Raw genomic sequence first — 144,179 nt, 5'->3', positions numbered from 1 at the left:
TCTTCTTTCCTAGATTAATTAGTTAGGATGCTACGATGTCCTAAATCACTTTATATAAATATAAGTTGGGTCATAGAATCATCACATAACTCACATTTATGGAAATTAATATAATAAATCCATTATTGGTTTCTTCGTAGATGTAAGTCGAGTTTATAGAGGAGGGATAACAACGTAAAATATTAATCTTTACTATTAATTATCCATTCATCCCTATGATTTTCAAATGATCGTATTGCTTAATTCATTTTATATTGTAGCTTGTTTTTTTTTCAAAGTTTTCGCTACGACTACATCACATACGCAAACCATCTGTTCGACATAAAACTTTGGGTTAGAAATCTTTTGTTTCCAAAGTTGTAAAGAGCTAGAGCAGAAGTGGAAGCAAGAGTTTTATGTATAAGAGAGTTAATTTATATAGGTTAGTAGGTTACGCTAATTGATCGATTTAGCAACATTATTAAGATTATGAAAACTACAATATGATGATTAGCTCGAAACACAATTGTAAGTAACTTGAGAAATACTAGCTAGTTAGAGACAACAAGTAAATAGAAAATCCTTATTTTGCCACCATAATAAAACTAATTAAAGATTCTCTATCGGGCATTAGACATATAAAACACTAGGGCTTTTGCATTAGTGATATTTATTTTGAAAAAGTTGAAGCTATATATAATAGGCACATCATAGGGAAAGGAAATGAGAGGAAACAAGTAAACTTTTACCATTATACACATAACTACCTCATAAAATTTGATATGAAATTTCACACCAAAAGTGGTTTTTAACAAAAAATTGTTTTGAGATTTGAAACTAATCTTGCTAAGCACCAAAAACAGCACCATGGAGCAATCAAGTAAACTTGTGGGTAAAGTAACAGGAAATTGTACTACCATTAACTGTGTGTAGTGAAAAGAAAGGGCATAAATATATGTACAAAGTTACCATTGATAGGTTATTTCATAGCTTACACCAACCTTAAAACTTTAGATAGTTTATTTCATATTTCTTGAAATTACTCAAAATGGGTATAAACTAAAGATGGGTAACAGGTTATTAAAAAAGATTAAAGAGAACCCTAGAAATGGCAAATGAGAAGTTTGAACAAGCAACCCCATATTCAACTGAGCCAGTGAGGTGCAGATAGGAAGTGAAATGAGAAGGCATAGGTTAGGTTTTGGTCTATACATATTGCAAACTCAATGGGTCATTTGAAGGAAAAAAGAAAATAAAGAAAGACTAAAAATGGAAAAGGAAGAAGTAATTAAATTAATGAAAGAAAGTTATAAAGACTAGGGTTTTAAGATGATACTGGTGGTAAGGCCAGGCTTTGTCAATCCATTCATAAAGCCAGTAGAAAGACTTGGAGAGGACGCAACAAATATTGAAAAACCTAAATATCACCTTACAAGGTAAGTTTCATTTTCCTTTCTTAAAAAGTAGTATAGATCAGAGGGGATTACTGGTATATGGTAATTATGAAACCCTAGATTGTGATGGGTAACTTTAATACTGTAGTAAAGGGTACAATAACATCTCTCTTTCTCTCTCCTCTGTCAAATGTCAGCTATACAACCAGTCATATCTCTCATAGTCACTCTTCACCATCTCCTTCCTCCTTCCTTCTCTCTCAAACCCTTCTTAATTCCTTATATAAACATACTATTTCTTCATCTTCATTCCTCACAACTCATCTTCCATTTCTATTCCCCCCTCTCCACATAACATAATACCTCCTCTTTCTCCAAGCTTCTGGTATAGAAATTAAACCCTAATACTACTTTCTTCTCTTTTATTCATCAGTGCACCCTGATAAAACCCCAATGAAACTAAACTCCTAATTTCCATTAGATCTGATCCATCAAAACTTATTTATATATACCAGTCACTTGGGGTTTCCTGTTTTCTTACTTAAAGATCTAAAATTAGGGTTTTAAAGTTGTGATTCATTTTATATTTTGCATGGGGAAACTATTAGATGAAGATGATGGAAGAAGAAGTGAAGAAACCAGTCAGTGTTTGCAGATGCAGTATCTTCAAGATTCACATAAAAAAGATTAAGAGCATATTCTGGTGTGGAAGTTGAAGATCAATTTCTTCATCTCTCCACGCCGAAGCTCTCGATCTAAACAATGAGAATCTTGATGATGCTGCATCAGCAATAAATGACTATTTAAAATAATAACTCCTAGGTTTTCTCGAAGATATAAGACTTCCGTTCATCTCGATCGAGGTAAGCTTTAACAAGAACTACTCCTATCTTTTATGTTTTAGGGTTTCGTCGGCATACTGCTGCAGTACTCATTATGGTGTTAGGGTTTCTGTTTAACTAATGGACTTTTTCTTTTTATTATCTTAAGGGGAAACCCTAGTTTCTTTGAGTTCATAAAATGTCTTTATCATTTAAGTACTGATAAGAAGTTATTTGTTGTTTATGACTTTTTAGGTATTTTCAGATAATCTGATCTCTATAGAAACTTGTGTTCTTCAACAGAATTCAGTCTTTAACGGTACTTTGTTGATCAATTCTTTTTCTGCAGAATACAACTATGGCGGCTGGTATTTTCGAAACAAGGGTTTTCTTCTGTCTCTCCTCTTATTATCCAGTCCATATTTTCTTTTGAAGTTGTTTTGGGATTACTGGAATGTACAGTGTGTTTTTGCCCTAATCTTGTACAGTACTGGTATTTATATATTTGTTTCTCTTCTTGTTTATGGATTGATCTAGATCTGCAAATCATTAAGTCTTTGCTCAATTATTTATCAATTGTTTTTTTTTTTCTTAAAAGAAATACTACTTAGGGTTTCTTATTATTTCTTGTTTCTGATGAATGTACTTGTTGTAACCTAATTAAAACTTGATAGTAGTAAATTTATTTAAGGAGATTCTCTCTGTCCACCAAGTTGTGATTCCAGATATTCATATCATGTGTATCTCTTGGTGAGCACATCATTATTAGTGGTTTATTTTCTCTTTCTTTGAAAATCGATGATGATTATATTAACATGTAACTGCACTTTCTTGTCGATTAACTAAGACCAAATGAAACTGATTATCTACTTAAATATTTGTCAAATGAAGATGATCATACTCTAAAGGGTTAAGTTAAATGTGATAGTTCAACATCGCTTGTGAGAGTCTCCCCAGTCTGGACTATAGCTTATAGGTGGACGACTGAGCTTATTAAATGTCACAACCCTTAGGTGAGCTCGTGACGCCTTTGCGAAGAACAAAAATATGAATTTGTTTAACTTAGACTAAGGTGTCTAAAGCAGAGAAAATATCGATAACTGTTAAGATTTTAGAAGTCCAAAAAATGATATCAAAGCTGAGGCCTGGGAGATTATGGAAGTCTCACATCTCTTGCGAAAATGTTTGAAACATTTAATTGCATGTAATATCAAGTAGAGTGATTAATTAAACTAGCTAGGTAACACCTTAATTCATTGTGTCAGTTCCTCATGAACTCCCCCGAACTTTTAGTACCTAGTATTTATTTAGAGGCTATCAACATGAAAGATCCCATTACCTATGTTTTTACTATTTTTCTCTCTCTAGCTAGTTTCTCTCTCATCTGTGAGAAGGACGAAGCTCGAGGTATATTGTTTAATTAATAATGACAAACAGACAGCAAGAACCTCGTACCAAGATCCCTTATATTGTATTTTGAATTATGCAAGAAACCTGGTACGAACAAAGTCAATGACAACTACCATCCACTACTTTTAATACTATAACATTTTCTTTATAAATTTTGCTTAAATTGCTGTTAACCATCAAATAAAGTTTAGTTAAGTATCTAGTGAGAGCAGCTTTCGGCCATCAAGGTAAAAATGCTGATTCACCAGAATTCAAAACCTTTTTGTAGGATGAACTTTCATGTGTCTATAGGATTATATTTGAGACTCTAGTGTTTGTTTCTTTTTGTTGTTTTTTTTCAAATCTAGAATATGAATTGATCCCAATTAAGATTTTAGATGTTTATTTTTCTTATTTATTGAAATCTGAAATGTTGACTGAACTGATTCCATGTCTGAATGGGCTGAAATAAAGATATAATATCTGAAATATGTAAAATGACAACAGTTTCCCAATGAATTATAATATTTCATACTCAAATATTACCACCAGCACCACTGGACCACCACCACTGGACCACCACCACACCGGACTACCACCACCACCACCAGTAGAAACCAACAACCACCACCACCAGAAAACCGACAACCACCAACACCACTACCACCACCACAAGAAATCGAAAACCACCACCATCACAAGCAACCGACAACCACCACCACCACCATAAACCAACAACCACCACCACCACCACCATAAACCAACAACCCCAACCACCAGAAACCGACAACCACCACCGATCCACCACCACCAGACTACCACCATCAGAAATTGACCGGCACCACAAAATAAACTAAAACGAAAACACACAACAATAGAATCGATCTGTTAGAGAGAAAGAGGAACTGAGAGAAAGGGGAACTGAGGGAAAGAGAGATGAAACCCTCGCCGGATCTGGCGAGGGTTTAACTTCGCCGGTCGATTAGAGTGTAGAGAGATAAAATTGAACCCGCCAGAACTTCATTTAGAGAGAATTGTTGGATGGCCGGAGAAAGATCTTGTCGAAGAGAGAGAGATAGACTTTATCCGTCGGAGACTTAGAGAGAGAGAGAGAGAGAGAGAGAGAGAGAGGGGGAGAGAGAGAGTTCTCTGGTAGAGACATATTTCGTCGGAGAGATTGATTTGCTAGACTGAGGGAGAGAGAGATCGAGAGATGGAGAAAGAGAGATTCATGAGTTTAGGGTTTTGTTTTTCTTTTTATTAGAGAGAGAAAAAACATAGGGTTTTGTGAAATTAAGTTTTTGGCCACCGCTTTGGGGAAAACAGAAATATTTCGGGGGAAGACAGTGGAAAACAAAAAAAAATCAAACCAAACGCACCTTATAAGTCGTCGGCCGGAAAAGTTGGCATTGCCCCCGCGCGGCATCGAGAGGAGAGGAACGAAATTAGACTTAAAGCGGAACGGCACTCGAAAACAGTAAGCGCTAAACCTGGGGCATATCACTCAAATCATTGTTCCGGTACCAGATGTAGCCTTTCCCCCGGGTAAGATGCCTAATATTTACAACGCTTTGGTAGTTAAGGGTCGAGATACTGTCGGACAACAAATTAATGTCACTTGTGAGGTACAACAATTATTAGCAAATAATCGAGTTAGAGCTGTAGCTATGAGGGTGGTGTAGGTGGCGGCCGGCGACTTCATCATCTTCTCTATCTCCCTTTTCTCTCCTCTCTCTCTCTTATCTTTCTCTCTCTTCTCTCTCTCTCTCTCTCTCTCTCTCTTCTGTTTCTCTTTCTTCTCTCTCTTCTCTTTCTTTTCTGTCTCTAGCGAAGGGGAGGAGCCCCTTCGCCAGAGATGAGAGGAGGAGAAAAAAAAAATAAGCTGTCGTCGTAGATGGTGGAAGTCGTCGTAGATTATGGAAGTCGCCGGAGATGGTAGGTGAAAGGAAGAAGAAGATGAAAATGATTTGGTTGTTTGGGGGAAACAAGAAAATCTATTTTTTTTTGTTTCCACCCAAAACTTCACACCCCGGAAAATTTCTTTATTTCCCCGTAACACCGGCCAATTTTTTTTGTGAAAACTATTAAAGAGGGGTATAAATGTAAAACTGTTAATTCAGACTTAAGAATTCAGATTTAAAATACTAACATCTAACTTACAAAATACTTCAGCCAATTCAGATTAAGACGTATAAAAAAACAACACCTTTGTTTTTATTGTCAAATTAATTTTCATTGTCATAATCTAAGTGACTGCTAATTTTTCAAGAAATTGTAGTTGCGCGGTACAATTCCATCTCTGAGATATGTTGGTGTCTTGGTAGTCCATTTTTTTTTTGGAAGACGACTACGATCAACGTACGTCATGATAATTGGCATTTGGTACATCATAGATGTGATAAGCTCGATAACCACCCACTCAAACACTAACAAGACCGGGCCTATGGCCCAACAAGACAATGGCCTGAAGCCCGACAACATTATTTATACACTCATAATCGCAATTCAAATAACCAAAGATTTCACTTTCTCCGGGATTCGAACCTGGGACCTCTAGCGCTTTCTAGAGTTTATGTCAACACCTTGGAACCACTTGGGCTACCAACTGTTGACGTCTTGATAGTCCATTAGTTTCCGCCCAAACTGTTCGACTTACTTCCGGGACGAGGTATTGTACATGTAGAAACCAAGGAGTTGAATTTCAAAATATTTATGTCAATGTAACCTAAATATTTTCGTTTCTATGCGTACTGAAATTTCCATTGGAACCAAATTTTAACTAATTTTTCTTGACAATGTCTTGTGAAATAAACTTCGACATATTAGTTATATTAGGAAAACGAGAAACCAGGAGGGAAAAGAAAGAGGGAAATACCTAGAAATAAGATGAAGCAAATAGAGATTAAGGGATTCCCTGAGTTGGCTTTAAGCTATTTAACTATCAAGAGATTTTGGTATGTAAATCACATTCTCTTCAAAACTTCTCTTGATTGTCTATATTTTGGCTATAACATGTTTATCATAATTTAAACACAACGACATGATATATCTGAAAAAAAAAAAAGTCAATCAAGTATTTGGGTTCCTTGTTATGTACGACCACATGGTGGCATGTGGGTTTGGTTTTCTTACAAAAATTACTTCTAACTCACCGAGCAAGCTCACATGACACACTAACCTTTATGAGCTATAACATTTAAACTACTACTGATCTTCTGGTAATGCATGTTAACGAGGTAAAGAAACACTAATCATCCAATAAACGTGCATAGTTTTGCCCAATTATACATATACACAAGCTCAAAAAAAAGTACATATACAGGAGGAGTCAAGTGATTAACAAAAAAATGATGCATAATTTAGTTTAAGCAAATGATACTGAGATTCCGTCCTAATGAAAATCCGTCCGAATAAAAGATAAGGATAATGCTACGCAAAGTACAGAAGAATGTTGAAATATCTTTCTATATATTAAGATATCCCATATAATAGATATTAGGAAATATCAAATATTAGAAACTAGTAAGAATTAGGAACTAGTAAATATATTAGTATAAACTATGAAGAAACTAGTAAAATATTAGAAACTAGTAAAGTTAGAAACTAGTAGTATTGTAACACTATAAATAGAGTCTTATATTTCTTTTGTAATCCATCAAGGAATAAAACAATTTCTTTGATCAATTTCAACTTGGTACCAGAGCCAAAAGTCTTAAATTTTTGTTTGGGAATTTATATTGATTGGAAGAGAAGAGCCTTTCATCTTCATCTTGTTTTTCCGGTTTGGCTAAAGTGAAGGGCAACTGATGCTTCGCAATAATGACTCTCAATAAGGCAAATTCAAATTTTGCTAAAATTGTTAGTCAATCAGACAAAATTACTTATAAGTGTACTCATTGCAACAAAATTGGTCATACCAAAAGTCATTGTTATGAACTATTAGGCTATCCAGAATGGTGGGATCATAATCGAAAGAAAAACTCTAAGAAGACCCTTGTAGATCCAACTGTTAAGCAAGTTTTATCGACGGTAGCCACTACAGGTAATGTAGGCAAGACTTTAAATATGTCTACACAATTTTCGAATAGTACTTGGATAATTGATTCTGGTGCTACAGGTCATATGACTTTTGATTCTAGACAGGTCTCAATCATAAACCAATCTTCACATAAATATGTCTCTACTGCCAATGGCACCTCAGCCCCTGTTGTAGGGGAAGGACCTATAACTCTAACGAACACATTGAACTTAGACTCTGTTTTGGTTGTCCCATCTTTATATCATAATTTATTATCAGTGCCTCAAATAACCACCACTCTATTTTGTGTTGTCATCTTTTGGCCTGAATTTTGTGTCTTTAAGGACATCCGGACAAGGCAAACAATTGGTTATGGTGTTAGGCGAGGAAAGCTGTATTACTTGGATTTAGTATCTGAAAGCTCTAATAAATTGCGTCAGGCATTAGTAGTGAACAATTCTGAAATAAAAAATAAAGATGAAATATGGTTATGGCATCGCCGTTTGGGGCACGCCTCCTTTGGTTACCTTAAGAAATTATTTCCATCGCTATTTATTAAATGCGATGTTTCAAGTTTTCAATGTGATGTTTGTGCACTTGCAAAAAGTCATCGTGCATCGTTTCCGTTAAATTTAAATAAAAGTCTAACTCCTTTTATGATCTTACATTCCGATGTCTGGGGTCCATCTAAGGTTCCTACTTTGGGTGGGGCACGGTGGTTTGTTACCTTTATTGATGATTGTATTAGGATGACTTGGGTGTGTTTGATGAAATCTAAAAGTGAGGTAAAGTTATTGTTTCAGAAGGTTCATAAACTGTTTAGTACTCAGTACAATGCAAATGTTCAGATACTTCGTAGTGACAACGGAGGAGAATATATGGATCATGAACTTCAAACTTATTTGGTTTCTCATGGTGTTGTTCATCAAACTACTTGTCCAAATACCCCTCAACAAAATGGGGTCGCTGAAAGAAAGAATCGTCACTTGGTAGAAGTTATCAGGGCTATGTTGATCGAAGCACATATGCCATTATCTTATTGGGGAGAAGCACTTCTTGCTGCAACCTATTTAATTAATAGAGTACCATCTAGTACTATTGAGTTTAAGACTCCTTTTCAAGCTCTATCGGATGTTACAACTTCTCCGACAGTTTCAAATTTACCTCCCCGTGTCTTTGGGTGTGTAGCATTTGTTCATCTTCATGAGCACCAACGTACAAAATTAACTCCAAGGGCATTAAGATGTGTATTTGTAGGGTACGGTGCAAATCAGAAAGGGTACAGATGTTATCATCCTCCAACTAAACGAATGTTTGTTACATCGGATGTTATCTTTCATGAAGATTCTAAGTATTTTTTCACCTGAGTCTGAACTTCAAGGGGAGAAAACTAAGCAGAAAGTTTTTGACTCTTGATTATGAAGAAACGGATAATCATGTAGAAGAGAACAAAAGTGGATCTAATAATGAAGTAAATTTGATTCTTGAAGAAATAAGTAGAGCAGAAATTGAAATTCCAGAATTACCAACACCTGAATCGGTAATGGAAGAAAGTGTTAATGAAATCATTGAACAAATTGTGGATTCACCTCCAATTGAAGTCGTTGAACCAAGGGTTAGTAATACACCAAACCAATCAGTTATCGAGGATGTTCCTGAAGCACTTTCCGAACCACCTAGGAAAATATTACCGTCACATCAAACCAGAGGTATTCCTAAACTGACATATGAACCTGAGCTGTCTAGTAGAGTCAAATATCCTATGAGTCAGTATGTGTCAGATCATCGGTTGTCAGAATCAAATAAGTCGTTTGTAAATCAATTATCTACTGTATATATTCCTAACAATGTACAGGAAACCTTATCTGATTCAAAATGGAAAGCAGCTATGAATGAGGAGATGAAATCCTTACAAAAGAATGACACTTGGGAGCTAGTTGATCGCTCAGAAGATAAAAATCCAGTGGGATGTCGGTGGATTTATTCAGTGAAGTATAAAGCAGATGGTACAATTGAAAGTTACAAAGCGAGACTAGTGGCAAAAGGCTACACTTAAACTTATGGAGTCGATTACACAGAGACATTCGCTCCAGTTGCAAAAATCAACACTGTTCGCGTCTTGTTATCGTTAGCAGCAAATTTAGATTGGCCACTACAATAATTTGATGTAAAGAATGCTTTTTTGCATGGGGAACTATTAGAAGAAGTCTATATAGACCTTCCACCGGGATGCAAGATACCACAATACATAACCAAAAGGTATGTAGATTGAAAAAGTCATTGTATGGATTAAAACAACCACCAAGAGCGTGGTTTGGAAGGTTTACAAAGGCTATGAAGGAATTCGGTTATCACCAAAACAATTCTGACCATACCTTATTTACAAAAAGGCAGAAAGGAAAACTCACAGCACTTATTATATATGTTGATGACATGGTGGTTACTGGGGATGATCCTGAAGAACGAAAGGCTTTATAGAATTACTCATCTAAAGAGTTTGAGATGAAAGACCTTGGTCCATTGAAATACTTTCTTGGAATTGAAGTATCTCGATCTAGTAATGGAATTTTCTTATCCCAAAGAAAGTATACTTTAGATTTGTTACATGAGGTGGGTATGTCAGCGTGTGAGCCGATTGATACACCTGTCGAAGAAGGATTAAAGTTGTCAGTGGAGCCTAATCAGATACCGGTTGATAAAGGAAGATATCAACGACTGGTTGGAAGGTTGATGTACTTGGCGCACACAAGGCCAGATCTTGCATATGCGTTAAGTATTGTTAGTCAATTTATGCACAATCCCGGTGAAAAACACATGAATGTTGTTTTGCGCATTTTGAGATATTTGAAGGCGGCTCCTGGAAAAGGTATTTTGTTTACTAAAAATTCGAGTTGTCGAACTATTGATGTCTATACTGATGCAGATTGGGCCGGAGAAGTAAATGGTAGACGATCAACTGCAGGATATTTTACCTTTGTTGGTGGAAATCTTGTTACATGGAGAAGTAAAAAACAGAACGTTGTTGCACGTTCAAGTACAGAATCTGAATTCAGAGGAATGGCTGATGGCATATGTGAAGCGTTATGGTTAAGACTCATGTTGGATGATTTAGGATATCCTTCTGAAATTCAATTATATTGTGACAATAAAGCAGCATGTGATATTGCTCACAATCCAATCCAGCACGACCGCAAAAAGCATGTTGAGGTGGATCGATGTTTTATTAAAGAAAAGTTGGAAGACAACATTGTAGAGTTACCAAAGGTCCGATTTGAAGATCAATTGGCTGATATTCTTACCAAAGCAGTTTCAAGTCGAATATTTTCGAAAATGGTAGACAAGTTGGGCATGTGTGATATCTATGCACCAACTTGAGGGGGAGTGTTGAAATATCTTTCTATATATTAAGATATCCCATATAAATGATATTAGGAAATATCAAATATTAGAAACTAGTAAGAATTAGGAACTAGTAAATATATTAGTATAAACTATTAAGAAACTAGTAAAATATTAGAAACTAGTAAAGTTAGAAACTAGTAGTATTGTAAACTTCAACATTAAAAAACTACAAAGAACATAAACGTTAAGCTTTTAAGAATGTCAATTTTAGTAACAACTCGGCCTAATCTATTCTTTCATTGCATCTCCTCCAACTAACACTTGCTCCTTCAACATTTTCACCTTCGTCGTTAAAAGTTAAAACCTCTGCAAATAAAAAGTCACAAACTCAATTAGACAATCAAAAGGTCTTAGTAACAAGTTCACTCTAGTCCTGTATATAGAAAGCTTGAACACTTGAATCTCTAAGTCCATCATATCAAGCATAGAATCGACAAAACAATTTACTACTTTGGTTTGAAAAAAGAAGAACAGAAAGCTGCAACTAATGAGAAGATAAGTTACTAACCTGTCTGACCATTCGTGAATGAAACTAGTTGGGCTTTCTTAGTTGTGATCGTCCGGAGGAGAGTAAAACGGAACTCACACCAACCCCGTTGCTTTGTTTCTTTTAGATGATGAAAGACGATTTTGTGACCATTCTTCCAAGATGTTGCAATGCGAAGAGCTCATTTGAATACAAGGCCTCTTTTCTCGGATTATCCGCTCCGCACTTTTCCAGTCCTCGGCAATACCAAGTTTGACTAAAAGAGCACATGTTACTGCAACACTTCGCCCATGGCCTACACCACATTTTTCATACATAATAAGCTTTAGATTGCCGCTTTTCATTATGAAAACAGAAAAATTTTTACAACACAAATCTCATGGAAGGAGAATATAAACATATGCAGCTACTTGACAAAGTTACCAAGTGTTGTGAGTGAACACAAATTTCATCTTTCACTACATCCCATATCTTTTCTTTCCGAAAAGAAGATTGGATATTATTCGTCTGACCAATTTACAGTTTCATACATCTGGAATACTAGAACCAATCCAAGACGTGTTATGTTTTTCCACTTCGATTTATGACAGACAGGAACACAAGAATAACAAAAACCTCTTTTCTTCTAAGAGCACCGTTCACTGAATATTTAGGTTTTGTTGAGCACTTCAGCTCGATCGACAAAAAGGAAAACTAATTTTTGGCATGTAAGAATCGACTCTTATCCAGAGAATCACAAGTGAGAAACTCTTGTACTATTAACTTAACAATCAAACCAACTTCTTCCTTGAACTGTGCCAATTTGTCATGCTTACTGTTTTTAGACCAAAATGCTTCTATAAATCTATAAGCTTAACCTCTCGCTTTAAAGTGAACTCATTGAGAACACGAAAAATTCACTAAGCATGAAAGAATTCTACTACGAAATTTCACCTTAAATCATCGATCAAATCAAATATCCAATATATGCTCCATATAGGGGATAGAGTCCAAGGATGGGAAGATAGATTGTTATCCAAAATGGTGACTAGTAACATCGGGAAACAACTACAAAGATACTGCAATGACAATCTAAAACATCTGTACTACTTGACATCTCCTGCCAAATACCTAGTTATCAAAATGTTGAAAATAATGGTTATCAACTGCAGAAATGTAGGTGTTTCAAATGTTCGAACATTTTTTCTTCTTTTTTATTTTTCTAACGGGCAAGAGATAGGGTCATGAAAGAGTTCGAATTTTCATGCTTAAATATTTTTTTCCATTGAATTTGTGAAACAAGCTAAAGATGAAAATGTTACCGTCCTTCATTCAAGTAATAGCTAGTTATTATCTCTACCGATATAAAAATTTATCAGGGTATGAGAACAGTGGCTTGATATCATTGGTATTTAAGAGATTTCACTGTTCAATATATCATTGTTTGTCTGATTAATTTCATGTTTAACCATTCTAAACTTGATAATGAATGTCGTGTCTTCCTTTTTATTGTTCTTTAAAAGAACTGTAAGGAAACAGAAGTGAAGGCACATACAAGTGATGAAAATAATGCTTGGAATGGCAAGGTTTTAAATCACAATCTGGGTAAGAGGGCTAATGATAGAACTGTAGAAGAAAACCCTGATAGGACACTGGGTTCCACTGAAGTACAATATTATGAACATGATACATCGTCAGCACAAGAGAATACTAGCAGTAAAATCAAAACTCTAGTATTGGAATTAAAACGAGAAAAAGACACAGAAAGAAAGAACATGAAGAGATATAAACCTTGTTTGTTCCGCTTGAATCCACCATTACTGTTTGAAGCACCATCAGCCCTCCCTCTCTTGCAAGTAGGTCCAAAATCCATGGCGGAAGAATAGACTTCAGGACGGAATTGAAGCTACTATAAGAAGACTTTGCTATGAGGAATAAAGTCTCGAAAAACCCTAGATAGCGAAAGTAAAACCTCAGATTCCAGGTGAAGAAAAAGAAAACAAAATGGGTGGAGTTGGAAAGATCTATAAAAGAGTGAGTGAACAAGATAACTCGTGAGATGGAGCATGAAGATCACAGGGTTTGAGGTTACAGTGGTGGTTAGGGCTGTGTTGATCAGGAGAAAAGTAATGGAGATGAGAAGGAAAAAAAACTTAAATTGTTTTGGGTTTTTTGAGAATACAGATCTTTGAAAAAATTCGGAAAGGAAGAACAAGAAAAAGAAAACTCAGAAAGAAACGTCAAAGAATAAGAAAGAGGAACCCAAAAAAATCGTGGGTTTTTTTTAAGAAAAGAATGAAAACTGTAATAAGTACGGTATTTTGGGAACAAAAATATAAAAAATAGTAAATGATTGTTTAGGTCAAAAAATTATGTATAATGACTAAAAAAACAAGTATCTTTTTGTATTAGCTAAAAGTTGTGAAAATATTTTGCATTATAACACATAAAGTTTTAAATAATATTAGTAATTATTAGTAAGGTCATTTCTTATTTTTTTGTTTCCGGAAGTACCCTCACCTACTTAAATTCACCTACTTAATTATTAGGGCTTTTGCTTGTTCTTCTCGGTTCATCTTCTTCTTCTTCTTCGATTACATCCAAAGTTTAATATAGACGAAACCTACACCTTCGAAATCAGTGATACAAGTTATAAACTTCTTCTCTTCTCGGTTTATATACTTCTCCATTTGATTCTCAATTTTTGTTAACCCTAGAATCTCATAAAAATAAATATGAAATCTGGGGAGAAGCTTTCCTATGGAAGATAACAATGCAAATTGAGCTCTCTCTCTCTCTCTCTCTCTCTCTCTCTCTCTCTAGACCCGAACCACTAGAAATAGAAAAGAGAAATGGTATCTCCCCTGCAAGGAGATGTCAAAATTTTTAGGGGAAATTTATTTTCCTGAGTTTTGAGTTTTCACTGACTTTATGATCCCTTTGAGATATTCCTTTGTGTTAGAAGTGTGAAACTTTAATGATGTTCATAAAGAAGCTTTGATTAGATGATTAGAAATAATGGTGGTACTTGGTATATGCAGGTCAGATTTTCTTTTGTTTTTTAGGTAACTCAAAACCATTCTAATTCTTCTTCATATTATTGTAACTTTCATAAGTTATCAAATAAGATTGATTGATTCTTAAAGATTTCAAATTGTAGAGGATGAGATTACTAAATGAAGACTCTCTCTTTATTTTGGTTCCCTTTCTAATGTCTCTCTATACGATTAGACTATAATGAAGAAAGGAGCATCTTTCTGTTTGTTGTTCACTGCTTGGGATGTACAAGGAAGACAATATGGAAGCAATTCGCGGTATTCTTTATCCAAGTTCTTCATTGTTATTGATCGTTTTCGGTGTTGTTTATCAAAATGGTTTTGTAGTTACACACTTCTTCTTCCTGTAGTTGCAGAATCAGATGAGGTGCAGAATCAGATGAGGACTGACTGGTTGATCATTCCATCGTTAAAGCATTTGCATAAGGCGGCCGAACGTGCATAGCTTCGAGGGTTTATCCGAGAAAAGCTATATACGGAGCAACAAGAGTGTTCTTACTCAATAATGCTAGTGAAGGAACAGTAACCGCATCTCTTAAGATATATGAAATGAATTCTGCATTAGTTCGACCATATCATTTGCCCGAGCAGCCCAAGAAATTCTGAGTAGGTTATATGGTCTTTTTGTCATGCTACCTATCATTCTCATTCCTTTAGTCATCTTTAGTTTTGGGTTCATTAAATCTAGCCATTCTTTGTTGAATTGATGCATTTTTTCTTGTAATTTTGCCTCGATTGCCATTCCAAAAACATTTACGTTTTATATGATGAATGATGAAATCAATTCCAAACTCAAGGTTTCATAGACACATACTCTATATATTCTCGATTTGCAAATTGAGTTTGCAAGATATGCAACTCAAGATGATATTCTGCAAAACTTGCAAATCATGTTTGCAATCTATATTTTGCAAACATAATTTGCAGTTTACATTATGCAAACACACGTATGCAGTTTACATTATGCAAACACATGTTTGCAGATCAGATTGTTGCAAACACGTTTGCAAAACAGATTGTTGCAAACACGTTTGCATAACAGATTGTTGCAAACACGTTTGCATAACAGATTGTTGCAAACACGTTTGCAGAAAAACGCAAAGAAAAAAAACGCTATTTTTTCTGAGTTTTTTTTTTTTGAAAAAATGTATTAAAAGTGGATCTTGTTAGAAAGATAATGAAAAATCATTTCTAAATATATAATTTTTATAGAAATCTGACATCTCAAACAAAAGTTATATCGATTTAAAGTTTAAAGAAAAATAAAAGAATTTAGTTACACAAAATGACAAAAAAGGGTATTTTAGTATTTGCACACTTTTTGACCTGAATAATAATTTTCAAATGTTGTATGCTTTTCTACTCATTTTCAATATTATTTTGACCTTTCTAGAAATTACCTCTATAAAAAATGACCTTTATGACAATTAGTGATATTATTTTAGTTTCTATGCATCATTAATCATACCATTTTGACAATTTTTAGTCAATTGAAAAATATGTAGACTTTTTTAGTTATTACATAATATTTTTGGTCAACCCAAACACTCATTTTCCCTAGATATATAATAACATAATTAAAAAAGAATACTTAGAATGCCTAAGAAGGGATTCGATCACCATCCTCACACCATAACCAAACTCTATCTCACACCCTGACCGTTAAGCAAAGCCCTTTTTCATGTTATAATCATACATCATTACATATATATAAATATGCACCGATATAAAAAAAAAAATTTACTACTACTACAATTATTTTTCGGGAGGATCTAGGAGGTGCGACCACACCCCCCTCACACCTCCATGGATCCTCACTGACCACCACCACACTCCTCTCTCTCTCTCTTTATCGGCCCGACGATATTGTGTGGGTGCTGATAGATTGAAGAAGAGAATAAATGAAGAGGAGAAAGAGATCAAGTGGAGAGAGAAAGAGATAGAAGTGGATAACATAATTTGAGAAAAATTTAAGCCAAACAAGCATAAAAATAGAACTAATGAAAAGTTGGGGGTCATACAGAAGGTCTGGATACAAAATTATTACAAAGTTAAACAGAGAAATGGGTCTAATGAATCGGTTCCTAAAGAGGGTGAAATAATTTATATGAACATATGGTTCTTCTAGAAAGTTTCTAATTAAAAAATGATAATAATTATTAGTGAGGCAGTAGTCCCACTTTACATAGATTTTTGTATTGAATATGTAATTCACGTGACACAGCTGGGAAAGAAGAAATATAAGATATGGAGGAATGCCATCTTCTTTCCCCCATCCCAATCCAAACGACAATCCCTCCTGTCTCCAATTATACTTCTCTTGATCCAATGTTGGGGTTCTTGAGGATTATTTTTTTCCCATTAAATAATGAAGGATTGTGCCTCTAACCCTTCACCTAGTAATGCAGCCCAGGCCCAACACTGTCTGTTGTATCTGAGTATATTAAGTTATTAACAAATGTTGGTCTGACCCACTATGTTTTATCTATATACCCCACCGCAATAATTTATAGGGTAATTTTAAATGCACTCACCATTTTTGTTACATACGCACATCAAATGTATTCTGTGTCTAAGTTAAAGGAGATGTCAGTGCATGTAACAAAAAGGGTGAGTACATTTAACATTTCCCTAGTATAATGGGGAATCGGCCTAGAAAGCATGAGTCATTTACGAATTACTATAACATTGCAAATGGTCCTTTAGTTTGGTCGTGAAGAACGTCGTATAGTCCATTATAACGATGTATACTCTCATCTAATCTATATCGTGCCTGACACAATTAGGTAGTGGTACTTATTGGATCGGTCCGGAGACTGGGACCAATTTGTACCATAAACGGCCCAAGCCAGTCTGGTTATCTTCTGACCCTAGGCAAGACTATAATTTGAGTTCGAGGGACTAATCTGAGCAGGAAGCCCGGGTTGAAGCAAAATCTGTCCAATCCAGCTTGACTATTCCCTCCCAAAATTTTCTTTCAGACACTTATAAGTGTTCGTAACTCTGATTTATGCACTTATAAGAATTTATGTCTTTTTTTTTTCTCGATGTGGACGAGATGTTTCAATGATTTTCATAAACAAACTTCTCTTGTGAAATTATATTCTTTTTAAAGAAAGAACTTCCCCTCATGTCCCTACTTATAACAAAATTTAAAGAAGAAATTTGAACCTTCAAACCAAAAAGTTGAATCTTTAGATAACAAAACCAAAAAAATCTTAGATGTTTTGACTTGAGGAAACAAGTAAGCAAAGAAGCAATATTGTTGATTGCTTTAGGAAAGAGTGGGAGGATGTATGTGGAGAAATGAGGGCGATTCATTGGTAAAGTAGAAAGTTTTCTCCACAAAAATGGACTATGAGAGTTTCTAAAAAAAAATTAAATTTATTGTCTTGGACCGACCCTACGTGTGCCTGCAGGCCGAACCGACCCGACCTAACTTGTTCCCAGATTTCGTAGTTCCGGTTCGGACTGTGGGATATGGCTTAACAAGCTGGCTCAACATTATTTCTACCGGGATTTGTAGACCCGGGTTAAAGCCCCAGACCAAATGGCCAACCTATGTTTCTTCAGGCCACATTGACCAAATCCGGCCCGACAAGCACTACTACAATTAGAGCATGTCTGTCCACCAGCCTTTGGTGCAAGTGGTTGGACACCCCTCTTAAGCCCATGGGATCGTGGGATTGAGTCTCGGTGGAAGCAATTTTCCATCATGATTTATCCATGTAATTTAGGCTATAAATAAAGTAAATTATATACTGTAATAAATTTGTCGGGCTTTAAGATCTCTTTCATGTTATTGAGCTTTAGGCATCTTTCATTCATGGTTTAAATTAGGCGGTTATCGTGTTTATCAAATCTTCATGGTGTAACAATGTTTTGTAACGACTGACATAGAACGTAGTCGAAATCTTTAAAAAAAGAAAATTAGAGCATGTCCAAGGTGCATGTGTTGGGGCTCCTTCAAATTTGGGAGCCCCGGACAGTCCAACCCGGGAGTCCGGGGCTGGGCTCTCAGCCCCCAAATCAGGCCAATGGAATTGGTTTTTGGGTTTTTCATCTTTTCCCTTAGAAAATTTTCTGATTTTCCCAACCCAACCACAATGATAAAACATTAATCAAAGAATTCATGGTTGTCATTAGTAAGATTTTAAAAACAATTATTCAGATTTGTTTTTAATCATGAATTTTACTAACAACAACAATGATAGAGCCACCAAAAAAAAGACCAAATTGGTGAAAGATATTTAGAAAGAGAAAGTCTACCGAGAGAGAGAATAAAATGAAATCCTACTATTAACTCTTAGGGGGTGGTAGTGGTTCAGGACATTGGAGGACACTCAGAGACAAAATGTTCCAGAGACATTTCAAGACATTTCGAGACATTTCTCCGTAGACAAAATGTCTTTATAGACATTTCATGACATTTGATTCATAGACAAAATGTCTCAGAGACATTTCAAGATATTTGGTTCATGAACAAAATGTCCTGGGGACATCAACATATTGAATCTATGGACAAAATGCGTAGTGGATATTTCCAAATATATATTTTTCGACTTTCGTAGATATCTGTGGAGTTGATGAAAAATTGGTAAATATTATTATTTAATATAGTTAATATAATAATAATATCATTGTATAATATAATATAATAGTGATATAATATAATAATAATATAATAATAATAATGTAATAATAATAATAATAATAATTAATATAATAATAAGATAATATTATTATTATATGATTTGATAATAATAATTATTTTTATTATCTTCCTTACTCAATTGTTCCCAAGTGTCCACAAGTGTCTTCCATATTCTGAGAGACATTTTCTCTCCAAAAACTCTCCAAATTTACACTAAAATGTCTCCAAATGTCTCCAAAACTAATTTGTCTTTCAATGTCCCTAATTTCGTGTCCCAAACGAATAACATAGATATTTGGGGACATTTGAAATGTCTCCAACCAATAACACGGACATTTGGGGACATTTGAAATGTCTCCAACCATTAACACGGAAATTTGGGGACATTTCAAATGTCCCCAACCAATAACACGGATATTTGGGGACATTTTAAATGTCCCCAAACAATAACACGGACATTGGGGGACATGAAAATGTCCCCCAATGTCCCCAGCCACTACCCCTTAATTTGTCCTACTTCTTTGGGTTGCTCTAGCACTTATTTTTATCCATTCTCTTTTTTTTATCCATTCTCTTAGGCCATGTTAGAAGCGTTAGAAGAGCATGCAAGTATCAAAATCAATTTTTCTTGTTCCTCTCTCCCCCTTTCTTGTTCCTCTCTCTCTTTCTCCTTCTCTCCTCTTCTCCTTCTCTCTTTATCTCCTTCTCTCTCTGTTCTAAGTAGATTAGCATGTGGTGGTGTGTTGTGATGTTAGTGGAGACCGATCTGGTTGTGGCGGTGGTTTTAGTGGTGGTGGTAGAATTCGGATCTGGTGGTGGAGAGATTTGATCTTTTGATTGAATCTGGTAGTGGTGGTTTGGGTTTCAGATCTGGTGGTGGTATAGGGAGATGTTTGGTGATCGGATCTGGTGAGGTGGTGGTGGTGGCGGTGGCTTGGTGGTGGTGACGGTGGGTACTGTGGTTAAGTGGCTGGGTGGTGGTGGTTGCGTGGAATTATGAAGAAGATGAATGTGATCATGGTGATGGTGGTGGTGATGTGGTGGTGGAAAAGATGGATGTAGTTCACGGCGGTGAGGAAGTCTGTGATGTTTTGTGGTGGTGGTATGGGCTTGGCATTTAGTAATGGTGGTGTTCATGTTTGGTATATGGTTTGTGGTAGTGGTACAGAGATATGTAGAAGATAAAGGATATTTAATCCTTCTCTAATTCTAGTACAATAATATTGGCAGTTCTGGCGAAAATGGCGGCTTTTCCGGCGAAAATGGCGGTTTTCCGAGAACGGTTTTCCGACGACAATGAAGGTTTTCCGGCAAAAGCGACGGGGATGTCAATTAGTATTTTATTTATTTTGTATTATCAGTTATTTTGTTGACCTTTAGGGTCTTTTCATCCGTGATCTGTAGGATCCTTTCTTCTTTCTTTTTTTCGTCAGTGTCTAGTCAAATTTCTCTCACTTCATGAGGCACTTTACATTCGAAATTCTGAGAATTTACTTGTGTAACTCTCATGCTGCTGAACCGAGAGAAATAAACAATTGTGTAACTCCCATGTAACTTGTGATTTAATCACTCATGAATGAAAAAGGTTTCAATGGTTTCAAAAAAAAAAAAAATATATCAAAATCAACATTCATAATAATTCTTGATTATGACATTACTAAACTATATTGTTTTGTTTAGTCATGAATAAAATCGGTAAAGATTGATTTTATTCGTAAATTATTTGATTGACGCTTCCGAATAAAAAATGCGAACTCACCCACTTAGAAGTATGAAATTCTGTTTTTAGAAGGAATTGCATTTAGTGCAATCTCCTTTCCATCAACCAATTTTAAGTAATCGATTCTGTTTATGCGGGTCAAACGTGATTCTAGCTTAAATACCAAATTTAATAATTGTAAATGTTCTTTACTGTTGTACCCATTAAAATGTCAAGAGATGGCAACTCCATCAACGTAACTTTTTTTTTTGTTGTTGAACTAATCAACGTAACTTCTTTATTACTTCTTTTTTATTGAAGGACATATTTACTCAAGATGATCACCTTTTAATAACTAGGTTCCCTCCCCGTCCTACGGACGGGGAAGATCCCTCTTGGCTAACGCCTTTGAGGAGAAGAAAATAAAGTTAAATCACAACATAAATAAGATAAAATTACAGGGGAGAGTGATAACCATGTGTTTGAAGAGTAGAGAGGGAGAACCGTATTTATACAATTTTGAACTGACTTAGAAATCTAACCGAATCACTAAAATTAAGGGGAAAGTGGATGTGCAATCGTGAGTGAGAAGATGCCTGAGATATAGTTATTTTAGGGAGATTGTAACCGAATATTCAAAAAAAATTAATTGTTTACACTAATACCCTTATTTTTTAAGTCAAATTACACTACAATGGATTTTATATCAGTCGTTCGATTTAATCAAAGGTAAATCTCTAAAATAAAGTGGACGGCCAGACTTATCCCCAAGATAACCGACTGATCTGTTTTAATATAATAGATGGTTAGTCCGAGTGCATATCTATCTATCGGTGATGTACAAGTTTCTTTACAAGTTTCTTGAGATGAATATGAAAAAGTGAAATAAAATAATTTTGTGAAATTGGATTCACATATATAGATTAATAACCATAGAAGAAATTGAGACCTTTCAACAAAAAAAAAATAGAAGAAATTGAGACCTTAAAAAAATTGAGAAATAAAGTAGTATCAATAGAAGCCAAGGCAAGATGGTGCACTAGCTGCCACACCATTTCTGCAATTAACCCTTTCTTTCTATCACTACAGTTACAGGTCACAGACTTCTTACTCAACAGCCTTTATATAAATAAATTACCATCACCTTTCAATTCTCCTCATTGCATCACACACACACAATCACTCTTTCTCTCTCCTCTTTCTCCATTTTCTCTCTCTAAGAAAGCAGAGGGGGTGAAATTGGTCAGATCTCTTAACTCATCTGACTAAGTTATGGCTATTACAGTTGATCATCAGCATCAATTTTACATGGATCATAAGTGGAAATTACAAAGAAAGGAAGGAGGAAAAAATCATCATTCATCATCAAATTCATCTTCAAATCATCATCATCATCAATTAGTAAGGAATTCAACTGAAAGAAGGTGTGCTTTTACAAGAAGATGTTCAACCCTAGTCAAAGAACAAAGGGCTAGGTTTTATATAATGAGACGTTGTGTTACTATGCTTCTTTGCTGGCATGAATACTCTGAGTAAAAAACAGAGTAAAAAAAAAACAGAGCTTCCTTCTCTTTCTCTCTCTACTTTTTTTTCTCTCTCTCTATCGGCGAGATGGGTATGGGTCATCAACACTAGTTAATCTTTTTCCTTTTTTTTCTCCCGTTTCATGGATTAAGAAGAGATTACTTACTTGTACATATTTTAATTCTCTTCAATTTCCATTTCCCACGGTTGAGTTTTTTCTCTTTTTCTTCCCTAATTTTGGGGGAATGGATTTCTAATGTTAATGGAACTCTGCAATTTCCCATCATCTAATGATAATAATAATCAAAACCCACTTCAATTTTTAATTATATGATGGATCTGTGGTGGTATTATTTATTCTGATTTGATATTCAAGCATCTTTCTTTTCATTATCTTTCTCTATTCTCTCTAAAACCTTCTGGGTTAATTTGATTGATGTTTCTAGAGAGAGAAACAAGAGATTCTTTCATTTCATCTATTAAACAGTGAATCTGGTTTTTTTAATTGGCTTGGCTTGACCCACTGAATTACTGACGGGAATTCAATGATATATTTGTTTACTGATTTATGAAAATTTGTGATTTTAAATTTAATTATTTCTGACTACTGGTGTTAGTGGTACCGAACAAATGAACAAGCTCAATCCCACTTTCTTTCATCCAACGGTGGTTGTTGATTCGGGTAGAAGTTGGCACTGATAAGAGTCGGACCAATTGGTATTTCTAGGGTTGGAACGGTAAGGAGAGATAGAACACTCAAATTTCGCAGTTGTCACTTCAGTAGTTCTGTTTATAGGCCTGAAATCGCTAGAGAAGTAGTTTTAATTGAAGCTCAGATAACGAGGCTGAGATTCTTCTTTTGAAATTACAATATTAACCCCTTTCTTCTTTTCTTCCGACTAACACGACATTGGTGATTACTTTATATTGGTCTCGTTCCACCCCATATTTGCAAAAATGTTAAATCGCCTGATTTTTGGATTGACCAAGGGCCGATCACTGACGCGGACTGTACTAATTCAAGTCGTGAGGAGAGAGAAACTGTTTGATCAATTAGACCGCTGAAGTCACCTTTCAACTCATTATTGGCCTAAAAAATTGAGTTGTTTAGCTATACTGGTAGAAGATCAAAAATAAAAGGTAGTGGTTACAATCTTTCACTATTTTTGAAGACGCGACAAAATATTTAAAACGAGGTATTTTGAGAGTTCATAAATGTCTAAACTAGTTAGACAAAAACTAAAATAATTTTTTTCTTTTGTATTGTTAGTTGTTAGCGTGTCTCGGGTTCATGACTTAGAAGACGAAAGACTAAAGATTAAATCTTATACCACTTCAACCAAGAGTTGGTTGGCAGAAAACAATCTTAGTAACTATTAGGACATGGATAGCTCCCATAATGCAACTATTAACCTGAACGCGTGTGACGGGATTTTTGAACACCATATCCATTCTCATGTTTGACTTCATGTGGTATTTGGTAACGTTATTTAAGGGATTTTGTTTGGTTTGTGAGTATGAGACTATGAGAGTGGAAGGAGAAATATATAGGGAAAATCTTGGGAGAAGAAAGGGTGGGTCTCCTAAATGGAAGCAACTTCCGTTATAATAGGGGTGGGTAGAATATGACAGGGGACCCCCCTACAAATTAGGGCCTAAACCTCAATCCCCAAAAATTTTGCATCAAGCAAACTCTGTTTCCTTCACTGCAACCATATCTCAGTTTCGAATCAACCATTTCTTCCTAAATTAATCAAAAGATTCACTCTTTCTTTCTTCATTTTTAATATCAAACACCCCTGCAGGATCTAGCTATAGCCATAATGTACAAAATGTCGATCAATTAAGGGAGGAAATATAAGTTGATGGAGAAAAAAAAGTCTTATAACTGAATTATCTAGCGTACAGTAAGGTAGTGTATGTTGTTCTATGTCAGATAAGATGTCTAGTTGGATGTCTAAATTGACACGATTCAATACTGAAAATGATTTTTCTTTTGTTGGCCTTATAATGTTCGATCACTTGTCTGGAAATTTGAGTTGTTTTTTATTAAGCTGAGTGTAGACGATTGAAATTTTTACGAGTCAAACTACATTAGAAAAAACAGTATCCAAATAGAACATCTAATATTAGTTAAAAGACTTAAAAATGCAAAAGAAAAACTAATTAATCTAAAGGGTTGTTTGACAAAACTGAAGATAATTTGTGATCCAGCGTTTGATGTTGGAACTTGGAAGGGCGTCAATAGCAGCAGTGTGCCGGAATGTGAAAGGAGAATTCGCTGTGACTTTTGTCAAAAAGTACCCCCCTCTCGACAACATTCGAAGCTGAAGCTCAAGCAGTTAAGTTAGCCACTGAGATTGCAAATAGGATGTAAGATTTCTCAACTAGAAACTTCAATTTTATTCAATCTAATCTTTTTGTCTTAGCTACAGTCTTTATTTATACTAAGTACAATTAGAGAGAAAGAGAAGAAACAGAATTTGGTATTAGAGTAACTAACTGAATATTAGAGTAACTAACTAATTCTGATTTTGTTATTCATACAGGTGGGGTGCTTATAGACACGGTGCAGTCTATCTTGACTTATGACTGCTGTTGACCACCTTGACTCCAAATAGTCGAAACCCTAATTTTGTATCCCTTATTCTTCTTTCCTCTTTCATTTCTTCTCTGCTGAGAAACCCTAGCCGAGTGTGTTCCTAACATAGGATAACAGATTGTGTGACAATTCGAACTACCATGAAAGAGATACATAAGAGGAAAGGAATAGATTCGGGATATTAAGTTCAATCATTGTGCTAGGAGTGCAAACTCTGTAGCTCGCTTATTGGCGAAACGATATTTTAATCCCAGTTGAGTGGTTGATACCGGTAGAAGATAAAAAAATGGTGGATTTAGTCTTTCGTGATTTCTGAAGAGACGGCAAATTTTTGAGACGAGGTATTGAGAGGCCATGAACGTCTAAACTATTTAGACAAAAGTGGGAAAACAATCTCAGTAACTATTACAACAAGGTTAGCTACCACTGCAGCACTGCAGGACCTAGCTATAGACATAATGTACAAAATATTGACGGTATTAATTAGGGGAGGAAATATAATTTCTTGGACAAAAAGATCTTATAATTGAATTGTCTAAAGTAGAGTAAGGTAGTGGTTGTTGTTCTCGATGTCAGATAAGATATCTACTTTCATGTTTAAATTGACGTTGATTCAAAATTGAAAATGATTTATCTTTTGGTCCGGTAACATGAACCAAGTCAACTAGCAAGTAGCTAATTTTTAATGAACATTCTCTTTTTTGCTATCAGTTCATATGATACATAACTACGTTATAATTTTTATTTAGTGATGAAACCGATGAAACGGGGACCACCAAGAAAACCCCCCCAAAGTGGATTGTTATATGTTTATTAGGCCATATTTTGGATCAAATGCTTGTTATTTAGGTTTTCAGTATACTATACTGGTCACATGGATTTCTAGGTTATCCACATCATCTCCACAACACTAACCATTATTTTTCTTCCAATTTTAACCAGCCTGTAATGACGCTTGACTAGATTTGTGGAGTTTTAAACGTTACCTCCTAGTTAATGGAAACTTTTAAAATGATAGCTGACGGCGCAATCCAAGTTTAATTGTTAGAACTTCTGAATTTCTTTATAACTTTGTCATGTCTTTGACCGATTCAAAGAGGAAGCTGGTCCGATTCGCGGAGCATACGTTACAGGTGTAAGCTCTAGTTTAATACATGCCGCGACTTTTTTAAGTGGGCTTGCCGAGCCTCTGCCCTCTCGGTTTAGCTTGGTCATGAGTGGTAAAAGTGGAATTTATAGGTTCATATGTGTATTCATCACCATATCAATACACCTCAAATATTTATCGACGGGAAATAGTAGTTCTCCACTTTTGACACACAAGGCCAAGTCTAATAGATACAAAGTCTTCTTTTGTGAGAATTATGCCAATGAGAAGAGTGATCTAGTAACGAATAATACAATGTCTAGGTCCTTCCCACTCATTACCCATTGGTTATTGGATTTAAATTGTATTACCATAGATTTAATATGGTATTAGACCTAGGCTGATAAGTTTAAAAGCCATACGTGCTCTACGTCATCCCAAAATTTGAAAAACACAGTGTTAGGCTAAAAAAACCTTACAAACTTAACAAGGGCCTCACAAATATAGCGAAGTTCTTGACACATCCTAAGCTTGAGTTCGCACTCTGAACGGTCTCTCAAGCGATGTGAGGCTATTACATAGTTACATCAGTCGGGGAAAATGAGAAAGAAGAGTATATATATATGGTGACAAAATGCAAGCCAAACATAGAAAACACAGTTAAGTAATAGTAGATTTCACACTCTTAGTAGTGTTTATCCAACAGAAATCAATTGGGAACATTTATTTTATGTACTACTCATACATAAGATATCATTACCATCTACAACATTAGCATAGAAAAATACTGTTCAAATTCTTGATCAATGGTTGGTTTCTTGGTATTTCGAGCATCTGCATCAAAGAAGAAAACATAATTACTTCAATCAGGACAAACATAAATGGCAAACTAATCGATTTTCGTAATATTATAACATATAGTTAGTTACCTTGGTTGACTTCCCATCTTCCGGATGACAAGATATATGAATCTAATGGAGCTTCATTATAAAGCATCATTTCATTGATTTCCCCGTCCGAGCATTCTTCAATCTCGTGTGTTTCGTGATATTGGAACTCGTCTTCGTCAAACTGGAATCCATTCTTGAGAATCTGGACACCGTGTTCTCTGCTTGTTGGTGATTCCTCTTCCATGATACTTGTTTTTTCGGTACTTGTGATGTCTAAGGAATGAAGTATACTCTTGAAACTATTGCTTCCACAACTACCCGATGAACTTGAAGGTTGATCATAACTATGGGTTCTCGAAGATTCTGTTTCAGATTTAACCGGCTGTTTGTAAGTGTATACCTTCAAGAACTCTGGGTCAGATTGAGCTTCTGGAGACGTAAACGTAAATGAGTCGGTGGTGGTATTGCTGCCATTTGAATATTCTAGTGGTTTCAAGGGGTCATAAAATCCCTCACCATCTGTGCTTTTCTTTACCAAGCATGTAAGAAAAACTTGTTCTTCCAGATCAGAACTAGATATTCGATTGATTGATTTATGCTTTGATAGAGGCAAACCCAATTGATCATCTTCTAACTTCCTTTTCTTGTTCAAATCAATAGTACTAGCATAGACTACTCCACTGACAAGAACACTGAAAGAAAAGTTTTCTCGGTTAGAAGGAAAAATATGTAGTTCAGTTGATATAATTAATCAAAAGATGAATCTGCAACTTATATGGATGAAGAACTTGAATATGCAGAAATAAGAAAAACAATGATATAACATGGTTGTAAATGCTTGATCCTACTATTTCATAATTTCATGTAGAGCTAAGTTCGAGAGCAAATTGTTTTTCAGCAACGAAAATGTTCAATTCACCCGAAACAGACGATTTTCATGTTTAATAAGTTGGTGCAGTTCTAAATATGCCATTGTTAGTACTTTCTTTCATCACATTGTGGAACAAGAACCCTACCACCGTCTAACCCTACAAACTACTGTAAACTAAATAAGATTCGTAAAAGTAGTTTATTATAGGCAGTTTTTGTGAATTTTGGAGAACTAATTTATGAGTTTGCGGCACTAGTCCTTTTATAAGACTTATGACCCAAATATAGATGCAAACTGTAAGAGGCATTTGAGGCAGTTTCCAAAAGAAGGCAGTATAGGATATTGGTATTGGCGGTTTAGTTTTCCAAAAGCCAATAGGCGGTTTAGATGGGTAGTTTCTAAAAGCTATTCAATTTGGTTTGTATACCAATAGATGGGCAGTTTCCAAAAGATGGTATAGGCGGTGGATGCATACCAAATTGGTTTCCAATTTTGGTTCAATTCCCACCGCCTCATAATAATATAAATAGGGGGTTGATCAACATCAACAACACACCAACACATCAACAACAACTCTTCTTTAGAGAGCTAGAGAGAGAGAGAGAGAGCAAGAGTGAGAGAAATTTTTCATAGTTTTTTGAGCGGTGTTAAATTTCTCGGTCGTCGAAGATTTAGTATAGAAGTTAAATTCTATACGGTACCATCTTGGGACGAACTTGCGGGTTGTGTGAGTCGTCTTCATCTATCCTTCAATAAAGATTTCTTGTTCGCCCGAGGACGTAGGCTTTAAAGCCGAACCTCGTTAAATTCTGTTCGCATATTTGATTTTGACTTAGCTTTTCGATTAATCTTCATAATCGGATCAATTTCTGGGTAGGTTCGATAGCTTCCGCGACTTTTAGTTATAACACAAACGGTAATTGTGCATCAAATAATTCAAAGGGAAATTTTATAAGGCCTCCCCAATTTTGTTAAAAGGCCTCCCCATGAACCATTTAACTTGCTAAATTATCACTAAGGGGAGGCCTTTTAACAAAAATGAGGGGGCCCTATAAAATCTCCCTAATTCAAATTAGGATCTATTATATGTGGGTTTTGTCCTTGCTTTTGCCACTGAAAACCTCGCCAAATGAGTACATGGTTTTGATCTTGGTGAAGACTCCAGAACCACACCAAGAAGGCACCGACCCTTACTAAGCCTGAGCTTACACTTATACACAGACTACGGAGGCTCCCTCTGGGGATGTGCCTAAACTCTTAAGACCTAATTTTCGAAGTATCAATTCCTAAACTCCAAGACCTAATTTTCAGAACTTAACCCAGCCAACTCATGCAAGTCTTGAGAGGTTTAACTACTATATATATAATCAGAACTCTAATTAACAAAACCTATATGATGTAAAAGATTTTACTCAGTGTTAATCATTAAGCACTCATCAAACTACAACAAAATATAATTGGATCCATGAAATTACTAGAAACTTAACTAGTAGGATTACATAACTTAATTTCAGTCTATTTTTTTGTAGATTGGGTAAGAATTAATCTCTAGCAGCAGCTCCTGGGGTTTCTTTTAATTTTCAAGAAACTAAGTTCCTTTGAAGTCAGTCCCCAATAAAAATTGTTATCTAATCAGAGGTTAAGCTTACTTCCCCCTATCCCAAACAAAAGCTTCACAAAATGATCAAATTCTAAAAATTAGAGAGCTCTAAGACAAGATTAGAGGTAGTTTACAGATAAAACTAAAAAGATTAATCAAGTAACTAGAAATAATAAATACCTGGTCATCTCATGAAGATGATGATGATTCTCTCTGTTTTTATCCAACTCCATGTTTGGAGAAGAGTTTTGGAATACTTGGACGATTTTTACTCTTTTATCTCAACTTTTCGCAGAGATGATCATGGAGGTAGTACCCCCTAAATTAAGAAAAAGTTTCCACAGAGTACAGATTCATCTGAACCTCTCTCTCTCTACTCTTTACTCTCTCCTATCGGGACCCGACGTAGTCACCATTTCAGTATCACGTGGTCTAGCATCCGATGTGGCACATCCTGCCAAATAGTTTTTTATTTTAATTTATCCAAACCACTCATTATATTAAGTAAAGGCCGGTGGTTGGGGAAAATCAGAATATTTTACTGGATGTAAAATTTTAAAAGGAATATATAAAATTTTGAAAATTTTCCGGAAAAACAAATTTTATCGGGAATACTTTTTAACAAGTTCAAATACATTTTACCTTTTTCTGACAGGTCCTGCCCTACTCTCCTATCCCACTTTCCGACTCCACTTTCTTCTAACAGTCAACATTCTTAAAGAAAGAGAGAAAGAGAGAGCAAACAAATCTAGAGAAACCATCAAGAAATTTGGATCATCTTCAAGTATGGTTCGTTCAAAGGCTTCTTCATCAAACAATAGTCTTCAAGAGAGGTAATATTTATTCCCATTCTTCATCATTAAGATCTCTTAAATCTAGGGTTTTGACTTTTGTAACCTAGGTTTTAGGATTTAGATTTTGTAAACTTAGAATCTATTCGGTGTTTAGGATGTACTGGTTGTTTAGGTATAGGTATTGGACAATTTTTTTGTGTTTAGGGTTTAAGGATTCGATTTTTAGTTTGAAAACGATTAAACCCACACGAAATTGAACTAGAGAATCACGAGCATTTCGTGAGAAGGAGATCCACGATCAGTTTCGTGGTTCTCTGACTCACTAAATTTTCGTGGTTTTCTGACCCACGAAAAGTTTCGTGGTCCTCCAACACACAAAAACTTTCGTGGTTCTACAAGCCACGAAAATTTGATCGCAAATGTACAACCCACGTTCTGTTTCGCGTTGATACTTTACTACACTTCCTTTGTATGAGCTAATTCATAGACCTTACATATTAGAATCATACTTATTTGGAATATTTTATTATGTAGGCGTAAAAAACATATTGTGGACCAACCTGCTCAAGTGCCCCCCACGTGATGTGGTTCGTCGCGGTAAGGGATGCCCCCCCTACTATGTCTGAACATGTCCGATGTCAGGAGCTACGCACCAAACAAAATGTTGAGATAAGTACGAGGCAGCAACCTAATTTGTCGGACGACGAGTCAAACGAGTCGGGTGATGAAATCGTGAACGTCGAGCAGGCAGAAGAATCACGGGACGTCTCAGGCAAAGAGTTGGGCGAGGAGTCAGGTGAGGAGTCGGGCGAGGAGTCGGTAAAAGGAGGCGAGGAAGGACGCGAAGAAGCGAGAGAAGTAGGGGAAGAAGCGAGATAAGGAGGTGAATCATTGGAAGAAGAAGCACAATAAGTTGAAGAACCCTCTCTAGTTGACGAGGACAGATTCCCTGTGGACCGATCGTTACTTAAGTTCTACAGGTGGCACATTGCCAACTATATATGGCATGGCAAGGTATGTGTTCGTATTTGAATGGTCAATTATTTTAATCTTTTCTCTTATGTATTTTATTTTATTTTCTTTAATTACGCGTTGGTTTCCAGTTTCTTAATCGAGTTTTGACCGTGAAGCCCACGGCTGGGTGGATTGATAAATGGGACCTCCGCAATAGTGGTGGCCAACGGGCCGTGCCGTGACTGCACGGGACGTTTCACAGTCGTGGCGTGTTAGACACGTCACACCCACGCCATGCACGGCTTTGAGCCGTGCCATGTCGTGCCTAGACTACAAGGTCTTGGCACGGAAACTCCCCATAGCAACGACCCAGCCGTTGCCGTGCCATTTCTGTGGCGGTCTCAGCCGTTTCCGTGCCAGGTCGTGACTAATGGGTCAACTCTTGCCAAACGTAACAAAAGAAAACACTAAATAATTTTCAAGTCAAACGTTGTGATCTTTGTATAAACTTTAAAATCTATGTTTATTTTATTACTCAATAATTTTATTAGCTATTAATTTTATCAATTGACAACTACTTTCAACAAAATAACAGTAATGTTTTGTAAATTAGGTACCCGTTTCTAACGGGTTAGCGTGTCGTGTCGGGTTAGGAACGCCACGGGCCGTGGCGTGTCGTGTTTCCATTCTTAACGTGTCGTGGTTGACGGGTCTGGGAGCTTAAAATCCCAGACCCGCCACACCCCGCTTGACCCGTGACGGGTCGACACGACATGGCACGCGACGTTCCGTGTCGTGTTGCCTTATAAACGGGTTGTGCCGGTCCGTTTCCGTGCCGACACGACCTGTTGGCCACCACTACTCCACAATGAGTGCATCTTCATACAAGAAACGATTCAAAAATCCGGATTTCAATTAATTATTGATCATGTGTTCGAAGGCCAAACGAGACACTTATTAGTGCTTTCTTGGAGAGGTTTTATATATCCAGAGACCAGCACCTTCTATTTACCATTTGGGGAGATGATGACCACTTAACGGTGTGAAACACATCGTTGATCTCTCTATTGATGAAAATGCGGTAAATAGTGCAACAAGTGGTACGATGAACGTGGAAGAAATGTTAACTTTAATGAATAAAAGTCAGGGACTTGCCCGTAATGAGGCGAGGGAAGATTTAAAGAACGGGCATTTGAAAACAGTGAAATTAGATTTTCTGAAGGAAGAAATTAAAAAGTCGAAGAATAATTCGAGGCAGAAGAATGAGTATTCGGCGATGGCGTATGTACTTTATGTTGTCGGATTTTGTATTTGCCTCGACAAGAGTGGGAACATGGTGAATGTTCAATACCTTCAGGTCATGTTTGGCGTGCACGAATGGAATGTGATTCCCAGGAATCACATTCCAGATCATTATTTGGCTTGTGGGAATAACTTGGGCCCAGGAATGTCATTCCGTTAAAAAGGGGTAATAGCAAACCCAGGGGGGAGGTGGGTTTGTGATTCCCATTCTCCCGGAATCACATATATTAATATTTATTGACAAATATATCCTTAACAAAATATTGAATTAACAATTTTTAAATTACCGTGTGATATATAAATCATGATTAAACTAGGATTTATGAACAAAATTTAAATTTAGATAAATTTCTATTTAGGTTTACGAACAAAATTTTATTTTAGATAAATTTTTATTAAGACCTTTATTTATTATCTTTAAATTTATCCTATTGGTGTATCGTGTTATTATTTCATATCTACGAATTTAAATAAATAATACTGATTTTAATATATAACAAAGTTGATGTGTAACCAAACACCTAATTAGGAATATGTCAGGAATCAAATTCCCATTTCTGATCAAACCAAACATCAAACTACAGTAGTCTGATTTCCATGAATCACGTTTGGGAATGTGATTCCTGAGAATCACATTCCATTCCTGCGCGCTAAACATGGCCTCAGTGTTTTGAAGAGTTGGACAAGGTCCATACATACTCATGGGGCTCTGCCTGCCTTGCTAACCTGCTGCATCAAATGTCAACTGCGATCAGGTTTGAAGTGAAAGAGATGGGAGGATGCTTTACCCTTCTTATGGTACGTGCGACTTTCGTACTCAATCATTTTTTAATTATTTTTATAGTTAGTTTACTAAATCTCTAAAGCATTTTCTTAGGTTCGGATTTACGAGCATTTTCCTGGTTTTAATAAATGGGATGTTATATCGGAATTTTAAGAAGGGTTGGCACTGGCTGGGAACCTAAGTCTGCTAGGAATCTCCAAGCTACAAAGAAAACACTTTTAGTTTAAAGGCAGAAACTGGACAACCTGATAGCTACAGAAGTAAGTTATATACTTCATATAATTTTCATGCGTAAAATAGTTTCAGTTACTTCGAAATGAATATTTATAATCTAAGTTGTTTGGGGCAGGTTGCTTGGGATCCTTACGGGAAGTATGGAGATCATTATGAGGCTGACGAGTTGTTATACTACCATGGGATGATTGTTACTTTCGATATCACTGGCTTATTATACCCTCAACGAACCCTCCGTCACCTAGGATATGTTCAGTCCATTTCAAAACCTCATCGCTCTCATAATCCACTGAAGTCTGTATTGATGAGCAAGAGGTACGTGGCTTATTACGGTCCATCAACTGCTTGGAAATGGGAAAACAGAGAAGACCGCTCCATATCTAATTCATCTCGTTTCCCTATGACTACTCCCGGACAAACTGTAGAGGGTTACATGTCATGGTATGCAACGATTTCTCACCTTAAGGTGTGTAACCCAACTTATGTAAGAGTTGAAGAAGTTCCTCCTCCTCCAGCCCGAAAAGACTATGATAGCATGTTCAAAAAAATGGTAAGCAATACAAGTTACGAGGTTAAATTTTTATTAATCACCGAACTTTAATACTAAACTAAATTTCATATAAATTCTAATTCAGAAACCTCGTCTGGAAAATTTTTTAAAAAATTGAGGACATGTGGTGGTGGTCAAAGCGAGCCCATTTCTCCAAAGACGAGGGAGAGTATGGCGCACATTGCGGAGTTGATAGCCAAAAAAGCTCAAGATGTGCCGTTAGATTAAGAAAGTTGAAGACGCTCTTGTTTAGAAAACTTTTTATTGTTTTGCATACAAGTCATATTTTGAAAGGGGTTTTTGATGTAAGACGACTTTTATTTCAATCGAAATATTTATTTCCCGTCATAGTATTTTGAAGAGTTTATATGAAAAACCCCAAAAAATAGCTTATATGCTCAAAATAAGGCAAGGATGGTCAAATGTGCTAAAAAATATGCCAAGTCCCATTTCATGGGTTCAGGACCCACATCCCATTTCGTGCTGGTTAAAAGCACGAAAAAGTAAGTAAACCAGAACTGATTATCGCCCACGAAATGGAATAGCTTAGAAATTATGCCAAGTATCACTTCGTCGGTTCAGGACCCACGTCCCATTTCGTGCTGGTAAAATGCACGAAAAATTCAGTAAACTGAAACTGATTATCACCCATGAAATAAAATAGTGCTCAGAAATATGCTAAGCCCCATTTCATGGGTTCAGGACGCACGCCCCATTTCGTGCTGGTAAAGGTACGAAAAAGGCCGGAAATCGGAACTAATTATCATCCTCGAAATAAAACTGTGCTCAGAAATATGCGAAGTCCCATTTCGTGGGTTCAAGACCCACGTCCCATTTCGTGCTGATAAAGTGCACGAAAAAGTCAATAAACCAGAACTAATTATCACCCAATAAATGGAATAGTGCTAAAAAATAGGCAAAATCCCATTTCGTGGGTTCAAGACCCACATCCCATTTCGTGTGTCCTTTGTCCACGAAATTGAACAGTTAATTTTAAGTTGAGTTTGAATTTGCGTGTTTCTTGTGTCGTTTTCTATCATATAAATAAACATTAAACAAAAGTAATAAATACTAAAAAAAAATGAAAATATTCAATTTCGTGTTAGTTAATAATATATACTAATACTTCTCGATTACATTTCCCCAAAAAAATATTAAAAACGTGTGAATCGGAAATCTTACGAAACTCAAAAGATAAATCTAAATAATAATCAAATGATCATCAAAATTTTCCATCGGACCCGTACCAATCAAATCCTTATAACCACCTAATTGTGCTTCAAATAACTTGTGTCAAGTCCAATAATTTTCGTCTTTTAGTTTTTCGTAGAAAGTAAATGGTGGGACAAAAGGAAGAAGTGAAAAATCCTTCGAAGTGACCCAAACATAAAGATCATTTTTATGATGAGCAAGAACGATCATATGCCATTTTTTGTAATTCGATGGCCCAGTCAAAGTCGGCAAGAAGGTCATATTCATGTTGATTGATAATATCACCACCGGGAGGGCAAACGTCTCTGCTACAAAAAATCCACACCATGACATACAAAATCATTTTTTTTGGAGCGATATCCTCCGTGCACATTATAACGTCTTTTAGTCGGAGACTGATATCATCATGCCACATTAACTTGTAAAAAGCTTCATTCGCGACAATATGATCATACATCTTAAGTCGAATTTCTTTACCCATCGCTTGACGTCCTTCAGTAATTGCTTTATTTACAACATAAAAGCCACAGTGCCCGTCCCCCGGGGCATTTACTATCTTGTGGACAAATTGTTTCATGTGATTAGGGATTGAGTTCAAAAGTATTGAATTTTTCATTGGAGGATATATCATTTTCGACTGACATCTCTGTGGAATGAGTTTATGTCTTTCAAATACCTTTATCTTGTTTTTGATCTTCAGATCCTTTTCTTCTTCATTCATTTGGCTAAAGTGGCTAATCATATTTGATCTTTTTATATCAGACATAATCTCGGCATACCATTTTCTTTGCACAACATCATCATCTTCTCTATTTTTATGTTCACTCATTATCCCTTTTGCATATCCGCTATTTCTTTTTTGGCTTTATCTTTTGCTGTTTTTTTTATCAAATTTCCCCTTTAATGTTTTTTCTTTTTCTAACTTCTTCTCTAATATCTCTGTTAACGCTTTCTGTTTTTGTAAAATCTCAAAGCTAGATGGATTCCTTTTAGTCGACCTATCATTCAGACTTTGCTTTTTGTAAGGCCTACCTATTTCCAACAATCGGTTTTTGAGGTTCTCTCATGTTTGTTGTTTAGGAGCACAGATTAACCTTAGTTCAATTGTCATTTGCTCCCTCTATGGTTGTGAGGCTTTTAACCACCTTTCTCTGACTATCATATGTTCAGGTAGGTCATCATAGTTCCCTTGCTCGACCTCAATCAAGACATCATATGACAATTGTCTCCAATATCTATCGATCGCATCAAGTGATATAAGAACATTACTGGCAAGTTGCTCAATCAATTCAGGTTTACAGGGTAAACAATGCGTACGCCTAAGTATACAAAGGCAAACATTCTCACTCCCATAATAATCAACCCGCGTCATCTCTTGCAACATCATATCCATCGCGCGACATGCAACCACGTTCCTTAATTTGTCGAAAAGCTTAATTTGATGGGCATGCACTCAAATTATTCTTAAACGAGTCTGTGAGGCCAATAAACTGAACATCTAAGCACTTATGAGCAGCTTTCCAACATGAAACAAATTTTCCTAACAAATTATTCAAGAAACATTTCAACCTCCCGTGTTCTCCCTCAGCTCTCCTTGTTGATGTGGTGCCAAAATATCGTATCTAGTTTGACCAAAAATCAACAAATCTCTCTTTGTAGAGTGACAACCATGTATCTTGACAATAACTTACTAATTCTAGGGAGACTTTTCTCCATTTCTCTACGAGCTTTATTAACCCGGGTCTTGTATAGTTCCTCGGTATCTGCCCACGTGATAAGCTACCATTCATTGAAAAACTCATTAACCATTTTATCTTTCTCAAGTTTCTTCTCACTTGCATCCATCTTCTTATCCTTATCTACAATCTTTAAGTGTTTTTCAGCCTTGGCCTGGACATTCTTGTTTATATTATACAAAGCATATGTTTTGTATTTGGAAATATGATCTCAATTGCATTTATCAACGAGAGTTCCCTGTCAGTAATGAATACAATAGAAGAGTCACCAACACTATATAACTGTCGCAAACATTCCATAACCCAAGTATAATGTTCCGTCTTTTCGTTGCTTATAAATGCGTTTGTTGCCACTATGAAGGTCTTCCCAGTCGAAGTGGCTGAAACTACCTGAAGCAAAGGGTGTTTGAACTTGTTGGTTTTATAAGTGCAATCAATGACAACAAACTGAGGGAAACACAATGCAAGCTGAACACTCTTAGGATGGGCAAAAAACAAGTACTTTACCTCTTCGGAATTTTCATAGCATCTATACTTGACTACATAGTGATAATCCATGCACAACTTCATAAACTGTTGCATTACTGTCATACCTTGACTTTCCTCGCACTTCACCTTTCGTTGTGCATTGTACACAGTCCTCATTGTAGAAAGTTATCTTTCTTCTTTTGTTTTATATGCAACAATATATCTTTGGAGCGTGACCCACTTTTAGTTAATGCAGTAATTAATTGTAGCTCATCTTCTTTAGATCTAGCTGCATATGCATGACCTATGAGGCTTTTTTCCAACTGGTAGTTGTGGTGTTCCACAAATTACATACCATGTCTTTTGGAAATAAATGTGATACATCGACAAACATTGAAATAGGTGCCCCATCTCCGGACATTGAAGAAGCATTTGAATCAAGTTTAAGAGACTGAAAAAGAATGAAAAGGAAATAAGTACATAAAAAATCTAAAGGATAAAAAGGTCAAATGAAGCATTTCGTGGACTAAGTAACCACGAAATATATCGTGCCTCTGTATCCCACGAACTATTTCGTGCGTCTGCCTGTCACGAAATGTTTCGTGGGTCGTACATCCACGAAACGACTTTTTCTGGTTCACGAAACTCCTTCGAAATTTTGAACCAGCTGGGTTTTAGGGTTAAAAAATTCGAAATAAATAAAGTAAAAAAGCCACGATTGTTGGTCTTTTTGAGTGATGCTATCTTGAGCTATACTTCCATCAACATTATCAATTTTGTTAGGTTCTTTCTCCATATTTTAGGATTTAAGAGAGTGTAATTAATCTGTTTGAAGAAAAATAAAGTTGTTTAATGGTTCAAAGATGAAGAGTAGTTATGAACAAAAAAAAATGGGTTATTTCCCTAATGGCCCCCACCTTTGTGACCAGCTTCCCGCCTGGCCCCCTACTTTACGAGAAATACCCATATGGCCCCCTACTACCGTTAACTTTAACTTTCCGTCACTCTCTCTCCTCCATCTCCTTTTCTCTCTCTGCCATGTCACACCACCTCATCTGTTAGGCCACCTCATCACCTTCTCCGGCAGAGGTCGCCGGCCGGAAATTTGGCCGGCCGGCGACCTCTGCGGGAGAAGGTGATGAGGTGGCCTAAGTCCTAACAGATGAGGTGGCGTGACATGGCAGAGAGAGAAAAAGAGATAGAGGAGAGAGAGTGACGGAAAGTTAAATTTAACGGTAATAGGGGGCCATATGGGTATTTCTCGTAAAGTAGGGGGCCAGGCGGGAAACTGGTCACAAAGTTGGGGGCCATTAGGGAAATAACCCAAAAAAAATTAGAAAGAAAAAGGGTTATTTCCCTAATGGCCCCCAACTTTGTGACCAGCTTCCCGCCTGGCCCCCTACTTTACGAGAAATACCCATATGGCCCCCTTCCGTTATAACACCGTCACTCTCTCTCCTCCATCATGTTTTCTCTCTCTGCCAAGTCATGCCACATCATCTGTTACGCCACCTCATCACCTTCTCCGGCGAGAGTCGTCGGCCGACCAATTTCCGGCCGGCGACTTCAAACAAAAAAAAAAAAAAAAATTTCTCTCTTCCTCTCTCTCTCTCTTTAAAATTTTTTTTTTTTTTCTTTCTTCTCTCTCTCTCCACAGATCTGTTGAAGGTCCGGTCGACCTTCCACAGATCTGTTGAAGGTCAAACGAACCTTCAACAGAGCTGTTGAAGGTCCCCTCTCTCTCTCTAGTACTCAGTTCTAGAGAGAGAGAAGAAAGAAAATTTTTTTTTTTTTTTTTAGAGAGAGAGAGAGGAAGAGAGAATTTTTTTTTTTTTTTTTATGTTTGAAGTCGCTGGCCGGAAATTGGCCGGCCGGCAACTCTCGTCGGAGAAGGTGATGAGGTGGCATAACAGATGATGTGGCATGACTTGGCAGAGAGAGAAAACATGATGGAGGAAAGAGAGTGACGGTGTTATAACGGAAGGGGGCCATATGTGTATTTCTCGTAAAGTAGGGGGCCAGGCGGGAAGCTGGTCACAAAGTTGGGGGCCATTAGGGAAATAACTCAAAGAAAAATCACGAATATGAACAACTTGAAGAACAATAATGAAGGTGTAATGGAGTTGGCTACAAGTTTTAAAACAAAACTTTTTTGTTTAAGCCCTAGAAAGATTTTGTAGGTTTTGTTTGTTTATTGGAATAATTAATTAGTAAACCATCCAAATTTTGAAATTGTTTTTTAAGTCCCTAAATTTATTTCCCCATAACAATTTACAAAAGAAATTTGTCAAATCAAATTGACCAATTTTTGACCAAGTCTTCACACCCCAGAAAAAATTCTGATTTCCCAAAGCGTTGGCCTAAGAAAAAGATGAAGGTTGCATTTTACTGACAGATTCACATCAGAGTTTGTTATCTAGTGAAAGGATTGAACGCTTCCTTTTTACAAAAGTGAAAGAAAAAATATCAAAAGAGAACTACTTTACTTAATGGTAGTTTTTTTTTTTCTCTAAGCTAAATATTAGACTAAGTTAACAGATGGGTGGACCCAAAATAACTCTCACTTTATTCATGACATAGGAGGTCGGTACGAGTTTCCTAAGCCAACAAAAGGGTAGATCCGAGTCAGCACTACAACTTGCGTCATTAAATAGGGAGGTCTGCAGCAGTATGTTTGACAACTTAGTCTTTACTTTGCCTTAAAGAAATGTCGATTATGCATGATGCAGAATATCGCTGAATATTCATTCTTTCCAAGATACGCTCATATTTGCTATGATCATCAGATTATATTATCTGCCCCTACTAGGTATCCTCCTTTAAGTCAGTGATTCCCCGCTGCCAAGCAAAGCTATATAAACAACACAAGGTTGTCCTGAAAAAGATATGATCCTTACTCAACCTGCAACACTGAATTGATTGAGCGTCGAAATATCTTTGCAGGTACCCCCCCCCCCCCCCCCCCCCAATCTCCTCACCGACAGCACATAGACACAATAACTCGAAGGTACAAGAACGATTTTCAGTACAATTTCCAAGAAGCTACTTTCCAACATCAGCATAAACCAAAAACTATTTTTCTGATTTAACAGAGATAAATGAAAAATGATTTAGTCGAAGTTAGAACAATATTATTTCCTTAGGGCATTTTACACCCATGTAATAGTAGTAGGAGTTGGTTGTGTGCCTCTCATGATTCAACGACTTCCTTTCAAGGTGGTGATGATACTTCACATTTCTAAAGCGTACGAATTACCTTCAAAAGTAATATGAACTCCTTTGATTGTTTCTAACTTGATATGATGGACTAACTAAAATACGTCTGACTGGGACTTAAAATTACAATATCCTGACTTCAAAACAAAACAAAAGAATCGAATGATTTGTTTGTTGAATTAAGTGGGAATTTATAAGTATTGAATGGATGGGTTACAATCTTTCGTGATGCTTCAGGAAGAGGCACACGAGAGGTGGGCCGGTCAATGTAGCTGACCTTCGTGAGTATATGGATAGGTGTTGTCATTAAAATGTACCAAGATTAATTTTTCGTAATATAGGAAAAGATAGAAAATTTCATCTACAAATTTTAGAACTAAAATGGGAGTATATGTGAAGTTACTACAGTTAGATAGTAATATGTGTGACTCTTTATTAGAGAGACCACTATCTTGCTCCTTTAGTTTCCAGTTCCTGACCTAGCCCTAGCCGAATCTAGCTCATAGGCTCAAAATTATGTCTTACAATCTTATGTGTAAATGTTTCAATTCTTGATAAATAGTTTATAGGGGACAATAACTAAAAAGGTCAAAATAACATTGAAAAAGAATAGAAAAACATCACATTTCATAATTATTATTTAGGTAAAAAAACATACAAAATCTAAGGTATTCTTTTGTCATTTTGTATAATTTTTCTTGAGATGACGAATTTGTATGAAATTTATACATTTAGAAATGATTTTTCATAAGATTTCTAACAAGATCCACTTTCGCTATTTTTTTTTCAAAAAAAAAACTTTGAAAAACGTCGTTTTTTCTATTTTTCTGCAAAATGAGTATCCAATTATTGCAAACTGGGGTTTGAAAAATGTAAATTGCAAACAAGGATTAGCAAAATGTTAAACGCAAACTGGGGGTTGCAAACTAGGTTGCAAAATGTAAATTGTAAACTAGATTTGCACGCGTAATTTAGTGATCAGATTTTGCAAACTCGATTTGCGACACGATAACAAAAAAAAACCGAAATTTTTTCTTCAAATTTTATATTCAGCATCATCAGATAAATTGGGATTGCAGATCTAGGGTTTGCAAGTTCTTTGTCATAGATCCGAATCACATTTTTATTTGAAAAAACGAAAGTCACTCTCCTCCATCATGTGTTTCTTTCTAATACCCCATCTTCTCATACTCTGTTTTCAATAACCTTGCATCCTCTCTCTACTTTCTCTCTCTAAAATATCTAGATATTGTGAATAGTAGAGGTGTTTGAACTGATGCCTGATTTCTCTGGGCTTATTTCCTTTAATGTAAAGAAACTGCGCCTAAATCTTTAGGCTTATTTAATCAATTCACCTGTTACTATTGTTCTATTGACATTGATCCCTAAATTTCATTCTTTTAGTCCCTCTCTAGAAAACTTGAAATTAGAAGATGATGTATAAGAAGCGAAAGAATATCAATCAAGGAAACCCTTTTACAATAAAAATTAATGTAATTGGAAGTGCAGGACCATTACGTCTTTTAGTAAAAGATGAAGAACTTGTTGCTTCATTAATTAATATTGCTCTTAAATCTTATGCTCTGTGAAGGTCGTTCCCCTATTCTTGGTACTGATCTTGATCATTTTGTTCTATGCTGCTCCCGTTTAGAAGGCCCTGGTAATTAAATTTAGGGTTATTTCCCTAATGGCCCCCTACTTTGTGACCAGCTTCCTGCCTAGCCCCCTACTTTACGAGAAATACCCATATGGCCCCCTTCCGTTATAACACCGTCACTCTCTCTCCTCCATCATGTTTTCTCTCTCTGCCAAGTCATGGCACATCATCTGTTACGCCACCTCATCACCTTCTCCGGCGAGAGTCGCCGGCCGGCCAATTTCCGGCCGGGGACTTCAAACATAAAATTTTTTTTTTTTTTTAGAGAGAGAGAGAGGAAGAGAGATTTTTTTTTTTTTATGTTTGAAGTCGCCGGCCGGAAATTGGCCGGCCGGCGACTCTTGCCGGAGAAGGTGATGAGGTGGCGTAACAGATGATGTGGCATGACTTGGCAGAGAGAGAAAACATGATGGAAGAGAGAGAGTGACGGTGTTATAACGGAAGGGGGCCATATGGGTATTTCTCGTAAAGTAGGGGGCTAGGCAGGAAGCTGGTCACAAAGTAGGGGGCCATTAGGGAAATAACCCTTAAATTTAATATTTCTCTCTCTCTCTCTCTCTAGGATTAGTGAAGACCATGAAGCAGGTCCTTCCAGACCTATTTGCTACTTTCAAATGCCTTCGCTTTAGCTTACCGACAATGGGTCGTGCCTCCGAGTTCACTTCATCTGGCTTAAGTCTCGTTCGAGCCCCCCATGTTCTGACAGTATTAGAGTGACTACCTATATTCCCTAAGCAAGTAAGGCAAAGTGATTCAGGAGGGGACGGAGATGGTAGTGCAGTAGTTTTCGGGGAAAAAACCACTAGAGAAAGGGGGCTAAGTGAAGTAGTTCGGGGCAGAACTACTAGATAAAGGCTTTCCAATTCTTATTATTTAAATTCTTCTTTTTCTCCTAACCTGCTGACCAGATGCAGTGAGTTCACTCACGTAGCCCGTATGGATTCCGTCTCTCTCCTCCCTCAACCAGCAGGCAGGGCAAGTCTCCAGTCCCTGCCAACGGGAGAAGAGGCAAGACCGACTCTTTCAACCGCCCCATACCCAAAACATATGGCCCGAAGCGGAGCATGGGATCTGGATCTTGAAGAGCTGATTCCCCTTGCACAGACAAAAAATTTGGGTTTGTTGAGAGAAAAATTGATTTAAATACATAAGGATAGCTTGGAGATGAAAGAAATAGGAAATGACCTTAATGACAATTACTCATATTATTTTACACTTTATATATCATTAATCGTAATATTTTGACAACTTTTAGCCAATAGGAAAAAGTGTAGCTTTTTTTAGTTATTATGATAATTTTTTCAACCCAAAAATCATTTCCCCTAGTTTATAATATATGTCAGCATTATAGTCTTTTAACTCTTTCCATTGTTTCACTTGGGGTTTTCGACTCATTTAAGTATGCTACGAGAAAGGTGAGCGTTGTGTTTGATTGCATATTAAGGGAAAAGGAGAAAAAACCTTCATTTTTATCTTCTTTTTCTATCTTAGCTCCAAAGAAGGGAAAAAACCTTCATCTGTTTTTATTTTAAATAGAAAGAATTTATTTTGATATTGTATCACAATTTACAAGACTTTGGGTTGGTAGAATACTTCTTCTCACAAATTCAGTTTCTTAATTTTCTGATATAAACTTTTCCTTATAATTAATATATTAGAAAATATAGATCAGACAATTGGTACAATTTTTCAGTCGGGAGGATCCTTTAGTTCAGTGATTATTCTGAATGAAAAAGATTATGATATGTGGTCTCAAATCATGGAGATGCATATTGCTGAAAAAAGAAAAACTTTCGTTTATTCGAGGTAATTTATTACCACTTGCTGAAGATGACATTAAATATGAGAAGTGGTACGCAGAAAATCAAAAAGTCAAGAGATGATTGTTGATGTCTATGACTCCAAAAATTATGAAACATTCATTTACCAACATCTCGTGATATTTGGAAATTTATCTAAAGCCTTTTATGATGGATCAGATGAATTGCAAATCTTCTCTTTAAATCAGAGGGCGTTTTTCGCCAAACAGAATGGAAAAACAATTTTGGTTTACTACAGTGAACTGGTTGAGATCTTTAGTGAATTAGATCACCGTGATAAAGTGATCATGGAAAACGAAAATGATATTATATCTTTTCTCAAATCAGTCCAACGACAACGTGTGCATATTTTTCTTGCTGGGTTAGATGGTGAATTTGAACAAATTTGTGGTGAAATTTTGAGAAATGATCCCACTCCTGATTTAGAAGAATGTTCTTTGGTTCGTCGTGAGCTTGTTCGACTCACAAAGATGAACGGAGAATCTGAAACAACTGATGCTTCCGCAATGATGACTCGAAATAGGACAAAATATAATCTTGTTAAGAAACTATTTGTCAATCCGACAAATCATCTTATAGGTGTACCCACTGCAATAAAACAGGTCATACCAAAAGTCATTGTTATGAACTAGTAGGTTTATCCAGAATGGTGGGATCGTAATCGAAAGAAAATCTCCAAGAAAACCCTTATAGCTGCACTTGTTGAAACAGAGAAGAAAATCCAACTGTTGAGCAAGCTTCAGCAATGGTAGTCACTACAGACAACATATATGCAGAGAGGATGAACTTTAGGGATAAACCCTGCTACGTGGAGTAGTTAGAGAATCTCAGAAATCAACTAAACGAGTGCTTGCACCATAAGTGCGAAGTGGAGAAGAAACTATCAAGTCTTAGCTCGCTATCCCAAGAAGGTACTTTTGTGGATACAAATATTTTGGTGAAGCAGTTGCAAGAGAAGATAAGGAACTATGAGTCTGAAGTCCAAGAAGCAAGGAAGTTGAAATCTTCTTATCAAAATAATGAGTTATTAAAAGAAAAACTATTGGAAGCAAATGACTAAAGAGAGTGTGCAGAATTCGAGTTACTTAAACAACAAAATACTCAATTTGATGTGAGAAAGTTGGAGGATGAACTAATGGCATGGAAGTCATTAAACGATGATATTCATGGTGTTTCATGTCCGAGTGACATACGTATTAAGTTTGCAGGCTTGTAAAAAGAGGTGATTGAAAATATGACGGTAGTTGGTAAAGTAAGCGCATGTTTAAAGCAAATGGATGTAACTTTGGAAGCAACTGAACTTGGTAAACAACATGCAGAATTTGTGGTCTCATTGGCCAACCAGAAGGCAGAAGAGTTGGTATCAGAAGTTAAACAACGTAAATTAATGATCAATTGTCTTACTGCAAAAAGAGAAAGATTAAAAAGGGAGGTTATTGAATTGAAGATGTACAGGAATGTGGAAATAGAATGTGGAACTCTTATTCATGAATTGGAGATGATAGAAATGAATCCTCCATCAAAGAACTGGAAGGTAAATTATCAGAACAAAATGAGGTCATAGCTCACCAATATAATGAGATAAACCAACTCAATGAGCGCGACGAGTAGCTAAACAACGAAAACGGAGGCTAAAATCATTAGAACAGGAGAGTGACCAGCTCAGTGAAGAAATTTATGTTTTGGAGTCTGAATCGATCATGGTGATTATTCTGCTGCAAGTGTGAAGGTTTTGCAAATGGTTAACACAGTAGTTGATGGTTTTACCAAAGCAATTTCAAGCCGAATATTTTTGAATTGGTGGACAAGTTAATCATGTGTGATATCTATGCACCAACTTGAGGAGGAGTGTTGAGATCTTTCCGATATTGAAATATTCCATATAATTATCTTTCCTATATTGGGATATTAGAAAATAGTAAAGATATTAGATATTAGCAACTAGTAGTATTCTAACCCTATAAACAGAGTCTTGTAATTCTTTTGAAAACCATAAGGAATAAAACAATTTCTTTGATCAATTTCAACTGAAACTATTCACTTTCATTTGAAAGCAAAGGAGTCACTTTTCCAAGTTCATGCCATTACAGGGACAGACATAATTATCATTGGACTCGAACTAAAGATAGCTTCCAAGTTCATGCCATTACAGGGACAGATATAATTATCATTGGACTCGAACTAAAGATAGCCACAGTCAACGAGAAAAATAATTTGGACTAATAATTATTATCATTATGGTCGGAAAAAGAAGACATCCAGGGTGGTAGAAACCATTGGTCCAAGCTCTTCAATCATTTTTGTCCCAAGTCTGGTTTCGATATAAAAGCAAAAGTAAAAGAGACACACTCTTTGCTTCGCTTAAACGATTCCTAATTTTGCACCAATTGTAAGTTTTTTTTTTAATCTTAGATCTTCAATATTATTATTTCGACTTATTTGATACTTTGTATCTAGTTGATGACCTTCGGCTATTACAGATATAGATATTAGTATAGTATTAAGAGTTCATAATATTTACACCGAGAACATCTGAAACCAGAAGTTTCATATACAGTAACAATAAAACCTGATTTTTGAAAAGTAATGGCAGAAGCAATCAGTAGATATATTACAAGAACCAAAGATCCAGAAACAAACACAGAATTTACATGATATGAACAGTTTACAAATCGAAGTCATGACCAGTTAATCGGAAGTTCACACGAGATGGGTACGTATTCACAGCGTGTCGACAAGTTGGGTCCTGTAGATGGCAGAAACCCATGTTTCGGAGAGAAAAAAAAACGAAACGAGAATCAGTGTGATAAATAAGAACTCAAATACGTATTTATTAGTATTCTTTGTTAACTTCAAGTACATTATTATGTGGATTTCATGTGTATCGACTATAACGGACATAGATACTAGTATGGTACTATTCATATATTGGGTACTCACATTCTTGGTTTCAGATACTGATCCAACGTGAGAGGTTTGGGACCACCGAACCAGTCGATCAGAAATATATCCTCGATTTCTAGCTTGAAGAACTGGAAGTTATGATTCTTGGGCCACCCTGTCAGAATTCAAAAGTGAAAAATATGAAATAGTAAATATCATCACAGTTAGAAAAAAAACATCTTAAAATTGAGCAGTTGTTTTGTCGAGAGAAAAAGAGAAGCTAAACTATTATGACATTGAGATCTCCATTTAACCTTTCATTTCAGAATGTTTTGTAAATAGAGCAGATTCAGCAAATGTGGCTTCCTTGGAGTTTATATCGACTACCTTCAACTGAAAACCATTAATGAACGAGAATTGCAGTCAGAATCAATATAAAGGAAATGTTTTACAGGTAGAGTTGAGAAAGCCGCCAAAAGAAAGTATGTAAGAACCATTACAACGAGTAACGTTGGTGACGTTTAAATTGTTGACATACCTTTCCTGTAAGGGTAAGTTTTGCACAAGTTGGGTTTTCGGGATCTTTGTTGCCACAAGATCCGATAGGAAACTCACTTACTGTGAATGAAGATCTTTCGTCCTTCAATGCGTTTCTTGCCGTCGGGTCAAGTGTTGTTAGATAGAAATATGGGACACCAAGACCCTTATTAGGTAATCCATCACTAAACGAAACCACATTCCTGAACAACCTCAAGTAACAATGTCAAACCAAAGTTATCTATCCAATCACACACGTGGACTGAGTTAGGCCTATACCTAGTTGCCGCTAAAAGAAATTGTTTCGCACACCCATTGACTAACATTGAGATAGAAATCCAAGATTTCAATGCTTTCTTTAAAACGTTGTTAGGTTTTTGTTTCGGTTTAGAAGTGAAAGTACTTACCCAAAGGGAGCTCCGCCGAGTTCACTTGAAATGGTACTGCATTCACAAATGACCATGTCATGAACACAAAAACATAAACCCATTACAAAGGACTACTTTTCTAGCAATTAAATGATAGAGTATAGTAAGACAAGCATTTGACTAATAGGCATGCAGATAAAATAAATCCTTCAATTTTATGGCTTACTTCATAATATTCTCTAAGCAATCAAGCAAATTCGAAAGAAACAAGAAAGATAAAAGGATGACCACCTTGTATAATAGGAGAAAAATGTGACCTAGCGAGAGACGATGATAGGTCACTCAAGATCATTGGTGAAGGTCACTTGAGTTAAGACTTTGGAAGAGTTTCAAACTTTGTTTTTGGTTTTACTTCTAAACCTTATGGTTCTTATAATCAAACTCCACTAACTACTAAGCCCAAATTAGAGACATAAACGCCCACAAGAACAACTAATCCATATTGACAACATATGCATAATCATCTAAACGCACACTCAGACTCGCCTATCTAAGAGGAAATCCTAGGCTACATCCACATGCGTACTTCACAACTTTGCAAGACACAAAAGAACATTTAACTCTATGAGGAAGAGGTTATTAGATAAGTATAAATCAATAAATTTGAATATCACAACCAATAAAAAGACGAGCGAAAATCACAAATCACCCAATTTTGCAAATAGTATATACCTCCGTATGATCTCCATGACATAAACCACTTGAGCAAAATTAGGATTATAAAATCTCTATACAAATCCAAGAAAATAGTATAATCAATTCCTTCTAGGCGATATGAAATCAATGGATTAAACAAACCAAAATACCCACTTAGAAACCAAAGAAGCCCCTTTGATCTTCTCTATCTTTTTGAGAAGGCAAGACTCACTATCAATGCTTCTTAACAAATTCAAGAACAAGAAGACAAAATCATACAAACCCAAGTCATGAAAAAGCAAAATTTGGATACCCTCACCATCTAATTCAACATAACCTATCTACCTACTCAATAAGTAGAAGATTCCTCAAAGAATTTCAACAACAATCAAAACCCACACAACCTTTGGATTCCTAACCAGAAAAACTGCATAAGAAGGTCACTAAGACAGACACTAAGGGCAGCTTAAAACATAGAGAGGGAAAGAGAGTAGAGTAGATATTACCTTAAGACACCCCATGAATTCTGAGAAGCCAACCAACGAGCAGTAGCAGCAGCATCCTTAGGGTCTGGTTTGTTTTGAGCTAGAAGTAATCGGCCATGAATGGAGTCAACAAACCCAAAGAAAACAAGTAGAAGAAGACAGAAACAAATACTACTGCTATACCCTTTCAACTCCATTTGATTTCTCTTACTCACTACTCACTAGTACCAAATTTTAAGTTGATAAGTATGCAGATTAATAAGGGAGGTATAAATAGAACCCAGAATGAGAATCGATGACTTGAGATTTGGGTTTTCACTAAAATTCCAATTAAAATTGGGAGTTTTTTTTTTTTGATGAAAGATTGCAAATTGGGAGTTGGATAGACTTCCAAAAAAATGAACAAAATAAATAAATTAATGAAAAAGAGGTGATCCATCTCAATCAGACACTCTATTGACCCACAAATCATGGCCCTCCCATCATTTAATATATCCGTTTCTTTATCCTATTGAGAAATGGCCTCTCTTTTTTTTTTTTTTTTTGTTCCAAGGTGAGAAATGGTCTCATGACATCCAAAAAGAATGTTGGCATGAGTCCGAGCAACCTATGACGTTTGGGGATGAGTTGAGGTTCAGCCTCAAGCAAGTCCACAGACGACTCTTAATGTGAAATTGACTGAAGGCTTTCTACATGATCAACGGTCATGTGAGAAATTCCTGTGGTCGTTGGATTTGCTCCAACGGTTGAAAATGGGTTGGTTCCCTATAAAAAAAAATTGAAAATAGTTAACACACGTGTTTCACACATACACAAGATCGCACACGTTTTTCAGACACCAACAAAAAACTCGCAGGTATTTGGCGCAAACACAATTTTCAGACTTAAACTCCTAAAGAGTTGGAGTTGATTTTTTGAAGTTGAGCCTCTTAATTTAATTTTGGGTAGGAAAAGTAATTTTTTTAGATTTAAGCCCCTCTTGAGTTGGACTTGCTCTTAGGCAATGGTTACGCGGAAAGAATTTTTTGGTCTGACCAATTTACGTATGTGTTTTCATAGCTTATAAAGAGTTGTAATAGAGGTAAATTAGGTATCTTATTTATGGTTCTAGCAAAAAGTTCGAGGTGATTGAGTGCTAAACTTTTGTGAGCTACAAATACAGTTTTTTTGTGAAATCTCAATAATCTTGTTCTTCTTATATTGAAAATTATCGCACCATTTTTCACAGTCGACTAAGTCTCGCCAATTACTAGTGTTTGTGTAATTGTTTAATTTCATTATTGTTTTTCTTATTTTACTAGTTCTCCGTTATAACAATTTGTACTTACTTAGAAAATCTCGTTTTTCTTCATCTTCTTCTGTCATAGATAGTGGTGTTATTGATGACAAACCATTGTTATATTAATTAGTAAAAAAATTATCCACTTTATAACATGGAAAACTTGCGTGATTACAAAGATAAGTTGAAAAAAAATGGTTAAAGGGGAAAAGAAAGTTAATTCCACAAGCAAAAAACACCAAACTGATCTTGTGTTCATAATAAAAGCATGAACTAAAGTGTGTTTCTTTAGCTAAAGATTAAGGACCATATGTACCTTGTTAGGAAAAAGATGAAAACATATAGTATGTGACTAGGTAAGTCAGTTACACTTCTTTTCTGTATGATTTTAGGCAAACTATATAATCAAAATAACTAAAGCCAAAATAGTTGGCTGAATCAGATTATATTTCAACAGCTTTTTCCATCTACCCAACTTGCGACCTTTCTTGCCTGCTTTACATGTGAAATGGTATAAATATTTGTGCGATTGTATCTCAAACTTGTTCACTAAAAGATTACTGGAATATTTATACGCTATACGATGAGTCCAGATCACAAAAGATAAAACGATGCTAACATCTACCAACTATGATAGTTTATCTTAGAGATGAAACTAAAGACCAGAAGACTTGTGAAAATTGAACCAAACCGGGCCAAGTCAAATGTTATATATATATACAAGCTAGGCATGATCCCTGCCCTACGGGCGGGGAATTCCTTTTACACAATATGAAAAAGCAGGCGTGATATTCGATTATTTAGTTTTTCTTTTCCACATTTGGTACTTTCACATTTTAGTTTAACTTTTTAGAACAATATTCTCTAAAGATATGCGCAGTGTTCAAGATATACGAATTCCACTATGTTTCGTCCGCCCTTCTTCCATCTCCTTCTCTAATATAAAATTAATAGGAGACTAACAAGTGCTATAGAAATCAAAACCCTTGTAGTAAATATGGAGACACATTCGAGAAACTATTGTTTGCTGAGTCATCAAAAATATTAGAACACGAAGAATGGGATAGTAAGAAGAAGATGATTTCAAAAAATCCTTTGCTGGTGGTGGCGAACTGGTGGTGGTTGTTGTTTCAAATTGGTTTGCTTCAAATAGAGGAGACGAGGAGGAGGACATAGTAACGAATACTTTGGACATTGAATTCTATTACGACTGTTAGGTTAATTCCACATTGGTTGTGGAAGGGACAGGGGGTGTGTTAATAAGTGTGGGAGAAGTCTTACCTCTTGAGCTAGCTTTTGGGGTGAGAGAGGCCCAAAACCACGCAACACTGATATCAGAGCCCATGTAATAACAAGTCTCGACCCAATAACTATTGATGTTAAGAGCCAATGTGCGAGGGAGAGATTGTTAGGTTAATCCCACATTGGTTGCGGAAGGGGCAGGGGGTGTGTTAATAAGTGGGGGAAGTCTTACCTCTTGAGCTAGCTTTTGGGGTGAGACAGGCCCAAACCACCCAACAACGACAACAACAAGTAAGAGAAAAGAAAGAGAATTGGATAGTGAGAATAACTAAGGAGTTAATGTCAGAAGTTTTATGAGAGGAAAAGAAAAAGTTTTTGTTGTGAGAAGAAAAAAAATTATGAGATAAATGAATATGAGAGAGAAAATGAACCTTAGTAACAAAATTAGATAAATGAAGGATCAATGTAGCTGTCCTAGTCATATGTCTGTGTGGTTCTCCAGTCATCAACTAGGAACATTAATTTTGTCCAAGTCATATTGATGTGTTTTGTGTAACTCTAAAGATGTTTACTTTTGTGTGATTTTTTATGTTTAATTTGTCTAAATCATTGGTTCAATCTGATTTTAGGTCAACTTGATTCAAACTAACTAAACGAGTGAGTTTGAGACAATGACAAAGAGAAAAACACAACCTTAATCTTCGAGACTCGAGTACTGCTTCCATAATGTTGCCCTAACCTTAAAATAAACAGTGTGTGCCTGATTGGGTAGAGAAAAAATTATATTTCTTTGAAACGGTATGCTGGTTAGGACGGGCCTAGACCCTATTAAATTTAGTAATTTACCCCACAAGTAGTAGTGGATTAGAGAAAAAATTGTTGCAAGCCAAAATTACAGGTGCATCTGTGCACCGGAGGACGAACCCAGGACCAGCTTCCATGCCTCGTCTTCCATCTAATGTTTGAGAGTCCTAGTTGGTTCTAATTTCTATTAACTAATTTTGTTGAACTCTAATATTATTCCCCAACAATCTGAATTCTACTCGAACTATAGTTTTATTTGGACAAGGACTCTCAAAACTAATTGGATTAATTCCATTTTGGCCCCCTAAATATGACCAACTCACCAAAATAACCTCTTAAAGATGACCAGCTTCTAATTTGACCCGCTTTTTTATTTTCCCGTCATTTTCTCCGTCAAATATTTGTGAGGTGGCTTTTCTTGTCAAAAATGCCCCTACACAATATCTTTTCAACTGATTTTTTTTAGTACGAAGGTTCATTATTACTTTATCTCTTTTCACTTCCAACCACTCCCCATTAAACTCAAAAAGTTCATTAAAACCCCAAAATCTCCACTAAAACTTTAAAACCTCCATTAAATCAATAATAAAGGTTTGTCATAATTAACCCACTAAAAATCCTAAGTGCCCTAATCAAGTTCTTCATATCCCTCTCTACAGAAGGTCCTATAAAACCCTAATTTAACAAAAACTTGAAATGAGTCAAACTCAATGAGTTTCTCCTTTCTTCTTATTTGATTGATTGAAACCCTCACCTCGATCGAGCCGAGCGTTTATTGCTTTTATGGAGATTGGATCAATAACGTTAATCAATTGAAAACTTCGTCTAAACCCGAGAGTGGTTCCTTGCTTCGGCTAAATCTTAAATCTTGCTTCGATGGATATTCAATTGATAGTTGTAATCGGTTGGAAACCCCGTCTAGATCCGGGAGAGGTTTCTTGTTTCAGCTTAATCTTCAATTGATTGAAGTTTTAACCGAAATCCCATTATGGTTTTATGCTGTTGTGTTTCCCCTAAAATTTTTCTTGAAGTCTAAGAATGGCAGGCGGATTGGAAAATCGATCTCCCCTATGACTACTAGCAGATGAAACTCCAGACATTATTGCAAATTTACAACCAAATCAAAGAATTCAAAGAAAAACCACTAAAGATCAGAGAACGAAAGTATTCACGATCAAAAGTATAAACCTCACTGTTGTTATTCTAGATTCATTTTTTTAAGTAATTCCTCAATCATTTAGGCTTCTAAGGGTTAGGAACTCATGGGATCTCAAACAGTTGAATAAACAAAGATCAAGAAGATAGAGAAAATAAGATAATTCTAGAGAGAGAAATAATAGATAAAGAGAGAAAAAATTCATTTTCTTTTTCTATGTTCTTAGAAACAACAAAAAACAATTGTGCTGACAATAACAATGGTGTAGGGGTATTTTTGGCAAGAAAATCCACCTCACAGATATCTGATGGAAAAAATGACAAAAAAATGAAAAAAGTGAGCCAAATTAGTTGGTCATCTTTAGGAGGTCATTTTGGTGAGTTAGTCATCTTTAGGGGGCCAAAATGGAATTAACCCATACTAATTCGTCATCAATAAATACATACACCATTACTCCATTATTGTTCATAATTTGTGCTTAAGCCAATAAACAATGGCTAAGGCTAAAATCTCTTTTACTCTCTATAATTACCTTATTTTTTATGTTTCAATTTTGTCCGGGTGCTTCTTTTTTGAAACACTGTGACATCAATGTTATTTATCAGTTTGGAGATTCAATATCCGATACAGGAAATCTAATTCGTGAAAGTCCTTCCGGACAATTCACTCCATTCGCTCATCTTCCTTATGGTCAAACTTTCTTCAATAAATCTACGGGGCGTTGCTTCAATGGCCTTCTCATGATTGACTTCATTGGTACGCCTCCTTATTTACCTATAGTTCTTTCTTTTTTTTATTATTTTTGTCAATAGTGTTACTAGTATGTTAAAGAAAAAGGGTAAATCCCTCAAGTATACTATCTAATCAAATATGATTGTATCCTAGTCAAATAAATAATTGAATATCAGATAAAATATTCCACAGATACCCAATTCTCTTATGTGTGTTATAATTTTATTAGTATTTGAAACAACGAAATGGAATTTAGGTGTTTCCGAATATATATTTGATATGGGTTGATATAAATTTCAGTTAATGGGTTTGGTCTACCCCTGTTGGAACCATACTTGGAGAAGAATGCTTCATTCAGTCATGGAGTAAATTTTGCTGTGGTTGGATCAACTGCACTTAACTCTTCCTTTCTTTCTAAAAGAAACATCTTCAGTCCAGTTACCAACAGTTCTCTTACTGTCCAACTTGACTGGTTCAAGACCCACCTCAAATCTATTTGCTCCTCTCAAACAGATACAATTTTCAACTCATGCTCCATATGTTATGCTAATTTGGGATCTCTCTAGATGAGCCCATTGGCCCAAGTAAAAGGCCATGGGAAGGCCCAAAGTCCATAGCCTATTGGGTTACCTTACCAGGGTATCATCTATTATATTAAAACAGCTCTTAGTTATTCAGGGTATAAGGCTGGTCGTCCATTTCTTTTGGAAGATTTATTTTTTTATTAGAGCGAAATGCCGATACAAAATTCACTTATGTAAATAGAATAAAAAGAAAGCGGCATTAAAGTCGTTTTATACATCTCTCCAACCTCCCCCACACGCCTGATTTCTCCGAACTCCCCACGATTCTCAAACTCCCCACGCTGCCCAATTTCTCAAACTCCCCACGATTCTCAAACTCCATCGATTTCTCAAACTCCCCACGATTCTCAAACTCCATCGAAGTCTATCCAAAACCTCTCTATCTCCATCGAATTCTATCCAAAATTTTAGTTTGATCTGCTTCTTTTCAATTTTCAACAGAAAACGGTGGGGGTGGAAAACCTAAACGGCTATAAATCTCTTAGGTTAACAGAGGTTTCAACTGTAGTAGGTAATAATTTTGCTTATCTCTTTTTGTTCTTTTTGTTCTTTTGGTTTTAGAATCAGTTTTACTAAAAACCCTAAATACGAATTTCAGTTTGATCTTCTGAATTTGATAGTAGTTTTTTTTTCTTTTTGTTCATAGGATTGACTTTGTGATGCAGGGGCACCCGGCGTGGAGACTTTTTCCATGACCGAACCCGGTCATGGGCCAACCGGCCAGAGAGAGTAGATTTAGGAAGTCCTTATTTTAGTATGATTATTAGATAATTTAGGTTTAGGAAATTATATTATTTTAGTATTTCCAATAATTGGAAAGGTCCAGATTTGAGTCTAGTTATTTAGGCAGTTGCAGTATTTTAATTATTTTGGAAAGTCTAATTCAAGTCTATCTAGGAAAGTCCAGAATCCTATAAAAGGATATCTAGTTTGTCTATTATTCACAGATTGAGAGAAAAACCCCTTTGAAGTTTTAATAAAGTTGAGTATTTAGAGTTATTTAATCTTTATTTTTATCATTCTTATTTAGTTTATTCATCTCTTTTAATTCCGCTGCGTTTCTACATCAAGTGGTATCTAGAGCCATAATTTTTTTTTTTCTTTCGTCTTCATCACCATGGTTAACACTACTATCACCGCTACACCAACTAAGGAGAAAACACCAACATTTTCATCTGAATGGGACAACATTAAAGAAGGGATATCTGCAGGTAAAAAGTTGGAAGAAGGTTTTATTGAGTACAAGAAGGAAACAACAGAAAAATTTGAACGAATCGATCAACGTTTCGATCAACTCACCGATTCCATCAACAATCTTTCAAAGCAACTCAAAGGTATGTGTATCAATCAACCCCCTTCTCACACTTCAAACCCGTTACCTATCGGATCCAATACACCACCAATCATCACCACCACTTCACACCCTAACCGATTTTCACCTATAGGCTTCCCTACCGAGACCAACATACCCCTATTCGGTCACACCATTAGAAATCTTTGCCCGATTACACCTCCACCCTTCATCACAAACAACCCAACGACCCCAACAGTAAAACCAACAACATACCCCTCCTACAACATTACAAACTCAACCACTCCCAACACCCCACAACCATCATCATTCTCCTTCACCAATTCCACCATCAACCAAAACCGACCACAACCCGAACCCTACCTCCTAACCGAACATCACCACTATTCGACATCACCCGAACATCGTATCCCAAACAACAACCAACACACCAACAGTGGACACCAACATCAAACCCAACCTATCGGTCCTTCACGTTCTTCCCCAACGTATCTCGATCCCCACACCCAAAACCCGATCAACCGAACCGACACCCATCCTCTTTACCAACCACACCCCTACCACCAAAACCAACAACCCGACAGCCACCATTACCCCCAAACTCGCGACACAACACCATCACCTACCCAACCCTATCAACTTCGAGAACACCCAAACACCACTCGACCCCAAGTTACCGAACCAGCTTTACCCTATCATCTCCAAACCGATCAACACCCAAATCCACGTAACCGAGACCCATCCCAACCGATCACCTGAAACCGAGAGCCCAACCTAGTCCTTACCCAAACCCGTGAACCAAACACACCACTCCACCGTACAAACACCCAAACCCAACGAGCACCGATAGTTTTTCAAACCCCTCAAACCGATCTCGAACACCACCATCAACGAACTGAAACCGATTGTCCCCATCTAAATTCATCTTACCGTATTCGAATGGAAGTACCATCCTATGATGGTTCAATAAATATCGAAGATTTCTTAGATTACGTCTCACGACTCGAGATCTTCTTCGATGTTATGCAAGTAGAAGGTCCTGAACAGGTACGTTGTGTTACTGGTTATTTATCTAAAACTGCTCTAACTTGGTGGAAACAGGAATCCGAAAATCGACGTTTATCACAACTACCTCCTATCTCTTCTTGGTTTGAGCTTAAACCTTTAATGTTCTCCCGATTCCTCCCTCCGGACTATGAGAACCAATTATGTGTTGATTATTTACGTTGCCGTCAAGGAAGACGTTCAGTTGAGGAATATGCTTCGGAATTCCAACGTCTAATCACAAGGCTTAATCTCCCCGATTCAGAATCAATGAAAGTGGAAAAATTCAAAGACGGACTTCGGAATGATATTAAGGATTTGGTTAAGTTACGGTCTTTCAATTCCGTATCTGAATGTATCAGTGTAGCTCGATCTTTTGAATCAGATTCACGTTCTATCTTTCGGGGACACACTACTAGAAGTCAATCAGTAAGAACTTTACGGGATGAATTAGATCAACCAAAACAATCGGAGGAGGGAACTAAAACAGTAGCTGAAAATCCTTATAAAAAACCTCCACCGGTAAAGTGTTATCGTTGTTATGAAACGGGACACTATTCTAATGCTTGCCCCTCTCGCGGTAAGGCAAATATTATAGAGAAGAAATTAGATTCTGATTCAGATGAAGAACAGTTGGAACGTATTAACCTTAATCCAGACAACGGTGATCGAGTTATGTTACTAACTCGGAGAGTTCTTTTTACACCTTTCGAGAGGAATTTATCGCAACGAAAGAATTTGTTCGTTACACGGGGAACAGTACTGAATAAAGTGTGTACTATAGTGATTGACAATGGTTGTGTAGAAAATTTAATTTCTACAAAGCTTGTCAATTTCTTGGGTATTCCTACGATGATTAAGTCAAACCCGTATAAAACCGCTTGGATTCAGTCGGGTACTACTACACGGGTTGATCACATGTGTACTATTAATCTTTCTATTGGTTCTTCTTATTTGTCTATAGTTAATTGTGATGTCACAGATATGGATTTATGCCACATCATATTAGGCCGACCATGGCAATCTGATGTTGATGCCACTTACCGTGGTCGTTTGAATGTTTATGAATTTCCGTGGAAGAAGAAGATCGTGACGTTATTACCAATTGAAGATGGATCGGAGGAATTACATTCTCTTCACAAACGGTTCGGGACGAACCTCTTGAGGGAAGGGGATGCTGATGCAGGGGCACCCGGCGTGGAGACTTTTTCCATGACCGAACCCGGTCATGGGCCAACCGGCCAGAGAGAGTAGATTTAGGAAGTCCTTATTTTAGTATGATTATTAGATAATTTAGGTTTAGGAAATTATGTTATTTTAGTATTTCCAATAATTGGAAAGGTCCAGATTTGAGTCTAGTTATTTAGGCAGTTGCAGTATTTTAATTATTTTGGAAAGTCTAATTTAAGTCTATCTAGGAAAGTCCAGAATCCTATAAAAGGATATCTAGTTTGTCTATTATTCACAGATTGAGAGAAAAACCCCTTTGAAGTTTTAATAAAGTTGAGTATTTAGAGTTATTTAATCTTTATTTTTATCATTCTTATTTAGTTTATTCATCTCTTTTAATTCCGCTGCGTTTCTACATCACTTTGATTCTTCAAAATTGCAGAGAGAAATTGTGACCGAAAGGCTATAAATCTCTTAGGTTAACCGAGATTTCAACTGCAGTAGGTTAATTTTGAATAGTATGTTGCTTACGTAATCCTTCTCTCCCTCAAGTCTGTATTTTTTTTGTTTTGATTTTAGGATCAGTTTTACTGAAAGCCCTAATTTGTATTTTAGATTTGGATTTTCTGTTCCTCTTTCGATTCTTGAAAATTGCGGAGAAATCGTAACCGACCGATTTTTCTTCATGCCTAAGAGCTCTTTCAAGCTAGCACACAATCTCGGTTAGTTATTCCTTCCCCCCAAACCAACGTCTTTTGAAATCTGTTATCTTTTGATTCTTTGAAATTAGTTATCTTTGTGAAGTTTTTGCATCCGACGGATGAAGATATCCCAAAATATATGCCGTTTCAAAATTTGTGTAATTTAGTTTCAATTTCAGTTTTGCTTTTTATTGGTAAAACTGAATTTTCTCTTTCAAAATCAATCTATAGTTGATGTGTTTGAAGAAATGTCTCTGAGGTCAATCTCATGTTCTTCTTCCTCCAGGTAAGTTTTGTCTCACAACCTAATGGTTTATGCATCTTAATTACTTTCGTTACCACGGTTTGAAAAACAGAAAATGTTCTTCATGAATGCCCATTGATAATGGACAAAACTTTGGTTATTGCTACAGGATCAAAGTTTGGTTATTGCTAATTCATTATCCAGGTTTTTTATGAATGCCCATTAATAATGGACAAAAAAACCTGGATAATGAATTAGCAATAACCAAAATTTTATCCTGTAGCAATAACCAAAGTTTTGTCCATTATCAATGGGCATTCATGAAAAACATTTTCTGTTTTTCAAACCGCGGTAACGAAAGTAATTAAGATGCATAAACCATTAGGTTGTGAGACAAAACTTACCTAGAGGAAGAAGAACATGAGACTGACCTCAGAGACATTTCTTCAAACACATCAACTACAGATTGATTTTGAAAGAGAAAATTCAGTTTTACCTATAAAAAGCAAAACTGAAATTGAAACTAAATTACACAAATTTTGAAACGGTATATATTTTGGGATATCTTCATCCGTCGGATGCAAAAACTGCACAAAGATAACAAATTTCAAAGAATCAAAAGATAACAGATTTCAAAAGACATAGGTTTGGGGGGAAGGAATAACTAACCGAGAGGGTGTTCCAGCTTGAAAGAGCTCTTAGGCATGAAGAAGAACCTCTTAGTTACGATTTCTCTCTGCAATTTTCAAGAATCAGAAGAGGAACAGAAAACTCAAATCTGAAATACGAACTAGGGTTTTTAGTAAAACTGATTTTAAAACCAAAAGAAAAACAAATACAAACTAGAGCGTGAGAAGGATTGCGTAAAGAACATACTGTTCAAAATTAACCTATTGCAATTAAAACCTCAGTTAACCTAAGAGATTTATAGCCTTTCGGTTACGATTTCTCTTTGCAATTTTGAAGAATCAAAGTCAATCCTATGAGCAAAAAGAAAAAAACCTGCTATCAGATTCAGAAGATCAAACTGAAATTCGTATTTAGGGTTTTCAGTAAAACTGATTCTAAAACCAAAAGAACAAAAAGAGATAACGAAAATTTTACCTACTGCAGTTGAAACCTTTGTTAACCTAAGAGATTTATAGCCGTTTAGGTTTTCCTCCTCCATCGTTTTCTGTTGAGAAATTGAAAAGAAGCAGAACAAACTAAAACTTTGGATAGAATACGATGGAGATAGAGAGATTTTGGATAGACTTCGATGGAGTTTGAGAATCGTGGGGGGTTTGAGAAATCGATGGAGTTTGAGAATCGTGGGGAGTTCGGAGAAATCAGGCGTGTGGGGGAGGTTGGAGAGATGTATAAAACGACATTAATGCCCTTTTCTTTTTATTCTTTTTACATAAGTGAATTTTGTATCGACCGTCCGATCTAATAAAAAATAAATCTTCCAAAAGAAATGGACGTCCATACTTATACCCTGAATAACTAACTGAGTTTTAATATAATAGATAGTTACTAAGTTAGTTATTTGATTCTTCATCAAAAAAAAAAAAAGTTAGTTATTTGATTAGATTTTGAGGTAACAATAGTATTTCTTGGTTTTGATTGGGTTTTTGGTAGTTGTAGTAGTTCCCATTTGGGTTTAACAGTTTAGTATTACATTTTAATGTTTAGAATTACAAAATTATTCTCTTAGTCAAATTTTAACTCTTCCTTTTCACCATCTACTTTTTGGTTGTGTGTTATTGAGTGACGCACCCAAAAATTTTCGTTTGTGGTGGTACTTTTAATTACAATAAGACGTTTGAAATTATCCAAAAATCTTGATACGACGTTCAAGCGAGAGCTGTCTATATCTTATACGTAGACTCTGAACCAACTCGACTACTAGTAACTTATGAGTTGCATCAACTATAATCTCAATATAAATAACCAGTCGTACTAAATTTTATTCCAAAAGAAAGAGAATTCTTTTTGTCTTGAAAATTGATCGCCACATTTTACATTCTTAAAGAGTTAAAAAAATAGTAGACAAAGTTTTGAAAAAAGTAGTCTAAATTATATATATTTATAAGAAAAATGAAATAAAAAAGAAGACGTAATAATATGGGGAAAAATTACTCTAACAAAGTTTACGGGAGTCAACATCGAATTTACAAAGAGAAAAAGACTCGATGTAGAATTGATTTGAAAACACGGATGGAAATTGAAATGTATAGGGACCAAACAGTAAGTAATTATAAAACAAGAGGCGCAACTGAATCACAAAATATTGAAATTATCCAAAAATCTCGATGCGACGTTCAAAGGAAAGCTTTATATCTCTTATACGTACACTTTGAACCAACTCGACTACTAGTGACTTGTGTGTTGCATCAAAAATAATCTCAATATAAATGATCAATCGTTTTGAATTTATATAAAAAATAATATGTGTACATTTTGTAAAAGAAATAGGGTGATATATGTCTTGAAAAATGATCACCCCATTTTACATTCTTACAGAAGTTAAGAAAAGAAATAGCAGACAAAGTTCGAAAAAATAGTCTAAATTATATGTAATTTTAATTTTTCAGATTAGTACCTTTTAAAGATAAGTGTAATTTTCAAGAGGTATAAGATTTAGCATAAGTTATTTAAGATTTTTGAAACTAGAATCTTTTTTAATTTCGATGTTTAAATCTATTTAGAAAATCTTTTCAGAAAATATTTCTAGTTTTCTTTTATAGATAGCTCACTGCCCCCGTATTATAGGTTCAAGTCCAATTTAATTTATTCAATTTAGACCCCATTTAAAAAAACAATTCCAACTCCAACTTAGGTGTAGCAGACATATATTCAAATTGTTTTAAAAAGTACGTCTTACAAAAGATATGAAAATTTGAACGGTACGATTCTTGCCACACAGTATCTGAGCAAACAAAAATGGGGTCATTTGGGCAACCTTCGCCGATGAAGACGATGAGGTGGTAGAGAGAGGCAATGAGATGAAGAGTGAGAGGTGATGACTAGTTAACGGAGTTATAGCGGAAACTGAAAAAGGGGGCCATTTGGGTATTTTTAATAAAGTAGGAGGCTAGGCAAGAAGCTGGTCACAAAGTTGGGGGCTATTTGGGAAATAATCGTTGCTATGAAACTGGGCAGTATTCTAATGCTTGTCCATCTAGAGGGAAATCCAATCTTGTTGAAAAATAAACGAACAACGATTAAGATGACGATAATGATGAGCAGGTGGTCACCAATTCTGATAATGGTGATCGTGTTATGTTGGTTACACGGAAGATTTTATTCACTCCTTACCTAAAGGAACTCTCTCAACGGAAGAATTTGTTCGTTCCAATAGGGACTTTGATGCAAAAGGTGTGTACTATTGTTAATTGACAATGGATGTGTAGAAAATTTAATTTCTGCAAAACTTGTCGATTGCTTGGGAATTTCATAAACACAAAAACCACGCCCTTACAAAACCACGAGGATACAGTCAGGAATCGCTACACGTGTTGACCGGATGAGTAAGATCTCTCTTTCTATTGGGTCTGAATACTTGGATGAAATCCCCTACGACTCACGGATATGGATATGTGTCACCTTATCTTAAGTCGTCCTTGGCAATCAAATGTAGATGCCATGCATTTGTCGTGGGCGTGCTAATACTTATGAATTTCTTTTTAAAAAGAAACTTGTTACGTTGCTGCCCTTGAAGAAGGCTCTGAAGAACTGAACTCCCTTCAAAAACAGACCTTTTGTGTTGATGCAAAAGGTGTGTACTATTGTTAATTGACAATGGATGTGTAGAAAATTTAATTTCTGCAAAACTTGTCGATTGCTTGGGAATTTCATAAACACAAAAACCACGCCCTTACAAAACCGCGAGGATACAGTCAGGAATCGCTACACGTGTTGACCGGATGAGTAAGACCTCTCTTTCTATTGGGTCTGAAGACTTGGATGAAATCCCCCACGACTCACGGGTATGGATATGTGTCACCTTATCTTAAGTCGTCCTTGGCAATCAAATGTAGCTGCCATGCACTTGTCGTGGGCGTGCTAATACTTATGAATTTCTTTTTAAAAAGAAACTTGTTACGTTGCTGCCCTTGAAGAAGGCTCTGAAGAACTGAACTCCCTTCAAAAACAGACCGTTTGTGTTTATGCAAAAGGTGTGTATTATTGTTAATTGACAATGGATGTGTAGAAAATTTAATTTCTGCAAAACTTGTCGATTGCTTGGGAATTTCATAAACATAAAAACCACGCCCTTACAAAACCGCGAGGATACAGTCAGGAATCGCTACACGTGTTGACCGGATGAGTAAGATCTCTCTTTCTATTGGGTCTGAATACTTGGATGAAATCCCCTACGACTCACGGGTATGGATATGTGTCACCTTATCTTAAGTCGTCCTTGGCAATCAAATGTAGATACCATGCACTTGTCGTGGGCGTGCTAATACTTATGAATTTCTTTTTAAAAAGAAACTTGTTACGTTGCTGCCCTTGAAGAAGGCTCTGAAGAACTGAACTCCCTTCAAAAACAGTTCGGGAGGAACCTCTTGAGAGAAGGGGAGTCTGATGCAGATTGTACCGGGTCGATCGGCCAAGATAGTGGGCCTCACGGCCGAGTCTATTAGGTTTAGGATTTGAGAGTTTCTATGTTCGAGCGTTTCCTATTGGGTGTAGGTTTAGGAGTTTCTAAGCTTGAGGATTTTCTATATTTAAAGAGTCCTAGTTTGAGTATATCTAGAAGAGTCTAAGTTCCTATAAAAGGAAATCAAACCTGTCATTGTTATTCACCTTTCAGAGATTATTGATCAAAATTTATCATATTTCCTTTATTTTACTCCGTTATTTAATCAAGTTTTAGTCTTATTTTTTCGCTGCGTTTACATCAGTTCAGTTCACAAGAATGATGAAGAATACATGAAGTTCTTCACAATGAAGAAGAATCCATGAAGTTATCAAACATAAGCATATTTTATGGCATGCTTCTGCAAACTAAGATGTACTTATGTAGTTGACAAAACATATAAATAAAAGCATTAAAGATGAATAAGATAAACCAAGTATTCTCGAGTTAAAACCCGATGCACATTTTGATTGAAAGTTTATGTATAAGTCGAACATTGGTCGGTTCGACCTAAAAATCACTCTGTTCGGTTTAACCGAGTTCGGTCTGGTCGGTTTGGTCGGATGTTGCTCACCCCTAACAGAGAGTGTGGGAAAAGAGTGCGCTGAAAGATTCCTCATAATTTCGAGCTACAAAATACTAGGGGTGAGCAAAAACCGAACCAATTCCGAACCAAATCAAGTCGGAGTGGACCGATCGACTTTTAGGCCCGAACCGATCACTGTTCGACTCAGTTCGGCCGGAAAATCGAAAAGGAAAAGTGTTAAACTAAAAAGAAAAAGAAATTAAAAGAACCCTAATCAAGAATAAGAAATTTATTTTTTATGCAATGAAATGAAATTATGCTCCGTTAAACCGATCAACCAAGCCGAACCAAACCCGACCGAACCATGTCGGTCGACCGAACAATCGGCTCGGTTTCGACCGACGATTTAGTCAAACAGCCACATATTAGTTCGACTTCGGCTCAAGCTAAAACCGACCGTTGCTCACCCCTACAAAATCTATCACATGCCACAAATTGAGGATACTGAATGAAAACTTACCAAGCTTTGGGGGAGTGTTTCTAAAAAAAACGTGAAACAAAAATTGGTCGGGAGCGTCTATAGGCGCTTACTAAAGCTGTTGTAGGCGCGTCACAAAATTGTTTGAGTGCCTTCTGCCCCCCACCCCACACCTGTCGTTCTTCTTCTCTTCTTTCTCAATCTACTTTCTTTCTTCCTCAATCAACAAGATATACTCCCTAATGATTAAACTCAAGGAATAAAAATCAAAAACAAATATGAAACCCACCCTAAAAATCTACTCTCGAAATCCTCTTCAAACCTTTGAAACCATAAAAAAACCCTAGAAATCATTTTCAAAAACTTTGAAAGCATACAAAACCCTAGAAACCCACTCTATAAATCCTCTTCAAAGCATCCAAAACCCTAGTTAGAGAGAGAGAGGAACCAGTCGAAGACCTTGGTTTTGATCTCCGACTGGAAAATATGAATCCTCGCAGGTTAGACAATTCGTGTTTGTTCGGACTTGGCCAGTCCGAAAACATGTTTTGGGCCTCGAACTGGTCAGTCCAAGGGAGACACCTACAATTATCGGGGTTCGACTGTGGTCAAAGTCTTTTAGGAGGCGCGTTTAGACGCTCCCAAATTGGTCCAATTATTAGATGCAATTCGATTAAACGTCTACAAGCACAGAGTGAGAGAGATATATAATTGGATTGCCGTGGTTGATAGTCCATTCACATCCACTGACAATAAACCATTAATACATGTATCAAATAGATTCTTTTTTTCAATAAACCAACCTAAATCCATCACTACTTAAGCAAAGATAATGGAGAATTCCAGTTTTGCTGCCATTGAAAATCTGGAAACAGGACAGAATGAGGTGATCTCCACTACGCAAATTGTGTTGTCTCCCACCAATGTGCGTCAATTAAGATTACATTAATATTCGCGCAAATTCTGTAGGCTTCCTCTGGAACGTAGTTGTTTGTGGCGTTCCAATTACACGTAAAACAGCTTCTTAAACTTTACCTGTGAAGGCACAACTACATCAATCATGGGGTCTGCCCTATTCTCACCAACAATTGCGAGCTCTTCTCCTCATTTTCGTATGATGTCGACTAACTTTCATTGAAATTTTCATTGCTAAAAAAATTTGTCTTGTGGTCTATAGTATTGTCAATACAGAGACCTTCTAAATGATGTTCGTACGAAAATTAGAAATTTCTAGTATTTTCTCAAGAAATTTTTTTTTTTCCTCTTACTCCCACCACTGCCACTAGTCGACCACCACTCTCTCTCTATCTTGTTTCTTTTTGCTGGCAGGAATCCCGCGCAAAGAGGGAGTCTTTGTCTCTCGATCTAGAAACCCTTTGGGAAGAGGAAGAGACGAAGGGTTTCCATATCAGAAATTCTTCTTCCTCCCGAAGGTTTTTCATACAAAAACCCTTCCTCTTTCTGAAGGTTTCCAGTCTGAAACTTCTACGTGAAGATGAGGGTTCTCCTTCGTTGGAGTTTTCACAGCCAAAGGAGAACTAAATAGAAAAAAGATGAGAAAAGAACCGGAGGTGGTGGTCGTTTCGGCTTGTGGTGGTGGTTATGGGAGGAGAGGAAAAGGAAGGATAAAAATTTAAGGTTGTCACCGTCGGGAGCTTGTCGGCAAGATGGCGACTCTACTAGAGTGAAAAGAAGAATAGACGATAAGAAAACAACACAAAAACAAAATATTCCAAGATTTTAGAACTTTTTTTTTTTTTCTGAAGAGACAACTTATCTGAAAAAATTTAACAAGTTAAAAACAACGAGAATCTCTTATGACGTATAACATGTTTGTATTGCCAGAAAACAATGATAAAAGTTTACCAACCAAGATAAGATTATAAGAATAATTAAAATTAGTCAAAAGTTATTATATTTGAAACCAAAGGTTTAATATTACCTCCCAATAATGCACCTCTTGGGAAATAATGTGTATACCAAAATACTCAAGCATTGGGGTTTTATTTAGGGGGACACTGGTCAGAATCATTTATCAGATTTAGTAAATGAGGGTTTGATTGTGGTTGGTGTGGGACTAATAGCTTTATCTCAGTAAAAGTGGGAAAAAAAAAAACAACAATATTTCTTACCCTTGACTTTCTATCTTTAATCTTGACCGTCCACGTTGACCTTTCAATCTCACGTGTGGTCCAAACCCTTGACTTTTTAATCCTTTGGAATCTCTTTGAAATTGTGTCTCCATCACCAACGAACGACACGAGTCAATCTTGACAACTCCTGTCGAGTTGGGCCCATCAATTAATTTCACTATTATTTGATGTTTTAAATCATCGGGCCCACATTCAAATTTTGAGCAGCCACGTCACATCTAAATGATTGAAATCCAACCCTTGATTTTACTAGATCAAATTCTACCCACACATCTTGTTGATGATGATGACCAATCACGTAAGCTTCTATACCTAACAAATCAGAATTTCCAAACGTCAAACAGTAAACAGCATCACTTCCTCTAACTTCCCCACCCACCCGATATAACAGTTTCTCACCCGTTACCGTTATTTCGGCACCCCGAAATATCATACTCACTGTTGGTAATTTTGGCCAACTCGTTTGACTCGCTGGAATTTTGTAACATAAATCCATGGTTCCTTGAAATACAAAGTTAGGTTCTTCCAAAACCCTCAAAACTCCTCTTGTTTGATACAGAAACTCCTCCCTCAAAGCGGTATAAACCGGCCCAAGTAAGTAAGTAAATTGAGTACCCGAATCGACCATAGTTTGACCCGCTCCAGTATGATCCGGTACAAATACCGATTTCGGCAAAGGTAGTACCTTCTGTGAAACCCGAATTCCTTCTAGTTGAACAGTGTAAGCGACCCGGTCGAAATATGGTAAGGGAGAAGAAATTTTAATTAAAGGAGTATAATTTGTTGGCGAGAAATTCGACTCACCAAGAACTAAAACACCAGACGAATCTCGATTCGATATACAATACGAAAATTTGCTGATACCCATTTGAGAAACGAAAGAAAGAGAACCCATGTTCATACCCATTAACCCGGTAACTTTCGAATCTTCTTGTGCATTAGTACTGAAACTAGAATCCATGGACCCAAAAATCATACCTGGTAAATTTGAAGATCCGATGTGGAATGTATCGTAAGCAAGATTTCCTTCGCTGGTTGACGCGTCAGCATAAGAGAGACTGACGTGGCAGAGGTTATTAGCGTCGCAAGAAGTGGGTGTTGGGAAATTTCTGGTTCGAGTTAAACAAGTAGAAGACGAACAAGGGACTATTTTGTAAGAAGAAGAATGAACAGGATCAAATGTGGAAACTAAATTTAGGGCTTTTTTTGAGTGAAGCCATGAAAGTTCACTTCCAGTATCAAGTACCATAGAAATTTTTTGTGGGGGAGTCCCTACTGTTAATGAAACTATTAAACTAACATTGTGAGAGAAGGAGAGTTTGTTTTGTTGTTGTTTAGGGAAGGACTGAAGTGAGATTAATTGGGTTTTAAGGGGTAAAATAGCATTTATTGATGAACAAAAGGAGAGATTTAGTTGGACGAGAAGGAAAAACATAATAAGATGAAGAGAAGATGAAGAAGAAGCCATGAAAGTTGTACTCTGTTTTAAAGTGCTTTCTCTCTCTCTAAAAGAAATTTTGAGGGTATCTATAAGTCTAGTAAAGCCTGTTTAAGTTGTTTTTTTCACGTCCTTTGAGTCTTTTGCTTTATAAAAGTGTTGAATGGAAGAAAGTTCGTTTGATTAAATTAATCAACAAAATTAATTGCATACCCAAAAAAGTGAGTCGAATAGTGTCCGTAAGCTGATGTGGTCGACTCAGATCAATTATACATTATCTTTATCTATGATATTTGGTCAATCTAGACCGATCACATCATCCTTTAAGTTGTGGTTGGGCCGTGTATTTGGACTAAAACATCATTGTTGTTTAATTAAACATTGGGTTCTCAAAGTTGTAAAGATGATTAGATGCTAATTAAGGGAGAAAAGGAGAGATAGTAAAAAAAGAGGAGATTTGAAATTTCAAAGGTCACGCTAACTTGCTCCTACGAGACCGACATACCCCTTCGAGAAATGTGACAGTGGGAATGGCAGCTAGGGACAAAAGGTGTTATAAAAATAAGCTAAAAGAATGAAGTTTAGTATTTCTTCCAATAAATCCATGGAGTCTAGTGAATTAGATGTAAATCTCGAAAAGCTTCATCTTGTAGTTCTATATATGTAAGGTGCCTTTTGATGATATATGTTGCAAGTCAACACAACGCGAAATTATATATTGTATTAGTTGTTTTCGAGACTGCATGTTAACATAATGAAATATTTTGTTTTATTTTATGTCGTAAATCTTGTTTGTGTTTTTCATAAAAATTTCTTGCAAGATAAACATTCTTGTGTATCTTTGTTCTACTTTCAAAATTCAAAAATTTTATAATAATATGTTGACAGTCTGATGTTAGTGAAATAGTAAGTAAAGATTGAGAAAAACTTAGTTAGAAATTGAACACTCCTCATCTTAGATTTTTTAGACAGAATTTGTTTTTTACTAATAAAAGTCAATATTATGTCAATTTAGATTTTTTAGACAGAATTTGAAACCAATTACTTCAATCCTAACTACCTACACAAGTACAACCATAATAAAATGAGAAAATGATGCTGGTTCTGTCTCCTTTTAGCCACCATTTATCTTCTATGGACAATAAATTTTTTGACACCTTAGAATTTATCATTGTGTAAATTCCAAAAGATAATTGATCGAGTGAAAAAAGACATAAGAAATTTTCGGAAAATTCCATTTTCTATCTCACAAAAAATGTCTGATATTCACCAACTACGGGTGGGAATCGGTCCGGACGGGCGGAAAACAGATACTAACTCAACAGGTCCGGGCGGAACGGGCACAAGTCCTAAGTGTCCACTCGGACATCCGGACAAAACGGGTGGACATTTCAGATTTTTCTCCAACAAAGTACCCGTCCGTGACCGTTTGATAGTTGGACAAACCGGGTATCGGTTGGTCGGACACCGGTCACTAATGAGTAAATGAATACAAAATTAAAGATAATCATTGAGATTTCTCGTGGATTATGATCGGTTATATTCTTCTTCTCATAAATTACGATCATTGTATTGTGGATTCTTGGGTTACTGATGAGATATTGAGATTTCGGAGGAGAGAGACTAGAGGAATAGAGAGGCGAAAACAAGATTAAGAAAAGTGATTTCTAGGGTTATATATTTCGACTCTTGAAATCTAACGGTTGAAGCTAATCCTACAAATTTAAAGGCTTAAAATCAATCATATAGGCGGACGAGTATAACGGGTAGAATCAATGGACGGGTATGGACGGGATCGGTTGGCGGACTATATAAGCGGGCGAACTCGATCGGATGGACCTGTGCCCGTGTCCGTCCTCTTAAGTTCTTTCGATCGGACAGGTAAGGAAAGTTTCGGGCATCGGATGGTCACGAACCCTTTGGACTCGGACGGTCATGGGCCAGTTTCGGATTTCCGGGCCAAATCCCACCCCTATCACCAATACCCTTTATTGGGCATCTTTAACAAACTTTCTGACAACCAATCAAGACCAACCACCTAAAAAAGAGTAATATCTGACCTTTTAAATTAATGTGCCTAATATTTCTCAAAAATAAAATCTTAACCATTCAAGTTAATCAAAACTATTTGTAATGGCACAATTCCCACGACAATGACTAGAATGAGATTTGTCAACAAAAATTAAAAACTAAAATGTGTTATATGATGGTGCGGACCAGCCTTCTGGGCTGCTAGTGATACTGCCTGCTTTGCCACTTTTGGGCTTTAAAAAGTCTCACTAAGGAAGGGTGCTTAACCTCTTAAGAGGAGCATCACACTCCGTCTCACCACCAGCCTTCTGTTGCCACAACACATCCTCCCAAGATCACATCACAGTAGAGCAAATCGTGTTGATAACGTGTTATAGGATGGTGTGGACCAGCCTTCCGGGCTGCTAGTGATACTGTCCGCTTTGGCACACCTGGGCCCCACGGTTTTAATGTGTCTCACTAAGGAAGGGTGCTTAACCTCTTAAGTTGAACACCACACTCCGTCTCACCACCAATATGGGATTGTTGCCACAACACACCCTCCCAAGACCACTATATAGTAGAGCGAATCGTTGTTGTGGCAACAATCCCACATTGGTGGTGAAACGGAGTGTGGTGCTCCACTTAAGAGGTTAAGCACCCTTCCCTAGTGAGGTCTTTTAAAACCGTGAGACCCAGGTGTGCCAAAGCGGACAGTATCACTAGCAACCTAGAAGGCTGGTCCGCACCATCCTATAACACGTTATGAGCATGATTCGCTCTACTATGATGTGGTCTTGGGAGGGTGCGTTGTGGCAACAATCCCAAATTGGTGGTGAGACGGAGTGTGGTGCTCATCTTAATAGGTTAAGCACCCTTCCCTAGTGAGACCTTTTAAAAGCGCGAGGCCCAGAAGTGCCAAAGCGGACAGTATCACTAGCAGTCCGGAAGGCTGGTCCACACCATCCTATAACATGTTATCAGCACGATTTGCTATACTGTGATGTGGTCTTGGGAGGATGTGTTGTGGCAACAATCTCACATTGGTGGTGAGACGGAGTGTGGTGCTCCTCTTAAGAAGTTAAACACCCTTCCCCACTGAGGCCTTTCAAAATCGTGAGGCCCAGGTGTGCCAAAGCGGAAAATATCACTAGCAGCCCAGAAGGCTGGTCCGCACCATATAACACGTTATCACATGATTCGCTCTACTGTGATATGGTCTTTGGAGGCTGTGTTGTGGCAACAATCCCACATTGGTGGTGAGACGGAGTGTGGTGTTCCTCTTAAGAGGTTAAGCACCCTTCCTTAGTGAGGTCTTTTAAAACTGTGAGGCCCAGGTGTGTCAAAGCGGACAGTATCACTAGCAGCCCGGAAGGCTGGTCCGCACCATCCTATAACAGAATGAGATTGTTGATGACCAACCAAACATGGGTGCTGGTAAAAGCACTCGCCAAAACCGCTACTAGTGGGCGGGTCTATTAGAGCATCTCCAACCTCCGGCTGATGCCGAAAACTCAAATTTCGGCCTCAACTGGGGACTCCAACCCCAGTCAGTAGGGACTCAACAGTGGCGTGGCCAAGATTTTAGGGCCCAGTGCGAAATTCTACCGGGAGCCCTTCTTATGATGATGTGAGAACTAAAAAATTACGTGTGATATAATAGATGAATATCTAAAAATTTGTTCGAAGAAATTTCTTATCAAAAATCATGAAAAATATATGTTTATACAAAAGACAAAGTACTAATGTCTGCAGTAATTATATAACTAACTCCATTAAAAATATTTAAACCATACTCGATGTAATTATACAAGTCTAAGAATACAATTTGTAACAAAAAAAAAGTCTAAGAATACAAATTAAAACAAACATTCACATAAGATAGGTATAATAAAGAAAATATTTTGCATGAGAAAAGCTATCTCAAAAAGATAAAATAATATGTATATTTGAGAGAAAAGACAAAGAAACCTATTGTAGGAAGAGAGAGAAGACTATAAGTAATAATTGGAAACTTTGTCTTGTATAGGCTTGAACCCAGTAAGACTTAAAATAAATGTAAATAGGTTGTTGACAGGGTTTGAACTTGAGACCTCAAATGCGTACGACAAGTTCTCAACCAACTGAGCTGCATATCATGTTGTGTTGAAAACAGACATAAAATGTACAAATTTATTCTTTAGCACTATTCAAAATAGAGCCCTCGGGTAGAAGGAGGTCCGGTGCGATCGCACCTGTTGCACCCCCTCACCCACGCCCCTGGGGCTCAGCCCCGACCGACTACTTCAAGCGACCCTAAGATAGGTCGGTTGAAGCACCCAACATGACCGTCGGAGACATCCCAACGGTCATGTTGGGGATTAAATCCAAGCGTTGGATGTGATCCAACGGCTACATCTGGCTGGTTGGATCACATCCAACTGTCCGAATTTTTTTAAAAAATGTATTATCTTTTAGTCTTCTTTTAAAAAAATTTAATGACTTTCGTTTTTTGAATGATGGTTACTTTAGAGATAAAAGAAATATAATTACTTTAATTTTTTGTTTTTAAACTTTATTTAGAGATAAAAGAAGTATAATTACTTTATAGCCCCTAAATTTGTGACCGGCTTCCTGCCTAGCCCCCTATTTTATCACAAATATCCAGATGGCTCCCTTTTTCAATTACCGTTATAACACCGTTAACTAGTCATCACCTCTCTCTCATCCAACTCATCGCCTCTCTCTCCCCCCTCACCTTCTTGCCACCTCATCGTCTTCACCGTCGAAGGTCGCCGACCAACTAATTTTCCGGTCGGCGACCTTCAAACATAAAAAAAAAAATTGTTTATCTCTCCTCTCTCTTTAAATTTAAAAAAAAAATAATCTCTCCCCTCTCTCTCTAAAAACTCCGACGAAGGGAAACCCCTTCGTTGAAGGGTTTGTTCACGAACAGATTTGTTCGTGAACATACCTCACGAACAGATATGTTCACGAACAGATTTGTTCGTGAACATACTTTTTTGCACACCCACAATAAACTCACACACGCATTTCTCACATACACAAATTTTCGGTCTCAAGAGAGGGGGGTTGGAGCTGAATTTTTGAGGCTGAGCTAAGACTAAAAATTTTAGGTGAAAGAAGGTTTTTCGCTCTAAGAAAGGTTGGGGTTGGAGTTGCTCTTCGCAGTTGACACAAAACTTAGAAATTTTATGGGCATTTGTTTCTTTCCAAACATGTAGTCCCCTAATTGATGGAGCCGTTACATTCTCAACCATCTCCTGACTTTCTCTCTAATTACCAGACACTTACCTTCTTTGACCATTTACTGAAAGAAGAACTATTAGTTCCTCACCATTTAGCAGCATAAGAAGGGAAAAGAATCCCATCGAGTTACTGCTTGGACTACTAACTTGTTCAAGAGAAGGATAAAACAAATCACTATTCTTCTCATTGAGAAAAGATAACTGATTCTAAAGTTGAAATTCATCAATAAGGTCACATGACGTAGAACCCAAAGTCACACGGTTGAAACTGTTGTTGTTAAACCCATGGGTAAGAAAAATGTTGACGAATTAGGGCTTATTAAATCATCTGGGTTATGAAGATCAGTGAAAGTTGAAGGATTTGACCACAGAGTTGAAGAAGAACTAGGGTTTGGTATAGGTTACTGAGCACTTTTGAAGAAGTAGAATTTTATTAGTAGTTGAAGTACTTGAACTAGTTAAATTCTTAAGAGTAGATGAAGAAGAGTTTTGGCTAGAAATTGGTGGGCTGTGGGAGAGAAAAGGGGAGAATGAATTGAACTGTAGTTAGGAAAGTTTGGGGAAAAGAAAGGTGGCCAATACGTGGACAACCAATTTTCTTATATGGACAACTACTTTTGGATCCGGTATAAGTCAACTATGTTTGACATAATTGACTTGAATTTAATAAGGGGACAACTCTATAAGGATCAGAATATTAACCGTAATTATTCTGAGGACCATTAACGAATACAATAGGTAAAACCTAACAATTAGGGTTTGCCAACCCTAGTTGTTTCTTCCTCTTCATCAAGACACCACTTCTTCGATCAATCACCACCACTACCACCTTCACCTTCCCCGAGACTCACCACTACATACTCCTATCCGACCACCACAAACAAACAACCATTCTCAATCTTTAATTTCAGAATTCAATATCATTCTTTTATTTCTCTCTCTACGACAACAAAAACTTAAAAGAAAATCAGGAACCTATTAATTTGTTAAGAGAAAAATGGTCATCAGAGTGTTAATGTCATTGTTGCATAATTACTCATCCAAATTAATGCCTCTAACTCAATTAATTGGTTTGATCTACTGCCATTCTCTTAGCTTCAGTTAAGGTTTATCTTTCAGAGGTGATCTAATTCAGAATATGATTTCATATTCAATTTGTCAAGGTCTTGAAAATTCATTAAATACGCAATACACAAGTGATTACTTATCTATACTCATCTCTGCATCCATAGTGTGACATATTTAGATTCTAATCTTTTTGCAGTTAAAAATTATGGAACATTTTATTATCTTTATCAATCTTTACCATTTTATCTGATATATCTTTTAGTTGTTGATATTGAAAAACCATCCTAAGAATGAGAACACATAAGATGGATATGATGCCCCAAAAAAGTGGAGGTAGTTGGAGAAGGTGGATGTGGATGTAGATGCAGGAGGCAATGATGGCGTGATGACAAGGAAGAAGAACCAGTTAGGGTTTCATATTAAAACCTTAATACTTTTAAAGCAACAATTATTGTCCACATAAGAAATCCATTGGTCTATAATGACGACTTTTACTCTGATAATCTTGGACTTGATAAACAATTTCTCTACAAGTTTAGTTGTTGGGGATGAAGAGGATATGTAAGGTTTATGGAAGAAGAAAGGAGAAGGACTAAAAGTAAAAACTCTAATATTTAGTGAGCATGGAGTGAAACGTATTAGATTAATGTCCCCCTAAAAGTTGTTGTCCATATAAGATTTGTAACTTTTTCATTTGTCTACAAAAAATAGTTGTCCATATAAGAAAATTGATTGTCCATGTATTGGCCACCAAAAGAAAGTCGAATCATTTCTTTATCAGCAGTCTGGATCTTACTAGGTCGAAACAGATCAGTCCAGTTCGGGACCTAACAAGTACAAATCAGTTTGGTTGTGCTACGTCTCGGAACTAACAGGTCCAAACGGACTGACCAGTCCGCAACCTAACAGATCCAAATGGATCAGTCCAGTCACCTAACAGGTACAAATCCGTTACGTTGTGTTAGGTCCCCGACCTGAGCAGCCCGAATACGAGCAAGATCCATATTTTTTTGTGTACCTAACTACATTACATGTTCAATCTCAACAAAAAAAAAAAAAATAATTACATTACATGTTCAAACATCAAATAATGAGTTGGGAGATGTTTGTATACATCATTACACACATCATAATAGGTCAGTGTTGGAAAGAATAGGTGGTACTTAAGATGTTTTGGAACAAAAAGTTAGAAGAGATAACAGAGGTGAACTTTATTCATATCCAGGTTAGTTTACTCGGTGCTTACAGAGTACTCGGGTCAATAACCATTTACCTGAGTCAAACAAAGTCTCGCCCGCTAATAGTAGTTTTGGCTGGTGCTTTTAGCAACGCCCACAAAACAAAGCAATGCTTCAATTTTATTTTATTTTTGTTGAAAGGACAATGCTTCTAATTTCTTAGATCATATAATACTATTTGAAGAATTATTTACCATTCTAAACATAAAATAATCATACATTAAGGTTATGTTATAAACAATATGTGACTTAAAATATATAACCAGTTAACAGAATAAAATCCATTTCGTCTGAAACTTGAATTCGATGAAATTTGACTATGTTAAGATTTACAAATATAAATATTTCATAAGCTAATTTTGTAATTAGTTAGAGTCATCTAGCCCAATCTTTCAGCTATTCTCGAAACGGCTGAATATGTACCAACACAGGCACATCCCACTCCAACCATAATAATCAAAATGCAAGATCCAATCTGTGGTAAGAACAAGAAAAATATAAAATCAAACTAGGGAGTTCGAGAGGATTGAAGTTTAGACCGATTATATATATATAGAAGCGTTTACGTACCTCTGACAAAGTTAGCCGACCACGTTTGATGCTTAAATAGCAAGCACAGGGAAATATTAGCGCCTGTAATTACAAAAACAAACTCATCAGCTTCAAATTCATTAGCTACTCGAGATAAGGAACTAAAGAAGCAAGACTAATGTAACAGTCCTACATCGCTCGGGAGCTCATCTAAAGCCTGGCTTATAGGTGCAAGTTCAAACTTAGTAAGTGCTGAGGCTTCTAGATATGGAACAAAACCTCACACTACCTAGCTGGTGGCTGCGTGAGGACGTATCGAGCGTGTAGGGGGTCATGGTGTTGTTGTGAACACTTGTGGGTAGGGCAAATAATGTGTCTTCACCAATGTTGAGAACGTGCAGGCTGGCTTATGGAATGTTCAGCAGGAACAAAATCCCAAGCCCGTTGCCCTTGGGCGTGACTGTCTAAAACGGGAACAATAGGGGTTACTGCTAAACGCTTCAGTTGCTACACCTAATAATGGTTGCTGTAAATTGTAAAAAACTTACCACAAGCATTGTGAGAAGAGAACCCATTAATGCCATTACAAAACCTGCACTTATTTAGTTACTAATCAGTATACAACCAATCTATATTTCGAAACATTATAGGTGAAACGACTTCTTACCGAAGAACGGAAGCCAGAGAGCCACGGCTAGGGTTGACAAAACCAATATTGTTCTGATGAGCACTGAGATAATGTGAGATTTCTGATGAGCAGATGGTAAGAGTTCTTCTAAACTCAATGCAACTGGAGTTATTGTTAGTGCATATTTGGATATTGGGTTGACAACCTAAAATCACACACCAAAACCATCTAAGTAAACTCAAAAAAAAAAATCAATCTTACAGTTTAAAGTAGTAACGATTTTGATACTCGTCTCATTACATACTTGGTGCTACCTCGATAGCTTAATAATAAGCCATTTCTAGCTTAACTATTGCAAAAAAATTTACGGAAAAAAGAAGAATAAGAAATTGAATGAGTTTGTTTTCATACTGTTGTCCAAACTGCAATCTTAGAAGCCAAAAACTGTTTAGGCATGTTGAGAGTAAACTGAGACTTTGTTTCTTCTCCAAACATCATAAACCCGAGAACAGCTACCCCGGTGTAAAGGAAGCAACAACTTAAAAAACTGCAGTAAAATCAATGAGCAAGATGAAACCATTAGTGAGTTTTGAAATATTAGAAACTCTAATGGTTATACATATTAGCTAGGTTACCTTATAACGACAACTGATGGAAACCGAGACGGTTGCTTCATGGATGAATAAATGTTAGGGAAAACCGTATGTCCAGCGAAACAGAAACCATATAAACCAATGGCAACAGGAAGGTTTGAAAGATCTAAGAATGTTGCACTTGGATGAAACCCGATTTGATCTACCACTCCCACCCATAATAAGCTAACTGCTACTACTAATGATGCAACCACTCCTCCAGCTGAAAGAAAGATAAGGATCTTTAGATTCATTATGCAGCGGAATGAGAAAAACAGACTATTTGGTAGTTTTGGAGTAGTGAATGACCTGAAAGATATGAAAGTAAGCTAAGGTTTCGAAGCCAAACAGACGGAAGAACAGCGAGAGTTGCTATTATGGAAAATACAAGGTGAGAGTCCAGATGAAACCCAGCATAATCTAGGGTTACATTTGGGAACAACGACGATAAGTTATCACCCATTAGAATTACGTACTCTACACAAGCACACTGCAGAAAATGCATAGTTAGTTCACTTCGCCGTAACAACACAAAAACTCAAAATGAAGAAACAAGTTAAGAGGAAATTTTAGGTTTCACTTACATATAGTTCCATATATATGATTATCTGCGTATCGAACAAAAAGTGCATAAAGTCAGCTTTATATTTTATATAGTTAAAATGATAGATCAATATAAAGATTGAGACGCACACACAAACACATGCGCACACTCAACCTATGTGCAAATATCCATATATGTATATATACTTACAGCTAGGGCTAAGCGGCCAGGAGAACCAAAAGCAGCTTGTCCGATATCAGGATATGTTTGAAGACCAGGGGAACTATCCAAACACCGCATCAATAAGATTCCAGTATAGCAAGAAATGAGGCACAATGCAAATAGTATTATTAGACTCATCCACCCTCCTTGTTGAATTGCATAAGGCGTAGAGAGGAGCCCAACTCCACATAGAACGTTAATCGCTATAGATAATTCATAAGTAAGAAATTGAATACAGAAACTTCAAAAATGAAAGTTTTGGGCTTTGATGATTACCATTGAAAACTGATTGTATGTAAGAACATTCTTGCATAGATGGTGGTAGTTCTTGATGAAAAGACAACCTTTGAGAAGACGCCCTTGACGAAATTGGTGTTGGAAGTATAGGTTCTTTGTCATAGTTTTGTGTAACTGGAATGAAGGGTTTAGTGAGGGAATGTTCACTACTTTGATATGATCTTCTATGTATCGATGATGTTTTAGACGCAAAAGAGTTGCTTACTTCCAAACTTGAACCAACCGTGAAGCCGACCGTTGGTGGAGTAACACTTAAGGTCGTATACATGTCGATAGATTGCCTGAGTGCACATCAACAGAAATTGTGAAAAAAATAAACAAGACTAAAATATGTTCTTCTTATCACATATCTCTTGCACATATCTCTTGCCAACAACGATCCCAAAAAGACTCTCGCATAGTGTACACAAACTTCAAAAGTATAGTTCAAGCTCAATGATAATAACCCAAAAGTTTCATCGGTCGGTAATACTATATGACCTCATTATCTAACCACGTGACGACAACAAGCACCAAGTTTTGTAAGCAACAACATTGATGAATTCGGGCTCCCTCCCACTAAACCTTTTAGTTTAAAGCATAATTTTGAAGAACTAAAAAAATACTAGATTACTTTCCGACTCTAGTTAGAATGGATGATAATCTTCTAATGACCGATCATAATAACTAACAAAATATAAATAAGACAAATAAGATTAAACTTTTAAACAAACAACTTCAAAACAATCTAGCTAAATTTTAATGGTATTTTGTTATAGGTGGTAAAATTATGCCATACATTTTCTAGTATAACACCTCGTCTACACAACAATAAGATCCAATTCACTAGTTGATTACAAACTGGGATGCGTTAATTAGGCTTTGAGCCATTTGTAATCTTCTTTAGTCACATTGTTGTTTTGGGTTTTTGTGAAGTTAGTCTTCTCATCTAACTTCTGTAAGCTTTTTTTAATCAATGAAACTATTCTATTTCTTCCAAAAAAAAAAAAAAACATAGACTAAACGGTTAAATCCTATGCACACGTATTGGTAAACGTGTGCAATTTTCTTTTCTTTTCTCATATTATAATATTATTTCGAGTATATTTGCCGACCGAAAAGTGACTCACAACCCTAATCTTCTTAGGCAGAGGCGGAGCCAGAATTTCAAGTCAAGGTGGGGTAGCCAGGTCTAGCGCGACTTGGCTCACCCTTGCCCATAAAGATATCAATCAATCTGTGCTCATAAACAATTCCCAATCAAAGGTTTTCTTCTCCCAATATATATATAGAGAGATAAAGGAAAAAATACCTATAACTTTGAGGCCAGCTGGTAGAAATAGTACAATCTTGGCTAGCTTGAGAATAAGTTTTAATGAGAGAAGAGGAAGATGTGGTGATATCAGAGTCAGAAGAATCATCTTCTGTGTAAATTCCTCCCTCTGCCTGGTTTTCTTCATCGTCTGTTTGAAACTCCAATCCCCTATCACGTCCCATTTGTTCTTCTTCAAGCTTATTCATCTCCCTCCCTCTCTCTCTCCCGCCTCTTTCTCTCTCTAACCCTCTATCTCTCTCTAACTTTCTCTCTCTCTCTCTCTAGATTCATGTAAGAACAATATTCAAAAAACTAGGGGAGTTGACGTAGAGAGATGTCAAAACCTAATAAATCATAGTTTGTTGATAGTTTAAGTACTCATTACAAATCGTAAACGAAAATTTCGGTATTCGGGAGATTCTAATTTATCCCTCAATTTCAGACTAAAATTTAGCCCTCACATTTGTACACCATTCCAAAATAACCCCCATGAATATATTTTTGTTTGTTATTAAGACAAGATTTATTTTCTTGTCTTGAGCACCACCTATATTTTCAAAATAGGCTTTAGCCTCAAAATTAATATTGAACCTACTTTACAATTACTAAACTGGCCCGAGTATTCATTCATATTTTTAATTTAAGTCATTATTTTTTGAAGAGAGAAAAAAAAGATATACAAGCTGCAATGAGATGATTTTCAAGGGAGATTTTGACATTGACCCCCACTTTTATATAGATATTGGGGCTACACTCCCGTTTTTTCAAAACTTTTGTTTTACACCCCCAAGTGGACCGAAAACGTTAATTTCTAGTTAAATGTCAGTTGTACGAATCACACATGTGAATCATGAGAAAAATGCCATTATGTATGATTTTGACATTGGCCCCCACTTTTATATCAATATTAGGACTACACCCCTATTTTGTGAAACTTTTGAGTTATACCCCCACGTGGACGGAAAACGTTAACTTCTAGTAAATATCAGTCGTGGGAATGACACATATGAATCAGGACAAAAATGCCATTATTTACATTTTAATTTCCGTCTCAATACCTTTTTTTTCTTCCATTAATCAACCTCATCAACTACAGACAATTGTTCCTTTCATCGACTACCACCACCATCATCATCGTCGTCTTCATCTCCTCCGACCTACGCAACCATTGCCACAATCTTAATCTTCACAAACTGCTTGAACTAATTTTCTTGATAATGGATCTTATAATCTTGATCATCTCCAAGTCCATCATTAACAGCACTATACAAACAGTGATTTGCGGAATTTTGTAAAAATAGGTATCAACAACTTTTACATCCTAAAATGGATTCATCTCACTCCAAAAACACGAACCTAATTATCAACAACTTATACATCCCAAAACGGAGTCATATCTTTTCAAAACCATGGACCAGAATGAGCTTGTCTTAAAATCATTGCGATTTTCGGCTACTGCCACCAACACCATCACCATCTTCTTAATCAACTCTCAAATTTGATTTCTCATGACCTCTAACTCAATTAACTTTGATCATTGACTAAAACTCCTAAGGTTGATGATGGTGGCTTCTGAAGATAAAGATTGTGCTGATGGCTGTGTAGGGGTGGTGGCAGTCGATGAAAGGAATAGTTGTTTGTGGTTGATGAAGTTGATTAATGGAAGAAAAAAAAAAGGTATTGAAATGGAAATTAAAATGTAAATAAAGGCATTTTTTTCGTGATTCACCTGTGTGATTTCCACGGCTGACATTTACCTAGAAGTTTACGTTTTCCGTCCACGTGGGGATATTAATCAAAAGTTTCAAAAAAAACGGGGGTGTAGTCCTAATATCAATATAAAAGTGCGCGTCAACGCCAAAATCATACATAAGGGTATTTTTGTCATAATTCACATGTGTGATTCGCACAACTGAAATTTAGAAGTTAATGTTTTCCATCCACGTGGGGGTGTAAATCAAAAGTTTTAAAAAAACGGGAGTGTAGTCCTAATATCCATATAATAGTGGGGGTCAATGTCAAAATATCCCGATTTTCAATTGGTCACAAACTAGAGGGCCAAATGGAAATTCACCTTTTCCTTATGGGTTATTTCCCAAATGGCCCCCAACTTTGTGACCAGCTTCCTGCCTGGCCCCCTACTTTAGCAATAATTCCCATATGGCCCCCTATTTTTCATTATCTTTAACATTCAGTTACTCTCTCTCCTCTATCTCATTTTCTCTCTCTTCCACATTATCTTTAACCCCCTTCACCGGAGTTTAGAGAGAGAGAGGAGAGAATTTAAAAAAAAAAAAATAATTTGAGAGAGAGAAAAAAAAAATTGAAGGTCGCTGGCCAGAAATTTGGTCGGCCGGCGACCCTGGCGGAGAAGATGATGATGTGTCGTGCTAAGATGATGTGGCAGAGAGAGAAAACGAGATGGAGGAGACAGAGTAACGGAATGTTAAAGATAACGAAAAAAGGGGGCCATACGGAAATTATTGCTAAAGTAGGGGGTCAGGCAGGAAGCTGGTCACAAAGTTGGGGGCCATTTGGGAAATAATCCTTTTTTTTTTTTTTCTTTTGGAAGTCGACTACGATCTACGTATGTCGTTACATTTGGCACTTGATACATCATAGATGTGATAAGCTCGATAACCGCCCACTCAAACACTAACCGAACCGGGCCTATAGCCCAACAAGACATGGCCTAAAGCCCAACAACATTATTTACACCCTAATAATCCCAATTCAAATAACCAAAGATTCCACCTTCTCTGGGATTCGAACCTGGGACCTCCAGGGATTTCTGAAGTTTATGTCAACAACCTGGAACCACTTGGGCTACCAACTGTTGACGAAATAACCCTTTCCTTATTAACAAGATTTCCCCATTAATTTGAAAAATGAAAATACTGGCGTTAATACCACAATTACTGGAAGGTGACTTTTCTACTATAATTGCTTTCACTATGAAAAGTCACAACTTTTGAAGTGAATCTGTGCCACAAAAGAAAAGGACCAAACGTCTGTGTATGGTGTCCATAAATCTTGAATATAAGTCTAACAAAAGAAAAATCTTAGAGCAAGAACTTAAAGATCATCTCTAAAAAATTAGTTCCTTTCATTGTATTATCAATGTGTAGATAAGAGAACAAGGATCCAACAAGGAATTAATTAATAAGAAGCCACCTCAAATATAAACATTAATGTCGAGACTTATCATAATTATAATTTATCATTGTTATTTGTATATATACACTTATTGTCACGTTTGCCTCGAAGATCCAACTCTTCATGTGGCGAATTTTGAAGACAAAGTCACGCTTGGAAGCAACATTGGCAGATTTATTTAGGTGTTTCAGAGGACTTGTATAGTGTGGTGTACGTGACCAAGTGATTGATTATTTATTCCTACGTTGAACGAAGGAAAGGATTATCGCAGAGGAGCTCATTCATAATTTAGAGGACCACCGCACGGTTTACCTGCTTTGTCGGCAAAATTTGAAGAGGCCGATGAGTTTAGGAGTTAGCCTGTATATTTTGGAACAGATGTAAAGGTCAAAGCGATGTGCTCTTCAATGGGAAACAGTTAAAGACTAGCTTGGTGATTCATCCAGCAAATCTGGACTAGCAGGCCACATTGGTTGTCTGGACAGCCTATAGGTGTCGAAAGAGGGATTGGTTGTAATGTCATAACGGATTTGGGGGCGAGCCCCCGACCACGGTCTACTGGTAAATGAATGAGCACAGTCGATGGGGCTTATAGTGGTAGGCGATTCAAGGTGGTCCGAGGTTAATTTAGAGGGGGACAGGAAGTCATGCAATATCTGAACAACCCGAAAATCGACGTTCATTGGCTCATTCAAAACATTGGCTTTCACATTAGACAGAGCGTTCGAGCAGTTAGTAATATCCCTTTTTCTTTTTATGGTCGACCTTGCAATGAAGCTCCTCATTAGTTAGCCCAATTTTCTTTATCTTCAGAATGTAACGGGGACTTGGCTTGAAGCCAAAATCTCATCCTGTATTAGAAACTCAAGTGAGGAGACCTTTGAAGTTGAACCAAATATTGTTTATTGCGGAAAAGAAAAAGTGAAAGTGAGAAGTCAAAAGTAGGTTGCAGATTAAGTAATAAATCTTGTAATCGTTATTTACATTAATGGTCTCTCTTTACCGCGCTTCTGTAATTGGGTTTGCGTAGGTTAACCTTAATAAGGTGAAAAATCCCCCGGAATCATATCTCTTCTAAATTCCAAACAGGTCTAGATGAATAAAATTCTCCGTTGCTAGGCGCTCCAACTTTCTAGAGTTTGAAGTTTTTGCTTATAACAAGATCTTCCTAATATGGGTATAATCCGCGAAAAGAGCTGAATCTTTACTTGGTAACGAAAAACAAACTTATGATTTACTAACATTTAATAATAGGGGGAACGTTTTAAGAACCATAGGTATTGTTTGAAGTACATATATGTTCCGTGGTTCGAAAACCCACACATGATACAAAACCCCATGTATGATACATGTATATGGTTGCAAGTATACACAAAACAACCCAAATTTGGAGTGGATGAATGAGGAACAAGTTCCAAAAACTTGTGCGGCTACAAAAATGTTTGTTAATTTGTCAATTTTGGTTTTCATTTTTGTTGTTTTATAGGCTGTCAATTTTGATTCTTTTGGTTCCATTCTGATTTTTGAACATGTTTTATACCTTACAACAACATGGAGGAGCTTAGAGACATGGCAGACAAGAAACCAACAATCATGACTTCCCAAACAAATTCCACATTTATGATTCCCATACAAATCCAAGGAAACATCCCCATCCCCACCCAATATGGAGAAAGGAATCCCTCTTTCAACAAACTCATCCCATTAGAGAGAGAGAGAGAGAGAGAGAGAGAGAGAGAGAGAGAGAGAGAGATAGAGAGAGAGAGACTTGCCTACAAATCAATACAAAAAACTTGCTTGAATTGGGTAGAATACTGAATCAGATTATATCAATCAAAACTAGAAACAGATAACAGAAAAGGGTCAAAATTAAAATTCATAAAGAAAGTTAATTTCAGTAAGAACAAATGGATTTCTATTTTGAACACCAAGATTAACATTTCTCCTCAAAAAGGAACTCTCTATTTCTTACTTTCTTTCTTTCAATGACTGATATTTACAGTGAATTAACAAAAAAAACCATGACTTTTCCTTAATGGAACAACTAACATTTAACTATGAATCAAAAAGCAAAAAATTAAACCCCAAATTATATGAAAAGTTTTGATCTTTTTGTTACCATCTAGCAATGGTACTACTATCAACTAAAGCCCAAGCTCTGTTTTGTCTTCTTGAAGTTCTACTGAAAAGTGAAGTTGATCTTCTTGTACTATCAGATTCTGAATTTGAATTTGAATTTGAGGATGGGTTTCTTCTAAAGAAGGAGAAGAAATTACGGAAAACTCTTCCAATCCCACTACTCTGTCTTGATCTATTTCCTCTAGATGTCCATGAAATTCTTCTTGGAGCTCCAGCTGCTGTGTTAAACCCACCATCCATTTCTGTATAAACTACTGGAAATTCCCTCTCACCGGCACGTCTACCACCGGAAAATCTCCCAACGGCAAACCCACCACCAGGAAGCCTCCATATTGTAAGACCCACTGTGTCTTCTTCAGTGGGAGCTACAGATGAAGGTTGATCTTGACTCAGATCTGAAACAGGGGAAGTGGGTAATTCATGGCGACAAACTGGACATGAATTTCTTAATGAAAGCCATGGGAGTATACAATCTGTATGATAAATGTGTTTACAAGGCATCTCACGAGCTTCAGATCCAAGTTCAAAAGCTTCTTTACAAACAGCACAGTGAGATTCAATGGAGATATGGGTATCAATGATTTCAATAGTGGGCATTGATTCAATTGATGATTTTGATGCAGGAGGATGATCACATCGATTTCCAATACCATTTATCTCAATTTGTGATAATTGATCAAGAAGACGATCAAATCCTGATCCCATTAAAAAATCAGACATACTTGTAGGTAATGGTCGGAGACCTGAACCAGCACCATCATCATAATAAAGTTCAAAACTTCCTCTTTCTCCACCACCAGATTCAACACCACCACCACCGGCGGCGCCACCTTCGTTGGGTCCTCGAAGAACAATTACCGGATTAAATGGAGATCGATCACCACCACCGTTCCTTCTACTACTACGACGAACCCCACCAGTGTTTAGACTTTCCTCTGAATTTGGGGGATTTCCTAACATGTACATAGCAGTTGGTAATCTTCTTCGTCTAGCTTCTGGATTTGAAGATCGATCTGGATTTTCAACTTGTTCAACAAATCCTCCTTCACAATCAGGACATACAACTGTTTCCCTTTCCAAAACCCTAACAAATCGACTGCATCTGTAACACCAATATGAAGATCCTATTGAATCCATCAATTAAAACAAAAGAAAACCCTAAAAATCCAATCTTTTTTTATCAAACTGATCTAGAAATGAAATCAAAACTTGGGTCAGATACCCACGACTGATTAAGATAAAAACCCTAACTCCAAGGAACAAAATTTAAAGATCAAACCACTAGAAGAAGAAGAAGAAGATAGAGAGAGAAAGTTGGTGACAAGAAGTAAAAGAAAAGACTCTAGGAAGGTTTTAAAGGTCGTTTGGAAGTCATTTTTATTCAGCGCGTTAGATAATAATGGTCGTTACCGTTACAAAAAATTAACGTCCGTAACGCGTTCTAATTGAAATGTATGGACCAATTTTAACGGACGTTAATTTTGCAAATAGGTTTTGACTGTTCCGTTAGGTCAACTTATCCGCGCGTGTAAACTTGGACTTTAGAAAAGAGTATGAATTTTGATGGGGTTAAAAGATCGGCGACTTTTGACTCAAGACTCGTCAATCAGTCGTTTAGCTTTGTCAATATATTATCCTTTCCAGCCTGTTATTTTGTCAGGTACCCATCTATACTTAGGGGGGGGGGGGGGGGTAGTGGTTGGGGACATCCGTGTTATTGGTTGGGGACATTTCAAATGTCCCCAAATGTCCGTGTTATTGGTTGGGGACATTTCAAATGTCTCCAAATGTCCCCAAATGTCCGTGTTATTGGTTGGAGACATTTCAAATGTCTCCAAATGTCTGTGTTATTCGTTCGGGACACGAACTTAGGGACATTTCAAGACAAATTGTTTTTGGGGACATTTGGAGACATTTTAGTGTAAATTTGGAGAGTTTTTGGAGAGAAAATGTCTCTCAAAATATGGAAGACACTTGGGGACATTTGAGTAAGGAAGATAATAAAAATAATTATTATTACCAAATCATATTATAATAATATTATCTTATTATTATATTACTACATTATTGTATTATTATTATTATTATTACTATTATTATTATTATTATTATTATTATTATATTATCATTATTATATATTTGAGTAAGGAAGGTAATAAAAATAATTATTATTATCAAATCATATTATTATAATATTATCTTATTATTATATTACTATATTATTGTATTATTATTACATTATATTATATTATATTATATTATATTATATTATATTATATTATATTATATTATATTATATTATATTATATTATATTATATTGTATTATATTATATTATATTATATTATATTATTATTATTATATTAATATTTAACTATATTAAATAATAAATATTTACCAATTGTCCATCAATGTCCACTGATATCTACAGATGTCTACGAAAGTCGAAAAATATATATTTAGAAATATTAATTAATTTTTTTTATTTCATATGGTAAAACAGTAATAATATTAAAAATAATAAATATCAACTAAATATCTATCAATGTCCACAGATATTCACGAATGTCTACGAAAGTCGAAAAATTTATTTTCAAAGTAGTAGGGCAAATTTATTTCGTATGATTAGACAATAATGAACATTAAAATAATAAATGTCTACCAACTGCCATCAATGTCCTCAGATATCCACAGATGTCCACAAAAGTCGAAAAATATATTATTGAAACATGAGTACAAATATATTATTTCATATGGTTTGACAATAATGATAATATTAAAATAATAAATGTCTATCAATTATCCTTCAATGATGAGATGATATTAATAATAATAATAATAATAATAATAATAATAATAATAATAATAATAATAATAATAATAATAATAATAATAATAATAATAATAATATCCACTACACATTTTGTCCATGGATTCAATATGTTGAAATGTCCCCAGGACATTTTGTCCATGAACCAAATGTCTTGAAATGTCTCTGAGACATTTTGTCTATGAATCAAATGTCCTGAAATGTCCATAAAGACATTTTGTCTACGGACAAATGTCCCGAAATGTCTTGAAATGTCTCTGGAACATTTTGTCTCTGAGTGTCCTCCAATGTCCTGAACCACTACCCCCCATTGCACCACTCAAATGGAGTATTTCTTTATTCTTTCACAATAGATATCAAAAATAAATAAAATATTGCTAAACAAATAATTTTACAACATAACAACAGTATGCCACCAGTCGATCGACCAACCAGTTAGTTTTGATACATTTTTTTTTGTTGAAGATATTCACTACATAAGTCTATGGTGTGCTTTTAACAAAAAAAAAAAAAGTCTATGGTGTGAATTTCATCAAAAAAAGTCTATGGTGTGACATTTTAAACCTCACTTACTAAAAAATATCTAAAAAATATCTTATACAGTTGAAGATCTTTTTCTCTTTACGTAAATCTAAACAAACGAGATTGTGGACAACCTTTAGGCCATGTGTTGGTGCGCGAGAATGGAATTCTAAGCAGATTATTGTAGTTTGATGTTTGGTTTGACCAGGAATGAGAATTTGATTCCTGACATATTCATAATTAGATGTTTGGTATGACCCCGATGTCTCGAACCCTTGACATAGAAAGTGAAAACCAACTTAGTAAGCGATCCAACCAAAAATTGTTGACAACACGTCAAATATTTCAACTACATAGTGGAAATATTCCATTTTCACCCATAAAAAAAAAGACCACAATTTTGAAACAAAACTAAAAAATTACTTAGAGTACTTTTGTAGGGTGTTTAGTATAGGGACATGTACAAATGGTATAGGGACATGAGCAAAATATCATATTTTTAGATTTGAAGTCCCTTTACCAATTAGAAAATAGACATAATTTTTAGAGATTTAAATCGAATAAATTAATGTTTAATTGGATAAAAACTAAGATTATAATAATACAAGTATCATTGTTTTCTTTTATCTTCGTGTCCTTCCTTAGATCCGCATACCCTAAAACAAAATTTTTTTTTTAACCTATAAACAACCATCACCTATAAATACTACATTCTTATTTACTTTTAAGTTGTTCTCATATCTTTCTTTCCTATGTAACACATTTGTTATTTATTAGTGTATAATGTTGATGAAAATTTCTCTCAAAAAGTAAATATTTCGGCTACCATAGTTATTTTTTTTTAATCGCCAGAATTTCGGTCACTGTGGTCGAAATATTAAACATATTTCGACCATAGTGGTTTAAATATGCCCAAAATTGCGACTAATATTCATCTTTCGACAATAATGGTCGAAATTTTTCGCATATTTCGACCATATTGGTCGAAAATTTGAGCATATTTCGATTACTTTGACCTTAATTTTTCTGTCAATTTTTATTTTATCATTTGTTCTGTGTTTTTAGATAGAGAAAGAAATTTTGACTATTAAAATATTTTATCTTTTTGTAGTTAATTCTACATATTAAAATATTATCAATATTGTCATTTGAAAGTGAATATATAATGATTTATTTAGTTTTTCTGAAAAAATGTCTACTTACTAAAAAGACTAATGTCCCTTTACTAATCGTGTCCCAATACACTAGTGACAGGTCCCTTTACCGAAGACCTTTTGTAGTGAAAATTAATCATTAGAAAAGCATTTGTCTTAGATTGGGACACATTTTCACCCATTTTATCACTAGTAGGGTCAAATTGTACAATTTGAAAGTAGTGAGAAATCATCCCTTATTAATGAAAAGATTGTATATATCAAAGATATCTTACTATATGTTATGAAATTTCAAATAGTTGATGAAGACGTGTGAGCTCTACTAAAAATATGGTTTTCAATAAATTGGTTTGAGTGTAGACAAACGAAAACAAAATCACCTAGAGTTTAGTACAAAGAATTTGCACAAGTAACATTTTGTTCTACTTTTGTTAGAGCAAGTCCAATGTGCGGGTTCGGGCCCCTAATTTAAGGAGTCCCTGATTTTTTCAACTCCAACGTCGGGCTCCCAATAGGAGCTCCTAAATCGAAATTATATACATGTGTAGTGTACGTGTGTGAGAATCGTGTTTCAATTTTCAACCACAAAATTAAGATTTGTGTTGTGTACGTGAGTGAGATTAGTTTCAATATGTTTTTGGTTTTTCAATCAATGAAACATTAGTTATAAATAATTACATTTTAAATTTTTTTCAAGACATATATGTATATTTAAACAAAAAAGAATTTAAAAAAAAGTGAAAATGGGGTGGATCCCCAAATAGACATTATTTGGGGGCTGGGAGCCCCCCAGCCCCGACTCCCATTTGAGAGTCCGAGCTAAGGGGCTCCCAGCCTCAGGGCTCCCATGTTGGAGCACCCAAGTCTGGGTTGGGGCTTCTTAGTCAATATATCAGTTTCAATATTTTTGCAACAAGAATGATGAAAAGTTGTGTTTTCTCAAGTTCTTAACACAAGTGCCATCATCAAAATCAGGAAATCTATAATACCAAGGTGTATTATTCTATATTATTCACATTTTGTATATAAAAGGGTTGATCAGACATCAGTGGTAAGAACTCTCACGGTAGCTTCCCCTATGCATGTTTATTGTGTACTTTTAGAGAGAGAAAAAAGATCTATTTTCTAAATCCTGTTCATTTATCTGATCAGATGGTCGGTCGTTTTCATCATAAACAATGAAAACCCGCAAAGTGAGAGAGTTTAGAGAGAGAAAAAAAGATAAAAAAGAAGAATTTTTTTTTAGTCTAAGAGCATCTCTAATGGGACACTCTAACAAACACTCTAAAGTCCAGTTGTCAAAATTTCTAATGAAGATTGACGAGTTTTGAGTCCAAGAGCAACTGAAAAAATAGTAACATCACTAAATAATAACATAAAAAAACAACATGAAGTTAAAAAGGGTAACATCACTGAACAGTAACATACCTTTTGATTTTGCTTTAAAATTGACATCGTTTAGTTTATTAAAACTTAGTATAGTTTGAATCAGCTTCGTCGATCAAAATCTTTAATTTCATCGATGATAAACTACAGTAAGAAAAAAAAAACATCGACTTAAGTTCAAATTCATCCGACATAAGTTATTAAAGTAGAAAATAAACCTATTAAAGTAAAATATACAACAATTTAGTGAGCAATTTAATCAAACACATCAAACTCGCAAAGAAATGAGTGAACTTAGTGAGAACCTGGGGCAAAATTCTTTTTAGAAAGCAGAAAGATTCTTATTTGATTTAGCATCAAAAGATAAATATGAAATGAATATAGAAAAAAGAAACTCACAAAGTCGAATGTGTAGCATAACAGCAAAATCGAATATATATATATATATATAGCAAACATACCCAAACAGGTGCTCTATGGTGCGTCTCAACTATCTACTGTCCACCAAACAACTAAATATATATGGTGCAAGACGGCCTAACTTCATAATAATGGCAATTAATTTGTTAGAGAAAATGCTCGTCTTTGATCCAAGCAAGAGTATGGCGGGTATCACATCATATCCAAAATATGTTTTTCTACCCCTCTTTTAGCTTTTCTTATAAATAGACCTCGATATGAATGCAGTTGAACAATCCCTTTGCGACCTTTACTAAAATACTTTCACGACATCAAATGAAGCCTCCAGATTGTGCAAGGCCTTTCAATATTGATTTCGAGCAACCCTCTTTCACCGAAAAAGATCGTGAAGGAGCTAATCTGGAGAGAGTTCGTGAAGTTCAACTCAAATCTAACTTATTGAAGAGACATACGCGGGTTAAGATGTAACTTATGCAACAGAAATGTATGGAAATACCTGCCAAAAAATGCAAAAAATTCAAATGACACTATGATGTATAAGTGACTCGAGAGGTTGTCATAAAATTACTCGAAAATCCTAAAACATCAATAAATCATAAGGAGAGAATAAATACATCATTATCACAAAATTGCTCTAATATCCATCATAAAGACCCCTAAGTGGGTTTAAAAAAAAAAATCTCCGAGACGTGCCATAAGAAAAGTTCTTGAAGTAAACTGCTTAGACTTACACAACCTATGTATATTTCAAAAAATACACAACTAACAGGCTACATGCCCATATGGTAGTATATTCATATATTTGTTCTTAGTACCTAAACTACGGATATAAAAGCTATAATACAAAAATGAGATTGTCGATAACTTGCCTTAGTAGAAGAACTAAACCAATATGAAGTAAAAACAGATGAAAGAATTAAATGAATATGCTGAAATTAAATCTAAATGATTTCATTTTCTAGGCACATTACTCATGAAATTCTAATGGAGAAACGAATAACTATTGTCCTGTTATCTATTAACAAAACCTAACCGAGTAATGAAGAACATAAGAAGGTTACAATATCAATCTTGATGAAGCCATTGTTATTGATATCAACAACAAAAAAAATCCTATTTTGTAGTTCTCCTATGTCTCTTTTAAATTCTATGCAAACTCCATTTTGTAGTTCTCGTATGTCTCTTATCAATTCGTACCTCTGCCAAATAAAGGAATGTCGAAGCCACCGGCAGAGTAAAAAAAAAAAGTCAAATTGAAGCAAACAATCTCTCAGGTAAAGTTTTGAAACCTCTATCTCCATACCAACTGTTGTAACTAACATAACTAATAGATAAATTGAATCAACCACATCTATTTCCTCTACATAATGGTAAAACCATACAACCCACACTGATACACAATATAACAACCCCAAGTGCTAATCCCACTTCAAAGTTCTGATTTAAACATGACATAAATGACTTATTTTAGAGTATTGGCTTCATTTAGATCCATTGATTTTGAAACCCTAAAAATATGAACATGGATCTTTGTGAAGTACACAAAATGAAAAAAGAAGATGAACCCAAGATGAAAGAAAAAACAATTTTAGAGAGAGAAATATACCTCCAACCCAAATCAAACACAGAGAGAAAGATCAATCTAAAATATTACATCATAATAAATGTGAATCCAAGATGAAGGAGAGAACAGAGAAAAAGAAAGATACCTCAAAACCAAATCAAATACAAAGAGAAAGATATCTTCCAGATCTTCCATGAGTTGAGAAAGATGAGAGAAAAGAGAGACAAAGTGAAAGAGACGAAGATGAAAAGAGAAAGAGGTGGGATGATGAATAGAGAGAACATGCAGAAATTTGATATTTGAAAAAAGAATATTCCTTTCCCCCTCATACCCATTTAAACCGTTAGATCAATGGGAATAAACTTATGAACCCAAATCTGGATCATGGGAGGAGGGGAGAAATATGCAGTTTCCCGTCTCTCAACTATAAAGATCAAATGCTTTATAATTTTTTTGTGATATGTAGTTTCCAGTCTCTCAACTATAACAAAAACAAGACAATGTAATAAGTTCAGTTGGGCATATTATCAAACATTAAGTGTGTGTCAAATATTAGAGTTATTACCAGTAACAGTAGCAGTGCAACCAGTTCGAACGATTTTTTTCAACGACTTCTTCCACTGCAACCAAACTATTAAAAAATCAAGATGTTCCAAATCAGGGTTATCCAATTCATAATCAACTTAACAACCTAAATCGAATGGTAAAGAATTTCATTTAAAGAAACTAATCCTAAAGCATAGAGAATTTTTTTAATATAACTAAAATTATGGACATGTTAATCCAGCAAACTAAATGCTTATGGTCAAATAAGTTTTGATAAAAATTGAACTGCAACACAATACAAATTATCAACCTAATCAGATCAAAGCACGTAAGAAATTATAAATGTAAAGTTGCCAACCAACTTAATACTTATTGAGAACTGCAATCAGAGAATCAATCACACAATAAAAATCGTAAACTTGAATCATTTCAAACGAAAGGTCAACACAGTTGATGGGCCATGAAAATGTCCTATTTGAGTGGTTTAACTTAGGCTAATTAGTCCATTTTGAGTCTTTATTATAATAAAATAATTGGTTTGCTTCATTAGGTGTATTTTATGGGGTTCAGAGTGAAAAACTGATAAAAACAGGCAAAAGACACACAAAAGGGTATTTTCGTCATTTAGAGTCAAGGGTATTCTGGGAAATTTAGTCAAGATCAGTGTACTGATGAAAATTAGAGTCCGAGATGAACTCGTAGGAGGAAACGGAAGTCAAATCGGAGTCCTGACAAGAAAGTTATAGAAGGAAGAAGATTTAAGAGGTTCGGGACAACTTGGTACACTTTCGGAAACCCAAGGAGGACGCGTGTCAGAAGTTGAAGCATGGCGCATCTTGATTTTGTGTACTCGCAAGAACCGAAACGTGCCTCAAGGAGAACGATTAAGTATATCGTGAGGAACTTAGCTTCGTGGTCTTGCCCGCTACTGACCGTGCATAGTCGAGATCCCAGATCGTACGCCAGTTAACCGAGCGTTGCACCTTTATTAGATGGTCGCGAAGCGGCAAAGTGCGACTCATGTGTGCATGATCCATTTTTTGTAGTCCCTCACACCAACACCGTCCAGATCCGTGTTCCTTACCATCTAACGGCTGCTCCTTGCTGCCGCACATCAACCTCGGAGCATGGTAGCGCCCGAACTTCTCAACCAACCGCCAGATGTCTAGTGATTCAAATTTAGGGCTTAATAACTTTTTGACCTCTGAAATAACCACTTTACTCTCAATTATTTCCCACTTGATTTTCAACCAATAAGAATCCTTCCTTGCACCAAAAGCAACCTAAATATCTCCATTTTAGCCCTCTCAACTTGATCTTTTAAAACCCTAACCACCACCCATATAAATACATCATTCAATATCAATCATTTCGTAGACTCGATATCGCTCTCAATCCCTCTCACCTATTTCTCCCTCTCTCTCCCCCTCTTTTTGTAGTTCTAATCCTAAAAGGCCATCTTCTTCTACTTTCTTTAGCCACCTTCATCTCTTTTTCTCAATTTCTTTCTGCTTCTAATTTTTAGATCTAATTTCTATTTCTAATCTATTTTCTTCTCCCATCTTTTCTACAACTTATTCTCTTTATTTTCTTTTCTAAATCCATTTCTCTACATCTTCTCAATTATAAGTATTTAGCACTTGGAATTTGAAACATAACTTGGTGATTATTTGGAGCATATTGAGCAAAGATTAGATTCATTGGCGACTTCTATCTCTTTCTCTCTTATATTTTCATGTATCTTGTTTCATTAATGAATATGTCTTTAAATTTAATGACTAACTAATTTCATATCTAGGATTGTAGAGGAAACTCATACTTGATCTTTTTTAAAATATGATATTGATTAATTGAATCCCGTAATTGAGCTTAAATGTCTATTAATTGTCTTTCCATATAGATTTTATAATCTTTTCATTGTTCATGCTTCATAATTAGATATCGCATGCTTTCGTTAAGTTGTTAGATGGAATATGTTTGTTAGATGATGAATGATAGTTAAAAGAGTATAGTCTTTATATGACAGTCAATTAGAAATACATCATTGTGAAATGAATTTATCAAGAATATCTTCCAAAATTTAAATAGTCCATTATATTAGATTTCAATTTATAATGAAAAAGGATCAGTTAATTATGCATGTTTTAGGGAGTCAATTTATGTGGTGGAATTAATTGCATCCTAGATCTCTTCTCATATTGCTTTCATTCTTCTTTAGTCTATTATTGTTTTCTTATAAAATCATTTCCAAAACAAAATCAATTTTATGATAGGGTGTTGATTTAAGATTTAAACCAAAATTACTTATCCTTGAGGATCGATTTCGGACTTCCAAATTTAATATAACTTGACCCCGTATACTTGCGGGTATAAATCCATTTTCGGCTTATCACCATTGTTAGGTTAAATGACACGGATTTCTTCAAAGAACAAAATCAGCAAGATGGAAGCTTTACTTTAAAGATTTCTCATAAGTTATACTGACTCTAAGAGCCAAGATAATAGTTGAACACCAAATTAATGACTTAATTCATACAGAAGCCTAAGCGGCTAAAAATTCAGTAACAATGTAGAGGTAAAAATACAATAAAATCCAACAAACTATATAGAGTGACAAAATATTACCTGAGAGAGTTGCAATGAAGGACGAAGACACATTACATAGCAAAAAGAGGCTCAATTTTTTTGTGAACTATACATAGAGAGAGAAGTGATACTTATATGGCAAGAATGAAAAAATATTTACCTGCGACAGTTGCAATGAAGGATGAAGTCAGACTGAACTTTAACAAACAAAGAATTCACAAAAACTGTAGAGCCAAAGATTCCAATTTTTTTAACAAATTACATAGAGAGGGGGAACTGAGAAAATTAGAGATTCATATGTCATATTACTCGTTAGACTAATTTTTCAAAACAAAATGAACTAAACATCAACTTCACAATAAATCACCAACCATACCTCCATAATTATCAACAAAATGAACAAAATGTCAATCATAAACCCCTTTCTCCCTCTCACACCTTTGGAGAAAAGTAGGGTGATAAAACCCTAGTAATGAGATAAACTAAATTAACCTAATAAATTAAATAATCTGCCTTTCGATAATTATAAGTAAAAAAAAATTGTGTTTATATAAAATAGGGTTTTGGTTTCTTATGAAGAAATCCAAACCAAAACAACAAAAGAATAATAAAAATTAAAGAATTTTTTAAATTAAGACTTTAACTCTCTCAAGCTAACTCCAAACACATTATTCCTCTTTTCTCCATTTAGATTCCATTTGAATTTTTTAAGGAACAAACTGTAAATTTGAGTTGAATTTTAGGGTTTTTAGGGTGGTTGATTTCAAATTAGACTTTGAAGAGAAATCATAAGTGGGTTCAAGTGGAAAGGTTGTTTGATTTTAGAGTCTCATAACAGAGTAGCCCTTGATCTCCTCCAAAATTGTGGTCTTCGTCCACCACTCAAAGTCTTCCCCGCCGGTTAGGTTTGTCACAATCTCGATTTGGTCTTTCTGCTCAAAGATTTCACCCTAACTACCATTACTTATGATTTGATGAAGAAAAATCGGTTGGGTATTTCCCCCTAACTACCATAACTTAAAGTTCCTTAAACAAAATAAAATCCTAGAGAGAGACTGGAATATAAAGGGAGAGGGGAAGAGAGAGAGAGAGAGACCTGGGAGGAAGACACGCTTGCGAGAAAGATGAGAGGGGGAGACGGAGAGTCATGAAAATGGGAGGATTGAAGGAGTGTTTGGGCGGGAAGGAGTGTTTGGGTTGGGGGGATAGTTTTTGGGGAGATTTTGACATTCACCCCCACTTTTACTTTAATATTAGGACTACAACCCCGTATTTAAGAACTTTTGATTTACACCCCCATGTAGATGGAAACCGTCAACTCAGAGTTAATAAAGTGTGTGGGAAAAACACGTGCGAACTATGGCCATTTTTCCCTTTCCAACTTCCCTCTAGTATTTTCTCTTTCTACCTTCCGCCATCAACTCTTTCTCTCTCTAAGAATGTTATCTTTTCCTCTCACTAAAGGATTATCTGTTTCAAATTGAACCGACTTCATCGTCGTCATTTTCAACCTCCCCAAATACATCAACTATCGTCAGACCTACATGGAATCATCATAGCAAAACCATTCGATCAAATCTCAGCGAATCAATCGATTCATACACATGATAGCAGTCGTTCAATTTCAGTTTAACAAGAGCTAGAGTCCTCCTTTAATATATCAAACATCTATTAGATCCTTTCAACGATATCTCGATCATCTAGATCGAATCATTTCTCTTCAAATAGATTGTAAGAGTAGCACCAATATCACAAGCATCACAAGTTTGGTTCTCAATCTCAGGTGGGTTGGCAAATTGGGGATTGAGATATCCATTTTGCTCAAGAACATAGCAATTTAATTTTAAAACCCAAATTTCAACATCTGTTTGTGCATTAGCATTATCCCAAAATTACAAAGTTTTACTTCTTGAAAGATGTGGACATAGCTTTGATGAATCAAGAAGGATTCCTTTATCAACAATTGCCCAGGTTGATTCATTTAATCCTCCTGCTAACACTTTTACATCTAAAGATGGTGTTTCAAATGCAAGAGGAGGAGTTATTGGAGGTAGAAATGCCATTAATGTTGGTTTCCATAGCAGATATGGTCCACTTTTTTATCAAATTTCTGGGTTTAATTGGGATTTAGATTTATTTAATCGAGCGATTGAATGGGTTGATCAATCAACCGTTTTTAGACCACAAATTAGAAATTAGAATTTGGCAATCTACGATTCATGATGGAGCAAAGATGGGTGGATCTACTTTTGTTGAATGTGGTAGGATACAGTGCTGCTGATGTGCTTATTGGATTTTCTAATATTAGGGTTTCTAATGTTAGGGGCAAATTCTCCATTACCAATTCAGTTTTTCCGACTACTTCATTAGGAATTTTAGAGAGATGATAATTTGAGTAATTTCTGACCTGATTAATCAAAGAGAATCGGCCATTGCTTCCAACTGTTACTTTCTCACTCTATAATTTACTTTACCCATTTCAATGATCTCAGGTTGTTAGGTTTATTTTGTGGTGTGATTGTATGTTTGTGATTTACACTCTTATGATCATCATGTTGGTGATGAGAATGGAAATGGTGGTGGTCGTTGTAGTCAGTGAAGACGAAGATGGTGACGGTGGTCATGGTGGCAGTTGAAGATGAATATTAAGATGATGGTGGTGGTGGTGGTGGTGGATGATACTGAGTCGGAAGTTACAATGTAAATAAGGATATTCTCGTCATATTCCACACATGTAGTTCACACACACTCAATTTAACTTCGAGTTGACGGTTTTCGTCCATGTGGGGGTGTAAATCAAAAGTTTTTGAAAAACGGGAGTATAGTCCTAATATTGATGTAAAAGTGAGGGTGAATGTCAAAATCTTTAATGGTGGAGATTTTTTTTTTTGTTGAACTAGTATTCATATATTAAATCAAAACGTTATTACAATATTTATTAACTAACATACATGGAATATTCTTCCAGCTCTTGCTTGCCTTCTTCTTTCTCGCCCATTTTGCTAGTTTGTCTGCACTTGAATTTAGATCTCTTTTTACATACTTGAATTGCACTTCTTCAAAATCTTTTCTTCGATCTTTAATTTTGCGTGTATGGATTAACGATTGCCAGTTCACCACATGCCTATTCCGGTATAGATGTTTGACTAGATTGATATTATCACTTTCTACTATTATCTTCTTATACTGATTCTCCTTCGCCCATTCGATACCAAGTAAGATTGCCATTGCTTCTCCTTCTTCACTGTTTCTCGCTCTCTTAGATGTTACTTGCGCTGCGATGAATTGTGATTTTGCATTATGAACTATCAAACTGATTCCCACATTGGATGTTACATTGGTATATGATGCGTCTACATTTATCTTTATAAAATTTTCTGGCGGGGGTTGCCATTTTTCACTGTTATTTTGCCTAATTTTCTCAGATTTGGTGCTGGTTTTAGGAAAATTATCAATCATTCTGATAATTTTATTGAGATCATTTAATTCATATTGAAAGCAGTGGTCGCATCTTACTTTCCATATTATCCATAAGATGGTAGTAAAATGAACATTATTACTAGTGTAGCATTGATTCTTTTGATTTTCCCATGAGAAAATCCATTCAGATAAAGAAGTAATGTTCTCCGGGATGATGTTGTACTTAAACCAGATGTTTTTAGCTAATGCATAATGTAAAAGAGCATGTTCTATAGATTCAATGCTCGTGAAATTTGGACAAGTATTATCATTATTAATATATTTACCTATTCTGTCTTTCACAGGGAGTGCTTTGGTGCAGATTTTCCAGATGAACATCTTGATCCGTGGAATTGTTGGGAGAGACCAAATGAAGTTCCAGTTCTGGTTATTCGTGTTATTGATGTTGGTAGTGGTACTAAGGTTCTGGTACATAGAGGCCACCGTAAATTTTCCCGTTTTAGTGAGTTTCCATCTGAGCTGATCTATACCTTCGTTGTTCAACGGGATAGACTGAATAATATTTTGAGTATGAATGTCAAAGTTCTCTCTTAAAACTTCAGTATTCCAGCTGTTTTGTGAGATCAATTGCGAAACTTTAGTGAGATTAGAGTTATTAATGTTAGGAATTCTGCCATTACTCTCTGGAGTCCAATTATCGGTCCAAATATTTATATCTTCACCCGAATGCACTTCCCAAATCGCTAGATCATCAAGTAGGCTGTAGTGCTTCCTTATAGTTTTCCACGTCCAGGAGTGATGAGCTTTAGCGGGGCCAGGGGTAATAGTTTTAGGAAAGTATTTGGCTTTAAGAATTTTGACCCAAGTAGCTTCAGAGTCAGTCTTGAGTCGCCACGCCAATTTAGCTAAGAGAGCCTTATTGTCCAACTCTGGCAGATGAAGCCCTAGACCTCCTAGTTTTTTCGGAGTGCAGATATTAGACCAGACTTTGGTGCAAATACCTTTAGACTTACCCCACCAGAAATTCCGTTGAACGGCCTTGATGCTTTTGCTAATTCCTTTAGGAATTGCGAAGCACTGCATCTGATATCGGGGTACGACCGCCGCAATGGTTGAAATAACCACCGTGCGACCAACTTGAGAAAGGAACGAGTGATTCCAGTTGTTGAGTTTTTTCTTGATTTGTTCTAGAATGTCTTTGAAGACAGACATTTTCTGAGCACCGATGAAGAGTTGCGTGCCCAGGTATTTCTCCGAAGTGGACGCATATTTGACTTTCATGGTACGCATGATCATTCTCTTGAATTTGGGATGAGAGTTCTTAGAATAGAAAATATTGGACTTCGCATAGTTGATCAATTGCCCTGATGTCTCACAGAATTCCTGAAGGATTTTCTTGAGTAAGTGGATATTGTCTAATGTGTTCTTCCCAAAAATAATGCAATCGTCCGCAAAAAAAAGATGGGAGATCTCTAGATTAGTATTGCCCGTGGGAAAACCTAAGAATCTATCTTGATTGTTATTCGTCATCAACTTACGACTGAGGCCTTCCATCGCTAAGGTAAACAGGAAAGGGGAGAGGGGGTCGCCTTGACGAATGCCTCTAGTGGGATGAAAAGCTTTCCCCGGACGACCATTAATAAGAACCGACATCGTAGAGGTAGTGATGCACTTATTTATTATATTGATCCAATGCTCATTATATCCAAGATTCTTCATGATGTCGGAGAGAAATTTCTATTCTATTTTGTCAAAAGCTTTCGACATATCTAACTTAAGGCCAAAATATCCAGCTACTCCTTTCATCTTCTTGTAAGAGTGAATGATTTCCTGGCCTATAATGATATTATCCGTAATGGTGGAGATTCTCTAAAAAAACGAGGGTATAGTCCTAGTTTTTAAAAAATGGGATCCTTTCAAAGATTCTCTTTTATTTAATTCTCTATCAATTTAAATCCTTCGATTAAGAAGAATCAAATCTCACCATTACATTTTGAGAGAATCTCCACCATTAAAGATAATACATGGGAGGATTGAATCCTGCCCATTGGGAGGAAAAAAAATACCATCCTCCCTAATTATATAATAACCTGTCGTAAACCAAAAAAAATTTGTGGTTGAGTTAATAAATATATTTTTTACATAAATTTTAAGAGGGAAAATTTATTGTGTAAATTTATTATCAATATTTATTCTCAAAATTTATAGTTGTCAATACCAATATACTAAATTAGTCGTTTTTTTATCCTAAAAACGAGATTTTCTTTTCTCTCTCTATATTCTTAGAATGTTTATATCTCTACAAACTATTTTGTCTTGAAAATTGTTATGAAAATTATATATATGTTGATTAAATTCTGAATCTTCTTAAAACTTTTATTTAATTCTAACAACATAATTAAATTTAACATTTTTTATCACTTTTTTTCGTAAGAAAAGAAGTTGAATTTTCCATCACTGCAATCTTGTTTTCATAAAAAAACATAATGTAAATTGATATTTATTTTGCAGACATTTTCAGTATTTTTTTAACATTTTATTGATAATATTAGCATAATATGTGTGGCATATGTTATGAATTAGTTAGAGTAGGTGAATAAAAGTTTAATTATTTATCAAGCATATTATTGATTGTAACAACATTCTTAGATATTACAGAATTTTAAATTTTTTCTAACATTTTATTGATTTTAAAAGGGTTATTTCCCAAATAATCCCCAACTTTGTGACCAGCTTCCTGCCTACCCTCTTACTTTATCAAAAATACCAAGATGACCCCCTTTTTCAGTTACCATTATAACACCGTTAACTAGTCATCACCTTCTCTCCTCCATTTCATCACCTATCTCTACCACCTCAACTTATCGCCACCTAATCTTCTTCACCGGGGAAGGTCGCCGGCCGGCGACCTTCAAACATTTAAAAAAAATTCTTCTCTCTTAAAAAAAACATTTTTTTGTTCTTTTCTCCTATCTCTCTCTAAACAGATCTAGAGAGAAAGAGAGAGGAGGTATGTTCGAAGCAGCGAGTTTAGCAAGTGTTGGAATTTCACCATTACCGACTGTGACAGTAACAGCTATGTCGGAGTTAGCAAAAGCTCTAAGCATATCTGGGTTGGTATTGAAGATTTTGATTCGGTCAATGGTGGTTTGAGATTTGAGAAAAGCAGCGACGTCGGCCGGAGGTGGGAGATCGTTGCCGAGAGTACCATAGTTAACACCTATTGAGTAAACAGAGGAGATTAATAATGTTAGAGAGAGAAGAATCACAAGGAAGAAGGGGATAGGTGATAACTTGGCGCCGGCACCCATAGTTAATTTCTAGAGAGAGAGAGGATCGGTGTTGTTGTAGGTAGAAGAATGGGTATTTATTGATTGGGAAAGAGAAGACAGAGAGATGAATGGGTACTTGGCGCCGCTTTCTTGTAATTTCCTCTTCCTCCTCCTGATGATGATGATGATGATGGTTTCATCAGCATATGGTATTGGTGGTGGTTTCCATTGGAAGTACTGGTGGGGAATATGAGATCATCTGGCCGATGCCATATCCACGTCCTTGTCGTCGAGGTAATGAGAAGAAACAAGATCAAATTCTGAAGAGATTAGGGAATTGAGGTTGGAATGAGAACGGTGATGGTGAGAGGGTATGTTGTTGTTGTTGCTAGGGTTATTAGAGAGTGGTGTATTTGAAGTCTCAGTCGTCATTGGGTTTTTGTTGTTGTCAATTAGGGAAGGATGATGATGAGAGAGACCAAGTGATAGCGTTATCGATCTTGATTTTCATGTATAATCGCCGGTAGAAGAAGAGAGGGTAAAGAAAAATAAATAAAAGAGAGAGAGAGAGAGAGGTAATGGGGGAGATTGAGGAACTTACGGCAAAAGCAATTGCGTCAATGTCTTCATCTGCAAACCCTAATACCAATTCAAAGAAGATACCAATTCATCGCAGAGAAGAAGGCGAACTTTCTTCATCTGGAAGCGACATAAATTCCATTACAAACCCTAACTATTTCCGCTATTCATTTTCATTAATCTTGATTTCAATTGAACTATTTTTAAAATGAATTGTGTGTGTTCTTTCTTGGTTTTTTTTCTGTGTCCATGCTTCAAATTCACTTCCGTCTCTAACAGATCTCATCTCTCTCTCTCTCGCTAGATCTGTTTAGAGAGAGAGGGGAGAGAAGAACAAAAATAAAATAAATTTTTTTAGAGAGAGAGATGAGAGATGAGAGAAGAATTTCATTTTTTTCTTTTTATGTTTGAAGGTCGTCGGCCGGAAAATTGGTCGGTCGGCGACCTTCCCCGGTGAAGATGATGAGGCGATGATAAGTTGAGGTGGCAGAGAGAGGAGATGAGATGGAGGAGGGAAGGTGATGACTAGTTAACGGTGTTATAACGGTAACTGAAAAAATGGGTCATCTGGGTATTTTTGATAAAGTAGGGGGCTAGGCAAGAAGCTGGTCACAAAGTGGAGGCCTATTTGGGAAATAATTTATTTTAAAAACACAATTATATACTACACTAAAAAATATTTCTAAGTTTTTAAAACAACTTAGGTGATGAGTCGACGTAACAACAACATAATAACGTATCATATGTTTTCTAACTTACTTACATTATGTTGACCAAATTTTAAACTTTTCTTTAGCATTTCCTTGATTCTCCTAAATTACTTAAATTAGGAGAACAACATTTTTCTAGAATTTTCTTTATTCTTATTACACATGATGCTTTTACATTTTTATGGGCAGCTATTCAATGATTGAATGAATATCAAAGATGCAAATTCTTATAGTTATTATCTTAAATAGAAAATAACTAAGGCAGATGCATGGAGTCTAATTTTCACCCACGTCAGTCAACAGTTTGAGGGAGGATTCAAGTCTTCCGAGATGATCTCTGTCATTATTCTATCAGTACGTAAACAACTACAAATTTATAAAAATTCAATCTTATTTTCAAGTATTTTACTGATTTTAACAACACAATTATATCTTTGAAAATTCAATCTTGCTTTCTTTTAAAATGTGCATGTAAATTGATAGAGAGGCAGGAAACTGTTTATTCGATTGGATTTGCACGATAACATTTTTGCATGTTCTATCATTTCTGTAAAATTAGATATGGTTTTTGTGGTAAAGAATCTTTAAATTTGATAGACTACAACAATGTTTAAAGAAACAAAACCAAGAGTTTAGATTCTAACATAACGTAGATGTCCACGCAAACTCTATTATAGGCGTCTAAACACTACAGCCAACCTTCTAGAAAATATACTATACACATTTTCACGGGTGAAAACAAAAAAAAATTACATTTATCGTTATGGACTTCACTTCAGATTTCATAGGTTATTTTCTTTTGTGTAGTGTGAGCTAGGTCTAGGAAAGTGATTGATAGCACAATAATGAAGTAACATGTTGGTCACCTATAGAAAATTACCGTCGGAGTTTTAGTTTTTCACGAGAAACTTCATCCGCATGTTAACTTTTAGGGAGATGCTAGAGAGCCCAAATTTTTTGGGCATTTTAATGCCCAGCTGATGTGGAATCACTAAAAGACAAGGTTTTTTCAAAGTTTGACTACGGTGGGGACCGCTTTTATTTCTAAATAAGGAAATATGTCACCCTCTAAGTACCAATTTCTAAGTTACTCTATCATTTCCCGTATAAGCGTACAAAACAAAACAAATATAACTACTAGATCAATGAAGAACACGAACTAAATGCTATATTAGTGATTAAAATTTATCAAAAATTAATAAGAAAACATTAAATGTATGATACAAACACAAAAAAACTCAAAGCACCAATCAATTTACAAATAAGAATACATACACCTACTGTTAGGACATTAAAAAAAAGTAGAAATCAAGCAATCCATGCCACACAAAAGAGAAAATAAAAATGAAGAAATTACATAGAATTGTAAAGGGAAAGAAATCAAATACAACAAATCATGTGGTTTCTTAGTGTATAAATGGTTTAAAAGCACTCAAAACCTTCTTTATTTGATTACCAAGTGATGTATATGAAGCAGACCCATCATTCCCAGCAAGCACTCTATATTTATCCTTCCTTGTAAAGTTGGTACACTCAAACCCTAGAGTAGCAGCCAAAATCCTTTGTACATAATTGGCCACATCATGTGGACTCTTACCGGCTGAGCAGGTAGCCTCGGCAGGTAACTGGTTCAAAAATGTCACTTCATAAACCGGCCTTGGATTCATAAAGAAGAAAATTGGGTCTAAACCTTTCCAACCTCTAGCTGTGGTTGCATGAAAAAACCCAACCCTATAGTTCATTGCAACTGGCACTATCCGGTCAGTTAATTCAGCAAACAATGCACTAAACCTAAGTAAGAATGGTTCTCTACATGTTGTGCCTTCAGGGCAAACTACTAGGTCTCCTTCACTTAGTTGTCTCTTTATCTTGCCGGCGTCTACATCGCGAATCCTAGTTAATCGGACGGTTGGGATCGGGGATAGGATTTCAGATAGTCGGGAAATAGAGTATGTCAAAGCGGGGACTCTACGTTGGAGGACGACAGATAAGATGACTGGGTCCATTAGGGTTCGGTGGGTGCAAACAAATAAGACGCCTTTGTTGGAACCCGATGGGGGTGGTGGTGGAGGTTTGCCTTTAACCACGACGGAACCGCCAAATATCCTAGAAGTATAAGGAATAATCCACATTGGTAGAATTAGGCCCAGTGTTATACGTATAACTGCGAGGATTATCCCAATTGGAAGCCATAAGAGTATGAGAAGTGCCATCGAGGGTGTTGGCCGCTTAACTAGTCTACCGTCGTGGAAGATGACGGGTAGGGGTCGGATGAGTTGGTCACGCTCTTCTCCTTCAGCGGTGTTGGTGAATTGTGGTTCTTGTTGTTCCTGCACGCACTAAGTTTAGTCAGTATATGTACCCATGCATGAGATGCTACTCAAATGATAAATAAAAAACATTCACTTACCTTGCAGAAAGATAGTATAGAATGACAAGATGCAGCCCTTCCTAACCCTAAAGCTGGGTGCTCACCCTTGAACAACACCCTAACACGGTTAACGATTGAACCAAGATCGTTCCTTGTTAACCCAGTGGCATATCCAAATCGGTTCACATGTAACTCAGTCCCTATAACTTCATCAGCACGTAAATGCTCCTTCACAAATCTCTCCACCATAATTCTTGGACTTTTAGTCACTACAACTCTCTTCTCATATCCACTAAACACCCTCCAAGCATTCATATTTATATCATCCATATAAAACTTAGGCAACACTGCCCTAGCAACAGATTCAATCTCCGATTCTCTTACACCTACAACCGCAAAGAATATCGATAACTTTAAACCTATTTCTTCCATACCAAGCAAGTCTAGTAACCGAATAACCGGCCATATCAATAACAACAACGTAAATCGAATCAAACCCGAAGTTTCAAACGCTACTAACATGAAGTACGAGAAAGAATCTCGGTCCTTCAGAAGTGTTCCTTCGAGTTCTGATACAATAGACTCCATTAGTGTTTATTGGTTTCTTCCTTCTAGCTAGGTTTTGTCTACAGTTTGAGGCTGGTGGTGTTGGGATTATAAGGAAGGCTATTTGATGATCACTTGGTGGTTTATCTGTTCACCAACTACAGAGGAAGATCAACATGAATGGCATATATACTTTTATATCCGTTGAAGAAGATTTGAACGTAAGAAAAATAAAAAAAATTCTTTGTTGCTTACTTAACTCCAACAAATAATTTGAGTTTCTAGTACAATTTAACATCACATATGAATGGTCCATATGTCCCACCTAATTATTAACCAACCGTGACATCTAGGTTGGCAAAATCTAATCCATGACCCATTACTAGATTCTTTTTCCAACACTTTTTTAGATGGAAATTTGTCCTACGAGAAAATGGTAAGTTCACAAAAAAGTTTTATGCCGCAAAGAAAAGTTTCACCGAATCTCGGTAGTTAAAAGATGAACAATGCATAAAAACAACGGTTGAGATTCAGTCAAATTTTGGAAAAGAAACTTGTCACATCATTTCGGTATAAAATTCGTTAGTTTTTTTGTTAGTCTAGCATTTGTGTTGCAGTAAATTAATATAATGATGAGGTTTAGGTAAGTATACGTACTTTAACGGTTATAATGCTCCAATTGATTGCTTTTCTTAGTGAAACTCTTGTGTTTCAAGAACCGTGTTGCTTATGTTGTACAATTAGTTTTACTTACAATTATTGATCATCTACTTTATATTTTAAAAACAATTTTACTATATTAGAGACAGTTCGATTGATCATTGATGTATCAAAATGGTGCATTTCACTCAACAGGATCGTATTGTGATTAATGCATGCATATCTCGACCACGTCAAGGCTTTTTCTTTCCGACGAGTGTCTCATATTAATCAACTTTAATCATATTCAATTAACAAGAAATTAGAAACCAATCCTGTGTAGTTTGTAGTCACGGGTTGTTCACCTTCCTTGCTAACTTCTAGTTAGGTAAGTCTTAGGTAGGAAAAAACGGCTAATACAAAATACTTCATTTTTAGGGTTACTTCTCTAGGTGGATATACCTCTTTAAATGTAAAACTACACCATGGTTTTTAGGTGATTCTTTCCTTTCCTTTTTCTTGTCTATTTCTCTTAAAAGGACAATTATATATGATTACATGAGATATGTACCTTATGATGATGTCAATATGACAATGTAAATATACATACAACAAGTCTTACATGACCCACTTCTTTTGACTCCCCGAACTTAGAACCTAGTGAGAATAGTCCCACATGAGAGAATGAGTAACTAGCAATCAAGAATATAACGTACAGGTCCTCTCCACTCATTGCTAATTGATTTTGAGTTGGATGACCACAAACTTAACATGGTATTAGAACTAGGCCCACACTTGAGAGGCTTAAAAGTCACACGTGCTCCACGTCACGCGTAAAGAAAAAAAACACACGTGTTAGACTCAAATAATGCCAAACGTGAGGAGGCGTGTAAGAATAGTCCCACATGAGAGAATGGGGTAACTAGCAACCAAGAATGTAACGTATAGGTCATCTTCACTCATTGCCAATTGATTTTGATTTCTCTCTCCACGTGTCTGAACGTGTGAGAGGAGAGAGAAACTTTTGTTTCTCTCATAGACAGTTCAAGTGGCAGTCCCATGAGCCGGGTTGATATATATATATATATATAATAAATGCGAATAGAACATGAAAATATTTATGATTTTCTAGAATTGATAATAATAATATTGCAAATATTTTATTTAATTAATATTAATATAAACATAAATGGTGACAAAGAAACATACTAGAGAATCCAAAACCCTAGATCTCTTGGTTTGGAGAAGGGATGCAATTTCCAATTTAGCAACCATGGAAGGTTGTAATTAAAAAGATATATGGGCTCACCTAAAGTCCAGTGGATGTTGGGTTGGGTTCCATTTGATCCTAGTTAAAATTTGGGGATGGGTTTGTTGTTGCTCTATAGGAACTTTTAAGGGTACCTACCTTCATAGACTATAGTCAACCATATACACATCAAAAGACAAATAATGAGTTGAAAGTTATATGACTCAAAAGTATAGGAGTAACCATGCTTTAGTAGCAATATCTAAAGTACTAGAGAATTTCTTCATAGGTAGAATAGTATCACTTTCTTTGCCAAGTTGTCTACAAATACATAGTTTTAGTAATATCTTTGTACTGATGGTATGTGATACATAATGAAATTGGGTATATAAATAATTTATTTCGTGTATCGGATTAAGAATTTGATTGTACCTAATAATTAATATTAAATATTCAATTGATGCACTTAAAATGTTATTACTTAATAGAATCACAACTTACTCATATATCAAAGCGAACAATGTATGTCCTTTGGATAGTTAGTTTAGTAATTTGACAATCCAAAACCCTAAGTACTCCTTATTGTTTTCCAACCTCATAATCAAGCTTAATTCGCCAGTTGACACATATTAGCAAATCTAAACATGATGACATGACAATAGATAATCCATGTTTTTTTGTGGAAGACTCAGAGATGTTTCCTTGCTCATGTACTAACCAAATTGAGCAACCATTTCACGGATTTGAAATACCCTAAATTGCTCCAAGCTACTATTGTATCACATAAAGATCTACATCTGTAACGCGGAATTAAAGATAACAATTTGATTTGGATCTCCAAATACTGTTTTTATCTCAATTTCTATTTTTGAGAGAGGTCTTGTGAGAATCATTGCCATCTTATGTAAATCAATCTAATTGGGTATAAATTTTCACCAATCATCTTTTTTTTCTTTTTTTTGACCATAATAAGATTTGATCATTGACGTCTCCAATAGAGAGTGTATACGTCACAGTTCAACTAAAGAGAACCACAGCGCGTAAAACACTGATAGTAAACATTGAAATTCCATCTTCTACGCTTAAAAAGTACTAACTAATTACAAATACAACTTAATTATTTGGATAAGAGAGCTAACAAAGTATGTTATTTTGATACCAAAGTAATTTGACAAAAATAACGACCCTACGTATTCGAAGCACTAACAAAGCATCTAATCTATCCTATTCATGCATCGCAATCAAACTTAGTCTTTTTTTTGTTGAAATACAATCGAATTAGTTGGTGCATTGACTCTTCACATATATAAACGTATAATTTCTTGTTTTTGTCAAACTAAAATGTCTTATGTTTAAATAAAAGAATTACCTAATCAATCTATCATTTGTTATCGATAACCTAATATTTTGAAGATATGTTAAATTGTTCTATCATTCTATAACATTATATAGAGATTTACGATTATTACCTAAAATTAAAAACATGAGAATTTGATTTCGATCTTGAAATATCATTTTGATCTTAATTTCTATTTTTAGCATACAAAATGACACGTATTTGTGTTAATTATATTTAATTCAATAAAACCCTAAAGGGTTCTTGTAAGAGTATTCTCACTTTACTCAAGTCAATCTCATCCGTTACTACATTAATTTAACGGTACAGATTTCACCAATCCTACTACTTATCAACCAAAATTTTCTCAGTTTTCTTTCTTTGACTTTCTCTGTTTTTGTTCCATAGCCTTCACTTTTTTCTCGTACTGGTTTGTTGTAGTTCTTCTTTCTCTCTCTAAAACAAAACAAGTTCAGATCTTTTTCATGCATCATGTTAGAATCTATATATGATCGTCACTGTTCTTGATTTCAGAATTAGACTAATTTTGACCTAATTGGAGTTTAGTTGAATAAAATCTTGTTTTTTTGTTTGCATTTTACGTTTTTTTGATCAGAGAATTAGAGTGATCGGATTTAAGTTTTCTGAGATAAGTTTTTAATTTGTGAAATGAACTTTTTTTCTTGAGCTATAATGGAAGAGAATCGTTTTTATACCGTTTAAAAAGAGGATTTTTTTTGTTTAGCTGAGAGGTTTAGTTTGAGAAGTTTAAGTTAAAGGGTTCACCTTTCCGCCATTTCTAGGGTTTTTAATTTGGTTGCTTTGTGGTTAGTGAGATTTCTGTGAGATGTTATCTGAGATGGGAATGAGACCAATAATCGGAAGTAATGATGGATCATATGGAGATGATTTCGAGAAGGAGATAGGGATTTTGCTCCGAGAGCAGCGGCGGCAAGACGTGAATGATCGGGAAAGGGAGCTGAATCTTTTCCGGAGTGGCTCAGCTCCTCCAACTGTTGAAGGTTCTTTAAATGCTGTTGGAGGTTTGTTTGCTCATGGCGGCGATGCTTCTCTTACAGAAGAAGAGCTTCGCGCTGATCCAGCTTACCTTTCGTACTATTATTCAAACGCTAATATAAACCCTAGACTTCCGCCACCTCTGTTATCAAAAGAGGATTGGCGATTTGCACAGAGGTTACAGAGTGGGAGTTCCACTTTGGGTGGGATTGGTGATCGAAGAAAGGTTAATCGCCCTGAAGAAGGGGGAAGCAAATCCCTTTTCTCGCTTCAGCCAGGGCTTCATTCACATGTAGAAGATAGTGATGCAGAGTTGAGGAAGCAGCAAGCTTCGGCCGAGTGGGCTGGCGATGGATTGATTGGGCTGTCTGGTTTAGAACTAGGCGGCCGACAGAGAAGCTATGCAGATATCTTTCAGGTGGTATTTTTGTTGTTGATTCTTTTATCATTTAGTTTTTTTTTAATCTGTTCCATTTATGCTATGTTAAGAAAGATCTGTATCTTGTTCATGTGCATTTGGTAGTTTTCTAGTTTAAAAAGTTCGAGCTTTTGAATTGCGTAGGAGAATATGACTCATTTGGTTGATCTATGATTGTTGTGATTGATTGTATTAGTTATGTGGGAGATGCTATTTTGATCAATAGCTCTTCGTTATGGTAAGCAAATTTTGCACTTTTGAATAAGGTGAAAGGTGGGGACGGGTTAAACTGAAACCAGATAGTTGGGTTCAATTTGCCGTTGCTGTTGTTTAGTTTCATGTATTGTTGCTACCTTGTTAGGATGTCTGATCAATGTTTCATGTGTTACGTTTTCCTCTTTTTTCTGCGTACTTCTATAAATATATGTTTTTATTATCTAATTGAAAGTTGGGGATCAGGTATTTGAGTTACTTAGCAAACAGGTGTCAATATCCGATGTTTCTGCTAGTATTACGATGAATAAAGGTAGTGATTGGTATTACCATTCATAGACTATATATCTTTCTAGCATGGGCTGGGTTGCAACAGTCTTCTTAGCTTTTGTATAATTTCCTTTTGCTATTACACGTGTTGTAGATCAAATATGAGAATGACTGGTCGTGTTTATGGTAAGTAAACATTAAAGCACAGTATTCTTGAAAAGGAACTTCATTCAGTAGAAAATATTAGGTTTTCCGGAGTGTCGTGTTATCACATTTCATGCTGGTTTTTCATCTTAAGTTACGGGATCATCGCAGTTAAGCCGTCTATTTTGGGCAAGTAGTTAGTCGGCTTTGGCCTTTTTAATGAATTCTTTGCATAAGTTCGTCATCCGTTGTTCAAGTATTTGTACATAACTCATGATTATCCTTTATTAGTATCTGTTCTGGTCAAATATTTTTACCAATCTTGTGAACTTCTTTTAATGTTTTCCTGAGTGGAAGGCCCCAAGTTTCCTATGTATGCTCAGTGAGCTAATAGAGTATCTTCTAATACAGGCACAGGATGGACGTGGAACTCCTATATCTGCACACCCTTCTCGTCCTGCTAGCCGAAATGCGTTCAACGAGAATAGTGATCTGTTAGGTCCTTCTGAAGCCCAGCTTGCCCAACTGCATCAGGAATTGGCATCTGCATCAGGTTCTCATATGTTCTCATCTGCTGTGGGGTCTTCCTTATCAAGAAGCACCACTCCTGATCCTCAACTTATTGCTAGGGCTCCTAGTCCAGGCCTTCTACCAGTGGGTGGTGGGAGAGTTAATGGTGCTTCAGATAAGCGAAATCTCAATAGTCCAAAACCATTTCATGCCATCTCATCTAGTATGGGTGACTCTTCAGATCTAGTAGCAGTTCTATCTGGTATGAGCTTGTCAGCAAATGGTAGTGTTAATGGAGAAAACCATTTGCATATGATTCAACAAGAAAATGATGAGCACCAAAGCTTTTTCAATCTTCAAAATGGTTCGAACCATGGCAACCATAATTCGTACCTCAAGAAATCTGAAGCAAGGCATTTGCATATGCCATCTCAGCAAACTAAAGCAACTTATCCTGATTTAGGTAAAGCCAATGGGCTTGGAGTAGATATGAGTAGTTCTTCCTTTGCAAACAATGAGTATACTGAACTGCACAAACCAGCTATTTCTTCTGATAACTTGTACTTCGGATCCTCTTCGCCCACTCTTAATGGCACTCGAGGATCTCCTCGCTACCAGAATATGGATGGTACCAATTCAGGACTGCCAAACTATAATTTAAGCGGGTATCCTGTAAATCCCGCACTGCAATCCATGATGGCTAACCAACTAGGGGGAGGCAATTTGCCTCCTTTGTTTGAGAATGTTGCTGCGGCATCGGCAATGGCAGCAATGGGCATGGACCCGAGGGCATTGGGAGGGTTTCCATCAGGCCCAAATTTAGTGGGGGCAGCCGAATTGCAAAATCTCAGTAGGATGGGAAATCAAACAGCAGGGGGTGGTCTTCAAGCTCCTGGAGTTGATCCTCTCTATCTTCAGTACTTGAGAGCTTCTGAGTATGCTGCAGCTCTGAATGATCCTTCTATGGATAGAAACTACATGGGAAATTCTTATGGGGATTTGCTTGGACTCCAGAAAGCTTATCTGGGTGCACTTCTTTCACCTCAGAAATCACAGTTTGCCCTGCCATTCTTGGCTAAATCTGGTGGCTCTAATCACGGTTATTATGGAAATCCGACATATGGTCTTGGCATGTCATACCCTGGTAGCCCCCTGGCGAGTCCTGTTCTTCCTAATTCTCCTGGTGGACCCGGTAGCCCACTGAGATACAATGAGCGAAACATGCGTTTTCCTTCTGGGTTTAGAAACTTGGCTGGGGGTATGATGGGTCCATGGCATTCAGAAGCTGGTGGAAACATGGATGCAAGTTTTGCATCCACTCTACTGGAAGAATTTAAGAGCAACAAAACAAGATCTTTCGAGCTTTCAGAAATTGCGGGTCATGTCGTTGAGTTTAGGTATGTACCGCTGATAGTTTTTTTGCTTTTAATTTCACCCAAGCATTCAATTGTTTTATTGATCATCTTTTTTGAGCAGTGCTGATCAATATGGGAGCCGCTTCATCCAGCAAAAACTTGAAACTGCCACCATTGAAGAGAAAAACATGGTTTTCGATGAAATACTTCCCCAAGCTTATTCATTGATGACTGATGTTTTCGGTAATTATGTAATTCAAAAGGTATCAATAGTAACATGTGCTTGTGTACTGTGTAGATGCTCTTCCTTACTTTTAATCACGATTTAAGGCTAACAACTCGCTCGTCTTTCAGTTTTTTGAGCATGGATCCACCTCTCAGAGGAGAGAACTTGCAAATCAGCTGACTGGGCATGTCTTGACTCTTAGCCTTCAAATGTATGGCTGTCGTGTGATCCAGAAGGTATGTCTTTCTTTATTTCCCTGGCTTTCTTGAAATGCAGAACTTACTATTATTCATATGGCTGTGATAGTCTTACACCACATGCTCTCGTGGCAGAAGTGATACACCAATCCTTAGTATATACTTTTATCACTTCGACTTTTACAACACATGCCCATGACCAACCACTGAATTTGGTTTCCGAGGAATTCTCTAACCCAGAAATGTGATCTGATAATTTAAACCTGTTTGGTAATGATAATTGCGTAATATAAGTTTGACCTCCACCACTGACTTTGGCACCAAGGATATTTTCTAATCCAAAATATGATTTGATTATTTTGATTTACTGATCATAAGATCTCTAATCTCTATGCTCTTAGTTTGATCTTTAGATTTGGTACTAATGAGTAGAGTTCAACCCTTTGATGTAGGCGATTGAAGTTGTCGATTTGGACCAACAGACTAAAATGGTTGCTGAGCTTGATGGTAATATCATGCGATGTGTACGTGATCAGAATGGGAACCATGTGATTCAGAAGTGCATTGAGTGCATTCCTCAAGAAGTTATACATTTTATCATATCATCCTTCTATGACCAAGTCGTGACATTATCCACCCATCCATATGGTTGTCGTGTGATACAGGTACACAAGTCAGTTTATTATTTCGTTTCGTTGTTAAGTATCGAAGGTGGTAAAATCAAGGAGCTTCTTCATATATTAACTGGATGTCCTTAAAAACTGTAGAGGGTACTGGAGCACTGTGATGATCCAAAAACACAGCAGATCATGATGGATGAAATTCTAGCCTCTGTTTGCATGTTGGCACAAGACCAATACGGGAATTATGTCGTTCAGGTAGTTCATATGTTGTGGAAGCTTTTAAGATAGTAGTTGCTGTTAACAACCGATTTTTCTGAAAGCGCGTACTATTACTTACCTTCCTAAGCGGTCTATAACCCTTAAATGAGCTAATGACTTCGTAGTTGTTTCTGCTGGTAATAGTACCTTAATTTATTTTTTTCATAACAGCATGTTCTGGAGCATGGAAAGCCTCATGAACGTTCTGAGGTAATCACGAAATTAGCTGGGCAGATAGTTCAAATGAGCCAGCAGAAGTTCGCTTCCAATGTCGTCGAGAAGTGCTTAGCTTTTGGTGGACCTGCTGAACGCCAGATTTTGGTGAATGAGATGCTTGGTACAACTGATGAAAATGAGCCTTTACAGGTTTGTCGATTTTCAGATACTTTTGTCTTCCTTAACCAACTTTCTTCTGTTTTATTTAGTTAAAGATACTTTTTGTGTATCTTTGTCTCTCACTGAATGGGATCCAACTTGTCTAGAAACTTTCCTAGGTGGGGCTATCTGTTACTTCAATCTGGAAAATGAAGAGTTAGTGTGGGCAAAACTATTTCGATGTAGGATTTGCTTTATCTTTGAGTCTCTGCTAGTCCTTTCCTGGTAGTGAAGTAGCACCTAGTGATCCAAAAATATACCCTATTGTTTTCACTTTTTTTCCTGCGTCTTAAAATGCTTAACCAGCTTCGTGCTCCTTTAATACACTGACGGATGAGTTTGGTAGCTTAAAATTTTTTGCTGCTCTATCCAACACCCGTCTTAAGTTACTGATTCTTAAACATTATAATGTCTGCTGTTAGTGTGCACTGGCATGACACCATCACCTGCAGTAATTTCCTTCTCTGAATACTCTTTTCATGTCATATTAACTAAATACGTTGTTTTATTTAAGTATGGGCTAATTTTGTTCTCTTTTGGTTATTCCCTGAACTCATAGTAGTTTCGTGGTTAATGATCAACATGCTTCTAATTGGGTTAAGAGGAATTTTGGGAGCAACACCGACGAAGAGAGTACTCCATAGCTCTCCCAGTAATGATGAAAAATTTCTGACTCCGTCCCTTTTTTGGTTGATTGTGCAGGCTATGATGAAAGATCAGTTTGCAAACTATGTTGTTCAGAAAGTGCTCGAGACTTGTGATGACCAGCAACGTGAACTGATTCTGTCTCGTATTAAGGTTCACTTGAACGCCCTGAAGAAGTATACCTATGGGAAGCATATAGTTGCGCGTGTAGAGAAGCTTGTCGCTGCTGGGGGTACGTTAATCCTTTCCCTATTGTCTCTTTCTGAACCTGCGGACTTAGCAAGGCCTAATTTCACGGAATAGAAAACGATCTTGTTTCTTACCAACTCAACCCTCTTTTGCAGAAAGGAGAATCGGCATGCAGTCCTCATACCCGTCTTCAATGGCGTACGAAGGAAAGTTGTACAGCTAACTGAGTCTAGTATCATCTCTCTCTCTCTCTCTCTCTCTCTCTCTCTCTCTCTCTCTCTCTCTCTATCTCTCTATCTATATCTCTATCTATATCTATCTATCTATATCTACTAGGGAAGGCAATAGGTTATCAGGAAATAAAGGTTGTTTGTACTGAAAGTTGTACATTCTGTAGTTTGAGGAATATATAAGCTAGAATCAGGCAAAGCTGAGAGGCTCAGATGGTGAGAAAACACACCTGATGCCCCTGAAGAGGAGATAAAATGAATATACAAGTGTGTAAGGGTGTAAAAAGAAAAAAGAGGTTAAGTAGTCAAATTATAATGTCTAAACCGTGACTGTACAAATGTCACCATTGGGTGAGCCTTTGGTGTTTAGGTGAGAGTTCAGTAACAAATTTTATGGGATTTGTTTTTAGTTTTCCCTTCTGAAAGTACATTTGTTATGTTTTTTTAGAACAAGTCTATAAATTCTGGCATGTTTAATCTTCATTATCTCTTTTTATGGTTGCTCTTCTCCTTTTTATTGATTGAACTTGAATATTGGCCGTGCTAGAAGGATATCGGTTTAGCCGGAGAGGGTTGGGATCGTTGAGGCTGCCTAAGAAAAGGAACATTTTATTCAGATCTCAACCTTGATTTTAAAATCCTCCTGCACACAAGGTTGCACCACTAGTTTAGTGGTAGGAATTGGGAACAACAATATGAGATCTCTGCGGTAGCAAACAAGAGACAAAGCAAACACTGCTCTATCCTTCTAAATGGTTGACAAACTATTTAGGCATATTGAAGTCTTAGACTTTGTAATTTGTTAATTTGGACGAAGCTTGGACTCTGTCATGTGGAGTGATGGAAGTACATATAGGACTCGATCAAAATCAGGTGGTGTTGTCTTTAACTGCAAACTCTATCCAATTTTAGCATTTTTATTTTCTTCTTCCTCCATCTGCCTTCCCACCACCATCAACTCCTGCGGCCTATACCACATTCCGGCAACCTTCACCATTAACGCCGGTGAACTCCACCCCCAAACCTTCTCTCTTCTCTTTCCTTTTTTCTCTGTCTCCACTTCAGGCAAATGGCCATTGTGATTTCCACAGTTTTCCTTGGAAAGAGAGGAGGAAAAAGTTGTCCGACTCGCTGTCAACTCTGACCGACAACATTCTTCCGGCGACTTAGAGGGGAGGGTTTCGATGATAGATTTTGAGATTTCCACTTTTTTCCTTTTGTTTCTCCACTTCACGCAAATGGCTATTGTCAATAATTTTGAATTTGTTTTTATTTCGAATCTTTCTCTTCTCGGACCATCATCGCCACTATTGTTTCGCTCTTCCTACTCTTTTCTCTTCCTCTCTCACTTCTCCTCCTTCTCTGTTCCCTTCCCTTGCTCTTCCTTCCTTTCTATCTGTTCTGGCGAAGGAGAGATCTCATTCGCATGAAAACACTAGTTTGTGGCACACTAGTTTCTTCTTCTTCTTCAAGAAATTTTCGGCAACCATCAAGATCAAGGAATAAAGATCAACAAGAAACATGTAATCCACCTTAGAAATCTATCGTTGGAGTCTTCTTCAAAACTTTGAAAGCATACAAATTCCTAAAACCCCACCTTACAAATCATCTTCAAAACTTTAAAAAGTATACAAAAATCCTCGAAACCCACTTTAGAAATCCTCTTCATATGATAAAAACTTTAGAGAGAGAGAGAAAACCCTAGAGTCCTCAAACCAAAAAATGTAAAACTTTAAAGAGAGAAAAAACTAGTCTGAGACCTTGGTTTTGGGGTAGGGCTGACAAGTCCGAAGCCCACAACATGGCTTCGGTCTGGACAACCCGAATCCCCTCGGTTTGGAAAGTCCGAGTGCTTTCGGACTAAGCCAGTCTGAGGCCATTCTTTCGGCCTCAGACTTGTCAGTCCGAAGAGAGGCGTCTACAGTTGTCTGGATTTGACCACGACCAAACCACTTTGGGAGGCACCTACAAAAGAGGTAATTTCTATTTAGGTCAAAATAATATAGAAAATAAGTGAAAAAGCATACAACATTTGAAAATTATTATTCAGGTCAAAAAGTGTGCAAATACTAAAATACCCTTTTTTGTCAGTAACTAAATTCTTTTATTTTTATTTAAACTTTAAATCAACATAACTTTTGTTTGAGATGTCGGATTGCTATAAAAATTATTGATTTAGAAATGATTTTTCATTAGCTTTCTAACAAGATCCACTTTCAATACTTTTTTTCAAAAAAAAAAACCCAGAAAAAACGACATTTTTTTCCTTTACGTTTTTCTGCAAACGTGTTTGCACCAATCTGTTATGCAAACGTGTTTGCACCAATCTGTTATGCAAACGTGTTTGCACCAATCTGTTATGCAAACGTGTTTGCACCAATCTGTTATGCAAACGTGTTTGCAACAATCTGTTATGCAAACGTGTTTGCAACAATCTGTTATGCAAACGTGTTTGCACCAATCTGTTATGCAAACGTGTTTGCACCAATCTGTTATGCAAACGTGTTTGCAACAATCTGTTATGCAAACGTGTTTGCAACAATCTGTTATGCAAACGTGTTTGCACCAATCTGTTATGCAAACGTGTTTGCAACAATCTGTTATGCAAATGTGTTTGCATAAGTTTTAGTGGAGAGAGGAACTCTTGATGTTATATAGTAATTGAGAGAGGAACTGCAGTGTAAAGACTGCTCCAACATATATTCCACCGAAATATTAAAGATGAGATCTTGAGAATGGTTAATGGCTACATTTGAATGGATATTCAGTCACTCCAGCAAATGCCAAAACTTGTTCTTTGTTCCTCTTCCCATCCTGCATAACATAAAATTGCTGAGCTTTTTCTTGGTTTATAAGCATAATGGATTCTTAGTGTTTGTGGGATTAAACATGCAAACTATCATTTGTTATATAATAAAGTACCGTTTCTATGAGCACTAGTCCAGCTTAAATCGTTTATTACTTAACTCATCTGCCATAAATAAAGCCTCGTCTAGTCCCTTCGCTCGACAAAGAGCTCTAATGGCCAACAAATAGCTAAGTGGAACTGAAAAGCCACTACTGAGCAGATGTTCCTTTCATTTTCGAGCATCTGATACTTTACCTAGTTCACAGAAACAATTAAGATAAACCTCAGCTAGTTCCTTATTTGGGACATGTCCAACATTTATCATATCATTGAAGATTTTGATTGCTTCATCTATCTTCTGCCCCTTCTTTCCGCAGAGACATATTACCAAATATTTGTATGCATTACTACTAGGTATAAACCCACTAGCTGCCATCTCTTCGAATTTCTTTAGTGCAATCTCGGTTAAACCTGCTTGAGCATGCTGAATTATCATAATAGTCCATGTTTCCGAAGTTATCAAGCTGCCACTTCTTCTCATCTCATTATAGAGATTTCTCATGTGCTTAAAACCTTTCGATGATCCCGATATTTTTATGGCCATGTTATAGGTTTCTGTTGTATGGCTGTAACAAGATTTCTGACCTACCCATGAGAAGAAACTCAACGTTGCATTGCCGTATCGTTGGCAATCACGAAAAACATTGAGAAACAAGTCCAGGTGTAATCTCAAACTCTGCATTTTTCTAATGCTTCTTCCATTGACCTCCATTCTATGGAAGATGACAAAATCTTACATATGACTTGAAAATCTTGATCACTATAATCTTTTCTCAGGGGTTCCAAACATACATCAACCCTCTTTGGGTTTATGTGGTTAATTTGTAGATGGTGATTGAGTTATGCCGGTTCACTTAGATTGAGAACAGTTTGGGTCCATTAGAGAATGTTCCTTTCAGGCATTTTGTCGAACACCTCATGAGCTATGTTGGTATCACCATACTTCCCTTACACATTTACAATAATAACATCAACTCCAAAACCCATCTTCACCACAACTACATGGATTTGGCATATACTTTGAATAGTAATTTATACTTTGGATAATACCTTATAATTTGAACAGTAACTCATAATTTGAAATGTGCCCTAGGATCTCTGAAACTCTTTGCCATCCGGAAGAAATTGATGAAAAAATCTGTTGGTAACGATGGTGGAGCTCGATTTCTAGCAATAAGGGGAGAGATGATGATGACGGGAGGAAGGTAATGATTTAGTGAAGATGAAGAAAATAAAGAAGAAGAAGTAGATGAGAGGAAGATAACCTACTGAGTTTAGAGAGAGAGCAGGAGAGATTCAGTTGCGTTATTAGATTTCGGGAAAAGAACGAGGGGTAATTTTGGAAAATGTTAAATACAAAATGACCTGATTAGTAATTTTTTATATTATTTTAAACCTTACATGTCATTGCTCATACTATTTTGGTAAGTTCTAGTTAATTGAAAGAGTTACTTGCTTTTTTGATTATTATGATAATATTTTGAACCCAATTAGTCATTTTCTCCCTACAAAAATTTTGGGAGGCTCCTACCGTCTTATCGTTGTCGGGGTTTGACCACGGTCAAACCCTTTTAGGAGGCGCCTTTAGACGCTCCCAAATCTGAAATGCTATATAGATGTTCGGCGTCGTTACTCATCTTACCGAAAAAAACTAAGAGCAAAAATTCATAAGGGTAACTTTTGATTTTTTGCCAGTAAGTCAATTATCGACACCACTTGAACTAAACCACGAAGATGTCCAACTTTAATGTGTGAACGTCGTTGCTTATCCTAGCGATAAAAATTTGAGGGTAACATGTAACTCTCATTTATACTTGGGTAAGGTGACTATTTTCCATATAATCTAAATCGAAAAGATGAATTTGATTTTACTTTTTATCTGCTGATATCCGAAGGAAAATCGAGAGCAACGTGAGAAAATTAAACAAGCAAAGGAGTAGATAAAAAGTGTAAACTTTAAATTCATTTTTCATTTTTGAGTTGTAGAATATTTACTCGTACATAACTTTGATCAAAGAGATAGAAAAAGATGTGACCATTTTCTATTGATGACTTAGTCGACTAATATGGTCTCACGATTTAAAGAAACTAGAGCATGTCGTGAAACAATTTTTATGCAGATTTTATACGTAGAAAACAGAAATGTATATGAACAACTAATATGTTGATTTGGGCCAACAACTGCTAGCCCAATTGCCGATGCGTCAACTACCAAATCCCAGAAGTCACAAATTCGATTCACAATAGAAATCTATTATTTATTGAACTTGAGTTAGTACCGGTATAAATAATAACCTATAAGGTAGTTTGTATGGACTTTAGAAGTCCCATCATTAACCAATTATGAGCATCCCATAATTTGATGTATCCAAGCAATGAACAACAGATATGGAATGTGATTCTTTTTGTTAATGGCCTAGGATTATTTTTCGCTTGGCCTCGTATTTATGATTGATTTCGTGCCTAGCCCTGTAGTATATGCGAAACTCTCAGATGACTCCCTCCTTGTATTTCCCGTCTAATCTCTATTAAGTCACTTAGGTTGTGTTTGATATCAGAGAAATAATTCTATGGAAATAAAAGATATCAATGGAAATAAGAATTCTTTCATTTGGTTGTCATTTATTATTCAGTGGAATTATAAATTCTATTATTTAGTTGTCAACTAACTTTCATGAATATAATATTCAATGAAAAGCTTTTATTTACCTCTTGTGTAGTCAAAATGAAATTTTTACCTTTATGTAGTCAAAATGACATTTTTACCCTTATGTTATCAAAGTGACATATGTATGCTATGTAGTCAAAATGAAAATGTTTTTTTATAAGTCAAATAATCTTGTTGCCCCTGTGTAGCGAAATGAAATTTTTACCTTTATGCTACCAAAGTGTGTTCGAAATGATATTTTTATACTCACAACGACATTTTTATCTTACGTTGTCATTTCGCTACTATCAGAGAGTAAGAATGTCATTTTGAAAACACAAGAGTAACATATCAGTTTGGTATTACAAAAGAGTAGAAATGTCATTTTGACAAAGGCAAACATGTAATTTGACAACATAACGGTAAACTGTCATTTTGGTACTATATCAGGGCAAAAATGTCATTTTCTAAACATACAGGTAAAGGTTGTTATAAGATGGTGCGGACCAGCATTCTGGGCTGCTAGTGATAGTGTCTGCTTTGGCACACCTGGGCCTCATAGTTTTAGCCTCACTAGGGAAGGGTGCTTAACCTCTTAAGAGGAGCACCACACTCCATCTCACCACCAATGTGGGATTGACTTACAACACACCCTCCCAAGACCACATCATAGTAGAGCGAACCGTGCTAATAACGCGTTATAGGATGGTTCGGACCAACTTTCCGGGCTGCTAGTGATATGTTCGCTTTGGCACACCTGGGCCTCACGGTTTTAAAAGGCCTTACTATGGAAGGGTGCTTAACCTCCTAAGAGGAGCACGACACTCCGTCTCACCACCAATGTGGAATTGCTCTATAACACACCCTCCTAATACCACATAACAGTAGAGCGAATCGTGCTGATAACGTGTTATAGGATGGTGTGGACCAGCCTTCTGGGTTGCTAGTGATACGGTCCGCTTTGGCACACCTGGGCCTCACGGTTTTGTAAGGCCTCACTAGGGATGGGTTCTTAACCTCTTAAGAGGATCACCACACTCCGTCTCACCACCAATGTGAGATTGCGTTACAATACACCCTCCCAAGACCACATCATAGTAGTTCGAATCGTGTTGATAACGTGTTATAGGATGGTGCGGAACATCCTTTTGGGCTGCTAGTGATACTGTTCGCTTTGGCACACATGGGCCTCACGGTTTTTAAAAGGCCTCACTAGGGAAGGGTGCCTTTTAAAATCGTGAGGCTCAGGTGGTGCCAAAGCGGACGGTATCACTAGCAGTTCAGAAGGCTGGTCCGCACCATCCTATGACACGTTATCAACATGATTCGCTCTATTATGATGTGATCTTGGGAGGGTGTGTTGTAAGTTAATCCCACATTGGTGGTGAGATGGAGTGTGGTGCTCCTCTGAAGAGGTTAAGCATCCTTTTCTGGTTAGGCCTTTTAAAATCGTGAGACCCAGGTGTGTCAAAGCGCATAGTATCACTAGCAGCCCAGAAAGCTGGTCCGCACTATCCTATAACAAAGGTGCATTTTACTCATATAAATGAGTAAAAATGTCATTTGAACTATATGGAGATAAATATTGGGTTTCAAGTATCCAAATATATTAAAATAGTTTTTTTTTAATTACTGACTTTCCATCGAAGTTAATTCGTAGGGGGAAGCAAACAATTAGAATTCGAGTATTTCATGGAAATAGATTCTTTAAGGAATTAAAGCCATACAAATATAATTTTTGTCAAGCAGTGGAAATACCTATTTCCACATAAACTCTTTTATTTCCATGGAAATAGGTGATATCAAACACAACCTTAAAGGTTTTACGAAATCCCCGTGAAATATTAAAACTCTCACATACTTAATTATTTTCTTTCTTCTTCCTCTTGTCACACTCAAAAGAAAAACCATTTTTACCTTCCCGTCTCATTTACATAGTGTCTAAATTTAACATTAACCTTCCACTTCTTTCAGTATCAATAGACAAGAGTAAGTGCGTTAGAATTATTGGAAATCCTAGATTTCTTGCCCTAAATTTTAAACTTTGATGAATAAGCGGAAACCAAGCGCTTTTCGTTAATATGTTTAAAAAATCTCCCCGTTACAAATCTTCATCAACCTCACTCTGATTATTAATTGCTTCCCAATGGATTTCAAATTTGATTCTGCAAATCCAGGTTCATATTCACAAGTTATATTTATACAGATGATAGATCTTATTGCTGAAGCATAAGGTATCTTACTCGTGCGCACTCGCTCATCAGGGTCACCAGGACACTGAGTGTTGCTAAGCGTTGTGCCATGAGACATGGATAAAATCATCTCTTAGAGTATTTCATGCTAAACCGTTCAAGAATTTTTAATAAGTTCCTTCACTCAAACATATCATTATTCCTAATCTATCTCTATAGATCTTGCTTTTGAAAATGTATTCCGCCTCTCCTAGGTTTTTCATTGAAAATATTTCCTTCACCAATTATTTACAAATTCCAACAACGAAATATTGTTTCCAATGACCATGTATGCCATCGACATACAAAACTAAGAAAATCATGTCACTCCTATAACTTTTATGTAAACAGAAGATTCTTTTTTCCTTCTTTACGAAACAAACTATTGGTTGCCTCATCAAAGTGAAGATTCTAGATCCTACTTCCATGTTTAATCCATATACTTTATTAGCATTGTTAGAGTTAACAAGCCCTTCTTATTGTGTCCTATACACATCCTATTCCAAATTCCCGTTAAGGAAGGTGGATTTGACATCAATTTGTCAAATCTCGTAATTGTAATGAGCGAAAAATGCTAGTGTTATCCTAATGGACTTACGCAGAGAAACTGAGGAGAAGCTTTCATCATACTTTATATTATGAATTTGCTTGTAATCTTTAGCCACAAATCTAGCTTTGAAAATGTTCATGTTTCTTTCCTTATCTGTTTTCACTTTGAAAGCCTATTTGCAACCGATAGGCTTTGCTTAATTCGGAAAATCAACCAAGTTGCAAACTTAATTGTCATACATGGACTCAACTTCAGATCTTATATCTCAAAATCACTTTTCAGAGCCGTGACAACTCATTTGTAGGTGTTAGGCTCATTATGCTCTAGTAGTAGGACTCCATTCCTCTGAGATAGATCTTTAAGTCTCTGTGACCTATACGGGACCTGAACAACAGTATAACAATCTCAATAATTTATGAGTTTTCTTGCAAATCTGATTCGACTATTACAGTTGACTCTCCATCTTGGGTCTCCAGTTCCTCTAATTCAGCCTACGACTCCTGCTGTATAGCTTCAGATGAGGCAATATACTCAAACACGACCAAAGCTGACGCTGGTAAATTAATGTCAGTTTGTTGCTCATATCTAACTTCTTTGATTTTTGCATTACTTCCATTTGTCTTCTTAGAAATATTTACATTTTTAAGGAAGACAACATCACGAGCAATGTTTTCCGATTGGGTGTAGAAGTAATAACCCTTTACTTCTTTTTGGGCAACCCACAAAGAAACATTTCTCTGACTTGGGTGCTAACTTATCTCCAAGTAAATGTTTTACATAAGCTTCACAACCCAGCCTTCGATAAAACATAACTTTGGTTCATTTTCGTTCCATATCTCATATGGTATCTTTTCTACAACTTTAGTCGCAGTTGTGTTTAGTGTGTAACGGTCGTTTCTAAAGCATATTTTCAAAATGTTGTCAGAAGACTAGCAAAACTCATCATACATCAAACGTGTCTAAAAATATTCGATTTCTCATTTGGAGCACATACTATTCACTTAAAGGTGTTCCAGGTGGAGTGAGTTGGGAAACAATTCCACAACTCTTTAGATGGTCAACAAATTCCTGACTCAAATGTTCGACATTGGATCGTAGGGTTTTAGTTTCATGTCAAGTTTATTTTCTAATTTGTTCTGAAGATTGTTTGAACATTTCGAACGATTATGACATACAATTATACTTCATTAGATACACGTAACAATATCTACTAGAATCATCAGTGAACGTGATGAAGTAGTTTTAGTTGCCCGAGACAAGTCTATTCATTGATCCAAATACATTTGTACGTATGAGTTTTAATAGTTTTAGAACCCTTTCTTTCTTTCCAAGATTCATCTTTATCGACGACTCCACTCAATTTTGTTATGTTTACTTACTAAGGAGTAAGGATGAACCAATCGTAAAATTTGAGCTTTATAAAACCGAGGTAAAAAATCAGCTTAATAAAAACATTAAGATTTTGAGAAGCGACTGAAGAGGATAGTATGAATAGCTTTTTTGAGATATGCACCAAGAATGACATAATTCATTAAACGCCGATACCATACACACCTCAACTAAATGATGTTGCAGAGCTGAAAAATATAACATAAAAAGAAGTGATGAATGTTTTACTAATTAGTTCTGGTTTACCTCATAACTTGTAGGGGAAGATTAGGGGTGAGAATATTTCCTGCGAGCCCAAACCTGCCCACGGGTTTCCGAGCCCATGACTGACCATGGGCACTTGCTACCCGTCGCAGGTAGATCTGCCTCTTCGACTTCTCCTCTTAATGTCGCCATGCTCCTTTAGGTCTCTCTTTCTTCTACTTATTTCTCTCTAGTTTATTTATCTCTCTTTCTTTCTCGGATCATTTCTCTCCATTGATCTATCAAGTGCTTAATAGTTGAAGTGCAGTTGAAAAACATTAGAGATATGAATAGGAAATCGATTGGGGTTTCATCTTTTTCTCTCTCATCTTTATCTCCTTTTATAATCTATAATTGATATCTATTTTTTTGGATTTTATCTTTTTTGTTTTGTAATGCTTAATACCTAACACTCTATATTTCTCTTTTCAAGATCTTTGTTGGTTCATCTTTCTTAGTTGTTTTTTCTGTAATGTATATTAAACACAGATCTATAACAATGATAAAAGACATACACATATAAATCATTTTGATCAATATTAAACAAAATATTGACATACTAAAATATGAATAAAGAAACGAGGTGATATTTATGGACAAACAGTTACAAAGAATGAAACACAGATAGATGCAAAACATTACCCGTTACCCGAACCGCCCGTTGCCCGACAACCCGCCTCCTTTAGTGGGTGTGAGATGGTTTTGAACAGAGGAAAGTTAGAAATAACCCACCCGATCTACCTGACTATGCCATAATAGCCAGAGAGAATTTCTACCCGGACCAGCTTGGACCCGAGGTATTCCTACCCGTGGGCGCCCCTACCCACCTGATTCCCACCCCTGGGAAGATATTCTTTAAGCAAACCATTTCTTAATTAAGTTAATCAATCGAAAAATGGGAAATAATAAGTTACCTAAATCTTGACGCATCTATTGAAGACATAATGTCGCGAAATAACTTCTCTCTGAAGGGATCATGAAGATAGATTATGTGAAATTTATATATAACCTACCAGATCCATTTACCAAAGGATTATCTAGAGAGTTAGTAGTTGGTTCATCAAAAGGAATGAGACTACTACCCAAGTAGATGAGTAAAGGCACGATGAAATCATAACTAAATGAGTGGAGATTCCACAATTTATGTCAACTTCAAAGGGAAACTGAAGTTATATCCTAACTCGACAGTAACACTGAAAGGGATCTATCTCTTTCTAAGATGAAATTAGTTTTGCCTGCATGAAAATGTTAAGCTAAAGACTTCAAATGAATCTAAAAATTTAGAACTCGATTCTAAAGTGAGAATTAACAAGATAACTTAACACCGATAATCCCTATGTGTGTGAACTAGTGCCGACTTTATGGGAAGGTTGTATTGCCGACTTCTCTAAATCACATACAAAACTGGGATGTTTCAGGCCGAGATGAACGCAACTGAGAACCTAAGAAAGCAAGGGATTAGCTATGTGCATGGAAACTAATTTGGTTTACAATTACCAGGACTGAGTTCAAGACTTTTTATTCACTTTCGTCCGTGTAGGCCTTGTAGTTACTCACTAGGGAATCTTCAAATTTGAAAGGATGCAGCGCACTTCCGCGTATGAACTCCATTCATGTCAGCATTATAGCCATATTTAGTTCGTTAGTATTGAGTTTTGAAAACACTTAATAATCATTCATGTGGAGGATTATTGGAATTGAACCCTTAACTAGGTTCGTTTTCCTCGACTTTAAGGGACCTAAAGATGTCTAAATCGAGACTTCTCTAATACATTAGGTTCGACTCGTCGAGCTCTTAAGTTTAGGCCAAAGGTTTGCCTAATTCTTATTCGATTGATCGATTTATTAAGGTTTCAACTAGTGTATAAACGTAATATAAAGTAGTACTAGCTTTTAAATTTGGAGCCTAATTATTTTGTAGATCTGGATTGATTCAACGGCACATCAAATGTGTGAGGCGTTGTTAATTTAACAGATAGGTTAATCCAGTCAAAAGGAGCTCCGGAAAGCACCACATGCCACATGCCACGCACACACACCATTAGATGTAACCCTCCAGGGCACTTTTTCTATACTAGGTGCCTCCACCAGACGTGACAAAGAAAAACACCCATTCAACACTTAGAAATACCCGTTGAATTCAGTAGTTCGATTATTCACTTTTCTTCTGAAGTAAGAAAATATTCCAAGTGTAGCTGGACTATAAGTCTGGATTCAAAGGTGCATTTTAGTGGGTCTAAAATCTGAAGTAATAAAATACAAGTGTCTATCAATGCAAATAAAGAGTACACTAGTTATCTAGGCAATCAAGTCAGAAGCAGTTAGTTCCAGTATTAACAGAAAGAGAATTATACTGATGTAGACGCAGCGGAATAATTAAAGAACAATAAAATAAACTAAGAACAATTAAAGAAAACTGTAAGAAACGATAAACTAAACTTAAATTCTTAATAACTTCAATTGTTTTTCTCTTCAAGGTGTATAATAACATAGACTAGATCCCCTTTTATAAGATAATAAACCTTCCTAGATAGACTCAAACTAGGATTCCTAAAATAATAAACTACTCAAACATGGAAACTTTAAAATAAAGAAACATCAAATTAAAGTAACTTCTCTTCTACTAAATAAACTACTATTATAACCAAATAGGATGTGGGCACGCGTGGACGTGGGCCCACACATTTATGCGCCTGCATCAGCACCCTGTTCCCCAGAAGGTTCGTCCCGAATCGATTTCGATGAAGAAAACAAGTTGATGCACCCGCAGACGATGAACTTTGTCATGGCGATCCGTAATTCCCACCTCGAACGAAGTTTGCACTGGAATGGAAGGATACTAATGTGCAAGTAATCGTCAACCTCGTACCCAAACTCATATGCCAATGATTCTCGCAAAATTAACCTTAGTGAAAAAATAATGTTCATCTCGCCATCTTCCCACGGTAGATTCAACCACTTAATAATCTCCAAGAAACCCATAAGTAAGATGAGTAAATCTGGAGTAAGCATAATTGTAGCAAATTTCCAAAATACCTTGTTAAGATCCAAAGTAGAAGCATAACCAACTCCCAAAAAGTTAACAAGATTGAAACACATAGCATCGATATGACACTCAAAAACGGTCTTCCCACGTTCATCTTCGTGAAGTTTATATACTCTAACGTGATCAATACTTAAAAATGGAGTTACTTTCCAAACCAATATATCAACAAAATTAATTATTTTGCCCGAAGGTTTTCGTTGTGCCATAGGCGATGTAGCCAAAGTTCCTATCTCCTTGATTTTTCTAAGGAGCGTATCATCGAACATGATAGAGGCGTTAATGAACAGGTTTATGTGATTTGACTCATCGACATCAATGGACAAGCTCATGTAATTTGATTCATCAACATCAATATGGTTGTCCATTCCGTCAATTGTAAAGCATACAAACCTGAGGTGTTCCGCTTCTTCTTTCCCCCCACTCCAAATTATAACTTTCCCATCTTGAGAAGCACTAGCAATTGTTGATGTTGGCAAACCCAAATTAGGTTCCCAAGCCACATCCCTAACCCAATCAGTATGCATCTCAAGTCCAGGGTGGAAATCCAAATTCCAAAACCATTGTTCAATTCCCAAACTTTAGCAATATTATCACGCCCACCATATACACGTTCCTGAACTAGTTCAAAAGCACAAGATCCAACAAGAGAACCAGGGTCTGTTGAAGGTGCCCAAGAAACAGAAGTAAGACTAACAGAATAAGCTTGATCGACTTGAATTATATCCCAACCTCCATCAATATTTTCAAGAATAGTTGTTGCAAATAATGCTGGTTCGTGTAGGACTAACCCGATTTTGGTTTTAAGAGATTTCAAATTGTGCCGTCGAATGTCTTTCCCATTAATTAATACCCTTCGTGCTGTTGGATCATAGAACCTCAAAATTAACGATATGATCGAGCTTTTTCCAGCGCGAATTCTAACGTGTAAATCGTTAAATATGACGAGTTCAGGCCGTAATGAGTATGAGAATTCAACATGTTGTAGTTCAATATCTCCACGAAGAGATTCAATAGTTTTAGCTTCTAAGTCATCCAGATCAACCTTAGTTGATCGATCAAGGATGGAGAAAACATCTTCAATGAGAAGAAATCCACCATTCGTATCCCAAACACTAATAGAAACGTCTTGGGGTTCAGTAACGATTTTCGAGGTTGTGAGAATAGGGAAATTAATCCTCTTTTTCGTCAATATTTCCAAAGAATTTCGCAGATGGGGATTTGATAGAGAAAGAGGTGATGTGGGACATGATTGATTCGGGAAAATTTTATGATTCGAAACAAGGATATCTTCTCCCGGAATTGTATATGAATCGAATAATTGGTCCGAACATGGTTTTTTCATATCACGAATAGAATTTAGGTTTGATAAAGAAAATTTACCTTTTTCTTCTTCCTCGGCCATTGAGAGAATTTCGTTCATCTTGTCAAGAACGTCTTCGGTAACAATGGTGGTTGAGAGAATATGGGATGGTTGGGTGGTACTTGGGTTGGTAGTGGAATAATGGGAGAACGATTCGGGTTTGTTCGATGTTAGTTGTTCGTTGAAAGAGAAAGGTGGTGTTGTGGGGTTTATGAGTGGGAACACCGGTGATAGTGGTGATGTAGGGTTGTTGTGAATCGGGATTGAGGTCGTGTTAGGTTGACCAAGTATGGAATTTGAAGTTGGTGTTGTGGTTGGAAGTGATAATGATGCTTGAATGGAAGTAGTAGAAGAAGGAGTAGTGGTAAAGGAGTGGTTGGGTTGTTCTTCTTGTTCTTCTTTTTCTTAATTGTTTCTCTTGTTGTTCTTCTTCTTGGCTGTGATGGGTTTTGATAATTGCTTTTTGTTCTTCTTTTCCTTCACTAAATTCTGGGTTTTGATTACTTGGGTGTGTTGATAACTGAGTTTTAACTTGAGGAGAAGATTCAAAATTTTCTGACAGAAGTGTTGGGGATATGGAAGATTCAAAATTTTCTGGTAGAAGTGTTGGGGATATGGAATAGTAAGGAGAGGTTTGTTGTGTTGGTGATGGTGTTTGACACCAAAAGATTAGGAGGGAAACAGGAACATGTTGGTGATATTGGGGTAGGGTTATTTGGGTGGTGGATATAGATGGGATTTGAATATTATGTATAGGGAAACTAGGGGTGCCTATAGAATCCGGGTTGTAGCCTACATAATTAGGGTTTGTATATGTGTGGTGGAATGTTTGGTTAGAGAAGGGTTCGGGGTTGCGGTTTTGGTGGTGGGTTTCGAGTTGAATGGTGCTTGGTGAATAATATTGCCGAGGGGTCTGGAATGGGTATGGTTGGGTTATACTTGGGTTGGTAGTAGATTGGTGGTCGTTGAAGGAAAAAGGTGGTGTGGTTGGAGTGGTTGTAGGGTTTATGTATGTTAATGGGAAAACCGATAAGAATGGTGATGTAGGGTTGATGTGAATCGGTGGGAGGAAAGTGATCGGGCATGGGTTAGTGATAGGTTGACCAAGTAGGGGAATTGAAATTGGTGTTGTGGTTGGGAGTGGTTGTGGTAATGATGTTTGAATGGAAGTAGTAGATGAAGGAGTGGTGGTAAAAGAGGGAGACTTACGTATGCCTTCGAGTTGTTTAGCTAGCATCATGATCGAATCATTGACTTGATCGAATTTTTCCATAGTTTCCTTCTTGTGATTTTCGAATTTTTCCATAGTTTCCTTCTTGTAATTTTCGAAAGCTTCTTCCAATTTTGTAACCGAGGATAACTTCTTGTTGATGTTGTCCCATTCGGAGGCAAAAGTTGGTGTCTTCTCTTTGATTGTTGGAGTAGGAACGGTAGGATTAACCATTGTGATTGGTTAAAAAAAATTTGGCTCTGAATACCACTTGATGTAGACGCAGCGGAATAATTAAAGAACAATAAAATAAACTAGGAACAATTAAAGAAAACTGTAAGAAACGATAAACTAAACTTAAATTCTTAATAACTCAATTGTTTTTCTCTTCAAGGTAAACAATAACATAGACTAGATCTCCTTTTATAAGATAATAAACCTTCCTAGATAGACTCAAACTAGGATTCCTAAAATAATAAACTACTCAAACATAGAAACTTTAAGAACAATAGATAACGATGATGTCGTTTATGCGCCTGCATCAGCACCCTGTTCCCTAGAAGGTTCGTCCCGAACCGATTTCGATGAAGAAAACAAGTTGATGCACCCGCAGACGATGAACTTTGTCATGACGATCCGTAATTCCCACCTCGAACGAAGTTTGCACTGGAATGGAAGGATACTAATGTGCAAGTAATCGTCAACCTCGTACCCAAACTCATATGCCAATGATTCTCGCAAAATTAACCTTAGTGAAAAAATAATGTTCATCTCGCCATCTTTCCACGGTAGATTCAACCACTTAATAATCTCCAAGAAACCCATAAGTAAGATGAGTAAATCTGGAGTAAGCATAATTGTAGCAAATTTCCAAAATACCTTGTTAAGATCCAAAGTAGAAGCATAACCAACTCCCAAAAAGTTAACAAGATTGAAACACATAGCATCGATATGACACTCAAAAACGGTCTTCCCACGTTCATCTTCGTGAAGTTTATATACTCTAACGTGATCAATACTTAGAAATGGAGTTACTTTCCAAACCAATATATCAACAAAATTAATTATTTTGCCCGAAGGTTTTCGTTGTGCCATAGGCGATGTAGCCAAAGTTCCTATCTCCTTGATTTTTCTAAGGAGCGTATCATCGAACATGATAGAGGCGTCAATGAACAGGTTTATGTGATTTGACTCATCGACATCAATGGACAAGCTCATGTAATTTGATTCATCAACATCAATATGGTTGTCCATTCCGTCAATTGTAAAGCATACAAACCTGAGGTGTTCCGCTTCTTCTTTCCCCCCACTCCAAATTATAACTTTCCCATCTTGAGAAGCACTAGCAATTGTTGATGTTGGCAAACCCAAATTAGGTTCCCAAGCCACATCCCTAACCCAATCAGTATGCATCTCAAGTCCAGGGTGGAAATCCAAATTCCAAAAACCATTGTTCAATTCCCAAACTTTAGCAATATTATCACGCCCACCATATACACGTTCCTGAACTTGTTCAAAAGCACAAGATCCAACAAGAGAACCAGGGTCTGTTGAAGGTGCCCAAGAAACAGAAGTAACACTAACAGAATAAGCTTGATCGACTTGAATTATATCCCAACCTCCATCAATATTTTCAAGAATAGTTGTTGCAAATAATGTTGGTTCGTGTAGGACTAACCCGATTTTGGTTTTAAGAGATTTCAAGTTGTGCCGTCGAATGTCTTTCCCATTAATTAATACCCTTCGTGTTGTTGGATCATAGAACCTCAAAATTAACGATATGATCGAGCTTTTTCCAGCGCGAATTCTAACGTGTAAATCGTTAAATATGACGAGTTCAGGCCGTAATGAGTATGAGAATTCAACATGTTGTAGTTCAATATCTCCACGAAGAGATTCAATAGTTTTAGCTTCTAAGTCATCCAGATCAACCTTAGTTGATCGATCAAGGATGGAGAAAACATCTTCAATGAGAAGAAATCCACCATTCGTGTCCCAAGCTCTAATAGAAACGTCTTGGGGTTCAGTAACGATTTTCGAGGTTGTGAGAATAGGGAAATTAATCCTCTTTTTCGTCAATATTTCCAAAGAATTTCGCAGATGGGGATTTGATAGAGAAAGAGGTGATGTGGGACATGATTGATTCGGGAAAATTTTATGATTCGAAACAAGGATATCTTCTCCCGGAATTGTATATGAATCGAATAATTGGTCCGAACATGGTTTTTTCATATCACGAATAGAATTTAGGTTTGATAAAGAAAATTTACCTTTTTCTTCTTCCTCGACCATTGAGAGAATTTCGTTCATCTTGTCAAGAACGTCTTCGGTAACAATGGTGGTTGAGAGAATATGGGATGGTTGGGTGGTACTTGGGTTGGTAGTGGAATAATGGGAGAACGATTCGGGTTTGTTCGATGTTAGTTGTTCGTTGAAAGAGAAAGGTGGTGTTGTGGGGTTTATGAGTGGGAACACCGGTGATAGTGGTGATGTAGGGTTGTTGTGAATCGGGATTGAGGTCGTGTTAGGTTGACCAAGTATGGAATTTGAAGTTGGTGTTGTGGTTGGAAGTGATAATGATGCTTGAATGGAAGTAGTAGAAGAAGGAGTATAGTGGTAAAAGAGGGAGACTTACATATGCCTTCGATTTGTTTAGATAGCTTCATGATCGAATCATTGACTTGATCGAATTTTTCCATAGTTTCCTTCTTGTGATTTTCGAATTTTTCCATAGTTTCCTTCTTGTAATTTTCGAAAGCTTCTTCCAATTTTGTAACCGAGGATAACTTCTTGTTGATGTTGTCCCATTCGGAGGCAAAAGTTGGTGTCTTCTCTTTGATTGTTGGAGTAGGAACGGTAGGATTAACCATTGTGATTGGTTAAAAAAAAAATGGCTCTGAATACCACTTGATGTAGACGCAGCGGAATAATTAACGAACAATAAAATAAACTAAGAACAATTAAAGAAAACTGTAAGAAACGATAAACTAAACTTAAATTCTTAATAACTTCAATTGTTTTTCTCTTCAAGGTGTATAATAACATAGACTAGATCCCCTTTTATAAGATAATAAACCTTCCTAGATAGACTCAAACTAGGATTCCTAAAATAATAAACTACTCAAACATAGAAACTTTAAAATAAAGAAACATCAAATTAAAGTAACTTCTCTTCTACTAAATAAACTACTATTATAACCAAATAGGATGTGGGCACGCGTGGACATGGGCCCACACGTTTATGCGCCTGCATCATATACGCTCACAACAACATCTTATACTGAATAAAAATGTCAAGCCAAACTCAAGTTTCTCCCGTGGTTCATCGAGTCCTTTTGCATATCTTCCCATGGTCCCTTTCTCACTCCTCAAAGTCCCATCTCCTTCACTATTTCTTGACGTCTTGATTCTTTTTTTCTTCGCTTTGCCATCATTCCATTCACTAATGCTTAAAGATCCTCTACTTTCCTCTGACTTTGGGATGTGAGTTACCCCACCATCACCTACTAATAGTGAAATGGAAGGGAGAGGGAAAAGGTGAAGAATTTTGTGCGTGTTTAGGAGGAGAGATAAATGGAGAAATGGTAAGAAGAATTGAAGGGGAGAAACTAAAAAAAAGAGGAAAGAGAAAAAAAGTAATTTTCCTTAAGATGTTGATGATGAAATGAGAGAAATTAGTGGAGGACCACAAAAAGAGGGAGGGTAATTTTGGAAAGTGAAAATTTAATCGAGTTTGGATGGAAAAGCATGTGGATATTTTACATAAATTAGGAGGCCAAACAAAAAACCAGTCATAAAACTAAGGGCCAAACAGAAAATAACCTTTAAATGTATCTCCTTATTCTGATCAAATTCCAATTGAAAATTCACGTAAAACTTAAAACACCCTCAACTCTAAAGTTGAAGTGTTTAAGCCAAAATTAACCAGCGTAAAAGAAAAAGACAACCAATAATGAAGGTGACGACTTTAAGGAATAAAGAAAATCTCTGGAGAATATTCCCGTATGGCCCCCTTTGGCCCCTAACTTTGTGACCAGCTTCCTGCCTGGCCCCTTACTTTAGCAAATATTTCTGTGTGGCCCCTTTCTTCTGTTATCTTTAACTGTCCGTTACTCTCTCTCCTCCATCTCATTTTCTCTCTCTGCCAAGTCACCTATCACGACCACATCATCATCTTCTCCGGCAGTGGTCGCCGGCCGGCCAAATTTTCCCCCGGCCACCTTCAAATATTAAAAAAAAAATCAATTTTTTTTTATATTCTCTCTCCCCTCACTCTCTCTAGGAATTTTTTCCTCACCCTCTCTCTCTCTCTAAAACTCCGGCGACGAACAGACCTAGATCTGCTCACGAACAGACCTTCAAGGTTTGTTCGTGAACAGAATAGCAAGGTCTGTTCGTGTCAAGGTCTGTTCAACGAACAGACCTAGCTCCGGCGAAGGGAAACCCCTTCGCCTGAGTTTTAGAGAGAGAGAGAGGGTGAGGAAATTTTTTTTTCTAGAGAAAGAGAGAGGAGAGAGAAAATTAAAAAAAAACTTTTTTTTTTAATCTTTGAAGGTCGCCGACCGCGACCACTGCCGGAGAAGATGATGATGTGGCCGTGATAGGTGACTTGGTAGAGAGAGAAAATGAGATGGAGGAGAGAGAGTAACAGACAGTTAAAGATAACGGAAATAGGGGGCCAAGCAGGAAGCTGGTCACAAAGTTGGGGGCCGTTTGGGAAATAACCCAAAAAATTTCTACAAAGTTGGTCAACTAAGATTGACTTTTTTACTTCTATTTGTTGCTACAGAGCTTCCAATTTTGGAGTTAAAAATAAATTCTTACTTTAGGTGTACCTAAAAATTATTGGCAAGCTCTTGTGGTAAGGGTGCGGGATGTGTACCTGCACTTGGTCCCCACCACAAGGGGTCATTTCTTTTCTTCCTAACAAGTAAAAAGTTTTATACTCTCTACCTCCACAATTTCTCTCTCTCTCTCTCTCTCTCTCCCTCTCTCACAGGTTTTTCCATCACATAAATATTTTTTTCTCTTCTTATCTCTCCAGTGTTGCTGATTTCTCCTTATCTCAAATCTCTTTTTTTTCCTCTCGAACTCCTAATCTAATTTGTCTGTCTCCATAGCATCCATCTCTTATAAAAAACATAAATTTACACAAATATTTTTTCTTTTTAATTATTTTTAGGTGAGTCGAAGAAGTCTATGTGTTTAGTATTTATTTTGGGAGCCTACCTTTTTATTTTCTTCTTAAATTCTAAAATAATACTTTGTACATAGAAATAAAAGCCTTCATAAAATTTTATTTATTGAAAAATGATATGCCAATAATATAGGAATGTCTTGAGCTTTCATTCTAAAATAATGCTTTGTACGTAGAAATGAAAGCCTACTTAAATTTTTATTTTTTCAATCGTTTCGTATTTAAATATGTAAAAACTAAAAGTCGCGGAAGCTATCGAACCTATCCTAGAAATTGATCCGACTACGAAGATTAATCGAAAAGCTAAGCCAAAATCAAATATGCGAACAGAATTTAACGAGGTTCGGCTTTAAAGCCTACGTCCTCGGGCGAACAAGAAATCTTTATTGAAGGATAGATGAAGACGACTAACACAACCCGCAAGTTCGTCCCAAGATGGTACCGTATAGAATTTAACCTTCTATACTAGATCTTCGACGACCGAGAAATTTAACACCGCTCAAAACTATGAACAAAAAATTTCTCTCTCACTTGCTCTCTCTCTTTAGCTCTCTCTAAAGAAGAGTTGTTGTTGCTTGTGTTGGTGTGTTGATTACAAAGCACTCAACCCCTATTTATATATATTATAAGCCAAAAAATTGGAAACTGCCTATTGAGCCAAAAAATTGAAAACCATCCCAATTTGGAAACTGCCTATTGCTGCCTCTTAAACCTCCTCTTCAATTTTTAGAAACTGCCTCTTACAATTCTCCACCTCGTACACAATTTGATACACCTCAAATTTTGGACGAACACCAGGATACTCCTTGTAAGATATATCTGCTTCTTGTAACTTCATCCGACTGCACCATATGACCATGGCTGCCTACGTACCCTTTTACAGGATCAAGCCTACCGTAGTTCTACCAACCCTTCACATAAAGAAAACCTTGTCGCCATTACGCCCTTTCGGGCAACTTAACACGAGCCGATTTGTAGCAATTTCAGGCAATGCTGAAACTTGCTACATGTCACCACTTTAGTCAACATGTCCGCGGGATTCTCATCAGTGTGTACCTTCATGAGAGAAACATCACCTTCCTCTATGACATCTCGTACAAAGTGAAACCTGACATCGATATGCTTAGTACGAGCATGATGAACCTGATTCTTCGCCAAGTGGATCGCACTTTGACTATCACACCATACATCCACGCACTCCTGCTTAATCCCTAGATCATCCAGAAGACCCCACAACCACAATGCTTCCTTCACACCCTCGGCCATAGCCATATACTCGGCCTCCGTAGTAGATAACGCAACTGTAGATTGTAACATCGATCGCCAACTAACTGGAGCACCATGTACCCTAAATACATAACCAGTAGTAGATCGTCTTCTATCTAGATCGCCAGCATAATCCGAGTCAACATAACCGCTTACCTGACATGTGTCTCCACCAAAGCACAAACCCGTATCAACGGTACCCTTCAAGTACCTCAAGACCCACTTCACAGCTTCCCAATGTGTCTTCCCCGGGTTTGCCATAAACCTACTAACCACACTGACCGCTTGTGAAATATCCGGACGAGTACACACCATAGCGTACATCAGACTGCCAACTGCACTAGCATACGGTACACGATCCATATGATCCTTCTCCACCGTAGTAGTGGGAGATTGTTTTCCCGAGAGCCTGAAGTGTGGTGCCAAAGGTGTTGTTGTTGCTTGTGTTGGTGTGTTGATTACAAAGCACTCAACCCCTATTTATATATATTATAAGCCAAAAAATTGGAAACTGCCTATTGAGCCAAAAAATTGAAAACCATCCCAATTTGGAAACTGCCTATTGCTGCCTCTTAAACCTCCTCTTCAATTTTTAGAAACTGCCTCGGGAAAACAATCTCCCACTACTACGGTGGAGAAGGATCATATGGATCGTGTACCGTATGCTAGTGCAGTTGGCAGTCTGATGTACGCTATGGTGTGTACTCGTCCGGATATTTCACAAGCGGTCAGTGTGGTTAGTAGGTTTATGGCAAACCCGGGGAAGACACATTGGGAAGCTGTGAAGTGGGTCTTGAGGTACTTGAAGGGTACCGTTGATACGGGTTTGTGCTTTGGTGGAGACACATGTCAGGTAAGCGGTTATGTTGACTCGGATTATGCTGGCGATCTAGATAGAAGACGATCTACTACTGGTTATGTATTTAGGGTACATGGTGCTCCAGTTAGTTGGCGATCGATGTTACAATCTACAGTTGCGTTATCTACTACGGAGGCCGAGTATATGGCTATGGCCGAGGGTGTGAAGGAAGCATTGTGGTTGTGGGGTCTTCTGGATGATCTAGGGATTAAGCAGGAGTGCGTGGATGTATGGTGTGATAGTCAAAGTGCGATCCACTTGGCGAAGAATCAGGTTCATCATGCTCGTACTAAGCATATCGATGTCAGGTTTCACTTTGTACGAGATGTCATAGAGGAAGGTGATGTTTCTCTCATGAAGGTACACACTGATGAGAATCCCGCGGACATGTTGACTAAAGTGGTGACATGTAGCAAGTTTCAGCATTGCCTGAAATTGCTACAAATCGGCTCGTGTTAAGTTGCCCGAAAGGGCGTAATGGCGACAAGGTTTTCTTTATGTGAAGGGTTGGTAGAACTACGGTAGGCTTGATCCTGTAAAAGGGTACGTAGGCAGCCATGGTCATATGGTGCAGTCGGATGAAGTTACAAGAAGCAGATATATCTTACAAGGAGTATCCTGGTGTTCGTCCAAAATTTGAGGTGTATCAAATTGTGTACGAGGTGGAGAATTGTAAGAGGCAGTTTCTAAAAATTGAAGAGGAGGTTTAAGAGGCAGCAATAGGCAGTTTCCAAATTGGGATGGTTTTCAATTTTTTGGCTCAATAGGCAGTTTCCAATTTTTTGGCTTATAATATATATAAATAGGGGTTGAGTGCTTTGTAATCAACACACCAACACAAGCAACAACAACTCTTCTTTAGAGAGAGCTAAAGAGAGAGAGCAAGTGAGAGAGAAATTTTTTGTTCATAGTTTTGAGCGGTGTTAAATTTCTCGGTCGTCGAAGATCTAGTATAGAAGGTTAAATTCTATACGGTACCATCTTGGGACGAACTTGCGGGTTGTGTTAGTCGTCTTCATCTATCCTTCAATAAAGATTTCTTGTTCGCCCGAGGACGTAGGCTTTAAAGCCGAACCTCGTTAAATTCTGTTCGATAGCTTCCGCGACTTTTAGTTTTTACAAAATAAGATTGAGATAAAGAGAGAGACAATGAGAAAATGAAAGAAAGAGTGAGTGGGTGAAAGAGAATGGTGGTGTTTGGTGAAGATAAAGAGAAGATGAAGAAAAATAAACAACTAATATTTAAAGTTTAGCTCTTAAAATAATAGTATGATGTTTATTGTAATCTCAACCATTAGTTTGGACGACAGATTTAAGATAATCTAACTTTGATTATAACAAAAAGTTCAGGATTTTTAAAGTTTGAATAAAAAGGTTTCCGAACTTAATGATCAACGACTTTAATGTCCTAGACCTTTAAAAGTTTCTGAACCTTTAAAGTTTTGAACATTTATGTGCCAAAACACTAAAAATTTTTAGATCTTTGAAGTCCGGAACAAAAAAGATCTAACAAAAAGGTCTTATTGAATAACAGGCCCTAAAAGAATTTAGAAGGAACTTTTATAAACTTAAACAAAACCTTTCAATGGATCTAAACCCTAAACTCCTTCCAAGTGTCTCTTCTTCCTTCATCTTCATCTCCAAAGCTTTGCTTTCTTCTAATCACTAAACCATAAAAACATGGAGAACAAACCTAATATGTTTAGAAGTGACGGAAATATGTTTTAGGACTCAAAATTAACTGATTTCTAGAGTTTAGTATGTGTTTACTTCTCTTTGGGAGGATTAATGGATGAATAAACTTCCTATGAACTCCCATGAAAGATGTATTAAGATCTTCAAGAGATTTTCTTTAATGATTTCTAGGGTTTAGAATGTTTTTTCCTCTTTATCTATCTAACTTTGTCTCCGATTTTAGAGAAATAAAGGTAGCATGAGTTGGAGATTCGGGGAAGATAAGTAAGAGAAGTGATGAAGAAGAAAGAACAAAAAGTTTGATTGGAAGTTATGGAGGAGATGAGATTGATGAGTTTTCTCCATATAAGAAGAAAGAGGAGGGGAAGAAGAAAGCGGGAGGAGGGACTTAAAATAAAATAAAATTATATAATTTTATTTAGAGGTAGTTTTGTAAATTGTAAAAAATTTCTGTATTTTCCATAGGAAAATATTCTTTGGAGATTTCACGAGAAACATGAATTCTCCAAAAAATTTGTTCCCCGGAGATTTTTCTTTATTCCCCAAAGCGGCAGATCGTAAAGAATTGTTAAAGAACCAAAACCTATTTGTTTAGTTGATTGTGCGCCTGCTTCGATAACACAGAGGTGGCAAATTCAATTCATCACCGAGGTGAAATCCATTATTCACATGTGTTAAAAGGTAAAAATAATGTAAAGGTAGAAATAGACTACCAAACTCCATTCATACCCTTAAGGGTTTTTACATGACCTTTAGGCCTAAGATGCCTTTAATTGATGATAGTAGTTGTAGGGCTTAACTCATGATGTAATTTGAACAAATTTTTAGTGAAAAACTTACAAAATGGGTCCAAATAGGAAATTAAGCGCACTCAAAAATAATATTATAAAAAAAACTTATTTTGTATTTTTTAAAATGTTGGCAACATATATAATTATGTTGTTAACAAGGCAATCTTATTTTTCCCATAATCCTCTTTTTACCCTTCAATGTTTACAACATATATAAATATGGTGTTGTAAACTATTGACGACATATATAATTTTGTTAATATAAACTTTTTTTTTTTTTGTTGAACTAATTTTAATATAAACTGTTGACAACATATGTAATAACGTTCCGACTTATTATAAAATGTTGACGACATATATAATTGTTTTGACTTGTTACAAAATGTTGAGACCATATATAATTATGTTGTTAACATATGTAGTGCATTAACAAAAATATTATTCGTCCGTTAATGAGTTCGTCAAATAAAAAAGATAATATGCATAAGATTTTAATTTTGTAAAAGACAAACTAAAAAATGCATTAGTCTAAATATTTATGTCAGAAGCAAAACAAAATTTATGGAGAAACCATTTCTTTCTTCACAAGATAAATCGAAAAATTCTTTAGCTAAAGTATTAGTGTCAGTCTGTGTTTGTTAAATGCAAAAGACAAAATGCAAAACATTTTTGCAAACCAATTTTTGAGGATAACGAATTTGTTCAGAAATGTACAAAATTGTTGAGAGCAAACTAAGATTTGTTCAGAAATTTTCATACTCCCTCTGTCTCATATTGATTGACTTAATTTCTATTTTGGGTTGCAGGGGCGGCCCAGGCCCAAAGCAGCCAAAGCGGCTGCTTTGGGCCTCACTTGGGCAAGGCCCCCAAATTTCATATAGTTACAGGCACCTTCAGTAAAATTATAAAATAAAAATAAATAATTACTTTACATGTTTGATTGTTTGCTGGGAGAGTTTCCAAGTACAACTAAAAGTGAATTTGTCTTTATAATAGTGGGCCCAAACTCAAAGTTGCCAATAAGGTTACCTAATCAGCTAGTCTAACCCTAATTTGGCATCAAAGCTACAAACTTGAACCGATACGATTTGTGGGGCTCTGTTTACCTTCTAATTGTTTTTTGGCAGCCTATTAAAACTTATACTTCTTGTTTCTCTCTAGAATTTTATTGTGCTTTGTTTACCTTCTAATTTTTTTTTTACTGTGAAGGCTCCTTCTCCCGACGAAAATGTTGTAGGCTTCCGGATTATACAGGAGATCTCTCACAATTTGTTTGTAATCCGGAGGCCTACAACATTTTCGAGGGGAGCCGTCAGCCGCACCCTTATTATTATTCTCTATCT

At 36.3% G+C, this 144,179-nt stretch overlaps 7 protein-coding genes, 1 long non-coding RNA gene and 3 pseudogenes across 10 annotated transcripts; 3 read left to right on the top strand and 8 right to left on the bottom strand.

Annotated features, from left to right (window-relative positions):
• Positions 1–14,147: 14,147 nt before the first annotated feature.
• On the top strand, positions 14,148–15,316 carry LOC147558061 (uncharacterized). Its single transcript, XR_015235423.1, has 2 exons — positions 14,148–14,783; positions 14,893–15,316. It is a non-coding gene; the product is annotated as an uncharacterized LOC147558061 (long non-coding RNA).
• An 11,425-nt stretch (positions 15,317–26,741) lies between these two features.
• LOC147558060 (protein FAR-RED ELONGATED HYPOCOTYL 1-like) lies at positions 26,742–29,857 on the bottom strand. Its single transcript, XM_086659623.1, has 3 exons — positions 29,633–29,857; positions 27,021–27,673; positions 26,742–26,925 (listed from the first exon to the last, which is right to left on the bottom strand). The coding sequence occupies exons 1-3, from the start codon at positions 29,683–29,685 to the stop codon at positions 26,855–26,857; spliced, it is 777 nt and encodes a 258-aa protein (XP_086515749.1). The 5' UTR covers positions 29,686–29,857; the 3' UTR covers positions 26,742–26,854.
• A 16,796-nt stretch (positions 29,858–46,653) lies between these two features.
• On the bottom strand, positions 46,654–49,725 carry LOC147558059 (Pyridoxamine 5'-phosphate oxidase family protein). 2 transcript variants are annotated; one of them, XM_086659620.1, is made up of 6 exons: positions 49,170–49,725; positions 48,007–48,042; positions 47,601–47,802; positions 47,377–47,455; positions 47,120–47,237; positions 46,654–46,925 (listed from the first exon to the last, which is right to left on the bottom strand). In XM_086659620.1, the coding sequence occupies exons 1-6, from the start codon at positions 49,343–49,345 to the stop codon at positions 46,901–46,903; spliced, it is 636 nt and encodes a 211-aa protein (XP_086515746.1). In that variant the 5' UTR covers positions 49,346–49,725; the 3' UTR covers positions 46,654–46,900. The 2 variants fall into 2 exon arrangements, with proteins under 2 accessions (XP_086515746.1, XP_086515747.1); XM_086659621.1 differs by lacking the exon at positions 46,654–46,925 and having other exon boundaries at positions 47,116–47,237; positions 49,170–49,552.
• Positions 49,726–53,984: 4,259 nt separating this feature from the next.
• LOC147558058 (acetylajmalan esterase 1 pseudogene) lies at positions 53,985–55,077 on the top strand (annotated as a pseudogene).
• A 10,665-nt stretch (positions 55,078–65,742) lies between these two features.
• LOC147558057 (aspartic proteinase PCS1-like) lies at positions 65,743–68,755 on the bottom strand. Its single transcript, XM_086659619.1, has one exon. It carries the CDS (start codon positions 68,666–68,668, stop codon positions 67,373–67,375), a length of 1,296 nt encoding a protein of 431 aa, XP_086515745.1. The 5' UTR covers positions 68,669–68,755; the 3' UTR covers positions 65,743–67,372.
• A 7,624-nt stretch (positions 68,756–76,379) lies between these two features.
• LOC147558056 (amino acid transporter AVT1G-like) lies at positions 76,380–80,746 on the bottom strand. The gene is made up of 11 exons (XM_086664503.1): positions 80,348–80,746; positions 79,036–79,337; positions 78,748–78,962; positions 78,578–78,601; positions 78,303–78,483; positions 77,997–78,216; positions 77,773–77,908; positions 77,401–77,566; positions 77,282–77,325; positions 76,773–76,835; positions 76,380–76,677 (listed from the first exon to the last, which is right to left on the bottom strand). The coding sequence occupies exons 1-11, from the start codon at positions 80,554–80,556 to the stop codon at positions 76,582–76,584; spliced, it is 1,656 nt and encodes a 551-aa protein (XP_086520629.1). The 5' UTR covers positions 80,557–80,746; the 3' UTR covers positions 76,380–76,581.
• Positions 80,747–85,398: 4,652 nt separating this feature from the next.
• Positions 85,399–86,988, bottom strand: LOC147558055 (putative E3 ubiquitin-protein ligase RHC2A pseudogene; annotated as a pseudogene). The gene has a single exon (XR_015234242.1). The product of XR_015234242.1 is annotated as a putative E3 ubiquitin-protein ligase RHC2A pseudogene (transcript).
• Positions 86,989–105,808: 18,820 nt separating this feature from the next.
• LOC147558054 (glycerol-3-phosphate acyltransferase 5-like) lies at positions 105,809–107,853 on the bottom strand. Its single transcript, XM_086659618.1, has 2 exons — positions 107,044–107,853; positions 105,809–106,963 (listed from the first exon to the last, which is right to left on the bottom strand). The coding sequence occupies exons 1-2, from the start codon at positions 107,590–107,592 to the stop codon at positions 106,040–106,042; spliced, it is 1,473 nt and encodes a 490-aa protein (XP_086515744.1). The 5' UTR covers positions 107,593–107,853; the 3' UTR covers positions 105,809–106,039.
• Positions 107,854–110,788: 2,935 nt separating this feature from the next.
• LOC147558053 (pumilio homolog 1-like) lies at positions 110,789–117,927 on the top strand. The gene is made up of 9 exons (XM_086659622.1): positions 110,789–112,209; positions 113,248–114,743; positions 114,823–114,964; positions 115,056–115,163; positions 115,577–115,789; positions 115,892–116,002; positions 116,177–116,371; positions 117,083–117,257; positions 117,370–117,927. Exons 1-9 carry the CDS (start codon positions 111,622–111,624, stop codon positions 117,435–117,437), a joined length of 3,096 nt encoding a protein of 1,031 aa, XP_086515748.1. The 5' UTR covers positions 110,789–111,621; the 3' UTR covers positions 117,438–117,927.
• A 2,594-nt stretch (positions 117,928–120,521) lies between these two features.
• On the bottom strand, positions 120,522–121,064 carry LOC147558052 (putative pentatricopeptide repeat-containing protein At5g06400, mitochondrial pseudogene; annotated as a pseudogene).
• Positions 121,065–130,885: 9,821 nt separating this feature from the next.
• On the bottom strand, positions 130,886–135,338 carry LOC147558051 (ABC transporter B family member 18-like). The gene is made up of 2 exons (XM_086658982.1): positions 133,908–135,338; positions 130,886–131,635 (listed from the first exon to the last, which is right to left on the bottom strand). The coding sequence occupies exons 1-2, from the start codon at positions 135,336–135,338 to the stop codon at positions 130,886–130,888; spliced, it is 2,181 nt and encodes a 726-aa protein (XP_086515108.1).
• Between the last annotated feature and the right edge of the window lie 8,841 nt (positions 135,339–144,179).

Source organism: Eschscholzia californica, unplaced genomic scaffold (genome assembly GCF_041429995.1).
Source record: "Eschscholzia californica isolate CP2 unplaced genomic scaffold, dmEscCali1.0.p SCAF_2, whole genome shotgun sequence".
In the NCBI taxonomy this organism is placed as follows: Eukaryota; Viridiplantae; Streptophyta; class Magnoliopsida; order Ranunculales; family Papaveraceae; genus Eschscholzia; species Eschscholzia californica.
Note: the sequence above shows the minus strand (reverse complement) of the source record. Positions and strands in the feature narration are given on the sequence as shown.

Excerpts from the sequence above, each read along its gene's own strand:
- LOC147558060 (XM_086659623.1), bottom strand. The coding sequence starts at position 29,685 with ATGGAGTTGGATAAAAACAGAGAGAATCATCATCATCTTCATGAGATG. Across the intron at positions 27,674-29,632 it reads CATCTTCATGAGATGACCAG|TGTTCTTGTCAGTGGAGTAG; the intron begins GTATTTATTATT and ends CTTTTCTTTCAG. Across the intron at positions 26,926-27,020 it reads AAGATGGGAAGTCAACCAAG|ATGCTCGAAATACCAAGAAA; the intron begins GTAACTAACTAT and ends TCTTTGATGCAG.
- LOC147558059 (XM_086659620.1), bottom strand. The coding sequence starts at position 49,345 with ATGGAGTTGAAAGGGTATAGCAGTAGTATTTGTTTCTGTCTTCTTCTA. Across the intron at positions 47,803-48,006 it reads CTCGGCGGAGCTCCCTTTGG|GAATGTGGTTTCGTTTAGTG; the intron begins GTAAGTACTTTC and ends GAGGTTGTTCAG. Across the intron at positions 46,926-47,119 it reads CAGTATCTGAAACCAAGAAT|GACCCAACTTGTCGACACGC; the intron begins GTGAGTACCCAA and ends TGCCATCTACAG.
- LOC147558057 (XM_086659619.1), bottom strand. The coding sequence starts at position 68,668 with ATGGCTTCTTCTTCATCTTCTCTTCATCTTATTATGTTTTTCCTTCTC.
- LOC147558056 (XM_086664503.1), bottom strand. The coding sequence starts at position 80,556 with ATGAATAAGCTTGAAGAAGAACAAATGGGACGTGATAGGGGATTGGAG. Across the intron at positions 79,338-80,347 it reads AGCTGGCCTCAAAGTTATAG|GCAATCTATCGACATGTATA; the intron begins GTATTTTTTCCT and ends ATGTGCACTCAG. Across the intron at positions 78,963-79,035 it reads CATACAATCAGTTTTCAATG|CGATTAACGTTCTATGTGGA; the intron begins GTAATCATCAAA and ends AATTATCTATAG.
- LOC147558054 (XM_086659618.1), bottom strand. The coding sequence starts at position 107,592 with ATGGAGTCTATTGTATCAGAACTCGAAGGAACACTTCTGAAGGACCGA. Across the intron at positions 106,964-107,043 it reads CTATACTATCTTTCTGCAAG|GAACAACAAGAACCACAATT; the intron begins GTAAGTGAATGT and ends TAGTGCGTGCAG.
- LOC147558053 (XM_086659622.1), top strand. The coding sequence starts at position 111,622 with ATGTTATCTGAGATGGGAATGAGACCAATAATCGGAAGTAATGATGGA. Across the intron at positions 115,164-115,576 it reads GCTGTCGTGTGATCCAGAAG|GCGATTGAAGTTGTCGATTT; the intron begins GTATGTCTTTCT and ends CCTTTGATGTAG. Across the intron at positions 117,258-117,369 it reads GAAGCTTGTCGCTGCTGGGG|AAAGGAGAATCGGCATGCAG; the intron begins GTACGTTAATCC and ends CCTCTTTTGCAG.
- LOC147558051 (XM_086658982.1), bottom strand. The coding sequence starts at position 135,338 with ATGAACGAAATTCTCTCAATGGTCGAGGAAGAAGAAAAAGGTAAATTT. Across the intron at positions 131,636-133,907 it reads CTACTTTGGATCTTAACAAG|AGGATTAATTTCCCTATTCT; the intron begins GTATTTTGGAAA and ends TTGACGAAAAAG.